The 106,765-nt window shown below is 55.6% G+C and overlaps 5 protein-coding genes across 12 annotated transcripts in view; 4 read left to right on the top strand and 1 right to left on the bottom strand.

Moving 5' to 3' along the window:
- Positions 1–21,487, top strand: part of Eln (elastin) — a 30,481-nt gene extending 8,994 nt beyond the window's left edge. The window contains exons 5-36 of one of the 2 annotated variants that reach the window (XM_042688062.1): positions 725–751; positions 1,424–1,459; positions 1,835–1,930; positions 2,125–2,247; positions 2,329–2,391; positions 3,129–3,176; positions 4,222–4,293; positions 4,492–4,521; positions 5,152–5,223; positions 6,241–6,279; positions 6,490–6,534; positions 6,746–6,790; positions 9,660–9,715; positions 9,746–9,815; positions 10,460–10,513; positions 10,825–10,995; positions 11,377–11,418; positions 11,696–11,809; positions 12,308–12,367; positions 13,038–13,109; positions 13,199–13,258; positions 14,322–14,429; positions 15,180–15,218; positions 16,935–16,988; positions 17,065–17,124; positions 17,267–17,368; positions 17,953–17,991; positions 18,104–18,157; positions 18,635–18,679; positions 18,852–18,881; positions 19,385–19,435; positions 20,453–21,487. In XM_042688062.1, coding sequence (XP_042543996.1) covers positions 725–751; positions 1,424–1,459; positions 1,835–1,930; positions 2,125–2,247; positions 2,329–2,391; positions 3,129–3,176; positions 4,222–4,293; positions 4,492–4,521; positions 5,152–5,223; positions 6,241–6,279; positions 6,490–6,534; positions 6,746–6,790; positions 9,660–9,715; positions 9,746–9,815; positions 10,460–10,513; positions 10,825–10,995; positions 11,377–11,418; positions 11,696–11,809; positions 12,308–12,367; positions 13,038–13,109; positions 13,199–13,258; positions 14,322–14,429; positions 15,180–15,218; positions 16,935–16,988; positions 17,065–17,124; positions 17,267–17,368; positions 17,953–17,991; positions 18,104–18,157; positions 18,635–18,679; positions 18,852–18,881; positions 19,385–19,435; positions 20,453–20,496 — 2,021 coding nt within the window. In that variant the 3' untranslated portion in view covers positions 20,497–21,487. Of the gene's footprint in view, positions 1–724; positions 752–1,423; positions 1,460–1,834; positions 1,931–2,124; positions 2,248–2,328; positions 2,392–3,128; positions 3,177–4,221; positions 4,294–4,491; positions 4,522–5,151; positions 5,224–6,240; positions 6,280–6,489; positions 6,535–6,745; positions 6,791–9,659; positions 9,816–10,459; positions 10,514–10,824; positions 10,996–11,376; positions 11,419–11,695; positions 11,810–12,307; positions 12,368–13,037; positions 13,110–13,198; positions 13,259–14,321; positions 14,430–15,179; positions 15,219–16,934; positions 16,989–17,064; positions 17,125–17,266; positions 17,369–17,952; positions 17,992–18,103; positions 18,158–18,634; positions 18,680–18,851; positions 18,882–19,384; positions 19,436–20,452 lie in introns of both variants that reach the window. The other variant, XM_042688061.1, reaches the window with a different exon arrangement.
- A 4,562-nt stretch (positions 21,488–26,049) lies between these two features.
- Limk1 (LIM domain kinase 1) lies at positions 26,050–48,943 on the top strand. Of its 4 annotated transcripts, none has more exons than XM_042688063.1 (16): positions 26,050–26,225; positions 27,773–27,869; positions 34,589–34,727; positions 35,017–35,126; positions 35,810–36,016; positions 38,583–38,688; positions 38,772–38,938; positions 40,680–40,863; positions 41,270–41,356; positions 41,559–41,690; positions 43,054–43,113; positions 43,325–43,390; positions 44,610–44,766; positions 47,376–47,431; positions 47,566–47,723; positions 47,813–48,943. In XM_042688063.1, exons 1-16 carry the CDS (start codon positions 26,171–26,173, stop codon positions 47,973–47,975), a joined length of 1,944 nt encoding a protein of 647 aa, XP_042543997.1. In that variant the 5' UTR covers positions 26,050–26,170; the 3' UTR covers positions 47,976–48,943. The 4 variants fall into 4 exon arrangements, with proteins under 4 accessions (XP_042543997.1, XP_042543998.1, XP_042544001.1 ...); XM_042688064.1 differs by having other exon boundaries at positions 26,131–26,225; positions 34,595–34,727; XM_042688067.1 differs by lacking the exons at positions 26,050–26,225; positions 27,773–27,869 and adding an exon at positions 31,971–32,083 and having other exon boundaries at positions 34,595–34,727.
- Positions 48,944–56,605: 7,662 nt separating this feature from the next.
- Eif4h (eukaryotic translation initiation factor 4H) lies at positions 56,606–75,810 on the top strand. The gene is made up of 7 exons (XM_042688068.1): positions 56,606–56,712; positions 68,324–68,511; positions 69,550–69,614; positions 69,694–69,790; positions 70,038–70,097; positions 74,021–74,158; positions 74,237–75,810. The coding sequence occupies exons 1-7, from the start codon at positions 56,654–56,656 to the stop codon at positions 74,374–74,376; spliced, it is 747 nt and encodes a 248-aa protein (XP_042544002.1). The 5' UTR covers positions 56,606–56,653; the 3' UTR covers positions 74,377–75,810.
- Positions 75,811–77,995: 2,185 nt separating this feature from the next.
- Positions 77,996–86,182, top strand: Lat2 (linker for activation of T cells family member 2). 4 transcript variants are annotated; one of them, XM_042688052.1, is made up of 12 exons: positions 77,996–78,052; positions 80,152–80,263; positions 80,845–80,884; positions 82,100–82,143; positions 82,310–82,358; positions 82,471–82,531; positions 82,683–82,698; positions 82,809–82,839; positions 83,481–83,536; positions 83,963–84,181; positions 84,376–84,467; positions 86,098–86,182. In XM_042688052.1, exons 1-11 carry the CDS (start codon positions 78,044–78,046, stop codon positions 84,450–84,452), a joined length of 714 nt encoding a protein of 237 aa, XP_042543986.1. In that variant the 5' UTR covers positions 77,996–78,043; the 3' UTR covers positions 84,453–84,467; positions 86,098–86,182. The 4 variants fall into 4 exon arrangements, with proteins under 4 accessions (XP_042543986.1, XP_042543985.1, XP_042543987.1 ...); XM_042688051.1 differs by lacking the exon at positions 86,098–86,182 and adding an exon at positions 84,823–85,262; XM_042688053.1 differs by lacking the exons at positions 82,683–82,698; positions 86,098–86,182 and adding an exon at positions 84,823–85,262 and having other exon boundaries at positions 82,500–82,531.
- Rfc2 (replication factor C subunit 2) lies at positions 86,111–93,343 on the bottom strand. The gene is made up of 11 exons (XM_042688050.1): positions 93,221–93,343; positions 92,679–92,748; positions 91,951–91,992; positions 91,747–91,853; positions 91,016–91,117; positions 89,708–89,808; positions 89,292–89,449; positions 89,106–89,171; positions 88,197–88,277; positions 87,789–87,902; positions 86,111–86,506 (listed from the first exon to the last, which is right to left on the bottom strand). The coding sequence occupies exons 1-11, from the start codon at positions 93,313–93,315 to the stop codon at positions 86,396–86,398; spliced, it is 1,047 nt and encodes a 348-aa protein (XP_042543984.1). The 5' UTR covers positions 93,316–93,343; the 3' UTR covers positions 86,111–86,395.
- Between the last annotated feature and the right edge of the window lie 13,422 nt (positions 93,344–106,765).

Genomic DNA, 106,765 nt, shown 5'->3' with positions numbered 1-106,765 from the left:
CCCTGGGCGTGCTCAGACAAGACACGATGGGGCACCCAGGGAGAGCATGGTGTCACGCTCGGGAACAACTAATCCCTTGGCAGTGGAGAGTGGGTGGCCTGGCAGTGGCTTGTCCACGTGGGCGCCCTCCTTCCTCGGCTCGCAGCAGGGGACCCGGCAGCTTGGAGCTAGCAGGAGGCCAGCCTCCCACCCAAAGGACAGCAAGCCAAAACAGGAAGCGGTCCGGGCACCCCCAGGTCCCTGATGGGCCACACATACTGGGGGCTTTCTGCTCACAAACTCTGACTTTAGGATGGTAGGAAACACACAAGCCACGTGGAGATGGAGAAACTGAGGCACGGGGCAGGGAGGCCATTTGCTGGTACACTCAGACTAAGTAGGTGTTGGATCACTTGAGCCTTGGCCTCAGTCCTTCTTTATGTGTTAGCTATTCGTCAGGTTTTTGTCCAGGGTTGGTCTCAGACTGCAATCCTCCTCTCTGTGACTCCTCCAAGCATACATCACTACAACTGGCTTATTGATTGAAGTGGGGTCTTGCTAACCCTCCACCCCCAGACTGGCCTCAAACTAAAATCTTGCTCTTTCTTGCCTCCTGAGTAGCTAGGATTATAGGCATAAGCCACCACTCCTGGCCTGGGTCTAGGCCTCTTTTAACTTCAAAAGAAATGGAGGTGAACTGGTAGGGCTGCGTGCGGTCAGCTCATCCTGTCTTCTTTCTTTCCAGGTGCTGGAGTTGGGGCATTTGGGGCAGGTAAGCCTAGAGGAAAGTGGGTGTTGGCAAGCCACCCTGGGATCAGGGACACCTGGGGGAAAGATGGAGGCCCCTCCCTCGCCCAGCTACCCCTCCTGGCCTTCCCACTGATCGCATCTTCCCCTTGAAGCTCTGGTGTAGAAGGGAGGGACGAGTGCACTCACTGTCCGAGGCTGACTTTGAGGGCAGCAGCTGACAGAGCCCTGAGGGGTAGGGGGGCCCCTGGGAAGTTCCCCAGCCTCACCCGTCCCTGAGAGATGCAGGCCCCCAGGGGAGACGCGTGGGCAGGAGGTGCACTGGCCCCAGCGGTCAGCAGCCCAGTGCTGAGGGTCCCCGGCCCTGGGACTCTGCACCCCGCAGCCGGAGCTGTCTCCTCCAGAACACAGTCCCCCAGAACTAGAAAACAACCCATCATGTCCGGGACGCCCACTGGCCTGACTCTCCACCAGTGGAATGTCACCTGTGGGGCTGGGGGAGCCAGGGTGCCCGGATGTGGCACCTAGAGAAGCAGCTGGGTCCATTTAGCTTTTCGGTCTCATCTGGACACGAGGCCCAGACAGACATAGGGGGACAGAAGAGGCCCCCTGCAAGGAAGCCAGGGAGACCCTGTGAACCCCTTCCCTGTGTGGGCTTGGGTGGGAGCCCCCTACCCATCCTTACCTCTTCCCACAGGTCCTGGAGGGCTTGCTGGCGGAGGCCCTGGGGCAGGTGAGTGAAGGCCCCCGACAGGATGCCCACCCCCAGCCCAGTGCCGGCGCCTGGCATCAAGGGCAGTCAGGACAGAGCATGCCCAGCCTGGGCACCCGGTGGCTTGGTAGCACCTGTCTAAGTAGCTCCCAAGGGGTCCCCTGAGGGCTTTGGGCATGGTGAAGACCTGCAGATGAGGGCTAAGTAGAAGGTCCCAGCCAGTGGCATACAGAGGCATCTTGGCGGGGGGCGCTGGGTCAGGCTCCACACAGCTGCCCAGCATCTGGCTCCAAGACAGAACCGGGTCGTGGGAGTTTCCCCTGTGCTTCCTGGGTGGGGGTGGGATGCAGCAGACAGGGCAGTATGTGACCCCACCCCCTCCCCCCCTCTCCCCAGGCCTGGGGGCTTTTCCTGGAGGTGCCTACCCTGGGGCGCTGGTGCCCGGTGGGGCAGCCGGAGCTGCAGCAGCTTATAAAGCGGCTGCCAAGGCGGGTGAGTGGCATGGCCTGGGCCTCATCCTTCTCCAGGTCTGGGAAGGGGTGGACAGGTCTGCATTTCCAGCCCAGCAGGGCTGAAGGAGGCAGCTACTGTGCCTGGCTCCAAATGGACTGGTGGCAGGGTGGTGGTGGGGGCCCCCAGGGCAGTGTAGGCCCCCAAATGTCACCTCTGGCTCTTGGGCCCTGCAGGTGCCGGGCTTGGAGGTGTTGGTGGAGTTGGTGGCCTTGGTGGCGTCGGCGGCATCGGTGGTGTTGGCGGTGTTGGTGGCATTGGTGGCCTTGGTGGAGTCGGTGGCTTAGGGGTGTCTACAGGTAAGATGGCTAGAGCAGGGTTCCTTTGGTGAAGCCCCCAGGACACCCCCAACCAAGTCTAATGCACCCCTTTCCACACAGGTGTGGCGGTGCCACAGGCTGGAGTGGGAGTCGGAGCTGGAGGAAAGCCGGGGAAAGTACCGGGTCAGTGCGGATACTTGGGGGGCTGGAGGGCAGAGGTCAAGGAGGACCAGAGCATCTCCTCCATGGCCAGGGGAGGAAGGGCAGGACCTGACTGTCTCAGAGGGGTGGGGCATGGCCTCTTGGGGGTGGGGCCTGATCACATGGGGCATGGCCTGACTGCCATAGGGCAGGTCTGACCATCAGGGGAGGGGCCTGGCTGTTGTGGGCAGGGCCTGGCTGTCATAAGGCAGGGCCTGACATGGGGCAGGGCTGACTATCTCCAGTATGAGGATGAGGCTGCCTGCCTTCCAGGCCCTAAGATCAGAGACCTCAGAGACCAGCTTTATGGCATGGTGACTCAGCATGAAGAGAGTAAGAGCCTGAGGGCTGAGGAGTTGGTCCTGGCAGAGCTGGGGTGAGCCTGACACCCCATCTGGAGCTCATTGAGCTGCTCCGGCTCTGTAGGAAGTGACTTCAGGTTAGACAAAGGCTGCCTGAGTCCACAGCAGGGGAAAACATCTGGAAGCTGTTAGCCAGGGAGAGGTGGGCTGGCCGGGAAATAGGCTCCAGGAGACGAGATAAACCAGCACGGAAAACAGTTGGCAGATGACTTCCTCATGGGAGCAGGGCCAAGGCCACCCCGGTCTATGTGTCCCCTGCAGCCCCGTGGGCATGCTGGCCCCTGAGGCCAGGTGGATGGAGGGGCTAGGTGGACTGGGGGCGGGGCTGAGCTCACGCCCCTCCTCCTTTTGTTACAGGTGTGGGCCTCCCAGGTGTGTACCCAGGTGGAGTGCTGCCAGGCACAGGTGAGGACCAGAAGGGAAAGGGAGGGGGGACTTGTAGGAAGAAGGCCAGCCTCCCAGCCTCCCTGGCTTCCTCCTCAGCCCCATGCAAGAGCCACCAGAGACCGTGGTCCTGGCCCACAGCCATTCTGAGCTCTAACTAATGACTCTCGGTCCCTGTCAGTGGAGGGAGGCTCCCCAGCCCCACCCAAATCCTGACCCCAGGCCTGCGCCCTCCCCTCATCATGGCCTAAATCAGGCCTCCCCCTCCCCCAACACACAAGCCCAGTCCCCCAGAGTGGGCAGCTGTTTCCCAAAGCCATGAGTCACCAGGGGCCCCACCCAGCCAGCCTGCCCCACAGGGGACCCTAACAGCTCTCTACTCCCTTCCCTGCCAGGGTCTGCCACCCCACCCAACCTGAAATCCCCCAGACTTGGGCCTCTCTGTGAGATTTGCTGGCAGAGTGGCCGCCTCTCCTTCTCCCTGTTCTGAGGCCCACTGCACCTCGCCATACTGGCTATAGGTGGACTTACCATCAACCCCAGTTTAGGAATGAGGGCTACTGAGGATGAGCTCACCCACAGGCAAATAAAATTAAAATGTGGAATCTGGAAAGCCAGTTGCCTGTGGCTCACATCTGTAATCTTAGCTACTCAGGAGGCTGAGATCTGAGGATCAAGGTTCAAAGCCAGCCTGGGCCAGCAAAGTTCTTGAGACTCTTATCTCCAATGAACCACCAGAAAGCCAGAAGGGGTGCTGTGGCTCACTGGTGTAAGAGAGCGCCAGCCTTGAGCTTAAGGCTCTGAGTTCAAGTCCCAGTACTGGCAAAAATAAGCAGAACTTGGGCTAAGGACAGCACAGTGGCAAAGCCTCTGCACTATGTGCTTATAGCCCTTATTCCATCCATAGCATAATTAAAACAGAAACTAGGATTTTCCTGATTTGGGGTCACAAATCCTTTCTCTCCCCGCCCCCGGGCCGCACTGGGGCTGATGGGCATGAGTGAGGGGACCTGAGACAGGTACCAAGGATCATTGCCAAGCAGACAGGTATCCCTTTGTCCCTCAGGAACTCGGTTCCCTGGTGTGGGGGTGCTCCCTGGGGTTCCCACCGGTACAGGAGTCAAGGCCAAGACCCCAGGTAAGCATGCAACTGGGGAGTGGGGGGGAGGTGGACCGTCCTCAGGGCTGTGCTGAGGGTAGCGTACGTGGATGCCCAGCTTGTGAAGAGCCCTCTGGTGGGCCCTTCTCATGCCCGGGCCCAGGGAATACAAGGGGACATGGGCTGCCTGTCCATGCACCCTGCCACAGAGGCAGTGACTACTCTTTGTCATTGCAGGTGGAGGTGGCGCTTTTGCTGGAATCCCAGGTGAGGCAAGGCTGGTTCTCCTCTTGTGGGCTGGAGAGGGCATGCCCATGTCCAAGTCAAAGGTCAACCCTGAGAGGGGGTCAGGCACCCGAAATCCCACCCAGGCCTGGCCTTTTCACAAAGTGACATTGGCCCAACCCCTATTCATACAGAGTGTAAAGGAGCCCAAAAGTCCAGCAGTTGTGTGAAGGGTTCTGGGGACTGACTGCAAGCTGAGCAGTTAGCTGGAGGAAGGGGCCCTGGGAGATGTGCTGTTGACCCAGGACAGAGAGGCAGGGGGCACCTTTAGGATGGTTCCAGGAAACAAAAGGGAGCTGTTACATCTGCTCACAAGTGGCGCATCAGAGATCCAGAGAGCAGAGTGACACACGCTGCAATCCCAGCTAGTCAGAGGGCAGAGACAGAAAGAGTGTGGTGAGAGGCCAGCTCAGGCCAGGTTAACTTAAAACCCTATCTGAAAAAGAAACAAAGCATGGAGGCATGGCTTAAGTAGTAGAATGTTTGTCTGACAAGCATGAGGCCCCAAGTTCAAACCCCAGTGCCACAAGGAACTTCAGGTCAAGGGTTTGGAGGGAGGGGATTACTGGCTCAAGTCAGGGGCTTGACTTTTTGCTCTTTCTGTTCCCATAGGAGTTGGACCTTTTGGGGGCCAGCAGCCTGGTGTCCCACTGGGGTACCCCATCAAAGCACCCAAGCTCCCAGGTGAGTCAGAGGGAGGCTTTAGGAGCCTTGGCTTAGCCTGCTTGCCTGGCCCAGAGGGTCTGTCTGTGGTGTGGGGGAGGGGACCCTGGGTCCAGATGCCACCTGGTCCCCAAAGCCTGAGGAGGACACAGGCCTGCACACATCTGTGCATACACACACACACACACACACACACACACACACTCACTCACGTACACAGAGGCCCGCAGCCCTGAGGGAAAGGCGTGCTCACTGGTGGTTAAGAAACACAATGCCAGCCAGACACCAACAGCTCACGCCTGTCAGCCTAGCCACTCAGGAGGCTGAGATCCAGATAATCACAACTGGAGGCCAGCTCAGGCAGAAACATCTGTGAGACTCCATCTCCAATTAACTGGCAAAAAGCTGGGCTGAGGCCTGGCTTAGGTGGTAGAGTGTCAGCTGAGCAAGCAAGCCCAGTGAGCATGAGACCAAATTCAAGCCCTAGTACTGCCCCTCAAAGAAAGAAAAGGAAGGAAGGAAAGGAAGGAAGGTACTGGTGGCTCACACCTGTAATCCTACTACTCAGGAGGCTGAGATCTGAGGATTGCAGTTCAAAGCCAGCCTGGGCAGGAAAATTATGAGACTCTTACCTCCAATGAACCACCAGAAAACTGGAAGTGGTGCTGTGGATCAAAGTGGTAGAGCACTAGCTTTGAGTGAAAAAGCTCACCAACAGCACCCAGGCCCTGAGTCCAAGCCCCACAACTGACAAAAGAAAAGAAAAGGGAGGAAACAGAATGGACCATGCTTACGAAAGACCCTTCCCAGCTCAACCACCCCCATTTCCACCCCTACCTGAGCAGTCAGCTTCCCTGCAAGGTGACAGACAGTATCAGAGCCTAGGCCCAGAGCACAAGCAGGCCTGAATTTGCAGAGGGCCAAATGTCCCATCAGTCCCTGGGGCAGGGCCACCCCCCACCCCCTCCCCAGGGCAGAGTCTCTGCACCTGGCCAGGCTTCGGGGCCTGGGCAGCCCTGAGTCGCCCTCTCTCCTCAGGTGGATATGGACTGCCCTACACAAATGGGAAGCTGTACGGTGAGTGAGAGCCTCCCAGACCTGGGCTCCCAGTTCCTCCCAGCTCCTCCCAGCTCCTCCCAGCTCCAGGGACCTGGAAAGGGAGCCTCAGCCTTGGGCTGCTTTTCCACCCTCCGACCCAGAGGGTCAGGAGCACTCAGGGACCTGTGGGTGGGTTGGGGCAGGGAGGCCCAGTGCCACTGGTGACCCCCAAGCCTCTCCTGTCCACAGGTGCTGGTGGAGCAGGGGGCAAGGCTGGCTACCCAACGGGGACAGGTAAGGAAGGGGTACCCCCGCTTCCAGCCAAACAGGTGCTGGTCACCCCAGAGCTGGGACCTCACCGTCCCACTGTGGAAGCCAGTGCAGGTGGGGCAGCTTTGAGGCCTCTGCCTGCCTAGAAGCCCCCAGCTGTGCCCAGCTGTCAAGGGGTGGGCAGGCCTGGGGCTGGAAACAGGTGGGCTCACCTCCTTCCCCCTTCCCTCCTCAGGGGTTGGTTCCCAGGCAGCTGCCGCAGCTAAAGCAGCCAAGTATGGTGAGTACCTAAGCCTCTGCCAGCCTCCAGCAGCCCCCGCCGCCCCCTCCCGCATCTTGTTGAGGCTGCCTCCCTGCCCAGCTATCATCACCCATCCTTCCCTCAACTCTTCCTTCCCTCCCCATCCCCCCATCCATCCCATCATCCATCCTTCTATCATCCATTCATCATCCTTCCATCATCCATCCATCATCAATCCATCCACCCATCCGCCCATCATCCATCTGTCATCCCATCCATCCATCATTCTTCCTTCCATCCAGCCATCCAGCCAGCCATCATCTTTCCTTCCATCCATCCATCATCCTTCCATCCCTCTGCCATCCTTCCTCCCTCCTCCATTGCTCCCTCTGTCTCTTCCCCATCTGTCCATCCATCCCTCATCCCCCCTTTTCCTCCTCCTCCAATCCCTCCTCTCTCCATCCTTACCTCATCCCTCCCTCCTTTCCTCTGCCCATCCACCTCAAAGACAGGGACAGGTCAGTCAGCTAGACAATAAAAGACAGTATTTCTGCCTGGGGACAATGAAACTCCCAGAGAAATGAACATTGGGTCCAGGCTTTCCAATAGAGCTGAGTGTGTCACATGCTTTAAAAAGGGAAGGAGCAGAGTAGCTGGTGGTGCCAGGTGGTTAAAAGCCGGACCAGTGCTCACACCTGTCATCCTAGCTACGCAGGAGGCTGAGATCTGAGGATCGTGGTTCAGAGCCAGCCCGGGCAGGAAAGTCCATAGACTCTTATCTCCAATAAACCACCAGAAAACTGGAGCTGTCGCTGTGGCTCAAGTGGTAGAGCGCTCGCCTTGAGCTGAAGAGCTTAGTGACAGCGCGCAGGCCCAGAGTTCAAGCCCCACGACTGAAAAAAAAAGGGGGGGATAATTGTAAGTGGCACCTAGACCATTTTTTTTACATATATTCACACATCAATTTACCATACACTATAGAAATGTAACTTGTTCCCCAAGCCCAATGGTGCCCCATATCCTCACCCTATACCCAAGCAGTGGGCAGAGTGGGGGACCTGTGCACCCCCTAGAAAAGCCTATGGACCCCCCAGTCCCTCACCATCCCTCCATGCCCAGCGTCTCTCACGATGGCTGCCATGTGCGAGCTGGAGAGCTGGCAGCCAGGGGTGCCAGAACCTGGAGACCAGACACTTGGATTACAAACTTGGCAAAGTCCTTGGAACATGGGGAAAGGAAACCTGGAACATTCCTTAGGGGCCCCCTGCTGGCCTAGAGAGCAGCCGCAGTACTTTCTCAGTATGTGGCAGTGGAGGGGGTGGGGAGCTGTCTGAGAACACAGCTCCCTTAATGAGCATTTAAAACTTGGGAACCATCAAGGAACTTCAGGGTGGGGGCTACCCAGGCAGACTCAAGTGGACAGGCCAGGGCCTCCTCCCCCCAGGGCTAGCTAAACCACAGCATCTGGGGCACCCCTCTCCCCCCCCACCCCATCCTTCCTCCCTTCTTTCCATCCTTCCTTCCTCTCTGCCTTCCTCACTCTCTTCCTTTTTTCCTTCCTTCCTCCCTCCCTCTCTTCCTTCCTTCCTCACTCCCTGCCTTTTTTCCTTCCATTCTTCCATCCATCCATTCCTCCTTCCTTCCATCCATCCTTCCTTCTTTCCTCCCTCTGTCCCGCCCTTCCTTTCATCCTCCCTCCCATCCATCCATCCTTCGTCCCTCTATCCTTCCCCCTTCTTCTTCCATCCCCCTGCCGGCCTCCAGGGGCCCTGGGAGGAAGCGGGCTCACCCTGTCCGCCCTCTCCCAGCAGGCGCGGGCGGAGCGGGCGCCCTCCCGGGCTTCCCCGGCGTTGGAGCGGGCGGCCTCCCCGGCGGCCTCCCCGGCGGGGCTGGCGCCATCCCCGGGATCGGAGGCCTGGCAGGTAGCGCGGGCGGCAGGTGAGGGCGGAGCGCCGGGGCGGCCGCGGGCGGGGCACGCAGCCCCTCACCCTCAGTGCTCGTCTCTCCAGGGGCGGGGACGCCCGCGGCGGCGGCGGCGGCCAAGGCGGCGGCCAAGGCGGCCAAGTACGGTGAGTGACCCGGGGAGGCCGCGCCCCCAGTACAGACCCTCTCCCCGTCCCCACACCCGCCTCCGTCCACGCCCCCCCCACCACCTCCCACGCCTGGACCCCCGGCCCCGCCCTCCGCGGGCTGGCCACGCCCCTGCGACCTTGCCACGCCCATGCGACCTTGCCACGCCCCCTGCCACTGCGGCCTGGCCACTCCCCCTTCGACCTGGCCCCGCCCCTGTGACCCTGCTCCTGGTCAGCTGCCAGAATTGAGATTTCCTTCAGAAACTGATCACCTACTCAGAAGGCTGAGATGTAAAGATGGGGTTCAAAGCCAGCCCTAGCAGGAAAGTTGAGGAGCCTTTTTTTTCCGTTCGTGGGGCCTGAACTCTGGGCCTGGGCGCTGTCCCTCAGCTCTTCAGCTCAAGGCTAGCACTCTACCACTTGAGCCACAGCACCACTTCCGGCTTTTTCTGCTTATGTGATGCTGAGGAATCAAACCCAGGGCCTCCTGCATGAAAAGCAAGCACTCTACCACTGAGCCACCTTCCCAGCCCTGAAGAGACTTATCTCCAGTGAACCACCAAAAAGCTGCAAGTGTCAAGTGGTGGAGCGCCAGATTTGAGTGAAAAAGTTCAGAGACAGTACTCAGGCCCTAAGGGCGAGCCCCAGGACCAGGACATGTTATCATGTGTACACATGCGTGTGCCACTCAGATGAGCTAGGCTCCTTCAGGAGAGCTGTTAGCCTACCTGCTGTCACCCCAGAACCCCTCCCCCATTACACACACACACACCACCCCCAGAGGCCCCTCAAGGTCCCCACGGCCCAGGACAAGGACAATCCTTTTCCTTCCACAGGAGCTGCTGGAGGCTTGGTGCCTGGCGGACCAGGAGTTAGGGTCCCAGGCGTTGGGATTCCTGGTGTTGGGGTCCCAGGTGTTGGAGTCCCAGGCGTTGGAGTCCCAGGTGTTGGGGTCCCAGGTGTTGGGGTCCCAGGTATTGCAGGTGTACCAGGTAAGCTGGCTCTTCGTGTGTGTGTGTGTTTGTGTGTGTGTGTGTGTGTACCTCCCTCCCTCATGCTACATAAACCTATGTGGTGACCTGCAGAGAGTCTCTAACACCCCCCAGCAATCTTGTCTTTCTCATCTCTGAGCTCCCAACTGAGTATGCGCTCAATCAATGGCGGGTGGAGGCGGGTGGTGGATGGGCAGGTGAGCAGGTGGACATGTGGCGAGCAGGCAAATCGATGCAGGAAGGAGTGAGGACAGGAGGAGGAAATTCAAGATGGCATGGATACAGGGACAGACAGATGGACAGGCAGGTAGAGGCCACACAGTACGGTAGGAGGATGGATGGATGGTGGCTAGATGGGAGATGAGCAGATGGACAGTGAGGGCTGGAGAATGTGAACCGGTGACTGGATTGGTGAATGGATAGATAGGCACACAGGTGCATGAGCTATAGGTGGATGGACAGACTGAGGTCTAAGGACAGACAGACGTGAACAGAGAGATGGGACAATGGATGAATGGATTGAAAAGCTCTATATTGGCTCCGGAGATATAAAGCAGAGGGACCAAGAGGCAGGCGGACAGATGGACATGGGCTGGGCCCCTCCCCTCTGCCTCCTGGCTATGTGTGTCCCCTGGTCTTTCCAGGAGCTGTGTCACCAGCTGCCGCTGCCAAAGCAGCCGCCAAAGCAGCCAAATATGGTGAGTGCTGTCCCCTCTCAGGCCTGGAGTCTGCTTATCCAGGTCTGAGAACATAATCCACTCTCTCAGAGAAGTGGCATGACTTTCCTAGCATCACACAGTAAGGGCCAGGCCCTGGGCCCTGGTGGGACCCCAGGAGTGTTACTTCACGACCCCAGTGTGACCCTTCTGTTGGACCAGAGCCTTCTTTGTGGGGTCCAGGCCCAACTGTGGAGAAGGGTCCCCACAGACTCACCACACAGGGTTCTTCCACTGGTTCAACTGGTTCTCCATTCACTGGTTTTGCCCTCTGGGTTTTGACGCTTCTGTAGGAGCTCGAGCTGGAGTTGGAGTTGGAGGCATTCCTTCTTATGGGCTTGGCACTGGAGGCTTTCCTGGCTATGGTGTTGGACCTGGCATAGGAGGTGTTCCTGGTGTCGGAGGCGTTCCCGGAGTCGGAGGAGTTCCTGGCGTGGGAGGAGTCCCTGGAGCTGGCATTTCTCGTGAGCCTCAATTTGACCTTGGAAACCAGTGGAGGGATAGGAGTTGTACTGGGATTTGAACTCAGGGTCTTGCACTTGCCGGAACAGATGCTCTACTGCTTGAGCCATATTACTCCCAGCCAGTCTGTGCTTCCCTGATTCCCTGGGTTGCCCTCAGGCCAGGATCCTCCTGTCTGTGGCTCCTAAGTGGCTAGAATGACAGGCATAGGCCACAGCCCTCAGCCCTCAGGATGTGAGGAGTACAGACCAGGCTTTAGGGTGCCCAGGGAAGTTGGAGAGAGACCAGGGAAGTGCCTGGGGCTGCTGGGGGTGGGACAGCTGGACTCCCACACCCACTGGGGCCAGGATCCCATAGGCTCTTGCCTTCTTTCTTGCTTGCAGCTGCAGCTCAGGCAGCAGCCGCCGCCAAAGCTGCTAAGTATGGTGAGTACCCACCTTGTGCGTCCCTAGCCCCACGTGCCCCCCCCCCGGCTCCACCCGTCCCAATGCCCTGCCCATCCCCATGCCCTGAGCACCCTCACCAAGTGCCAGGACAATCCGGTCCAGCCCTTTTGTGACCTAAGCCACCTCAACCCTTCTGCTCCTTTCCAGGGCAATTTACCACCCCCAAATAGCAAACTGAAGGTGCCAGCCAGCCCCGCTGTACCTCCCATTATTATACCCCCAAGGGGTGGCCACTCGATGTATGTCTCTCCTCCAGGTCCCGGGGGAGCTGGAGCACTGGGAGGGCTGGTGCCAGGCGCGGTGCCGGGCGCGGTGCCGGGTGCAGTACCAGGCGTGATCCCTGGAGTGCCAGGCGTAGGAGGGGTACCAGGTAAGCAGTGGGGTCCCAGCCAGGAGATAGGACTGGTCTGTCCCCCGACATGGCCCTGGAGACTGACTGCAGTGCTTCACAGATGGGGAAACTGAGTCAAGGGATAAACCAAGGGAGTTCAGTCCCCTCTAGAGCAGTCACCCTGGCCAGCACTGACCCCCAGCCACCCTGTCACCCCTGGGGACCAGCAATTTCTGCCAGCCGCACCCCCACAGCCTTGCACAGTGGTGGCCTGGCCTCCTGGGGCACCTCAGGACCTCACCAGAGGTCAAGGGGTAGAAGTCAGGTGACCATGACATCCAGGGACACCTCTTAGGCCTAAGCCTGAGAGACCATCACCATGTACCTGCCTGTCACCCTCGGGCTCCCAGGGGAGACAAGCAGCAGGAGGGGGGATGGGAAATCAGACCCCCACAGGGCCCAGAGAGGCTGCTTCGCAAAGGATTGTGGGAGGAGTGGGCAAGATGGGGACCCTCGGCCTTCCCCTCCCCCACCTAGGAGTCGGGACCCCAGCTGCTGCCGCTGCTGCCAAAGCTGCTGCCAAAGCTGCCCAGTTCGGTACGTGGCCCCTTCCTCTGAGCTCCCAGCCCATCTGAGACCAGACCATGTTTCTGACTAGAGAAGCAGCTGGAAGGCACTTCAGTCCCGGCCCCCAGCCCCATCCTAAAACCCCTAGGCCCCCAGGCTGGCTTGGGCCCCCCCTTCCTGGTCTTCTTGAGGACTTTCTGCCCACCTTCTCTGTTTGGATCCCCAACAATGCTTCTGTTTCTTGCTCCATGTGAGGGATGCCCCGCAGGCCCAGAGAGACACTTCTTGAGCATGGAACGCCCCAATTTGGAGGCCCGCTGTAGATGGAGGGGTACCTATGAATCTTGGCCTTCTGGTCCCACAGGGAGCAAGATTCTGATCAGAATCTCTAGGACTGATGAAAGCCAGGGAACACCTAACATCAGCTTCCCTGTCCTGGCCAGACATGGTGGCACACACTTGTAATCCCAGCTACTACAGTGGCAGCTCAATCATGGCCGAGCTGAGATTCAAAACCCACATCGGCCCACCTTGCTACCTCCCTCTGTCCCTCTCATGCTCAAGTCTCCGGGGAGGGGGGCCCTCATCCCTCGGGAATTCCTGACTTTACACACCTGGTGCAGGATCGCACCACGGCAGGCCAGGGCTAGGCTGGGAGCCTGGCGCCACACCTAGGGCCCAGTTATTGCTGCTCTTGTAGGTTTGGGACCACGTGTCTCTGTGGATGCTGGGGTTCTTCCTGGTGCTGGTGTGGGCCCTGGGGGTATTGCAGGTGAGCAGTCTGAGAGGGGGGCTCTGGAGGGGTCCCCTAGAGCCTCCATGGGCACCATCCCACTCCTGACCCCCTTTCCCCCCTTCCAGGAGCAGGAGCCTTGGCCGGAGGGAAATCTGCTGCGCAGCTAGCTGCCAAAGCCCAGTACCGTGAGTGCCGAATACATCTCAGTCCTGGCCACCGAACCATGCTGACCTACTGCTGCCCCCAAGCTGGGCCCCCAGAAACACAGGCTCTCAGACCCTTGCCCCCCCAAATCCTCAGGTCCCCCACAGCAACTGGCAGAGGGCTCAGATGCACAGATTCAGTGTGTTCAAGGCTTGGCTCCCAATTGGCCGAGTGATGTCCAGGCCTCCACATAGGACTGTGCCAAGTGCAGCAAGGGCATCACCCGCACCGTGAACAAAGTTGTTGGGAGAATTAACCAGGCTCAGGCGTGGCCAAAGAACAGGAAGTGAGGCAGGAAAGGGAGTGGCCGGCCGCGTAGGCAGCCCCAAGTCCACCTAGAGTGGTCTTGGGGGCCAATCGCAGGTCTGAGGAGAACCATTCTAATGCCGGCTGTGTTGGCACATGCCTATAATCCCTGCTACTCAGAAGGCAGAGGTAGAAAGACCACTCTCCATACCAGCCTGGGCATGAATACAGAACCCTATCTAAAACAATAAGCCAGGCTCTGGTGGCTCACACCTGTAATCCTAGCTACTCAGGAAACTGACATCTGAGCATCTTGTTTTGAAGCCAGTCTGGGCAGGAAAGTCTGTGAGACTCTTATCTCCAGATAAGTGCTGAAAAAGAAGTGGAAGTGTGGCTCAAATGGTAGAACACCAGCCTTGAGCAAAATAGCTTGGACAACACTCAGACCTAAGTTCAAGCCCCAGGACTGGCACAGGAACATTCTTGTGCACGCGTACGCATACACACACACACACACACACACACACACACACACACACACACACATAGAAGTGAAGCTATGGTTCAAGTGTGAAAAAGCTAAAGGATTGCACCCGGGCTCTGAGTTCAAACCCCAGTACCACCAAAACGAAAGATGGTTTTTACACAGCTTGGAGTGTGGGTGCAGGGGCATCTGCGGGGGGGGGGGGGGGGAGGCAAAGCCAGCCCTCTTCTCTGAGGGCCTGGGCCAGCTCACAGGCTAGCCCCTGGGCAGGTGCCCCACCCACCCATGTCACATCCCACTGTCTGCCTCTGTAGGGGCTGCTGCCGCAGGACTTGGCGCTGGGGTACCCGGATTAGGAGCTGGTGCCGGGGTGCCTGGATTGGGAGCTGGCGCTGGTGTTCCTGGGTTTGGGGCAGGAGCAGGTAAGGAAAGTTCTAGGGGCTGGGAAGAAGTCTCCCCCTGCCCAGTTCAGAGGATGGAGAACCCCCTCTTCCCAGTGCCTGCCCCAGGACCCCTCACCACCCACAGATGCGTAGCACATCCCTTGTTGAGTGTCCCCATCTGCAGCAGGCCACACAGCCTGAGGGGGAAGGGCCAGACAAGGCCAGGCTGCCAGATTGCAGAGCAAGGGTGACAAGGCTCCAGACTGGGAAAAGCCTCCCTACCAGCCCACAAACGCGAGTGGCAGTCCCTGGATTTGAGGGGCTTTGATAGGCCAGCCCAGATCTCCTTCAGCATGCTCCATGGCAAAGGGACCCTAGGGACTCATCGGGTTGTCACTGAGCCCTACTCTCCCCAGCTTCAGGCAGGCCATGCTGGGCCCAGAGGGGACAGGATGGATGGGTGGGTGGGTGGGTGGATAGATGGATGGAAGGATGGGAAGAAGAAAGGATGGATAGATGGATGGATGGAAACAAGGAAGAATGGAAGGAAGGATGGAGGGAGGGATGGAGGGATGGATAGATTGATGGATGGATGGATGGATGGATGGATGGGCACACAGTGCAGGCCTCTGGCACCCCCAGAGAAAATTGGTGGTGGTATAGTTAGATACTGGAGCCCTGTTCCATACTGTAAGGCAGCAATGCAGATGGAGAAAGTCAGGGCGGGCTCCCTGGAAAAGGCAGCAGAACCCCAAGCATAGAGCTGACCCCTCCTTCCCTTTTCCCCAGCACCTGGATCTCTGGCAGCAGCTAAAGCAGCCAAATACGGTGAGTGCAACCCTCTGCCACGAGGGTCCTCCACCAACCCTGACCACAGGGAACAGAGGGGCAGAACAGATTAAAAGCCATACCCATAAACCCAGCTTCTCAGATGGTAGAGACAGAAAGCTCATGACTTTGATGTCAGTCTAGTGAAAGCAAGATCTCAAAAATCAAATTTCATGCTGGGCGCTGCCAGTGGCTCACGCCTGTCATCCTAACTACTCAGCAGGCTGAGAGCTAAGAACTGTGGCTCAAATCGGGTCTGGGCAGACAAATCTGAGAGATTCTTATCTCCAATGGACCAGCAAAAAGCTGGAAGTAACCCAAGCGCCGGTAGCTCCTGCCTGTAATCCTAGCTACTCAGGAGGCTGAGATCTGAGGATTACGATTCAAAGCCAGCTTGGGCAGGAAAGTCTGTGAGACTCATCTCCAATTAGCCACCAGAAAACCGGAAGTGGCACTATGGCTCAAGTGGTAGAACGCTTGCCTTGAGCTAAAGACTGGAGGGATATTGCCCAGGCCCAGAGTTCACCCCATGACCAACAAAAAAAAAGCTGGAAGTAGAGCTGTGGCTCAACTGGTAGAGCACTACCCTTGAGTTGGAAAAAGCCAAGCAAGAGCACAAGGCCCTGAGTTCAAACCTCAATACTCTCTCTCTCTCTCTCTCTCTCTCTCTCTCTCTCTCTCTCTCACACACACACACACACACACACACACACACACAATTCTAGTGATAATATGGCTCAAGCAATAAGTTCCTGCCTAGCAAATGTGAGAACCTGGTTTCTAACCCTAGTACTGTGTAAGAGAGAGACAGAGGGAGAGACAGACAGACAGACAGCCAGACAGAGGGGAGAAAGGAGAGGGAGAGAGAGAGAGGGAGGGAGGGAGAAACAGCAATTTTTAGGACCTCTTTATGCAGGGTACCTATGCATTAGTCCCCTTTGTGCCTCCCACAGTGGCATTCCCAAGCCCCCAGCCTGGGGCAGTTCCTTGGCCCGTCTGACCAGAGTTTCCACAGGAGCCAAGACTGCCATTGGCTCCAGGCAAATGGAGGCCTCTGCTTCCTCCCAGCCCATTGGCTGAGCTGAGCTGTCAATATTCCTCATCCAAGTCCCCAGTGCCTGCCTCCCCTCCCGTCATTGAGACTGCACGCGTCTGCCACGGGGCAGCTGGAGGACGTGGCAGCCTGGCCTGCTGTGCCACCTGGCGCTATGGCAGCCTCAGCTTGCCAGACCCAGGAGCTCCCCACTCCTGGCTTCCTGGGAGCCAGGCCAGGGGCCTCTGTCAGGGAGGGACCAACTGGCCCCAGTCTGTCCACTCAGGGCCAACTAGCTTCCACCTGGAAGGAGCCCGTCTTCCACAGGGCCCCAGGACCCCAGACCGCCAAGGCTTCCTTGTGGGTTCCTTACTGGCTGCTTGGGCACCTGCAGCCGGCACCAGAGTAACCATGGGGCCCCATAGCTCCTCAGAGCTGACCATTCCCTTCCCAGTGGGCCTCCAGCCTCCAGCCCCGTCCTCAGCCTCCACCTCCACCTCACGGCCCCCATTTTTTTGCAATGCATAGCCATCGGGCTGAAACACGTGGCTCCCTAGAGTTGGAGCCATCCAAAATCCCATCCAAACCCCTGGCGGGCTGGGAAGAGGGTAGGAGGGGAGGGGAAGGGAAAGCAGGGAGGGAAAGGAAGGGGAGGGGAGGGCTGATTCTTGGCCTCTCTACAGGTGCAGCTGGAGCCGGAGGTCTGGCTGGAGCCGGTGTTCCAGGCGGTGTAGTGGGTGAGTTACACCCCGGATGCACTGGGTTGGGGGAACAAGCCCCTGGCAACCCTGCTGAGCCCCTCTGTGTCTCCAGGAGCTGGACCCGCTGCCCAGGCTGCTGCTGCCAAAGCCGCCGCCAAAGCAGCCCAGTATGGTAAGCACAGCTTGGTTTGGGGGAGACTGAGGCCTGATCCCCACCCTGCCTCTCTGTGCTAGGAGCTCAATCCCCACTTAGGGCTCCTGTGACAGCCAGGGGCCCACCCTGTTACCAGACTAACACATGCTTCTCTCTGCAGGCCTGGGAGCCGGGGGGCTCGGAGTCGGGGGTCTGGGAGTCGGGGGCCTTGGAGCTGGGGGCCTTGGGGCTGGAGCCATCCCAGGTGCTGGCGGCCTTGGAGGTGAGAACTGCTGTGCGATCATGAGTCGTGTGTGATAGACAGACAGACAGACAAGTGCAGGTGGAGCTTCTGCCCCACCCCACCCAGCACAGCCAGTGTCTTATGCTTGCATAAGACACATGTGGTCCCTTTAGGGACATTTATCCTTGGAAGTTTGGGCCCCCTGTCCTCAGGCTATCCCTCCTGCCCTGCCCTGCCCAACACAACCCCCCACCCCCGCGCATGTGGCCTCCAGGGTCCTGTGGGCCCTGCGTTCTCCTCTGGGATCCTGCAGCATTTACAGAGACAGGCATGGTGGTGCACACCTGTAATCCCAGCACTCAGGAGAGCAGGAGAAACAGAGCCCAGAGGGTCACAGTCTAAGCTAGCCCTTAGCAAAAACCCAAAAACATCCCAAGACTCTATGTGAAAAATAACCAAAGTACAAGAGACTGCGGCATGGCTCAAGTGGTGGAGAGCCTTGCTTAGCAAGTGTGAGACTCTCAGTTCAAATCCCTAGTTACACAGGATGAGAGAGAGAGAGAGAGAGAGAGAGATCCTCATATTCTCCTCGCCCTCCAACCTCCACTTGTCCTCCTCTCCAGGTGTGTCTCCAGCAGCCGCTGCTAAGGCAGCTAAATACGGTGAGTGCCCCCTGAATCTCTAGGAGGCTGGAAGCTCATCCCTCAATCCCCCACCCACCCACCCCCTCCCAGGACCCCTGTCTCCATCTGACCCTGTCTGTCCTGTTCCCAGGTGCTGCCGGCCTCGGAGCCGGCCTTGGAGCCGGCAGGCCATTCCCAGGCGGAGGTAGGAGCTCCGATGAAGACCCAGCTCTGCCCAGGCGTGGGCGCCTGTCTGGCTATCAGAGGGCTCCTGGACCCTAAGTCCACTTGAGGAGCCAAAGCTGGGGCAGGGGTGGACAGGGCCCTCAGGACAGGACATGTCAGGGTTGGGGACAGTAACTGCTCAGATCATGGCCATGGGCCACCACACCACCCGGACAAATATAGTCAGGAGAGCGTTTGTGGCCCATCCCCTGGTGGCTCACGCTTGTAATACCAACTACTCAAGAGGCTGAAATCTGAGGATCACAGTTCAAAGCCAGCCTGGGCAAGAAAGTCTGTGAGACTTTATTGAGCCAGCAAAAAGCTGGAAGGGGAGCTGTGGATCAGCACCAGCCTTGAGCTGAGGGGGACATGGGAAGCAGGTGGCCCCAGACATAAAGTCCTGGGTGGCAGTGAGGAAAAGGCACTGGCCTGCCACCAACCCAGATCTCTCCTTCAGGAGTGGCAGCGAGACCTGGCTTCGGACTGTCCCCCATCTACCCAGGTAACCTGGGTGCTCTGCTCCCCACTCTGCCCAGGGGGTGAACCCAAGGCCTCAAACCCTGCAACCTGAGGTCACCCCGGGAGTCAAGCCTGGGTTCCACTGGGCTGCGCCTCAGGGGGAACTTGGGGTCCCCAGTTTTGAGGCCACTCACAGCCACATCTGTGTCCTGCAGGTGGTGGTGCTGGGGGAGTCGGATTCGGTGGTAAGTTTCCCCTAAAAGCCTTCCCATCCCAGGGGCCCAGGACCCTGGGATCCTGGGCACCATGTAGCAGTGGCCACAACCTCTAGTACGGGGTGGTGAGGGAGCCCCCAGGGGAGCCGCAGAAGCTGAGCCTTCAGCCCCAGTATGTGGGGACTCAAGTCACAGAACTAGACAGGGACCTGTGCTCAGCCTGGCCCTGGAGTCCGCTAGGACATGGGTCAGGTCCCTGAGACAGGAAGTGCTTTTGTGAGGGGAGGGGAAAGAAAAGGCCCAGAGCCCTCCAAGGGGTCAGGGGCGGCCTGGGAGGAGTGGGGTTGGATCTCCAGGAGAAGGTTGGTTTAGATGGAAGGACTGCGGGGGGGGGGGGACAGAAGGGGGGAAGGAGGGCAAGGATGGGTGGCTGGTGGACAGGGAGGTACAGGAAACCTGCAGAGACAGAGCAGGCCGGGTGCAGGGAGGGGGAGACAAGCTTGCCCACTCCCCACCCCACCCCTGCCTCACAGGAAAACCCCCGAAACCCTACGGAGGAGCCCTTGGAGCCCTGGGCTACCAAGGTGAGCGAGCACTCAGGGCCAGGAAGAAGCAGGGGACAGGGAGGGCCCGAGAGTCAGGGACAAGCCACTCCAGGGTGCACTTGGACAGTCAGGAGGTTTGGAGCCTGGAGACCTCCTTCCTACTCCATCCTCCTATACCCAGAGCTGCCCCAGGCTGGCCCTGGCCCAGGCCTAGACATCCCAGCCCACATCCCTGAGCTGCTGTCCACACTACCAGCAGGGAGGAGCCTGAGCAGATGGATAGATCTCAGAGGGACAGGAAGGGGAATGCACAAGACACGCAGAACCCCAGATCCCAGGAAGACAGAGGCCACACCTGGCTTAAAGATGCAACAACCTAAGCAGGATGCTGTGGCTCACACCTATAATTCCAGCTCCTAGAGAGGCAGAGACCTGAGGATCATGGTTCAAAGCCAGCCCTGGCAGGAAAGTCCGTGAGACTCTATCTCCAATGAACCACCAAAAAGCCAGACGTGGAGTTGTGGCTCAAGTGGTACAGCACCAACCTTGAGTGAAAGAGTTAAGACAGCACCCAGGGCCTGAGTTCAAGCCTCAGGACTGGCGCACATGAAAAAGATGCAACCTAGTGTCTGGGCGGGACGGGGAATAGATGCCGATCACCCCTCTCAAGGTCCTGCCGTACCCTCCAAAGAAGCCGCAGCTCTACCTCCATGGTTCCTGGGGCTGGGAAGCACACACACACACACACACACACACACAGACACACACACACACACACACACACACACACACACACACACACACACACACAAAACCTCTCCAACCCGACTTATCACCTTCTTGCCAGCAGGTGGCAGTAAGGAGCCATGTCTAGCGCAGGCTCTCCTTCCAGGCTGAGCCCCAAAACAAGATTGCTAATCAGACCCGGGTTCCCCTACCCCTAGGCCCAAGCCAGCGCCTCCGATGGCAGTAGACAGAGCCTGGGGGGAGTGGGAGGAGTGGGGGGAGTAACCCAGAGGGGCCAAACTTGACCTTGACCTCGGTTCCCCAATCTAGGTGGGGCCTGCCTGGGGAAATCCTGTGGCCGGAAGAGGAAGTGAGCCCCCAGGACCCCGACTTCTCGACCTCATCAACGTTGGTGCTACTGCTTGGTGGAGAATGTAAACCCTCTGTGACCCCCCCTCACCCCAGCCCCCACCCCGGGAGGGGACGGCAGGAGCCCCCGCGGGCCCGGAGTGCCCCACCCACAGCCTCCATCGGTGCTACCTGCTGGTGCTTCATGGCTGGTGCTTTACCTTCCCGGGGGAGGGAGAAGGGTAGGGACACCCTGGGGTCCCCCCCACCGCCTGGGGTCCCTCTGAAGATGATGGGGCCTGCCCACCAGGTGCTACCCCTGGCTGTGTCCAGTTGGTACCCCAGTTCCAAAACCTCAACGCTGGATTCGGTCACACCATCCCCCTGTGCCTTGGGGTCCACTAGACCCCTCTCTCCTTACCAATACCTGGCTCCCCACCCTCGATCTAGGGGAATCCATCCACCCATCTGTCCGTCCATCCTTTCTTCCCCCCAGTTGACGGACGGCTCAGTGCCGCTGACTGGCCGGGCAGACCTGCCATCCACCTGGCTTCCTGTCAGCGCAGCCTGTGCCCTGCCCCCACCCCACTCCGCACCCCTATGCTGGCCCAGGTCATGGGGGGAGTGCGGACAGGGGGGGTTTCACACACAAGTACTGTATCCCCAATCCTTCTCCAGGCACTGTGCTACAAGGCGTGTCCCCTCCCGGCCCTCCCACTTCCTGGTGTCTCGCTGTGATCAATAAATATTTTATTTTTTGTCCTGGATATTTGGGGATTAATGTTTGATTGTTGATGTGCTCTTGAGGTTTTATTGTTGTGGTTAGTTGAAGAAGAAAAAGTTGTGTTGTTTTGTTTTGTTTTTTTTTCTAATCTGGGGGAGCTGTATCCTCTGTAGAAAAGCTCATTTTAATCACTTTGGTATAACTCTGAATGGAATACACATTTTTTTTTTTAATAAGAAAAGAGAATTAACTGCTTCTGAACAAACTAATAAATGAAAACCTTTCCAAGGAAATGGCCTCAGGTTTCTTTGTGTTCTGGGTTTCTGCATTTATGGAGGAGTCTGCCAAGGCCACGTGCCCGCTGGCTTCCAGGGTACAGTGGAAAGGGGGTCGCCCACCTGGCCACAGTCCTTGGGCCCAGTGAGAGGTGGCAGCTTGGGCTGCAGAGAAATGTATGCCAACAAATCGGGAAGAATCAAGAGAAAATAAATCAATTTCTACCAACATACAATCTACCAATACTGAATCACAGAGTAATAAAGAACGTGAACAGATTGAATCTGTAATAAAAATCCCAACAAAGCAAAGCTCAGGACCAGATGGCTTTGCTAGAGAATTCTGCCAAACACTTCAAAAGAACCAACACCAACCCTTTACCCCAAGGGACTGCTACAGAACGATCACATCTGCTTTTGTGTGAGTGTGCCAGTCCTGGGGCTTGAACTTAGGGTCTTGGTGCTGTCCTTGAGCTTTTTTTTTTTTTTTTTGGCTCAAGGCTGGCACTCTACCATTTGAGTCACAGATCCACTTCCGGTTTCTTGCTGGTTAATTGGAGATAAGAATCTCAAGGACTTTTCTGCTCGCACTGGCTCGGAACTGGGATCCTCAGACCTCAGCCTCCTGAGTAGCTAGGTGTGAGCCACCAGCTGCAACATCAGCTTTGTTTCTGGACTTCCCAGGGAGAAGCAGGTGTGTGGGTCAGGGCTGCAGGCTGTGGCTAGGTGGCTCCTGGTCAGCAGGGAAGGCCTGTCTTTTCTCACCTGTGGTTCTGTCTGTCTGTCTGTCTAAGCTGGCTATGATCCAGGGCTCCCCACAGGGGCTGACAGGTGGCCATGACATGCACCGGCTGTCTACTCGGCCACTATGTGCAAGCCCTTGTCATCCAGCATGTCATTTAGGTAGTGCCAACTGTATGCTGGACTGTTTCAGGTAGAGCCCTTGTGGGTCTTGGGGTTCTGCCCTACTTGGCACCTGGTATGACCACATGTCCAGATGCAACTTGCTGGGTGGGGGCTGTGACATTCCTATTGTCACCTGCATTCTCTGGGGCAGAGAGGTTCTGGCACTGCACTCTTCTCAGTCAGACCAGTAGTTCCCACCATCACCACACAGGGGCGCTGGCCCTAAGGCTGAGGCTGGATGGGGCCGGGTGCAGCCCCGATTGCCTGTAGAGCCAGGGCACCCCGATCATCATTGCCATCCTGTTGGACCTGCTGGCCATCTTCCTCCCTGCCCTCCTCATCCTATCCTTCCACACGTGGTGAGTGGACAGGTCTGGATCCCCCCAGGCTGTCTGGCCTTGTCCCTCCTCACTGCCACCTGTGGGACAGGTCCCTAAAGGACAGGCAGGGTTAACACTCACCCCCTGGTGGCAGTGTCTGGAATTGCAAGTGGGTGAGTGGCAGACTTAAAAGGATAGATAGATGCTGCTTAGCATTGTCTCCAGGTTTCAGACCCAGTCCATGCTGGGCCTGGCAGAAAGCGGCTAGGTACAGAGCTTTGCAGAGCAAAGAGATGCCTGGCTCCTGGCAGGGCTACGATGGCAGCTCCAGGAAGGAGGTTGGGAGGTGGGGGTGCAGAACAGTGGCTGGCAGCCTGGCAAGAACTGGACTGCATGGGCTGGGAAGGTGGCTCAGTGATAGAGTGCTTGCCTTGCATGCATGAGGCCCTGGGTTCGATTCCTCAGCACCACATAAGCAAAAAGAAAAAAGCCAGAAGTGACACTGTGGCTCAAGTGGTAGAGCGCTAGCCTTGAGCTGAAGAGCTGAGGGACAGCGCCCAGGCCCAGAGTTCAGGCCCCACGACTGGACCCCCACCCCCCAAAAAAAAGAACTGGACTGCAGCTTCTGGCCCATAGAGCTTTGATCAGGGGTCTGTGGGCCAGGCATTGGTGTTCCTCAGGGGGAGAACATAGGAGGATAGCAGTTCCAGGTTTGCTGGGTAAAAGTTCAAGAACCTTTCTGAAAGACTAAAGTAAAAAGGACTGGGAATGTGGGTCAAGTGGAAAAGCCAAGGAGGCAGAGATAAAATGAGGCACCACAGACAAACTATTCTGCTTTTAGTTAATTCACTAACCCAGGAAAGGGGTGAGCAACTTCTTTTGGGGGGGGGGGGTCTGGTCGTGGGGCCTGAACTCTGGGCCTGGGCGCTGTCCCTCAGCTCTTCAGCTCAAGACTAATGCCCTACCACTTGAGCCACAGCGCCACTTCTGGCTTTTTTCTGCTCATGTGGGGCTGAGGAATTGAATCAAGGGCCTCACGCATGCGAGGAAAGCGCTCTCTACCCCTGAGCCACCTTCCCAGCCCAGAAGTGAGCAACTTTAAGAAACAGCAGTTTTAAGTTCCTGTTGTGACAGAATCCTGAGCAGAAAGACGATGTTGTGGGGTACACCTGCGGGGTCAGGGGGGGAGGGCTGTTCCCTGCCCAGGTCTGGCATTCTAGAATTGTCCAGCCTTACCCTGGCATGGGCTGCTCACATCTGTGATCCTAGCTACTTAGGAGGCTGGGATCTGAGGGTGGTGGTTCACAGCCGGTGGAGGCAGGAAAGTCCGTGAGACTCTTACTTCCAATTAATCAGCAAAAGGCCAGACGTGGAGCTGTGGCTCACGTGGTAGAGCACCAGCCTTGAGCAAAAAAGCTCAGGGACAGGGCCCAGAACTGGCAAAAAAAAAAAAAAAATGAGCAGAACGTGAGGCCGGGCCGATGGCCGCCTCAGTGACGGCCTGGGTGACCGCCTTGATGACGGCCTTGGTGACGGTCTCGGTGACTGCCTGGGTGACCGCCTGGGTGACGGCCTCGGTGACCGCCTGGGTGACGGCCTCGGTGACCGCCTGGGTGACGGCCTGGGTGACGGCCTCGGTGGCTGCCTGGGTGACCGCCTGGATGACGGCCTGGGTGACCGCCTGGATGACGGCCTGGGTGACCGCCTGGGTGACGGCCTCGGTGACCGCCTGGGTGACCGCCTCGGTGACTGCCTGGGTGATGGCCTGGGTGATGGCCTGGGTGACCGCCTGGGTCACGGCCTCAGTGACAGCCTGGGTGACGGCCTCGGTGACCGCCTGGGTGACCGCCTGGGTGACGGCCTCAGTGACCGCCTGGGTGACCGCCTGGGTGACCGCCTGGGTGACGGTCTGGGTGATGGCCTGGGTGACGGTCTGGGTGATGGCCTGGGTGACCGCCTGGGTGACGGCCTGGGTGACCGCCTGGGTCACGGCCTCAGTGACAGCCTGGGTGACGGCCTCGGTGACTGCCTGGGTGATGGCCTGGGTGACGGCCTGGGTGACTGCCTGGGTCACGGCCTCAGTGACAGCCTGGGTGACGGCCTCGGTGACTGCCTGGGTGACGGCCTGGGTGACGGCCTCGGTGACGGCCTGGGTGACGGCCTCGGTGACCGCCTGGGTGACCGCCTGGGTGACCGCCTGGGTGACCGCCTGGGTGACGGCCTCGGTGACAGCCTGGGTGACGGCCTGGGTGACCGCCTGGGTCACGGCCTCAGTGACGGCCTGGGTGACGGCCTGGGTGACGGCCTCGGTGATGGCCTGGGTGACTGCCTGGGTGACGGCCTGGGTGACAGCCTCGGTGACGGCCTGGATGACGGCCTGGGTGACCGCCTGGGTGACGGCCTGGGTGACAGCCTCGGTGACGGCCTGGGTGACGGCCTCGGTGACGGCCTCGGTGATGGCCTGGGTGACCGCCTGGGTGACTGCCTGGGTGACGGCCTGGGTGACGGCCTGGGTGACCGCCTGGGTGACGGCCTCGGTGATGGCCTGGGTGACCGCCTGGGTGACCGCCTGGGTGACCGCCTGGATGACGGCCTGGGTGACCGCCTGGGTGACCGCCTGGGTGACGGCCTCGGTGACCGCCTGGGTGACGGCCTCGGTGACGCCTTTCTGGGCCTCGTGACCCCGCCACAGCCCCTCGGCCAGGCCCCCGTCCCGGAGCTTGCTCGCGTTGGGCAGCGCGGGCTCCAGGTGTCCAGGACGGGACACGGACCTCGCGGACAGCCTCCCCCGCCCGGCCCCGCGTCCCCACGCCCCGCCGGGATGGCGCCGGCTCTGCGGTGGGTTCTGGGGGTCAGAGGGAACGGAAGGCCCCGTCGGGCGTCCGCGCCCGGCGGGCCGCGCGGGCCAAGCGCCCCACCCAAGCCCGGCCGCGCCTGACGGGGAGTCGCCGCGGAGGATGAATGAAAAAAGGAAAGGGCGGGGCGGGGACGGGGGGGCGGAGCCACTCAGACACGCCGCTCAGAGGTGTGGCCCCGCCGCCAGGGGCCGAGGCTGGAGGGTCGAGGGCGTGGCCTGCCCGTCGTGGAGGCGGGGTCTCGAGCTTAGAGGCGGGGCGAGTCGAGTACGCAGGCGCCGGCTGCCAGGCCGGCCCGCAGAGGGCGGGGCGGCGGTCGAGGGGCGGGAGGCGGAGCCGCGCAAGGCCGTTCCCGCCGCCGGACCGCGCTCGCCCCGCCCCTGCCGCAGCTTGCAGGCCCCGCCCCGCCCCGCCCCTCCGCGCGCTCCCCGGGCCGCCGCGGCGCGGAGCCGGTACCCCAGCCGGTGTCCCGGAGAAGGCGGCGGTGGCCGCGGCCTCGCCGAGAGCCCCGAGCGCCCGGGCGGCGCGCCGCGCCCCGCCTCCCGCGGCCGGCGGCGGACGAGCTCGCGGCCCGGCCGCCCCCAGCCCCGGCCCCGCCGGCCCCGCCTCCCGCCGAGTGCATGAGGTTGACGCTACTTTGTTGCACCTGGAGGGAAGAACGTATGGGAGAGGAAGGTGCGCGGGCCGGACGCGGGGCGCGGGCCGGGCGCGGGCGGGGCGCCGGGCGCGGGCCGGGGGCGAGGCCTCGCGGCGGCGAGCCTTGGGCGAGGGGAAGCTGCCGGCCGGGCCTCCGCGCGGGCCGCGCCCCTGCCTCCCGGGGCTGCCCCGCCCGCTCCCCTCCCTCCGCCGCCCCCTCCTCACCCGGGGGTGCGCTCCCGCGGGCAGGGCCCTCCTTCTCCTTGGCACCCCGGGTTTGCTTCATCCCTCTGGCTGCCCGTGGTCCCAGAGGAGCCCAGGCACTGTCCGCCCAGCGCCGGCCTCCATCCGCTGCTCCATCCTCCGTCTGCCGGGCCTCGCCTCTGGAGCCGCCCCTGACCCAAGTGTGGAACCCTGCCTGGGGAGAAAGGGGGTCCGCAGAAGCCGCATTCCCTGGGTTTGAGTCACTGCCCCGCACCTGCAGGGCTCTGTGACCTTGAGCCAGGCATTAACCCTCTGAGCCTCAGTTTCCCCATCTGTACAGTTGGCGATCGTGGAGTTGGCCCCTGGCGCTAGTGGTTGGTTGGTGGCTGGACAGACAGAGTGCGGCGGCGGTGCATCCGGGGAATCCGTGACAGTTCACTGCGGGGACCCCGCCCCTCCTCCTCTCCCGCACCAGACCCCAAGCCCTGCCTGCCAGCAGGCTGGCCTTCCTGCCCTACCCAGGCAGGGCTGCCCCCACCCCCGTTAGGGTTCAGACCTCCCCTCCCACAATCCCCCAGTCCGCCTGGGACTATCTGGGGTCTCCTTTACAGAAGCACAAGCATTTCTGGTATCAAGACACCTCTTGATGAGGCAGGTTGCAGGCGAGAGAAGGGGTGCCAGTTCCTACCTCACCCTCCCCCAAGCCCAAGAACAACTTCTGGGTGCCGCCTCTGCCTTGGGACCTTCCCAGGATCTGACTGTGTGACACAGCAAGAGGCCCTTCTGTGGGGGCTCAGCGTCCCTGTCTTCACAACAGGGAGGGTCAGGCTGGGGGCATCTTGCAGGCCCCACCACCTGCAGGGGTGCTAGGCCACAGGGATGACTAAGCATGCTTCGTGGTTGGCATCAAGAGGTGTCTGACTGGTGGCTCGCCACCCCAGCCCCTCATGAAGCCAAGGCACTGCCAAGTTCAGCTAGTGCAGCCCCATGGGCCCAGGACACCCCAGCCCTGGCCAGGCCCTGCCCTTTGAAGGAGCCTTTACCCTTTCTTCCTGGGTGTACTAGAGGGGAAAGGACAAGATTCCCCATCCCCCCTCTTGGCTTTCTTTGTCCCCGTGTTACCTTACCAGCCCCTGAGTTGAAGAACGCCATGCAGGAGGGTGGACATATGATCTTTGTCCTCAGGTTACCAGTGGGGACACTGAGGCAGGCCCAGAGCAGCTCAGTAACTCAGCCAGTCTCTGAGCAAGACATTGGTCCTTTCTCTTCTAGCTCAACACAGAGACCACTTGGCCTGGGGACTGCGTTTGTGTCTACTGGGTCCACAAGGGGTCTATGCCAGAATACCCCCAAAAAGTGACTCATGACTCTGCTCCCCACAGGAAGTGAGCTGCCCGTCTGTGCAAGCTGCGGCCAGAGGATTTATGACGGCCAGTACCTCCAAGCCTTGAACTCCGACTGGCACTCAGACTGCTTCAGGTAGGCTGGGCTACCTGGACAGAGGCCCAGGGACCTGGGTTCCCCACCTGGCGCTGTCCCTGCTTCTTTATCCCTAGAGAGTCCCTAATGTCCAGCTCCCTGCTAGTGAAAGGTGCTCTGACCAATGGGTCCAGCGAGGACTTCCTGTTTGGTTATTTGGACCTCTAGGGGGCTGGGAAGGTGGCTCAGTAGTAAAGCGCTTGCCTTGCATGCATGAGGCCCTGGGTTCGATTCCTCAGCACCACATAAGCAAAAAAGAAAAAAGCTGGAAGTGGCGCTATGGCTCAAGTGGTAGAGCGCTAGCCTTGAGCTGAAGAGCTGAGGGACAGCGCCCAGGCCCAGAGTTCAGGCCCCATGACCCAACCCCAAAAAAAATATTTGGACCTCTAGGGAGGGGATGGGAGAGACTTGCCAGCCAGCACAGTTGTCCTCCAGGACACACCTCCAGATACAAATCCTTCTAGAGTTGCCTGCTGGTGGCTCACACCTGACACCTTAGCTACTCAGAGGGCTGAGATCTGAGGATCATGGTTCAAATGCAGCCCAGCCAAGGAAAGTCCCTGAGACTTTTATCTCCAGTTAACTAGCAAAAAGCCAGAAGTAAGGCTGTGGCTTAAGTGGTAGAGTGCTAGCCTTTAGTGAAAAAGCTAAGGGGTAGTACCAAGGCCCTGAGTTCAAGCCTTAGAACTGGCATTTTTTTAAAGCCCTTTTTTATAAAATGACAGTATGTTTGTATTTAATCTATGTGAGCTTCTAGTACATGACATGGTAGGCAGGGGTTGTCTGTGTGCCTAAAGCTAGCCTTGAACTGCTGGGGCCTCCTGAGTAGCTGGGGCTATACACCATACCACCATGTCCCACCTTCCCCAGATACTTTCTAGGTTATTTCTAATACCTACTACGATGTAAAGACCCTGTGCTAGTTGTTATACAGAATTGTTAGGGACTACAGCAAGAAAAGAATCTGTGCATGTTCAGTTTGTTTTTCGTGAATCGTTTTGATCCGGGGCTGATGCACACCCATGGATGGGGTGAGCTGGGGTGATAGGAGTCCTCCTGGCAGCTAGGCAGGGGAGGGCTTTTCTGAGTGGCCGATGAAGGGGAGAGAAAGACAAAGCAGGCCTGGGAAGGAGATGAGCCATAGCCCCTGGGCCCCAGCTGGCTTTCCAGAATGATCAGCCCTGCCCTTCACCCCAAGGTGAACATGGCAGGGGTAATGCTGAGACCCATACTAGAGTACCATACATGGAGACCTGTGTGGGCATCCTGAGAAGCCTGGTACAGGGTCGGGGGGAGCAGCTATGGGACCAGAGCCCCCCTCCCTGTGCACACAGGCACGCACACACATGCACGCTCCCCGGCACAGTGGGAAGGGACCCCAGGCAGAGCTGCTGGCATCCGGTGAGTGTTGGGAACACACAGTACCCACCTTGGCTGTGAGGCTGGGAGAGAGGTAGGCCCCTTGTCCTGGAGTAAACTCAGGGACTCTGAAGGCCTTCAGGGAACACGGGGCACCCTTGACCGGGACACAGGCAGTGCAGACCCTGGGGAGAACAGGCAGGGCATTCTGGGTGGCAGCAGAATGAAAGAAGGTTGCAGTGCAGTGGCAGAGCTGAGACAGGCTTGGGAAGGTAAGCAGACAGTGGAGGACATGCCACCGACCAGTGCCACTCCAGAGGGCCAAGGGACCCCTTGGCAACAAAGGGACTGATTGTCATTGAGGGGCTGCGCTCCTGGGCCTGGCATTCAGAGGGTCACTTGAGGTGGAGAAAGTGATCTAGAGAGAATGGCCTTTGGCAAGTGCAAGCTGAGCATCCCTAATCCAGAATGTCCCCCAGCCCAATATTATGCCACACATACAGCGGCCCATGCTCGAGCACTTTTGACAGACCACAGGCAGAACAGTCAGACCCTAAATGCTTTGCACACAACTTCTTCCAGGAAGACAGGCACAGACACCCAATGCCTGTCTGTAATCCCAGCTACTCAGGAGGCTAAGATCTGGAGGACTGAGATTCAAGCCAGCCTGGACACCAAAGATCCCCTCCCATCTCCAAAATAACCAGCAAAGAGCTGAACTGGAAGTGTGGCTCACATGGTAGAGGACCAACTGAGCCAGTGCTGGGCCCTGTGTTGAAAACAAACAACAAAAAACAACAATAAAAAAAAAAAGCCTTCAGGCTATGTATGTTGTAAGGTGTATACAAAACATGAATTTCATATTTAAACATTGGCTTCTTTCCCAAGTGGTCTCATGAGTGTGCAAATATAATAATCCTGGGATATTTGGGATCCAAAACAACTGTGGTCCCAACCATTTCAGACTAGGGATTCTCACCCAGTTTTGTTTTTTTTTTTTGGGTCTGGTCATGGGGCCTGAACTCTGGACCTGGGCGCTGTCCCTCAGCTCTTCAGCTCAAGGCTAGCGTTCTACCACTTGAGCCACAGCGCCACTTCCAGCTTTTTTTTTTTTGCTTATGTGGTGCTGAGGAATCGAACTCAGGGCCTCTGGCATGCAAGGCAAGTGCTCTACCACTGAGCCACCTTCCCAGCCCGCAGTTTTTGCCATATCAGATGGCATTTATTACCATCTTTTAATGTATTCATCCAGTTCACATGAGCGAAATGAGGGCTTGGCCTAAGCAAGTGCGTTGCTGAGGTGGTAACAGCTTGGGCTGGGGTTGAACTTATCTCTTGCTGTTTCTGCACACTGCAGCTTTGAAGGGGCGGGGCTGGGAATGGTGCTGGTGACAGGTCTGGGGCCTGCGGGCTCTGGAGGGCTCTGGCCAGATGTCTGAGGCTCCGTTTCCCTCTGAAAGCATTTAGTGGCAGGAGCCATTGGTGGCACTGAGTCCTTTGTCCCCCTCAAGCTGCTATGGCAGGTGGTAGAGGCAGTCCCTCTGCACACCCTTCCAGGTGGAACCTCCCCTCCTGGGTCCCAGAGAACCAATGCCCAGATAGGCCAGCGGGTGCCTGGAGTCCCCCCATGCAGCCTGCTGCAAAGCCTGAACTCTACCACAGCTCCGCCTGCCCCTGACAGAAACTGTAGCCCACCTTCTAATGGGTGAGCCAAGGAAGAGACCAGGGCAGTGTGGGGCTGTGGAGACAGCGCTCTGGGGCCTGGTGAGCCTGCTAGTGGGGTCACCCCAGCTGCATGGATGTTTTCGGGGGAGCCTGTAGAAGGTGACCTGGCTGTGCATCTTTGGATGCAGGATCTGAGCCTTTGGGTGCCGCTTCATTGTCAGGCGCCTGCCCTCAAGGAAGCCCCAGGCTAGGGGGACAGGCAGCCTTATGGTTGGAGGGAGACTTAGTCAGGAGGGCGGCTGGAGGGCTGCTCCAGGCCCAGCATGCCCCTGGCATTAGCATAGGGTTTAATCACCACCCTGGGGCCTTTCTCTAGGTCTGACCAACCCCGTAGGCCCCCACCCAAAGCCTGGCCAGCTTGAGCATTCTAGGCTTCCCTTTCCCAGTGCGGCCTGTGAGGTCCCCTCCAAGAACCCTCCAGAGCCTCAGCCAAGGCATCCCCTGAGGCTGGGAGCACTGCCAGGGTGAAGAAGGCCTTGTGCCGCTGGCTGATCATGGTCTGGGTCTGGTCCAACCTCCCCTTCTTCCAGTTCCAGAGTTCTTGCATGCGAAGATGAGCTGTCCGTGGAAGGCGACCTCTGTCCCTGGGGGAAGCACCGGAAGAGGCAGCTGCTTAGGAGCCTGTCCTTGTCCCCAGAGAGGCCTAACTGCTCAGTGCTTTTGTCCAGGCAGATGCTGAGGAGCACAAATGGTAGCACTCTCCAGCGGTTCAGGAGGAAAGACAGAGTGGAATAGTCAGAGCCCAAATTGCTCCCTCCCACACACACCTCCCTTCCTGGGGTCAGATCCTAGACCCCTCCCCCCCTGCTTCCCTGCCTAGAGTCAGAGCCTAGATCCCTTACCATACCTCCCTGCCTAGAGTCAGAACCTAGATCCCTTCCTCTGCACCACAGCATTGGAGCCGCTTCCTGCTTCAGGCTCACACCAAGCCCCTTGGCCTGGACCCTCCCCTGTGGCGTGGCCACACTGGCTCCACCCCATGTGCTCTCCAATCCTGGCCCCTGAAATAGGATGGGGAAGCTCTGAGTCTGCCACTCAGGCTCTCTACAGGCCTCCAGTCCCTTGCCCTAGCTGCTCAGGATGCTGCTGGCCCCGGCCCCAAGAAAAAACCGCTTCTTCCGAGGGGCTAGGTATGTGGAGTCCCCTCCTGCCTGACCCCAGCCCTGAGGGCCGGCTGGCAGAGGAGACAGGGGCAGACCACCTGGGACTTTCCAGGGCAGAACTGAAACTCATGGTCAGGTTGGCAGCTGTGGGGGCACAGGCCAGTACCGAAACTTCTAGGCCTTGAGTGTGGCCTTCCCTTGAAGCAGATTTTCCCAGCTCTTTCTCCTCCCCTTGGGCTGGGGCCTAGGGGAGGGCTCCAGGAAGAAAGGACCTCACACCTGTCATTGGGTGCCTGCAGAGGGGCAGGTCCACAAGAGGGTCCTTCAGAGTCCGCCTCTGGATGGTTGAGGCTGGAGGGTGGGGTCTCCTTCCTGTGTGCCCTCTTCCAGCAAAGGTGTGTGAGGCCCTGCCAGGCCTGAAGCAGGACTCAGCCCACCTCGAGTGGAGACAGGTTATTCAGGCAGGCAGCCGAGGGTGCCGTGCAAACCACCAATGTTCTCTGGGGCCAGGCAGGCGCATGGCATAGGGGTCCTGAGAAAAGGTTGGGGGGCAAGGAAGGGCTGCAGGGGGGAGGGAGGACTGAGGGCACTCCAGATCCTGCTGGTCCTGCAGGAGTGAGCAGCAATGCTAGTGTGTGCAGCATGCGAAACAGAGCGTCCACCACAGCTAAGGGTGCTCTCATGACCCAAGTGTGTGGTTGGTGGACAGGCAGGAAGTCACTGAGGGAGCAGCTGGGGGCGGGGGCTCCCCAACCTCACTGTCTTGTGAGGTCCTTTTTCTATACCTTCCCCTAAGGCCTGCTCTGTTACCCTGCCACCGCCACCCCTGCCGCCTCTACCCCCCTGCCCTGCCCCAGGGAGAACTCATCAGTGCTTGGTACAGTGCTTGGTATATCAGAGCTCCTGTTGCTTGGTACTCCCATCTCCACATCCTGGGTGCTTGGTATTCCCACCTCTGCTTCCTGAGTGCTTAGTACTCCCACTTCTTCTTGGGTGCTTGGTACTCCCACCTCTGCTTCCTGGGTGCCTAGTACTCCCACCTTTGTTCCCTTGAACCTTGAGGGCTTGTGTTCCTCTGCCCCAGCAGACTCCCCAACAATGGGGAACCAGCTGGATTGCTTTAAAGAAACAGAGTCCTGAGCTGCCTTGCTGCCCTCCTCCCCCCAAGTTCTTTTGAGCCAATTAAGTATGCCCAGCCTGCAGCAGTGCAGTGGCTGTGTGGGGGTGGCCCAGAGCTTGTCCTCCAGAGCCTGGATCTTCCTTTCCTGGTGACCCAGTGGTCCTGGCCCTGCAGCTCACATTTATGCTCCGGTCCAGGCCTACCATGTACATGAAGACCTGGGGCACCCCAGAAGCCAGTCCCCCACTTGCCTGGAGCGCTGGCTACAGTCCTCCCGGCACCTGGCCTGTGTGGGAAGAGGCCAGGCAGGTAGCTGTAGGTCCTAGCGGCTGGGGCTGTGTTTCTCCCAAGCATCCCTGGAGGCCCTGGGGACTCTGGCCCTGGCACCCTGCACACCAGCTGCTTTCCTGTGGGAAGGGAAAAAGGGAGACAAGCTGGCAGACCACGCGGGTGCTGAGCATCCAGGAAGCAGCACACCCTGTGTGCTGGCTGTCTGCATCCTGGCTTCCCATCCATCCTGGTTAATACTGAGCCTCGTTCCTACTTTGCATCTTAGTGAAAAAAGGCAGGTTTTCACAGCTTATGGCCATACATGGGGGGCCCAGGACTGGGAAGCCATGTGGCTCATCCACCCTAGCGGCCCCCAGTGAACCTCAGGTGGCCTGGAGTTTCAGCAGGAGTGAAGAGGTGGTAGTAGGCACTGCATCTCCTAGTGCTGCCTGAACTGCTGGGGTGGGGGGGCACAGACCCTAAGATGGGGCCTCTAGTTTCTCCCATTCTCCTGCCTGGGGACCCAGCACAAGTCCTCACCCTATCCTCCTGGCCTGTGTGACCAGGGACAGGGGTCTCTGAGGCTGGTAGGTGGGCAGCTCCTTATTGTAGAACTGCTCTATGTGGTGTCCACTGTATATAGGGTATTGCTGAGAAGCTAAATGGGTTTGGATCCATCTAAATGGGGTTCAGATCCTTCCCTGCCCGCTGCCAGGCCTTGTGCCCCAGGGAGGAGGTGAGAGGGGGGAAGATAGGGAGGGCCAGGCCCGGTGTATATGTGGGGAGAAGAGGGGGCAGGCCCAGTGGTGGGGGAGATGGGGGCAGGCTCAGTGTATATGAAGAGATGGGGATGGGGTAGGGGGAGGCCCAATGTGGGGAGGGGCGTATGCCCATATGTGTGGGGAGATGAGGGGACAGCCCCAGTGTGTGTGTGTAGGGGGGGTGATGAGGGGCAGACCCGGTGTGTATGTGGGGAGATGGGGGAGGCCTGGTGTAGGGGGGGGTGGAGGGAATGGGGCACGCCCAGTGTTGGGGGGAGATGGGGGAGGGGTGGTGTGGGGGGGTGGGGGCAGGCCCAGTGGGGGGGAGGCAGAGCTGGAGCAGTGGCGCCATCTCAGCCATCTCGCTGCTCTCTCCACCAGGTGCAGCGAGTGTGGCGCTGCGCTATCACACCAGTACTACGAAAAGGATGGGCGGCTCTTCTGCAAGAAGGACTACTGGGCCCGCTATGGCGAGTCGTGCCACGGCTGCTCAGAGCACATCACCAAGGGGCTGGTCATGGTGAGCCGCCCCTTCCACCGGCATGGGGGTGCGCATGTGCACCCACGGCGTCCAGCCCAGGGGGTCCCTTCCCACTGCCATGGGGATGTGCATGCCCACCCGTGGTGTCCAGTGTCCAGCTCTGGGTGTCCTCATCCTCTCCCTTCTACCTTCGCCTCTTCTCTGCTTGCACACTATGTCCTCGTATTCACGTCCCTCTGTCCCCTGTCCATGCACCTGGCTCTGTACCATGTGCCAGGCAGCCACGGGAGAGACCCTGCAGGCTGAGGACATCACTGTCCCCTACCAGGTGGCCGGGGAGCTCAAGTACCACCCTGAGTGCTTCATCTGCCTCGCCTGCGGGGCTTTCATCGGGGATGGGGACACTTACACGCTGGTGGAACACTCCAAGCTGTACTGGTGAGCACCCCACCCTGCCTCTCCCAGCCCTCCTGCCTGGCACAGGGGTGCTGGGGTGCTGGCCCCCACACCCAGCCTTGCATGCAGTGAAAGACAAATGTTGGATAGGACAGAGATGAGGCCCGGCAGACATGCCAGCTCCCTTCCTGCAGTGCCACCAGCACTGGCACAAACCCCACAAGCTAGGATGCCATCCCTAGCCAGACAGCCATGCCTCAGACCTCAGATCCCCATTTGGGCCCCAGGCCACTCACTTGCTCCTCTGGCCAGGCACAGGGACCCCACAACTCCATCTGCTGTGATAATTTGCGACTACGAACACAGCTGGAGCTGCATGTGAAACCCCAGTTTATTATAAAGGACCCATGTTCACCAACCAGAGCGCCTCACTGCACATGGGAGTTGTACATGTCATGGGGATGTCCAGCCTCTCCTTCCTGCCCTGCCCGCCCTCCCCTGCCTTCCCCTGCCATTGCAGCCCCAGGGCTCATAAATAACTCATGCCCAGGACTTGATCTCCCTAGGGCCTAGGAACAGAGACAGCCTGTCCACAGCAGGGGTGAAAAGTGGCCTAGCAGCAGAGCCTGTCCTGGAGAGTCCACCTGGAGGGCTCCTCATCCTGAAGGGAGTGCTGGGGAAGGGGCTGCTGGGAGGTGGGGCTGAGCCTGTCCTCTCTCCCCCAGTGGACACTGCTACTATCAGACCGTGGTGACCCCTGTCATCGAGCACATCCTGCCCGACTCCCCCGGCTCCCACCTGCCCCACACGGTCACTCTGGTATCCATCCCCGCCTCTGCCCATGGCAAACGAGGCCTGTCCGTCTCCATCGACCCCCCTCATGGACCTCCAGGCTGCAGCTCAGAGCATTCCCGCACTGTTCGTGTGCAGGGGTGAGTGACGGCTGGCCAAGGCAGCGGGGGGGGGGGGGGGAAGGAGGGGGAGGCAGGGAGGGTATAGTAAGTGGCCATGGCCACAGTTGCAGGTGTGTGGCAGGTCAGGATTGGGGACCTGAGGATGGGTGAAGCATGGCTTCAGAGGGACCCAGCGGTGACATGTTGGGTTTCTGAGATATAACACTTGACGTGAACAGCTTAGGCAGGGAGAGAACTGGTTTTAGGTCACAGCTTCATGGGGTCAGGGTCTACGGTAAGTGGACCAGCAGTGGGGTGTGGGAGAGCCACTACTCATCTCATAGCGGGTGGCAAGAGACACCCAGTGCCCAGCCCACCCAGCTTTCTTGCTCACAGCTGGTGCTCTACCATGGGTGCCTGGCAAAAATACAGATTATTTAGACTACAATCTTACAAAACAGCTTCTTGATTACAAAGGGCAAAAATCCTTTATGGCAGAGAACATGAATCAGTCAGTCAGCGCCCTACATGAAGGATGTGCTGACTTCAGGCATCAACCTGTGCATTCACTGGCCGGCTTCCTGCCACTCCCAGCAGTGAAGGGTAGGAGCAGCTAAGTGCACTTGCTCATGTGCATGAACCCTTGTGGGTGCTACTATCCCCACAGGAAGGAAAGGATAAGGCATATTGGTCCACGCCTGTAATCGCAGTGCTAAGGAGGCTGAGGCAGGAGGATCCAGTTTGAGGCTATTCTGAGCTACATATCAAGACCCTGCTTCCAAAAAGGAAAATTTCTGTAAATCATTGTTTTTTTGTTTTATTGTCGTTTTGTTGGTCACGGGACTTGAACTCAGGGCTTGGGTGCTGTCCCTGAGCTTTATTGCTCAACGTTACCACTCTAGCACTTTGAGCCACAGCACTACTTCCTGTTTTCTGGTGGGTCATTAGAGAGAAGAGTCATATATGCCGTGTGCTGGTGGCTCATGCATGTAATCCTAGCTACTCAGGAGACTAAGATCTGAGGATTGCTGTTCAAAGCCAGCCCAGGCAGAAAAGTCATGAGACTCATATCTCCAATAAGCTCCAGAAAAAAGAAAGTGGCACTGTGGCTCAAAGTGTATACCAGCTTTGAGTATAAAGAGTTCAGGAACAGTGCCCAGGCCCCAAATGACAAAAAGAAAGAAAAAGAGTCTTACAGACTTTCCTGCCCTGGGCTGGCTTCAAACCACGATCCTCAATCTCAGCCTCCTGAGTAGTAGGATGACAGGCATGAAACACTGGCACTGGGCTCATTTTTTTTTCTTGAACTCTGTCTCCTCAGTGCCTTACTTCCAATCTGTTTCCCCTATCTCAAAGAACTAGGAGAAGAAAATTCCTTTAAAAGCCTTTAAAAGCTCAGTAGCTCACAACTGTAATCTCAGCTTCTCAGGAGACTGAGATTTGAGAAATGCAGTTTGAAGCTAGCCCAGATGAGAGATTCTTACTTCCAGTTAGCCATCACAAGGGCAGAAGTGGAAGTGTAGCTCAAGAGGTAGAGTGCCAGCGTTGAGCAAGGGAAATTAAAAATACTAAGGGAGAGCATGGTGCCCTAAGTTCAAACCCCAGTATCACATTCACACACACACACACACACACACACACACACACACACTCACTCATGTACACAGCCTGGTTTTTTTGTTTGCTTTTTTTTTTTTTTTTTGCCAGACCTGGGGCTTGAACTCAGGGCCTGGGCACTGTTCCCAAGCTTCTTTTGCTCAAGGCTAGCATCTACCATGTGAGACATAGCACCACTTCTGGCTTTTTCTGTTGATGTGGTACTGAGGAATTGAACCCAGGGCTTCATGCATGCTAGACAAGCACTCTACTACTAAGCCACATTCTCAGTCCCTGGTTATGAATTTTGGTCTTCCTATCTCTGCTTGCTAAATAGCTGGGGTTATAGCTATGCACAGCATTTATGAGAGCCTGGTGTGATCATGCATGCCTGTAATCCGAGCATTCAAGAGACAGGCAAAAGGATCACAAGTTGAGTACTATAGAGAGGCCTTGTCTCACAAAACAAAAACAAAAAACACAACCTACCTATGAGAATAAATGGAAACCAGAAACCAACTAACACCAAGCACCAAGCAGTTAAAAGAAGCACAAGAAGGGAATTTGGTACATCGGCTGTTCTGAGTTCGCTTATGACTTCCCAATCATGCCTATCCCCGGCCTGCCCCATGGCACAGAGCGGGCTGCTGGCTGCTGCTGCTGGGTGAGTTGGGGTTGGGTGGGAAGCTGGTGGATCTGTACCCAGTTAAGATCCATCTTGTATTTGTCTGATCCCAGCATGGCAGACTGTGAAGGACAGCTTGGCGCTACACAGTGGGAGTAACAGTCTATTAACTGGAGCCCCTGAACATCTCCATTATGTTTGCCTGCCCATGTCAGGCACCAATAATCAATTACAGAAATCATTAACCTCATAAGAGCTCAGCATTCTGAAGAATACTGAACCATACAAGATAGAATCATTTACTCCCTCATCCCTGCAGCCTCCCCCACCCCCCACCCCGTTTTGAGTTGCGAGAGGACCATCTGACCACTCCTCTGCCCACAGCGTGGACCCAGGCTGCATGAGCCCAGACGTGAAGAATTCCATCCATGTGGGAGACAGGATCCTGGAAATCAACGGCACACCCATAAGGAACGTGCCACTGGATGAGGTCGGCCAGAGTGGGTGGAGGCAGAGCCTAGGCCCTCCCCCATGGCCACCACTGGCTCACCTGTCCATACACCTGTCCCCTAGATTGACCTGCTGATCCAGGAAACCAGCCGCCTGCTCCAGCTGACTCTGGAACACGACCCTCATGATACACTGGGCCATGGGCCAGGGTCTGAGCCCAGCCCCCTGGGCTCCCCATTGTACACCCCCAACCAGGAAGCTGGAGGTTCTGCCCGGCAGAAACCTGTGCTGTAAGTCCCCCTGTACCCTACTGTCCTTGTCCCTAGGCCTCAGATCTCAGGGACTTGCACCCCACTGTCCCTTGTCCCTGGGCCTCAGAGGCCCAGGACCTGGCCTCCAGTCCGCCACCTCCCTAGCTAGTAAGGGCAGAAGCCCCCATGAAAGGGGTATTGCCACAGAATAGTGTGTTTTGTGAAGACTCTGTGGACCAGATGGCACATACCTGTAATTAATTGCAGCTACATGGGATGGGGGGGGATGAATAGGAGGATTGTGGTCCCAGGCCAGCCCCAGGCAAAAGCACAAGACTCTGGGGAGCAAACTAAAGTAAAATAGGCTGAGCCAGGTACTGCTGGCTCATACTTGTAATCCTAGCTACTCAGGAGTCTGAATGCTGAGGATTGTAGTTCAAAGCCAGCCTAGGCAGGAAAGTCTGAGACTCATACCTCCAATAAACTACCTAGAAAAAGCCAGAAGTGGCTCTGTGGCTCAAGTGGTAGAGCTCTAACCTTGAACACAAAGAGGCTCAGGGATAATGCCCAGGCTCTTGGGTTCAAGCCTCACAACATTTTAAAAAAGTGGGCTAGGAAGGTGGCTCAGTGGTAGAGTGCTTGCCTTGCATGCCTGAGGCCCTGGGCTCGATTCCTCTGCACCACGTAAGCAAAAAGAAAAAAGCCAGAAGTGACACTGTGGCTCAAGTGGTAGAGCGCTAACCTTGAGCTGAAGAGCTGAGGGACAGCACCCAGGCCCAGAGTTCAGGCCCCATGACAGGACCCCAAAAAAAAAATAAGTAAACGTGTGACAGGTGGTGAAGTGCTTGTGTGGAAAGGGTGAGGCCCTGAGTTCAATCCCTGTTACTGACCCCGAAAAAACATTATTATGAAGCCAGGATCTGAGGATCATGGTTTGAATCAACCCAGGCAGGAAAGCCCTTGAGACTCTTATCTCCAATTAACTAGCAAAAAGCTAGAGTTGGAGTTGTGGCTCAAATGATAGTGTGCTGTCCTTCGGCAAAAAAGCCCAGAGACAGCACCCAAGACTTAGGTTTAAGTCCTGTGTGTGTGTGTGTGTGTGTGTGTGTGTGTGTGTGTGTGTGTGTGTGTGTGTGTGTGTGTGTGTGTGTGTGTGTGTGTGTGTGAATTCTGCTCTCCTTCATAAGACAGAAAAAGCCCAGAGACAGCACCCAAGACTTAGGTTTAAGTCCCAGGTGTGTGTGTGTGTGTGTGTGTGTGTGTGTGTGTGTGTGTGTGTGTGTGTGTGTGTGTGTGTGTGTGTGTGTGTGTGTGTGTGTGTGTGTGTGTGTGTGTGTGTGTGTGTGTGTGTGTGTGTGTGTGTGTGTGTGTGTGTGTGTGTGTGTGAATTCTGCTCTCCTTCATAAGACAGAATACCAGAGCCAGTGAGTCGGCTTCTGGGGTCCAGGTCCCATATCTTTGAACAGAGATGGGATTGGGGGCTAGAGGAAAAAGCCCAGAGCCACTGGGCATCTTAACAAGTCTCTGTCCCTGTCCCCCAGAATCTGGAAGAGAGGTCCTCCAGCCTTGGGTGGGGGACAGGGAAGTCAGAGGCTACATTCCCCACACTGGCATACTAATAGCCCAGTCAGGACAGCAGAAGTGAAGGGAGCTGGATGCTGGCTCCAGAATGCAAATGGGGCCAGGGTCTAGGGCATCCTTGAATTGGGATGGCATAGAAGGGTGCAGAAGAGGGACCAGGTGTCATGTCCCCATGGCACTGGGCACCCATGCCTTCCAGGAGAAGCTGCAGCATCGACACATCCCCCGGTGCGGGCTCTCTGGCTTCGCCGGCCTCCCAGCGCAAGGACCTGGGTCGCTCAGAGTCCCTCCGTGTGGTCTGCCGGCCGCACCGCATCTTCCGGCCCTCTGACCTCATCCATGGTGAGGTGCTGGGCAAGGGCTGCTTCGGCCAGGCCATCAAGGTATGTTGTAAGGATGGGCTGGCTGCGAAGACCTCTTCCTCTCCCTACCCAGCCTGGCATCCAGGCTCCTCTTCTCTGGGTTAGGGGTCTGGCCCTGATCCTAGTGTCCCTGGCTGTGACCAGGCTGCGAGGGTCAGGATTATACAAAAGGTGCTTCAGAGATGCTGGGGACTGGGTGAGGAGCCCATGGGCCCATGAGCCGCCATTCATTCTCCAGGAGAGCCAGGAGCTGACCCGGCCCGGCCAGGCCGGTCCCAAACCTCTGGCCAGCCAGGAAACTGCAGGGCCTTGGTTTCTTCCCCTGTAAAGGGAGGGTGCTCCCTACCCCCAGTATCCCATTGTCCCTGGGACATCTGTAGGCTCCTGGATGTCCCTGCATTGTACCTCGGTTCCGCTGTGCACACAGGTGACTCACCGGGAGACAGGGGAGGTGATGGTGATGAAGGAGCTGATCCGCTTTGATGAGGAGACGCAGAGGACGTTCCTCAAGGAGGTGGGTGAGGTCGGCCTTCCTGGGGACCTTGCCCACTGAGGGGGCGCAGGGCTCTGGGGTGCAGTGACACTCCTGGCATTGACAGGCCTCTGGAAGCGAGAGGGTGATGGAGGGACTGGGGCTTGCAGCCCTGCTCCTTAAGACTGGCTGGCTCTGGCTAGAGGAGAAGGGGAGTGAGCCTAGACTGTGTGTACCCCACCAGGTGAAGGTCATGCGGTGCCTAGAGCACCCCAACGTTCTCAAGTTCATTGGGGTGCTGTACAAGGACAAGAGGCTGAACTTCATCACCGAGTACATCAAAGGGGGCACCCTGCGGAGCATCATCAAGAGCATGGTGAGCGCTGGCCCCGCCCACTGCCATGGCCCTGCCCACAATCGTGGCTCCACCCTCAGGACCGGCCTGCCCACAACTGTGGCACCACCCTTGGCTTTTTTTTTTTTTTTTTGTCGGTTGTGGGGCTTGAACTCTAGGCCTGGGCGCTGTCCCTCAGCTCTTCAGCTCAAGGCGAGCGCTCTACCACTTGAGCTACAGCGCCACTTCCGGTTTTCTGGTGGTTTATTGGAGATAGGAGTCTCACGATCTTTCTTGCCCGGGCTGGCTTTGAACCGCGATCCTCAGATCTCAGCCTCCTGAGTAGCTAGGATTACAGGCGTGAGCCACCAGCGCCCGGCCCTTGGCTTTTTTTTAAAGTGAGCTTAGGCCTGGGATGTAACTCAGTGGTAGAGTACTTTCCTTAGCATATACAAGGCCCTGGGGAGTTCCAGTCCAGCACCACCAAAAAAAAATTTTTTTTGTAAGTTTACACAAACAACTTGTAAGATTTCAAAGTTGTCCGCAGGCTAGGTGTAGTAGAGCACACTAGTAATCTCAACACTCCAGAGGCTGTGGTGGATGGAAGAATTGAGGCCCCAAGCTGAGGGGACCTGTGGGTAAGGCAGGAGCTAGTTCTGGAGTTTGAACTTAGAACCTTAAGCTTGCTTTACATACCTGCTCACACTTGAACCACACCTCCAGTGTGGTATTTTGCTAGCTAATTGGAGATTGAGTGTTGTGGACTTTTTTGCCTGGGCTGGCTTTGAACTATGATTCCCTAGATCTCAGCCTCCTGAATAGCTAGGATCCCAGACCTGAGCCATAAACACCAAGCTCATTTTGTTTTCTTTTCTTCGATAAAACAGAACATGCTGACATTTCAATATGTAAATATAATTCCTATACAGCCACAGTAAAACACACATAACCTTGCCAGGCACCAGTGGCTCACGCCTGTAATCCTAGCTATTCAGGAGGCTGAGATCTGAGGCTCACAGTTCAAAGCCAACCTGAGCAGGAAATCCATGAAACTCTATCTCCAATTATCCAGCAAAAAGCCAGAAGTAGAGTTGTGCCCCAGCTGGTAGAGTGCTACCCTTGAGCAACAAAGTTCAGCAACAGCACCCAGGCCCTGAGTTCAAGCCCCAGGACTGGCCAAAAAAAAAAACAGCCGAGACAAAAAAGTCCATGAGTCTCTAATCTCCATTTTACCAACAAAATGCCAAAAAAGATATTTGATCGGTCTACACACCTTAAAAGGTGTATACAAGAGGGAGCCGGCTAACTTCTGCCCCTCTCAAACACTGGGATCCTGTGACTGTCACCTCTGTGTCCCCACCTTGGCTCTGCTGGCTCCATCCTAGCCATTGTCCTTCATCCCCAGGACAGCCAGTATCCGTGGAGCCAGAGGGTGAGCTTTGCCAAGGACATCGCTGCAGGAATGGTGAGTGGCAGGTAGCCTGCTGCCCCTGTGAAGATAGCCCCGCCTCTCGCTGCAGGGAAGATGCTTCAGCAGGGAATGAGGCTGGGGGTAGGGCACTGCAGGGAGGATGCTTCAGCAGGGAATGAGGCTGGGGGGTGGGGGTGGGAGACAGGAAGAGGCGGGAGAAGAGGAGCCAGCAGCTGCCTCCTGAGCCCCCTCCTCATACCGCCAGGCCTACCTCCACTCCATGAACATTATCCACCGGGACCTCAACTCGCACAACTGCCTCGTTCGAGAGGTAAGCAGGGGCCCTGCACTGGGGGCACAGAATCCACCATGCTCCCAGCCTGCCTTCATGGAGGCCCCCTGGCTGCCTCCCTAGCTCATCACATTGCAGACAGCTTGAGTACCTTTGCCAGAGTGGCTTCCCTGGGAGGGCGGGAGGGGGGTGGTGCTGCTGCTCAGGAAGGCCCTTGCTGTGAAGGGAGGGAAGCCCTCACCTTCAGAAGTCCCCAAGCTGAGGGGAGCCGTGAATAAGGCAGAAGCTCAGCAAGCCTTTCAGGAGTCTGCTCAGCCTCCATACTACAGCCTCGATGACCCCAAGATCAGAGCCACAAACCCTCCTGTCCTCCAGTGTGTCTGGACTGAGTTGTGTTTTTGTTTTTGTTTTGTTTTGTTGTTGTTGTTTGTCGATTTGGGGGCTTGAACTTTGGGCCTGGGCACTGTCCCTGAGCTTTTTAGCTCAAGACTAGTGCTCTACCACTTGAGCCACAGCACCACTTCCAGTTTTCTGGTGGTTAATTCTAGATGAGTCTCACGGACTTCCTGCCAGGGCTGGCACGGAACTGCGATCCTTAGATCTTAGTCTCCTGAGTAGCTAGGATTACAGGTGTGAGCCACAGGCACCCAGCCTGAACTATGCTTTTGCTCCAGAATGCATGTTTACAATATACAAGGTCCTGGGGTCCAACCCCAGCACCTTTTGTCCTCACTGTGGAGGCTCTGAGAACCCCACTGCATCCCTCACTGTCAGGGGCTTCAGACCCATGTATCACAACAGAAGAGACTCTTTACAGTACAGATCCTCAAGTCCAGGTCAAGCCCTCTGAGGGACAGGACAGGAGCCAGCCCCCGACCTGTCCTGGTGGCATAGGCCATTAACAACCATTGCCCAGTGGGGATGTGGTCTGAGGACCCTGTGTCAAGGCTTCCTGGCTTGGAACCAAGTACACTGGCACACTTCTGTAATTCTAGCTAGTGGGGAGTTGGAGATAGGAGAATGGTTGTTTGAGGCCGGCCTGGGACATGGGTGTGGGGTCACACTGGCAGCCAGTTCAGGAGCTTCAAACAGCTTGTTTGCAGAAAGCAGGGGAGTAGGGGTGGGTGCAATCCACTACCCTTCAGAGGTCACTGGATGTCAGAGGTGTATTGGGGTGCGGGGGTTGGAGGGGGGTGCCAGTGAGGAGCAGGCTAAGCAGGACCTGCCCCAGCAGAACCCTGTACCCTTAATTTCGCAGAACAAGAACGTGGTGGTGGCCGACTTCGGGCTGGCTCGCCTCATGGTTGATGAGAAACCACAGCCTGAAGACCTGCGCAGCCTCAAGAAGCCAGACCGCAAAAAGCGCTACACGGTGGTGGGCAACCCATACTGGATGGCACCAGAGATGATCAATGGTAAGCTGGCCCTACCCCCTCCAGGCCCCGCCTATGCCAGAGACCCCACCCACGAAGGCACCTTGCCCCACCATGGCTCTTCCTGGCCCCGCCTCCACCAGCTCTCCACCCCTCCGCTCAGATCCACCCCACTCCCCAGCCCTTGCCATTCCACTTGGGTCCTGTATTTGTTATGCTGCAGCTATAAGACATTTCCACATACTTGGAGGCGTCCATAACAAACTATTGTGCGGTCCTGAAGGTCTGAAGTCCAGCCTCAGGCTGGGAAGGTAGCTCTGTGGTAGAGCATTTGCCTAGCATGCCTGAAGCCCTGGGTTCTATTCCTCATCACCACATACACAGAAAAGGCCAGAAGTGGCACTGTGGCTCAAGTGGTAGAGCGTTAGCCTTGAGCAAAAGAAGCTCAAGGACAGCACCCAGACCCTGAGTTCAAGTCCTAGGACTGGCACAACAACAACAACAACAAATCCTAGCTACTCAGGAGGCTGAGATCTGAGGATCACGGTTCAAAGCCAGCGGGGGCAGGAAAGTCCGTGAGACTCTTATCTTCAATTAACCACCAGAAAACTGGAAGTAGCTCTGTGGCTCAAGTCATAGAATGCTCACCTTTAACTGAAGAACTCAGGGACAGCACCCATGCCTAGAGTTCAAGCCCCACAACCAACAACAACAACAACAAAAATAGTCCAACCCCAGTCTCCCCAGGCTGAAATCACAGGTCAGCCGCCTAGTCCTGCAGGCTCTTAGGTCCAGGCAAATCTTCCCAGTTTTTTTCTGGCTTCCATACAGCTTCTCATTCCTTGGCTCTCAGACCCTGTTTCCATCCTTTTTATTTTTGAGATAGGGTCTTAACTACATAGCCAAAACTGGCCTCCAGCTTGCTGTCCTGCCTCAGCTGCCCAGTGCTGGGATTACCAGTGTACACCCCCACACCTCCATACACACCCCATTTCCTTGCCTGAGTAGCTAGAATTACAGGCATACACCGCCTTCCCCCAGTGACCCTGAGCCCTGTGGATAATCCAGGATGACCTCCCCCAGTTCTCCTGGTCCTTTGTAGGCTCCTTGACAAGCAGGTGACACACAAAACACCAGTTCAGAGCAGGCAGCTGGGTCGGCCAGCACAGTGCTGGGAATAGAGTTTGTGTGGACCCTAGCTAGCCTGCCCTATGCAGTGTTGACAGCCCTGTTCTGGGGGCCCTAAAATCCTGGCCTACTGGTTGCTATTCTGCTCACCACCATGGCAGTCCTCCTTGGTTTTATTGTGGTTTTGGGAGATGCATTAGTTGTACAAGGGGGAGTCTCCTTGTGACATTCCACAGGGCATACAATGTACCCCCTTACCTCACCTCTCCATCCCTTTCCCTCACTCCACTCCTCCTTACAGTTGTAATAGGCTTCATTGCTCTACTTTTTTTTTTTTTTTTTTCTTTTTTGGCCAGTCCTAGGACTTGAACTCAGGGCCTACGCCCTGTCCCTGAGCTTCTTTTGCTTAAGGCTAGTACTCTACCACTTGAGCCACAGTGCCATTTCTGGCTTTTTCTGTTTATGTGGTACTGAGGAATAGAACCCAGGGCTTCATACATGCTAGGCAAGCACTCTACCACTAAGCCACATTCCCAGCCCATGCTCTACTTTCATATATGTATACAAAGTAAGAGTCTAACGGACTTTCCTGCCCAGGCTGGCTTTGAACCGTGGTCCTCAGATTTTGGCCTCCTGAGTAGCTAGAATTACAGCTCCGAACTTTTTTCACTTATTTATTTATTTATATTATTTATTCATTTTTTGCAATGCTGGAGATCAAATTGCATAAGCTTAGCTTGTGCCTCTCCCTGAGCGTCACCCCACTCTAAAACTCCCCCAATGGAATCATTCCAAGTTTTGACCTGATTGTTTTTGGACAGACAAAGTCCATGATTTACCCGGAAGTACTGGGTTTTGAACCCACAACTGAGTCCTTGCTAAGCAGGGACTCTACTCCTTGTGCCACACCTCCACCTCTTTTTGCTTCTGCTGTTTTTCAGATTGGGCTTCACACTTTTGCCTGGGGTTAGCATGGGACCTCATCCCTCCTACCTACACAATTTGAGTAATTGGGATCACAAGCACAAACCACCACACTGGTCTTACGTTTTGTTTTTGTTTTTTGTTTTTGTTTTTGTTTTTTTTTTGGGGGGGGTCCAGTCTTGGGGCCTGAACTCTGGGCCTGGGCGCTGTCCCTCAGCTCTTCAGCTCAAGGCTAGCGCTCTACCACTTGAGCCACACTTGTCACTTCCGGCTTTTTTCTTCTTGCTTATGTGGTGCTGAGGAATCGAACCCAGGGCCTCAGGCATGCAAGGAGGCAAGCACTCTACCACTGAGCCACCTTCCCAGCCCCTGGTCTTACGTTTTGAAATGAGGTCTCATGAACTTTTTTGCCTAGGCTGGCCTCCCTACTTCCCAAGTGCTAGAATTTTGGCACAGGCCACCGTAGCCAACATGCCTGGACCTTCTAGTCCTCAGGGTTCCTAGGACCTGGCAAGGTTGGGGGTCATGTCTAGCAGTTCCCCCTTCCCACCTGGCTTTTGCCAACTTTGTCCTCACTGACCCCAGGTCTCTCTGTGCAGGCCGCAGCTATGATGAGAAGGTGGACGTGTTTTCCTTTGGAATTGTCCTGTGTGAGGTAGGAGTGAAGGTTGGCGGCACGGGCCTGGGCAACATCTATACTCCCCAGCCCCAGCCTGCGTGACCTGCCCTTGAGCCCCCAGACTCCCAGTCAGAGGGCCCCAGGTTAACTCGTGGCCTCATGCGGAACAGATCATCGGGCGGGTGAACGCAGACCCTGACTACCTGCCACGCACCATGGACTTTGGCCTCAACGTGCGGGGCTTTCTGGACCGTTACTGCCCCCCCAGCTGCCCCCCCAGCTTCTTCCCCATCGCTGTGCACTGCTGCGACCTGGATCCTGAGAAGAGGTGAGTGGGGGACTGTGAGTGGGTGGGCCACTCCCCAGCAGAGCCAGCCAGCCCACGCCCCCCCATCCCCTGGTGTCTCCCATCCCCAGGCCCTCCTTCATGAAGCTGCAGCAGTGGCTGGAGTCGCTCCGCATGCACGTGGCCGGCCACCTGCCACTGGGCCCACAGCTGGAGCAGCTGGAGAGGGGCTTCTGGGAGACGTACCGGCGAGGCGAGAGCGGCCTGCCTGCCCACCCCGAGGTCCCCGACTGAGCCCAGCCAGACGCCGCCCCAACCCCACCCCAGCACCCACCCACACCAGACTCCCACTCCGTCACCAGGCACAGGGCAGCAGCACTCAACCTGTCTCCAGAGCCAAGCCTGGCACAGCAGCGCCCCCTGCAGACCGTGCCCCTGCCCTCTCTGCCCAGGCCCCAGGGCTGTGCACACCCCACCTTGCCCTACCTTACCTCTGCCTCGGTGGGGCCACCCCTCACCTCTCCTTGCATGAGCTGGGGCCCAGGGAGTTTTGCTCTTGACGCCCACCTGCCACCCACACACATCTGCCCGCGGTGCCTCTGAGCCCGGCTGGGCTGAGAGGGGCCAGACAGTGTGCCCAGCACCACAGGGGCCGTCCCAGGACCTGATGCTCCCCCCCCCCACCCCTGGGGTGTCAGTGTAGAAGCAGATCATGATAAAACGCAAATCTCAGAGAGAGAGAGAAAGGCCCTGGTGCAGGCCTGGCTGCGGCCCCTCCCCCTGCTTTGGGCCTTTTTTTTTTTTTTTCTTTAAATCAAAGCCACTTTAGTAAGAAGGTACCAGGCCTCAGGGTGAAGAGGGTCCCTGAGGAGGAGGGAAGCCAGGGGGGCCATGGCTGAGGTTCCTCTCCCATCCCATCCTGTTCCCCAAAGCTGCAGCCGCCCCGCCCCTCCCCTGGCATCCCCCGTCCTCTGGGTTCTTTCTGTGTAATCTATTTTTTAAGGAGAGTTTGTATTATTTTTTCATAAGGCTGGAGCAGCAGCTGCTGGGGGCTTGGGGTTTTCTTTCCTTGGCGGGTGGGGGTGGGAGGGCCATTTTGTCACCTTGCCTCAGTTCAGATCGGGGACATTAAAACTGTGAAGCTCTCTCAGTGCACTTTGAACTTGGAAAAGAATCTGAGCAGGCTAAGAGGGGCGGGACATGCTCCCCCTGCCCAGAAACCATGCAGGCACTCGGAACAATAAAGTCTGTGCCCCCCAGGCCTTCCTTGTGTGTGTCTGGGGAGAAGTTCATAAGCAGGGTGGGGTCATCTGACAAAGCCTAGTCAGATGGGGCAGAAGTGGGGGCCCAGACAGGACACAAGAAGATATCAGAAGCTGAAATGGACTGAGCATGATGTCACACACCCGTAATCCCAGCACTGAAGAGGCTGAAGCTAGAGAAGCTCAAGTTTGAGGTCTCCTGGGATACATTAACCAGACCCTGTCTCTTTTTTTTTTTTTAAGCAGTCATGGAGCTTGAACTCTGGGCCTGTTGCTGACCCTGAGTTCTTCAGCTCAAGGCAAGTGCTTTACCACTTGAGCCACAGCGCCACTTCAGTTTTCTGGTGATTAATTGGAGATAAGAGTCTCATGGACTTTCCTGCCTGGGCTGGCTTTGAACCTCGATCCTCAGATCTCAGCCTTCTGAATAGCTAGGATTACAGACATCCAACCCTGTAATCCCAGCACTAAAGAGGCTGAAGCAAGAGAAGCTCAAGTTTGAGGTCTCCTGGGATACATTAACCAGACCCTGTTTCTCTCTTTTGTTTGGGGGGGGCTCCAATTGTGGGGCCTGAACTCTGGGCCTGGGTGCTGTCTCTCAGCTCTTCAGCTCAAGGCTAGCGCTCTACCACTTGAGCCACAGCACCACTTCTGGCTTTTTTTTCTGCTTATGTGGTGCTGAGGAATCAAACCCAGGGCCTCAGGCATGCAAGGCAAGCGCTCTACCACTGAGCCACCTTCCCAGCCCCTGTCTCCTTTTTTAAAGGAAGCCAAAACTGGGTAGAATGGAGGGTTTACTTAGGAATGTATTTGTGTGTGTGTGTATATGTGTGGGCATGTGCACATATACCAATACTAGGACTTGAATTTAGGACCCTTGGATTAGCACTTAGGACCCTTAGGCTAGTGCTCCACCACTTGAGACTTCTGGCTTTTTGGAGATAGGGGTTTCATGGATTTTTTTTTCCTGCCTAGGCTGGCTTTGAACTATGATCTTCAGCTCTCAGCTTCCAGAGCAGCTAAGTATGAGCCACTGGTGAGGTGCCGGCTTGGCTGGAAGCTGGGATTACAGGCATGAGACACTGGCCTGGCTGGGGGCTGAGGAGGCAGAGGCACTCAGCCTCCTGAGCTGACACCTGCTGCTTGCGGCCCACAGGGCAGGGAAGACAGTCTGTTCCCCTTTCTCCAGTGCTTCTTACACTTGTGAGCAAATGTGCACTTATCAGGGTGCTATAGAGCACTGGGGCATTCTTTCCAGCCATCCAGCAACCCTACTGGGCCTGCACCTTGGGCTTCAGCCCTGCCCCCCCATGTGCCCCCTCAGCTACCCTCAGCCTCCCCCTGCAGGGCTCACAGCCTCACAAAGCACAGGTGTCCTCTTCTAGGAGGGCCCCAGCGGGAAGCAGTAGTACACCCTTATCCCCACATTTGGCAGTCTGTAGCAGAAGGGCCCTGGCTAGGGTCAGTCTGGGTACCTGGTAAGACCTAGCCACCCTCCATGAAGCTTGAATTCAGGGCCTGACCACCTTTCCTGAGCTTTTTTTGCTCAAGGCTAGCATTCTATCGCTGAGCCACACCACCACTTCTGGTTCACTTCTGGTTTTCTAGTGGTTCATTAGAGATAAGCGTCTAAAGGAGGCTGGATGCTGGTGGCTCACGCCTATAATCCTAGGTACTCAGGAGGCTGAGATCTGAAGATCATCAGGCTTCAAAGTCAGCCCAGGCAGGAGAGTCTGTGAGACTTTTTTTTATTTTTTTATTTTTTTGTCAGTTGTGGGGCCTGGGAACTCTGGGCCTGGGGCGCTGTCCCTCAGCTCTTCAGCCCAAGGCTAGCACACTACCACTTGAGCCACAGTGCCACTTCCAGCTTTTTCTGCTTATGTGGTGCTGAGGAATCGAACCCAGGGCCTCATGCATGCAAGGCAAGCACTCTACCACTGAGCTACCTTCCCACCCCCTGTTAGACTCTTATCTCCAGTTAACCACCAGAAAAGGGGAAGTGACACTGGCTCAAGTGGTAGAGCACTAGCCTTGAGCTGAAGAGCTCCAGGATGGCTCCCAGGCCCAGAGTTCAAGCCCCATGACCAACAACAACAAAAAAAAATCTCATGTATTTTCCTGCTCAGGCTGGCTTTGAACTATGATCCTCAGATCTCAGCCCCCTGAGTAGCTGGGATTACAGGTGTGAGCCTCTGGCATAGCTATGTATGCAGTTTTGTTGTGTAGGATGGGATGAGGCCTTGCATGCACTCAGCAGGTGCTCTGCCCCAGAGCTCCTACCTCAGCTCTTTCCCTTTGGTTTTGGTTTTTGAGCCAGGATCTCAGTCTGTAGTCGAGGCTGGGCTGGAACTTCAGATCTTCCTTCCCTCCCCCCCATCCCCCAACCCAGGCTAGCACTGTTGTCAGTTAAGCCATAGTTAAGCCACAATCCCCAAGCTCCACCACGCTAAAGTGGGAAACACCAGAGTGAAGGCTGAATCCTCTAGAGGGGACTGCCCCTCCCTCAGTTGATGGCAGAGTTGGCAAACGTCCTCATTCTGGGAGGACAGCAAGCTAAGCAGTCTGTCACCTCCAACTAAATGCCTCACAACAGGACTGGGAGCTGAGCTCCTTCTGCTTGCCCTGCCCATCCTGTGTTCCATTTCTTGTTTCCTACACCAAGGTTGTTACTCTTAAGTTGACAGGCACCAGACTATCCCTGCCCTTAGGTATACCATAGCTGTGACAGATCAGAAATAAATCTAGACCAGGGGAGGTGATATATATACCTAATCCCTGCCCCGTAGAGGCTAAGGCCTGAGGAACCTATCAGACTACAAAGGGAGACCCTGCCACCACTACCACCACCAAAAAGAATCTGGGCCTTGCAGGGGTTCCAGGTTGCCTTGGGAGCCTTATGGCTTCAAGAGGTACAGTGCCAGCAGTGAGCCAGAAAGCCAGACCTTGAAGACCAGAATTCAAACCTCAGTACTGGGGAGAAAAAATGTGCCTTCTGGGCGCACCAGTTGCTCATGTCTTTAATACTAGTGACTCAGGAGGCTGAGATCTGAGGACCATGGTTCAAAGCCAGCCTGGACATGGACGTTCATGAGACTTATCTCCAATTCACCAGCCAAAAAGCCAGAAGTGTAGCTGTAGCTCAAGTGGTAGACACCCGCCTTGAGTGAAAACATCAGAGACAACACCCAGGTCCTGAGTTCAAGCCCCAAGACCAGCGGGCGCCCACGTGTACACACACACACACACACACACACACACACACACACACACACACACACACACACACACACACACACACACGAGTGAGCAAAAGCCAAGGATGTGGGTAGCACAGGAGAGGCTTGGTTCAGGAGAAAGTCTCTGGTTGGAGCACAAGAATTTAGATGGAGACTCCTGAGAAGGCTCACAAGGCTGTGAATTGAGGTACACTGGGAGTTGGGGTCCCTGGGTGGGAAGTTTGCAGGTAACGGAAATGCTTAGGACAGAAGGGTAGGGAGAGAAGAAAGCCAAAAAAGGTCAACATGGTTACTAATTGTGGCAGTGGGCCCCGAGGTCCAAGCAAGGGAGGCTGAGGTGAGAACATCACAAGTTGGAGGCCAGCCTGGGCTACATATTCAGTTCTTGTCTGGGAAAACAAAACTCACCAAGCACAGAAAAAGAAAACCATCTGGAGTCTGCCACTGGGTCAGGAGCAGCTGACAGGTAGGGAGAGCACAGAGGCCTGAGTGCGCCCCAGGCTGGTAAGTCCTGGCTGGCTGATCCATCCACTCCTTAGGAATCTAGCCCAGCTCCAAATCTTCCACCCTGACCTCCAGCAAGGACCTAATTCAGTTTCTGCGAGGCAGGCTGGGAATGTAGACTGTCCCACCCTGGGTGGGACTTCAGGTCTGCCACTGGAGCCTGGCAGCCCTCGGGGTAGGGTGAGTTCCTTCCTAGGGTGCCACAGAAGCCACTAGCCACACATGGCCACAGACATTCAGGTCAACATTACTTCCAGCAAATAAAATGCAGCCAGGCATCAGTCACTCACACCTGTCATCCTAGCTACTTGGGAGGCCAAGAATGGATGATTGTAGTTTGAGGCCAGCCCAGACATGAAAGTTGTTTTTGTTTTCTTTTGTTTTTGTCGGCCATGGGGCTTGAACTCTGGGCTTGGGCGCTGTTCCTGCACTCTTCAGCTCAAGGCAAGCGCTCTACCACTTGAGCCACAGCACCACTTCGGTTTGTTGTTGGTTTACTGGAGTTAAGAGTCTCATGGACTTTCCTGCCCAGGCTGGCTTTGAGCCGAGATCCTCAGATCTCAGCCTCCTGAGTAGCTAGGATTACAGGTGTGAGCCACTGGTGCCTGGCATAAAAGTTGTTTTGTTATTGTTGTTTGTGCCTGCCTGTCCTAGGGCTTAAACTTAGGGTTTGGGTGCTGTCCCTGAGCTTTTTCTCAAATCATGCTGTGGCTTAAGTGGTAGAGCTCCAGCCTTGAGCCAAAAGGCCAAGCAAGCCGGGTACCAGTGGCTCACATTCATAATCCTAGGTACTCAGGAGGCTGAGATCTGAGAATCATGGTTCAAAGCCAGCCCAGACAGGAAAATCTATGAGACTCTTATCTCCAATAAACCACCAGAAAACCAGAAGTGGTGCTGTGCTCAAGTGGTAGAGCACTCACCCTGAGCTGAAGAGCTGAGGAACTGCACCCAGGGCCAGAGTTCAAACTCCATGACCAACCAAAAAAAAAAAAGCAAGGGCTGGGAAGTTGGCTCAGTGGTAGAGTGCTTGCCTTGCATGCATGAGGCCCTGGGTTCGATTCCTCAGCACCACATAAGCAAAAAGAAAAAAGCCGGAAGTGGAACTGTGGCTCAAGTGGTAGAGCACCAGCTCATAGATAGTGCCCATGATCTGAGTTCAAGCCCAGGCTCTGTTACAAAGAAAAAGGGGCTGGGAAGGTGGCTCAGTGGTAGAGTGCTTGCTTGCCTTGCATGCATGAGGCCCTGGGTTTGATTCCTCAGCACCACATTGTTAGATATATTAACTAGGTAGGTTTCATTAGGTAGCTGATGAAGAGAACACCACCCGCTATTCAGGCAGGAAAAAAAGTTTATTAACGGAACTGCTGCCCCCTGCACTATGCATAGTAAAGAAGCATGGCTGAAAAGGAAAGGGGAAAGGGGGCCACCCCTGGGCCAGGACTTATCTAGGCCAGGGAAAGGAAGAGGTGTGGCCAGGTGAGGAAAGGTGTGGCCACACTGGATCTGGATGTGACCTCAGGGTCTGGGACCTTCCTAAGGTCAGATGGGAGGCTTGTGACCAGAGGTGGCCAAGGATGTGACCTAGAAGGAGGGGAAGTTGACTGCTTCCAGGTCTGCCAATTACCTAGGTAACAGATACTGGGTAGAAACTTAGCCAAGAGGGAGGGAGGTGTCCCTGTTCAGACCTTACACACATAAGCAGAAAAAAACAGAAGTGGCGCTGTGGCTCAAGTGGTAGAGCTAGCCTTGAGCTGAACTGCTCAGGGAGAGTGCCTAGGCCCAGAGTTCAGGCCCCACTACCAGCAAGAATAAAAAAGAAAAGAAAAAAGACTATTGTTCCTGTTTAACAAAGAATTGAGGGATTGAGCAACTGCTTTAGGTCATCCAGGGAGTACAGGTTTGGCTGCTAAGTGATGATAATACACTCAGAAACACATCACGAGTTAACACTGTCATCATATTTAAACAGACAGATGCAGGCCAACATTTGACCCTGGTCCCTTCATCCAGGGACCAGGTAAACACAGGATGTTCCAAGTAGTGTGTTTTACAGGGAACTTTTTTTTTTTTTTTAACTACTGGAAAATTGAACCTAGGATCTCAAGATCAGTAAGAAGCACAATTATCTCTTTAGCAGTGCTTCCAGTTCTTTCCATTTCTTTGATTTTTGTTTTTAAGTGGCGATCTATATAATTTTGCTCCAGGACTCACAACCTGGCTCCTTACTGCCTCCCAGGTAGCTCAGATTATAAACTGGTACTACCACATCTGATTTAAAACATTTTTTTTTATTTTATAAGCTGAAGTACTTTGTAAGAGGAAAAGTATATGGGAATAACTAAATGAGTAACAGGTGTTTATTATCACTTGTAAGTTATTTTGTGGTGTACATAACTGTGTGCACTGCATTTTTATAACCGTTAGTATAAAAACATTAGTATAAAAATCATCTTCCTGCCAGGCACCCATGGCTCACGCCTGTAATCCTATTCAGGAGGCTGAGATCTGAGGTTCACGGTTTAAAGCCAGCCCAGGCAGTAAAGTCCGAGAGACTCTTATCTCCAATAAACCACTCAGAAAACCAGAAATGGTGCTGTGGTTCAAGAGGTAGAGCGCTCTCTTTGAGCTGAAGAGCTGAGGGACAGTGCCCAGGCCCAGAGTTCAAGCCCCAAAACTGACCAAAAAAAAAAAAATTCAGCTTCCATTACACCAGCAGCCCCAGGCCCTATCCATGAGGGATGAGTTTTACTGCAAAAGTCAAAAGTCACAGCAAGTGAGATGAATTTTTCAGCTCTACCTTTTTATTTTTAAAATTATTTTTAAATAAGTTTTTTATTGTCAAATTACTGTACAGAGGGGTTACAGTTACAGGAGCAAGGTAATAGTACATTTCTTATCAAGCATTGTTGCCGCCTGTTTTTCCCCTACCATCCCTTCCCTCCCATCTCCACAACTACACTCCACGCTCCCCTCCCCCTTTAAATTATTCTTGCTGGTCCTGGGCGTGGAACTCAGGCCTTAGGTGCTGTCTCTGAGCTCATTTTGCTCAAGGCTGGCGCTCTACCACATGAGCCACGGCTCCACTTCTGGCTTTTGGATGGCGAATTGGAGATAAGAGTCTGCAAGAGGGCTGGGAAGGTAGCTCAGTGGTAGAGCGCTTGCCTTGCATGCATGAGGCCCTGGGTTCGATTCCTCAGCACCACATAAGCAAAAGAAAAAAGCCGGAAGTGGCGCTGTGGCTCAAGTGGTAGAGCGCTAGCCTTGAGCTGAAGAGCTGAGGGACAGCGCCCAGGCCCAGAGTTCAGGCCCCACGACCGGACCCCCAAAAAAAGAGAGTCTACAAGATTTTGAACCGCGATCCTCAAGGGTTTACAGGCGTGGCCGCCGCACTCGGCGCCCAGGCTCTTGGGGACTCTGCGTTAGGGTCTGTCACACTTGCGGAGGGTGGAAGGCGGATCCGAGCTCGGCTCGCGGGCGCGGTGCCACGCACGGCCCGGTCCCGGGGTCGCCCGGCCGGAGGCTCCTCCGCCACGCACCCCGTCTCCGTCTCGCCGGGCCCAGAGCACTCACGTCCGGGGGGATCCCTGGGTCGGGTGGGACCAAGCTGCGGGAGCGAGGCGAAGCAGGGCGGGGTTGGGCGGGGCGGACGGGAGGGGCGGGGCCTCCCCGGGCCGCGCGTTCCCGCCGCCTCCCCTCCCCTTCCCGGCCAGCACACAATGGGCTGCGACCACAGGCCGGGCGCGCGACCCCGCCGCCGCACCACGTGGGCCGCAGAGCGCGCCGGGCCAACAGCGGCCCCGTCGGCCCAGGGCCGGGCGCGGCGCGGGCGTACGTGCGCGCGCACGCGCGTGCGTGCGTGCGATTTGCGATCAGGCAGCGCAGCGGACAGCCCCAGCGGTGGGGCGGGGGGGAGTTATATTGCGGGGTCCTTCCTCGCTCACCCTGGTTCCTCTCGGAGCGGACACGGCAAATGGCGGACTTCGATACCTACGACGATCGGGCCTACAGCAGCTTCGGCGGCGGCAGAGGGTGAGGCGGGCGGTGGGTGCGCGGGCCCCGGCTCGGCCGGGTCTCGGGGGCCCCGAGGCGGCGGCGGCCCTGCCGTGCTTGCCCGGGGCGGCGGGAGGGAAGCCGCGGCCTGGCGGGGCCCGCGGCGGCCTGCGAGGCGCCGTGCGGGCCGAGGCCTGGAAATGGCGCGCTCCGGGGCGGGCGGCGGCGGTTAACCGGGGCGGCTCCGGGCCAGGCGTCCGGTCGGCGTCCCGCGGGCTGCAGCGCGCCCCCGGTCCTGCCTCGCCACCGGGCCGGGTCGGGGCCGCGGCGGTAACCGGGGCCCATCCCCCTCCGGCGAGGTTGGGGGTGCCGCCCGCCGCCGCCCGCCTCCCCGCACCGCAGGTCCCCCCAGGCCCCCTGGTCGGAGGCAGGTCGCTCCGGGCGCGGTCGGAGGCCGCGAGAGGGGCTACTGCTGGCTGCTTTCCCCTCCCAGCTCGAACCCGGGAAAGGGCGGGTTTGGGGCCGGCGGTGGGGAGACGGAGCCTCCGGTTCTCGCACGCTGCTGACACGTCGCGGCTGCTCTGGGCGCGTCGGTCTGTTGGGGGCAAGTGCTCGGAGCCCGCGGGTGGAAGTCTGCCTTCCTCCTCGCTTCCCCGGACCCCGGGGAGGAATCCCGTGTGATGACCGTGGTCGGATGCCCAGAAGAAGTCAAAGCGGCCGAGTCTGCTTTGAAAATGTTAGTGGCTGCATAGGCGGTTTCTGATGTTGAATTCCAGAAACCTGCACCGGATTTGTTTTGTTTTGTTATGCCTGGATGCTGCCTCTCCCAGAGAGGTTTGGGCCGTGAACGTCTTGCTGTTTGTCAAGGACACATTTGGCCTTTGTGTGGCTGTAACAAGATTTCCTCTGTGGGGATAACACCACAGTTGGGCTCACCTTCCGAGGTGTACCGTCTCCGACCCCGCGGTCCAAAAAAGTACCTTTGTTTGGTTGAGAATGATGACTTTTTTCCTATCTTGGTATGGGAAGGTTGGAACAAAGGCTTGCTTGGTGCCGGAGTGTACCCAGGGTGGTGAGAAACACTAGTAGGAGCTTGGGGTAGGTGGAGCCACCTAGATTTCAAAGAATATTTTATTTGCTAATAAAAAGGAAATAGATGTTAGGTGACATTTAAAAGTAGAGCCTTCGGGGTAGGTTTCTAGGCCTCTGTTGAACTCCAGTGTTTTTATTTATTTATTATTGGGTGTCAGTCCTGGATCTTGAGCTCAGGGGCTGGGTGCTGTCCCTGAGCTTTTGTGCTCAAGGCTAGCATAGCACTCTAGCTTTGAGCCACAGCTCCACTTTTGGCATTTTTGGTATCTCATTAGTGATAAGAGCCCCATGGACTTTCCTGCCCCAGCTGTCTTCAAACAGTGATCCTCAGATCTCAGCCTTCTGAGTAGCTAAGACTGCAGGTGTGAGCCACTGGTTCCCAGCACTCTAGTCTTCTTGAAATTGAATCAATAGGGGCTTTTTTTTTAATCAATGTTTTTGTTTTGTCCGTCGTGGGGCTTGAACTCTGGGCCTGAACGCTGTCCTTCAGCTCTTCAGCTCAAGGCTAGCACTCTACCACTTGAGCTATAGCGCCACTTCCTGTTTTCTGGTGGTTTATTGGAGATAAGAGTTTACGCACTTTCTTGCCCAGACTGGCTTTGAACCACGATTCTCAGATCTCAGCCTCCTGAGTAGCTAGAATTATAGGCGTGAGCCTCCAGTGCCCGGCTTTTTTTTTTTTTTTTAACGTTTACAAGTTCCCTGGGAATAGCCTTCCTAAATAGACCAATTCAGTCTGATAGTTTATTCACCTTGGGACTTCTGAGTCTGGGGCTATTTGTGTGTGTGTGTTTGTACATGCATGCATGATAATACTGGGCTTGAATTCAGGGCTTTGGGCTCTCAGCCTTTTTTGCTCTACTACTTGAGCCACACGTCTACTTCTGACTTTTTGCTAGTTAATTGGAGATTCATGGACTTTCCTGCCCAGGCTGGCTTTGAGCCTTTGTACTCAGATCTCAGCCTCCTGAGAAGCTAGGATTCTAGGTGTTAAGCCACCAGTGTACAGCTGGTGTCTTTATTTTAAAGTGCTATCATTAGCAATGGTTTATGGTGCATGCCTGTAATTCCAGCACTTGGGAGGCCAACTTGGGCTACATCAGATCATCTCTCAGACTACCTGGTGAGTCATTTGCTGCATAGCATCTCCAGCATCTGACCTTGAAATTTTCCAGTGGCTCTATATCCTTGGACAGTGTGTCTTCATTTCCTGTTAAGTTTTGGTGGGTCTGTGTGCTTATTTGTACATGGGGGGCTTTGCCTGGAGCCAAGTGAGGAGTCTTTGGCATCCCTGAAACTTAGAGAACAGCAATCTTCCAATGGTGGCAGTGAGCTGAGCTGTGTTCACAGCCTTAGATGTGACTGTGCATGCACATGTGGCCTTGGCATGATGGGAGCTGTGAGGAAGCTAGCCCTGCGCTGCACTTGGGTGCCAGGTGCCATTTCTTCCCCTGGTCTAAAGCACGCCTAGGACCCTGGTCACAGTCACAGCCTAAATCTGCTCTAGCAGATAGCAACAGAACTCAGGCATCAGTCTCACCATCCACCTCCATGTCACAGGTTTGCCATAGTGCAGGGCCGTTAGCTTTTGTAGATGGATACAACCTTCCTAAAACTAGACCTTTTGCTTCAGAGTTGGAATGATCAGTCAATCAGCAGACTTACTGTCCTGCAAGCAGCTGCGCTTCGCCCTCAGGATGTTGAAGGTGCTCCCGGATAGCGCATCCTGTTCTTTCCACCACCAGCAACAGCTGCATTGTTGAACAAGCACACCAAGAACAATTCCAGATCGTCAGAAGTTGATCGCATGGATGGCTTTGTGCCTCGCTAGATTGTCTTTCTGAGGTTTCCCTTTTTCCTTGGTGAGAAGGTTCTGGATGATAATTGGTCAGACCCACTGAGCACATGCCTGAGAACCCTCAGCCCTGTGTTAGTAGTGCTGGAGCTACAGTAGATGGACGTGTCCTCCAAGCCTGATGTGGTGGCACATACCTACAGTCCCAGCTACTGGATGTCTGCGGAGACCAGCCTGGCCAACAAAGCTATGCAGACAGGGCTGATGGTGCACACCTGAAATCTGGCGGGCACTGGGAAGCTGAGGCAGGAGGAGAGTGAGTTGCAGACCAGCCTGGGCCACGTGGTGAGGCCATTTCACAGACAAAACAGAATTCTGTGTCAGGTTCCAGTGAGGGAGGAAGCTTATTTTCTAACCTAAATGAATTTGTTAGACTGAAACACATCTGAGTTACCATTTCAACCATGTCAGACATGCAGCTGAATATGCTAATGTATACTACATGCCCTCCTTCCTAACTCCATTAGGTAAAATTAGAACTCTGTACCCAGGAAACAAGGACTTCCAGTATTTCTCCCATGAATCCTGGCAGTTACTAGTTTACTTTGTTTCCTTGTATAGTTTCACTTATTTCAGAGCTGGGTATGTTAGCTCCTGCCTGTAATTCTAGCTACTCAGGAAGCTGAGCTCTGGAGAATGTGGTTCAAAGCCAGCCATCTACAAAAGAAAAGCAAAAGCTTCTTTATTTGAGGGAGAACAGCTGTTGCATGGACAGACACTAGTGGCTTCCAGGTTTCTGGTTAGTTGCTGTGTCTTTGTGTGTGTGTGCACACGCGCGTGCGCACACACACGTACGTGCATGTGCACACATTGCTCCTAGGGGCTTGAACTCCAGGCCTGGCACTGTCCCTGACCTGTTTTGCTCAAGGGTGGCGCTCTGCCACTTGAACCATAGCTCCACTTGTAGCTTTTGTTTTTTTTTTTGTTTGTTTGTTTGTAGTTTATTGGAAATAAATATCTCATAGACTTAACTTGCCTGGGCTGGCTTTGACCCACAAATCCTCAGATCTCAGCATCTGAGCAGCTAGGATTACAGGCATAAGCTACTAATGCCTGGCTTTTGGTTGCTTTTTGATGGCATTGGTGACTGGACCCAGGGTGTTTTTGGTGCCAGTACTGGCACCTGAATTCTAGGCCTGGCTGCTGCTCCTGAGCTCTTTTGCTTAAGGCTAGCACACTAGGGTTTGAGCCACAGTTCCATTTTTTGGCTGCTTTGGGGGATTAATCAGTGATAAGAATCTCTTGGAGCCAAGTGCTGGTGGCTCACACCTATAATCATAGCTACCCAAGAAGGCTAAGGATCTAGTTCAGTACCAGCAGAGGCACCAGAGGAGGAAACTCTCCAATTAACCACCAAAAAGCCAGAAATGTAGCTGTGGCTCAAAGTGACAGAGCTCTAGCCTGGAGCCAAACAGCTCAGGAACAGCATCCAGTTCCTGAGTTCATTCCCCATGACTGACAAAAAAAAGTCTCTTGGACTTTTCCTGCCTAGGCTGCCTTTGAACCATGGTTATTGATCTCAGCCTCTTGAGTAGCTAGGATTATAGGCATGAGCCACCGACTCCCAAGCTGTCTTTGTGTTTTTTAAATAATGTTCATTTGTTGTTTGGATCACTGGGCACACATTCCTCCTATAAGTATGAAGGGTGTGTTGAATGAATCAGTGGTTAACACTTGTTTTATTTATTAGTTTGTTAGTCTGTAATCCATCCTAGTCTTCAGGAGGCTAGGATTTCGGTTGAAAACCAGCCCCAGCACTGTACAGAGAGGTTACAATTACATGGGCAAGATAGTACATTCCTATCAAGCATTGTTGCCTCCTCCCCTGTTTCTCCTTCCCATCTCTCCCCCACCCTCCCCTGTTTGTTTTTGTAGTGTGTGTGTGTGTGTGTGTGTGTGTGTGTGTGTGTGTATCTGTGTCTGTTTGTCTGTCTGTCTGTCTCTCTCTGTCTCTCTCTGTCTCTGTCTCTCTCTCTCTCTCTGTCGGTCGTGGGGCCTGATCTCTGGGCCCGGGCGCTGTCCCTCAGTTCTTCAGCTCAAGGCTAGTGCTCTACCACTTGAGCCACAGTGCCACTTCCTGTAAGACTCTTATTTCCATTTAACCACCAAAAAGTTGGAAGCAGAGCTGTGGCTCAAGTGGTAGAATGCCAGCCTTAAGCACAAAGGCTCGGGCAGTGTGCAGGCCCTGAGTTCAAGCACCGAGACCAGTGCACACAGAAGAACACGGATGATATCCTGCTTGTATCAGGGACATGGCTCAGTGGTAGAGGCTTTGCCAACCCCTGTGAAGCCCTAAGTCCCCACTAAGAACCACAAAGGAAAACAGCAAGTTTCTAGAAGTCTTAAAGCACTTAGAATAAATATTCCAAGCATATATCCTATAATAAATAACTTACAAGTGGTATCTGTTTCGTTCCTGACACTCCTCTATTCCTGAGACGGCAATTTAGGTTTGTAACTGTGCTGCCGCGGCTTTTCCTGGCTTGCCAGTGGCCCTCAGCATGTTCTCTACCTAGTACTACTCCAGTGAGACTGTCACTGCAGCTCGGTTCCAGGGTGCACCCCTATTCTTCCTGCAGATATGCCCACAGTCCTCACCGCATGCTGGGGAAAAGCAATGGTGCTGGCAGCTCAAACATGCTCCCGCTGTTCCTGCTGGGCTTCTGCTGGCCTGATGTAGACACTGATGAGGTTGGGTGGGGTAGGAAGCCTGGTGCTCTTTCATCTTTCCTTCTGGGTCTGGGCTCCTTTACTTCCCCTTCAGACAGACACTTTATCTTCTAGGCTTTCCTGCTCCCTCTGGTCACTGCTTTGGGCAAGGCTCAGGGCTAATGTTCTTTTCTTTCTGTGCCAGTCCTGGTGCATGAACTCAGCCAGAGTGCTGTCCCTGAGCTTTTTTTCACTCAAGGCTGGTGCTCTACCACTTGAGCCACAGCGATTAGAGTCTGACTTTTCTGCCCAGGCTGGCTTCAAGTCTTGATCTTCAGATCTCAGCTTGCTCAGTAGCTAGGAGATTCTAGGCATGAGCCACTGATGCCAGCTGTGGAATTTTTTGTCTTCGTGTCCCCACCCCGACACACCATTTTTCTAGACTGGCTTTGAACTTTTCAATCCTCATGGCTCAGCTTCCATAGTAGTGTTGGGATTACAGGTGTGTGCTGCCATGAATGCCTGGTTGGGAAACAGGAGTTGGTGCTGCCGCCTTGGTGTATGGGAAGGCCATTGGCAGGATCCTTGATGGATGTTGCTCATAGACCTTGGGATGCTGATCACTTTTGGGAAGCATTCCTAGAGGCTTGTAGGCTGAGGTCAGCAAGGCTCTGCAAGGAAAGGCTGAGCCACCTCGGGAACAGCACATTTTGGTCTTTGTTGCCACTGGGTCTGATCAGCCTCGTGGTTGCTAGGTAGGTGCTCTACCACTTGAACCACCCCTTTTTGACAAGGCGTTTCTCTATATAGGCCAGGTTGGCTTTGAACTCATGATCCTCCTCCCTCAGCCTTCCAAATACTGGGATCAGTGTGCACCATTGCATTCAGCCCTGCAAACTGTAGCTGCTTTCACAGTCAGTGTCAGAGCTCATTCTGTGTGAGATCTGAGTGGCTCTGGGATCAGACTAGGAACCAAGGGTTTACATCCCAGTGCTTGCTTGGAGACTGAAGTGGAAAGGATTGCTAGTTGGAGCTGGAAGTGTGGCTCTGTGGCAGAAAGTGTGCTTAGCCTTTGCAGGGCCTGGGTCCAACCCCCAGTGCCATAAGAAGACCATTTGAGCTGCTTGCAGGTGGCTCACCAGCATTTAGTAATCTTAACTACTGACTGACCTGTAAAGATTAAGGTTTGAAGCTACTCTGGACCGGAAAGTGTGAGATTCTTACCTCTGGTTAAGCCAGCAAGAAGCTTAAAAGAGAGTTGTGGCTGAAGATACACCTGCGCCCACTTATGCCAGTGGGGGAGCCGTAGCCTAGGTTCAGTCTAGGCAATGCTCGTTTCCTTGTAGAGATGCACCTTGCATTCTGTCACTGTTGACTGTCCCGAGTCTCAGCCTGCAGATCAGTGGGTGGGTTCTGACCCATGTGGTTTGGTTTAAACGAGGTAGGTTAGAATAGTATTTAGGATACACTGAATTAGGACTCACATTACTTCTTCCTTTGTGTGAACATGAAGTTGTAAATAAAATGTGGTCAGTGCCAGATTTGGTTAGTTTGAACTCAGAACCTAAACTGCTTGGCTTGAGAAACATTTTAAGTACCTACTTGAGGCTGTCATTTGGTTGCAAGCAACCCTCCTCTGCGAGACCAGCCCTATAGTGACAGTAATTTCCAATCCTCAATGGCTTTTAGGCCTACCTGGTTCTGTTCTTTCTCCCCTGAAACTGGCATTGTCTGCCAAGACCGCAGACAGGCCTGCCTGATTGTGTCTGGGGTGTGACCTCCACCGAGGTCAGCAGACGGGGCTGGGACCAGTGCCCCAAAAGCTGCAGTGATGATTGCCAGATAAGCATCTGTTCTGGGGAGCCTTCGTCTGTGGAAAATAGCATTTAACCCAGTTTAGGTGTGTGTATGGCCATGCTGGGATCAGACCCAGGCCTAGTACAGGGTCAGCAAGTGTTCTGCTGCATCCCTAGTTGGGCCGAAGCGTTTAATAAATGCATGTGCCCCCAGGAGGACACAGCGGGATGTGGCTGCTAGTCAGTTGCGTGTTCTCTGTGTGCCTTCGAGCCAAGGAGGTTATCTGGCTCATGTGGCCGCCACTGGAGTAAGGGCTTTTCCCAGGAGTCCACCTTTGCTTGAGACAGGGTCCCCCTCCCTGGCGCTCACCTTACTGGATGGGTTCTGCTCTGAAAGCTTAGGTTATGTGGTTTACACAGCTTCCAGTGGGTGCCACAAGCCGGGCAGATCGTGCCACTAAATGGAGATGGGGGGCAGGTATTGGAGGCCATGGAGTGTGGTAAACACTGCCTTCCAGATCCATTTCCAGCCTGATACGTGTGGTTCATTTGCTTGGGCTTCCAGGGTACAGCACATTGCTTAGACGCAGTGCTTCCAGTTAGTCTACAAAACCATTTCCTGGAAATACACTGAGTGCTTTGATTTCTGGCTCCATTCACATGGCCCCACTAGACTAGCCAAGCTCTAAGCCAGCAGAGTGGCCTTGCTGCTCTAGTGGACACTTCCAGCTGCTGTTGTCCCCTGGTCTTTGTGTCCTGGGTGTGGTATAGTGTAGTCTCCTTTGGGGAGGGCATTGAGCAGCAACCTTGAGCTCTCTCTCCAAAGACCATGGTTGAGAAGGGTTGAGTACAGAGAAGGAGTCGAACTGGAGCTGGAAGTCAGATTTCCTGGATTAGGGTGTCATGAATCGCTTGCAGATGGGAAACTGAAGATGCTGCCTGTCCCTCCAGGGCATTTGGAAGCAGCAATGCGGGGTGGGGCTGAGAGCTGTGGGCACAACCTTGTCTGGGTATCAGATCCTCAGGGACATTGCTTTGTGCCTGCTTCCTATTTTCCAAACACTGCCAGCTCCTGTCCGCTGCCCAGACAGGGCTTCAGCTGTGTTCAGTGTAACCACCAGTGGAGAACAGAGTCATCAGACTGTATGGAGCCCTGTATTTCTGAAGTTTTATGGTCAATTAAATTCTATTAAAAGATACTTTTAAAATAACAGGCAAGGGCTGGGAAGGTGGCTCAGGGGTAGAGCACTTGCCTTGCATGCATGAGGCCCTGGGTTCGATTCCTCAGCACCACATAAGCAGAAAAAAAATAGCCAGAAGTGGTGCTATGGCTCAAGTGGCAGAACACTAGCCTTGAGCTGAAGAGCTGAGGGACAGTGCCCAGGCCCAGAGTTCAGGCCCCATGACCGGACCTCCCAAAAATAGAAAAAGGAAATAACAGGCAAGAAACCTAAGACCAGAGCCACGTTCAGTGGCACACACCTGTAACCCAGTTTTCTCAGGTGCAGACTTACGACCAGCAAATCCGCTCTTGCTTCATGTACTGTACTAACCTGTTAAAGGAAGTGTAGAAGGGGTTCTCACTGCATAGTCCCAGCTGGCCTTGACCTCCATCCTCCTGGCTCTATCTCCAAGTGTTGGGTTACAGCTGTGCACCTCTATGCCCAAAGAGAGAGAAGACCTTATATTAACAAAACAAACTCAAGCTAGGTGCTGGTGGCTTTAATCCTAGCTACTCTGGAGGCTGAGATCTGAGGATGTCAGTTCAAAGCCAGCATGGGCAGGGGAGTAAAGTTATCTCAGGATTTTTTGTTTTGTTTTGTTTTTGTTTTTGAGACAGGTTTTCTGTGTACCCCAGCTGGCTTCAAACTGGTGATCCTTCAGGGTACATGAGCACCATGCCCTGCTGTCTTGAGTGTTTTAGGTTGCAGTTCTCTGGCATATGATTTTATGAATGGGGGAGTTGTTACCAGTCATCTCTCCCTGCCCCCAGTACTGGGTTTTGCAACTCTTAGCTTTGTGGTACTCAACCACTTGTGTCAAGTCCCCCCCCCCCCTTTTTTTTTCAGTCCTAGGGCTTGAACTCAGGGCCTGGGCACTGTCCCTGAACTTCATTCGCTCAGGGCTAGCATTATACTTAAGCCACTTCCAGCCTTTTCTGTTTATGTGGTACTGAGGCTTCTGCATGCTAGGCAAACACTCTACCACTAGGCCACATTTTCAGCCCCTGTGTCAAGCCGTTTTGCTTTACTTTTTCAAATAGGATCTTGAATTTTTACACAGGGCCAGCCTGGACTCTGATCCTCCTGCCTATACTGTACACCTAGCTGGGATCACAAGTGTGCACCACCATGCCCTGTTTATGATTGGAATGGGGTCCTACACTTTTTGCTTGGGCTGCCCTTGAACTATTCCTGCTCCTGTGTCTCTAGTAGTTGGGATTACAGGAGTGAGTTTTCATTCCTGGCCATAGTTGTGTCATCTTATATGCATGTGCATAGCAGGGTTTATCTCTTGCTCTGTCTCAAGTTGCTGGCACCAGGAGGCACCTCATGTTATCTGGTAAATTAGGTGTGTGATGCTTTAATCTGCTCTCTTCCTGTTGCTTCTGATGCTGGCTTTCCCCAAACCCTGGCAGCATGTCAGTACACTCCTCAGCCCTGCCACCCTCCACACCCAGCATTTTACTGGTTGAAATGCTATCTTTCTGCCCTTGGCAGGCCTTTTGAACCATGATCTTCCTGATACCCACCTCTCCAGAACTGGAATTCTGGGCGTAAACCACTGGGCCTACCCTTACTTTAACTTTTGTGCGCGTGCGTGCGTGCACGCACATGTATGAATGCTAGTACAGTTACCACTTGAACCACTCCTCCAGCTGCAGCTTTTTGCTAGATAATTGGAGATAAGAGTTTTAAATTTGCACAGGCACTGGTGGCTCAAGCCTATAATCCTAACTACTCAGGAGTTGAAATCTGAGGATCACAATTCAGAGCCAGCCCAAGCAGGAAAGTCCATGACACTTACTCCAATTAACTACCAGAAAACCGGAAGTGATACTTGGGTTCAAAGTGATAGAGCACCAGCAAAAGTTTTGAGGGGCTGGGAAGGTGGCTCAGTGGTAGAGCGCTTGCCTTGCATGCCTGAGGCCCTGGGTTCGATTCCCCAGCACCACATAAGCAAAAAGAAAAAAGCCGGAAGTGGCGCTGTGGCTCAAGTGGTAGAACACTAGCCTTGAGCTAAAGAGCTGAGGGACAGCACCCAGGCCCAGAGTTCAGGCCCCACGACTGCCCCCCCTCCCCCCAAAAAAAAAAAAAAAGTTTTGAATGTGTCTGCCCAGGTTGGCTGTGAACCCAATTCTCAGATGTGAGACACAGCACTCGGCTTGTGATTTCCTAGTAGTGTGATTTCCTGTTCATCTATTACCTGGTGGTCTTCTATGTGTTTCTGTAGACTTTACTTTTGAGCAGTTGGGGTTCACAGTGGACAAGCAGGGCCCAAGGCTGCCCTAGAGGCCCAGCCTCAGCATCCTCTTCTGTCACCACCCCATGCCAGTACTGCAGCTGCTGCCAGGCTCATGCCATTGGTTGTGGTCCCCACTACACGCGTGTACTTTTTCCCCCCAAAGATTTCTTTATTGAGACTAAGTAAACTACATAAATTTCATAGTACTATGGCATAGTCATACTTAGCTAAAGTCACAAACACATTTTCACCTTCACAATGATAATCATTCTAATCTACAAATATTAACAATAAAACTTTTTTTTTTCCGGACCAGTAATATGTAGTACATTTCTTTCTTTTTGCTTTGTATCGACTGTTTCCTATTTCTCTTTCCCTCCCCCCATCACTGCCCTTGAGTTGCGTAGCTCACTTTCATTAATGTCCAATGCAGCTGATGGGCCACTCTGCTGTATTTCTTCACTTGCTTTCCACTGATTCTGTGTCCTCCTCCCAGCTTCCTTCAGATGTCACACATGTACTTTTTCTCCTTGTTTGAGGCAGGATCTCACTGTGTAATCAAGGCTGGCCAGCCTGAGTGCAAGGCTTGCAGGCATGCTCCCCATGGCTTCCGGCAGTGGAGAGGCCATGGTGGATTTATGTCTGCCCCAGCAAGCCCCTCCTGCCTGGGTTGTGTGGAACACGTGGTTGGCCTCTGAAGGGCAGAAGGGGTATGCAGCCAGACTCCAGGTGGTAGGAATCAGGTGGCCCATGGGGCTCTGTAGTCCATCACATGCTGTGTTGGCTCCTCCAGGTCCCGTGGCAGTGCTGGTGGCCATGGCTCCCGCAGCCAGAAGGAGCTGCCTACAGAGCCCCCCTACACAGCCTACGTAGGAAATCTACCTTTTAACACGGTTCAGGGCGACATAGACGCCATCTTTAAGGACCTCAGCATAAGGAGTGTGCGGTTAGTCAGAGACAAAGACACAGACAAATTTAAAGGTGAGTTGGCACTTGTTCCTGTGGGGTCTGGGGGGGAACAGGGGGGAAGCTCTGGTGAGGCACGGCCTCAGTGCCATGGGTACTGGCACCTGCCACAGGTCAGCCTCAACAGCGAGCCGCTTGAGCACAAGATGAGCCCGGGGTCAGCACCATTATCCAGGTGCTAAAATCCAGATGATTGTTACAGCTATCCCTGGGAGATGGAGATTGGTGGGGTTGGGGTACTTGGGCAGGGAGCAGGTTACCTGCTGCAGATTTCTAGAGGGAGGCTGTGCAGCAGGCAGCCCCAGCTCTGTGCTCTTCCTGCCGATAGCCCTGCAGCCTGCTGCCAGAGAGCAGTGCAATCCAGACTGCCCATGTGCATGTGTACACTCTGAGCCCGGCCTGTGCGGTGTAAGGGTGGGTATGTGGCCCCCACACTCCAGGTGTTCTCCATACTGGGTCCACCTAGCACAGGCAGCCATCTGTGAGCCCCCAGTACAGTGGAGTATTCTGGAAAGACAAGCATGGAGAGCCAGTGTGCTGCAACTCCAGACAGGGACAGCCAAGCACAAGGAAATGGCAGTGTTGGGTCACCAGACATAGCCTCGTGCCTTCAGAAGATATCACAAGTGCTGGGTCCATGAGTTATTGTGGATTTTTTCTGTCTGTTGGTCATTCTCAAGGTGACCCCAGGACCTTGTTCTGGGCAGGCACTCTACTGGAGTGCCCACTCCAGCCCCAATCCTCAGAACATTTTGAGCATTAATCTGGAACTGTGAGGTCTAGCCCGTGCTTTGATTTTATTCATCAAAGCCACCAAAGCTCACACTACTCCACAGTGACCAGTGGGATTTTCCTACTGCAGTTATGACATGGGCCTGAGGTGCTGCTCAATGCCCAGTGTGCCTGAGGCTAGGGTCCATCCCAGCACAGACAGGGAAGTCCAGTAGCCTCGGCTCTTCCTCTCCATCATAGGCCACAGAGCCAGGTGGCCCTAGGCAGGGAGGAGTAAGCTGGCCCCTGCCTCCTTAGTCCACAACTGCCTCTGTCTTCCAGGATTCTGCTATGTAGAATTCGACGAGGTGGATTCGCTGAAGGAAGCCCTGACATACGACGGTGCGGTGAGTCCCTGGCAGGGCCTGGCCTCATCCATGGTTGGTGTGGGCTTGTCCATACTCACCCCTCTCCCCTTGTCACTAGCTGTTGGGCGATCGGTCACTGCGTGTGGACATTGCAGAAGGCAGAAAGCAAGACAAAGGTGGCTTCGGATTCAGGAAAGGCGGCCCTGATGACAGAGGTGATTGCTTCTCTTATGAAGTCCGCTGGCTGTGTCTGCTGCCCGGACACTACGTGGTCCTTGTGGGGGCAATGCTTCCCCTTGTGGGGGAAGCATTGATAGTCTTAGGGAGAATGCTGGAGGTTCTGGAGGCAACAGAACCTCCTAGAAGGGTTTCATTGACCTCCCATCCATCACGTGACTTGTCCATGTTTCTGCAGCCAGGTAATGACCGCGCCTGAACTTTGTCTCTTTTGTGTGTCCTCAGGAATGGGTGGCTCTCGAGAATCTAGAGGTGGCTGGGATCCCCGGGATGACTTCAATTCGGGTACCAGTATTTACACTTCCCCACTTTACCCCCCACCGCCAGCCTGGCCAACTCCCCTGGAACGCGAGCCTCATGCAGGGCTTTCATGGGGGCAGGTCAGACCCTTACCTGGGCCATGCCCACCTGGGTCCTGCTCCTCTGCGTGGGCAGCATGGGGCCGTGACCTCGCTTTATCAGCATCTTTCTGAGACAAGAAACCAGGAACAGAGAAGCGCCACTGCTTTCCAAAATAATGTTGTGCCGTTCTAGAAGCTTACAGAAATGTGGATGCTGGTGGCTCCTTCTTAGATGGTGAAATTTTGTTCTGGAGGCCTGTGTTTTTCTGGAAGGACATGGAACTCTAGTCCCTTCACAATGAACACAAGCCACTTTCGTGTTCCCTTTCTGTGCCAACACAGGCAGGTTCCCATGATGCCAAGCAGCTCCACGCTGTTTGTTTGTAGTCAGAGGAACCAAAGTAGAAGAGCAGCCATCTTCCTGCCCAGTAGTATAAGGCCCTTTCTGGCCCAGGAGTCTTGGCCCTACCACAGCCTCCTCTATAGCCATAGGCCCATGCCAGTGCTGAGTGAGAGGGGCCAGGGCTGGCCATGGTCAGGAGGCTGGCATGTGTGGACTTACTTCTAGCCCCTCTTGAGTTGAGCAGACAGCTGTGGGGCAGTTCAGTCCTGAGAGTCCTGTAGTCATCAGCCCCATGGTGCTTTGTCCACAGGTCTCTGATCAAGGGAGCCGGACAGTTCATCCCAGGAGGGCTACCCTCTAGTGCCAGCATAAAGTACATAGTGAGGTGACATCTAGAAGCTGACATGCTCACTCCAGGGGGTAATGGCCCAGTGCCTTTCCCAGGGCTTGGAGAAGTAGATTTTTCTTTTTTTGGGGAGGGGGAGGTCCAGTCGTGGGGTCTGAACTCTGGGCCTGGGCACTGTCCCTCAGCTCTTCAGCTCAAGGCTAGCGCTCTACCACTTGAGCCACAGCGCCACTTCCGGCTTTTTTTCTTTTTGCTTATGTGGTGCTGGGGAATCGAACCCAGGGCCTCAGACATACAAAGCAAGCGCTCTAACACTGAGCTTCCCAGCCCCGAGAAGTAGATTTTTCTGCTGGGGGCGTGGCTATGGCAGAGCCCTTGCTTAGTAGCCAGCGAGTGGCCCTGACTTCCAGCCATAGTACCACAAGAACATTCCTTCTAAGAGATAATGTGCACAGTGCAGTTGTTGTTATTTGTGCTAGTTCTGAGGTTTGAACCCAGAGCCTGGGCACTATACTTGAGCTTTTTTTTTTTTTTGCCGGTCATGAGGCCTGAACTCTGGGTCTGGGCGCTGTCCCTCAGCTCTTCAGCTCAAGGCTAGCACTCTACCACTGAAGCCACAGCGCCACTTCTGGCTTTTTCTATTTATGTGGTGCTGAGGAATCGAACCCAGGGCCTCATGCTTGCAAGGCATGCACTCTACCGCTGAGCTACCTTCCCAGCCCCTATACTTGAACTTCTTTTGCTCAAGGCTACCACACTACCTCTTGAGCTACAGCTCCACTTCTGCCTTTTTTTGTTTTTGTAGTTTATTAGAGACATGAGTCTTACAAACTTGCTTGGACTGGCTTCAAATTGGGTTCATCAGATCTCAGACTCCTGAGTAGCTAGGATTACAGACATGAGCCACCCGTACCTAGTTGCTTTTTGTTGTTGTTGTTGTTGGTCATGGAACTTGAACTCCAGGCCTGGGCACGGTTCCTAAGTTTCTTTGGCTCAAGGCTAGCATTCTACACTTTTTTTTTTTTCATCAGTTGTGGGGCTTGAACTCTGGGCCTGGCACTGTCCCTCAGCTCTTCAGCTCAAGGGCCTACCACTTGAACCACAGTGTCTCTTCCGGTTCTCTGATAGTTTATTAGAGATAAGAGTCTCACGGACTTTTCTGCTGGGGCTGGCTTTGAACTGCGACCCTCAGATCTCAGCCTTGAGTAGCTAGGATTACAGGTGTGAGCCACCAGCACCAGGTACACTCTACAACTTTGAGTCAAGCTCCACTTCCAGTTTTCTGGTGCTTAATTGGAGATAAATCTCACAGACTTTCCTACCTGGACTGGCTTCAAACCATTATCCTCAGATCTCAACCTCCTGAGTAACAAGGATTACAAACATGAGCCACCAGAGCCTGGCTCCCAGCTGCTATTTTTTGAAACCACAAAATGAAGTTTGGGGGTATGATTCAGGTGGTAGAGCTCTGGCCAGTGGGCAGAAATATCAAATAGATACTGAGTTCAGGTCCCAGTCTCACAAAATATAAACAATGATAAAGAGAATTATGAAGAAGAAAGCAAGTAGAAACAGCCCATCTGGCTGGGGGTTTAGTGGGGCTGGTAGAGCTCGTGCTGGGCCCTGGGGTTCGCTCCCAGCTGGCTGAGGAAGGGCATAAGTGTGTTCTGTGTGTCTCAGCGCAGACACCTGGCTATCCTGCCAGACCTTGTTCCTCCTGGGCCAGGTGGGTTTTTTTGTTTTTGTCCATCCCATTGGGGGGCTTGAACTCTGGGCCTGGGTGCTGTCCATGAGCTCTTTTGCTCAAGGCTAGCATTCTACCACTTGAGCCACAGAACCACTTCCAGTTTTCTGGTGGTTAATTGGACATGAGTTTCACAGACTTCCCTTGTCTGGACTGGCTTTGAACCACAATCCTCAGGTGTCAGCCTTCTGAGTAGCTAGGATTACAGGCATGAGCCACCAGGGCCCAGCTCCTACATGGTTTTTGAAAGGAGCCTTTGAGGTTGGTGTTGGTGGGTTTTTTTTTTTTTTTGTCCGGTCATGGGGCCTGAACTCTGGGCCTGGGCGCTGTCCCTCAGCTCTTCAGCTCAAGGCTAGCGCTCTACCACTTGAGCCACAGCGCCACTTCCCGCTTTTTTCTTTTTGCTTATGTGGTGCTGAGGAATTGAACCCAGGGCCTCTGGCATGCAAGGCAAGCGCTCTACCACTGAGCCACCTTCCCAGCCCCTGTTGGTGGGTTTTTGAAATGGTATCTCACTGTGTGATCAGGCTGGCCTGTCTCAGCCTCCAGAACCCTGAGATGTCCCTCACCTGGCTTTGAAGGCTGGACCCTTGTGTTTGCCTAGGGAAGGGCAGCTTCACTGTGGGGGTAGTTGGGGGGAGATAACAGGTTAAATGTTGTGAGTGTTACGTAGCATGCCTAAACTGTAATCTAAAGGGCTGGGTGTGGTGGAGTATGCCTGAAATATCCAGCTGTGTTTCTCCAGACAAAAGCACAGAGCCTGGGGTTGGAGGTGAGGCTCAGGTGGTAGAGCGCCAGCCAATGAGCCAAGTGTCACCTACTGAGTTTGAGTCCCAGTCTTGGGTGGGGGGTGCAAGGCCCTCTCCAAGAGGGCAGCATGCCTGCCTAGTAAAGCTCCAGGCCTGGGTTCAGTCCCAGGGCTGCCCCGCCTCCCAAGAAACAGGACTTTGTGAGGAAGTATTTTCCCCAGCGGCTGTCACGTTAGTCTTAAGTGTGTTTGGAGCCGCCTTCAGTTGTGTTAAGTTGATGTTCAACTCCTGGCTGCCTGTCAGCTGCTGTTGAGAGTGGCTGCCTTCCTCTAGGCGCAGAGGCCCGATGTGTGACCCCAGCACGGAGGGGGCTGGGGCGGTGCTTGCGGCGCCTGCCTCCCCTTCCCCAGGGCACAGCGCCCCCTAGGGGCCAACGCAATCCAGTGACTTCGCCATGGGCAGAACCCGGAGCAGCCACCCTAATGCCCACGTCAGTGCCCACTGCTCTGCCTGCCAGCCCCTTCCCCACACCACAGCATCATGAGCTGTGCTGTGTGCACAGGAACTACTGACAGACCGCTCGTCTTTCAGCACATTCCATCACGTGGTCCAGGAGACTTGGATACTGACCTAGCTGGCTGGACCGTGAAATGCGGGCGGCCGCTGACGCCCCTTTCTCCTCCAGGCTTCCGGGATGATTTCCTCGGAGGACGGGGTGGCAGCCGCCCCGGGGACCGGAGGGCGGGCCCTCCCATGGGGAGTCGCTTCCGGGACGGCCCTCCCCTGCGTGGATCCAACATGGACTTCAGAGAGCCCACGGAAGGTATGGTGCACCCCTCGGGCATGGGTGGGCCCCAGTCCAGTGCAGCCACGTGCCTGAACTGCCTTGTTCTCTCCCCAGAGGAAAGAGCACAGAGGCCTCGGCTCCAGCTTAAACCCCGGACAGTGGCGACGCCCCTCAACCAAGTAGCCAACCCCAACTCTGCCATCTTCGGGGGGGCCCGGCCCAGAGAGGAAGTCGTCCAGAAGGGGCAGGAATGAGCTCGCAGTTGGGAGGGAAGGGGGTGTGGGGAGTTAGAGCAGACCTCAGCCTGGGGGGCCTGGCTGCCCTCAGCCACCATTCCTGAGCCTGACACCGCCCTCCTCCCTCGCGCACAGGAACAGCTCGAGCTGCACCAGCTGTTAACAAGTGGTTTTTAGTAGCTCGCCTCGCCCTGCCTCTGCCCTGCCTCGCCCCGCCGTGCCCACCCTGCTAGCTAGCGCCCTGCTTAATTCTTCCCTTCCTTCCTCTCTGCCTCTCCGTACATCTTCCTCATCTCCATCTCTGTCTCCCTTCTCCTTGCGGCTCTCTCTGGCTCACTCTCCCGTGCTTACGTGCTGCGGGGAGGACGGCAGGGGTGAGCAGTGGGGCCACTGTGGGGCCTTCCTTGTTCTGGGTGCTTCTCCAACCGCATGCTGAGTTCTGTGTGCCCGCAGCCTCCAGCATAGCGGAGGCCCTGCTAGGTTCCCCTGCCCCTTTCCTGCCCCGGCTGTCACCCCCAGTCTCAGCCAGAGTCCCGGGGCTGCCTAAGCAAAGCTGCCCTCGCCCCGCAGTAAGACCTCGGGGGTGCAGAGTGTGGATGCCACCCAGCACGGGGGCTTGGTCCCTTCCCCTCTGCTCCCCCACGGGGTCCAAAGCAGGGCCCCCGGCATGGAGGCCCTCCCCTCCCTCAGCAGCAGTGCCCCATCTCCTGTGTTCATTACTCCTACCCTGAACCCACCGCCACCCTGGGCCTGGGATCTGGCACTCACCTGTCAACTCGGTGAGCTGAAGGTGCTGGGCACAGTCCTCTACCATGGTACTGGCCTGTACTACCAGGAGGAAGCTTGAACACCTGTGTGAGAACAAATGGAAAGTTCTGTAGTGCCTGAGTCCTGGGCTGTGCCAGTGGGAACAGGTGGAGTTCGCCCTGGCCCTAGAGTCTTAGGGGAAGAGGCCTGGTGCAGCTGGAGGCTGTGGGCACCAGGGGCAGTGTGCTTCCGTGGTAGCTGCCATTGCCAGGCTTGGCTCTTGTTTGTCTGTTGCAAGGTCTCAGCAATTTCCAGAACTCTCTTCCTCCTCCCCCTGCCTCTTCCCTCCTTCCTTCTTTCCCTCCCTTCCTCCCTCCCCTTCCCTCTTTCCTTCCTTCCTTTTGCTTGCCATCTTTTCTGCTTCTGAGATAAGAACCATTTGTGTAACACCAATAATTAACTTAAGGAAGACCTGCATTATGTGGTTGCAATCAAACCTGATGCTTTCAGATGCCCTACTTACATCTCCAGTGTGGGAAAGATAAGAACAAATCCACCCAAACTTCCGGCCTTCCAGAAGGCCTTTAAATGAGAATGGAATTCCAAACACTTAACACATTCAGTGCTCTGACAGAACGTAGATCTATGGATATGGTATTTTGTGAATGATCTTTTAAATAAAAGAGAACCTTACGTAATGTTTAATGCTGTTCCTCATTGTGGAGTTTTCTGGCTGCTGGTGGTGACATTGAGTGCTGTGGTCATTGTCAGGACCAGTGTCCTCACTGTTCATGGAGGTGCTCTTACTGGCTGTGCATCTTGTGGCACCCTGGCCTGCAGCCTCTAGGGGGCGCTGTGGGTGAATGTCACGGTGTAATGTATCCAGGGGGCACTGTGGATGGCCATCACCATGTCCTGTGGCATGAAGGTTGCCCCTGACCACCATCCCTGAGCCCTCAAGTCATTTATTACTCAGTATCTGACGGGTATGTAAGTAAACATGGAAACTACTCCCCAGAGAAGTCCACATGGCAGTACCTCGCAGATGTTGGCCCCTGGGGTCTTGCTTCAGGCCAGGGAGTGCTGGGGATGGCACCTGCTCCTCAGTGGCTTCCTTGTAGCTCAGAATGCCTTGCCTCTATGTGTGTGCCAGTCATGAGGCTTGGGCTTGGGTCTGGGGGGCTGCCCCCACTCAAAGCTGGCACTTTACCACTTGAGCTTCAGCACCACACTTCTGGCTTTTGTGTAGTTGGAGATAAGGGAATCTCTACCTCCTGAGTAGCTGGGGTTACAGATGTGAGTGCCCAGCTGTTTTTGTTATTTTCTAGTATACCAGAATTTGAACCCAGTGCTTGTTGCTAGGCAAGTATTCGACCACCAGAGCCAGCCTCCAGCCAACCAAGCTTTTTTCAAATGTTTTTTAATTCACAACCATAGAGATGAGACCTGATCAAATAAGAAGAGCAAAATCCGGGTTGTAGAGAAATAGAAACTGCCCAGATAGAGGTCAGTGCCGCCTGGATATAGCGGGGGGGTGCAGAAGTCAGGAGCCTGTCCTGGCGTGTCTGCCTGGTGGGAAGCCAGGCAAATGGTCCCAGCCATGAGCACTGGCCTTCGTGGACCCCTTGACTCATCCCGTCATTACGGATGGCAGTAAGGGGCTCAGTCTTCCTTGCCCTCCAGGTAGCAAGGGGCTAGACCAAGTCCAGGTCCCATCCCTGTGGGATCCAAATCTTCTCTGTCTCCATGGGGTTGGCAGCAGCAGGCCCTGGCAGCCATCCTGGGCAAGGGCTGGAGAAATATTGTTGCATGGGGTCCCCATGCTGGGACCTGGGCTCTCCACCCCTCCACCCCCCCTCCTCAATTGTGGGGCTTGAACTCTGGGCCTGGGTGCTGTCCTTCAGCTCTTCAGCTCAAGGCAAGCACTCTACCGCTTGAGCCACAGCGCCACTTCCAGTTTTCTAGTGGTTTATTGGCGATAAGAGCCTCATGGACTTTCCTGCCTGGGCTGGCTTTGAACCATGATCTCAGATCACCGTGGTCTCAGATCACCGTCTCCTTAGTAGCTAGGATTACAGGCGTGAGCCACCAGTGCCCACTCAGGACCTGGGTTCTTTTTTATTTATTTTTGGGTCTGGTTGTGGGGCCTGAACTCTGGGCCTGGGTGCTGTCCCTCAGCTCTTCTGCTCAAGGCTAGGGCTCTACCACTTGAGCCACAGCGCCACTTCCGGCTTCTTTCTTTTTGCTTATGTGGTGCTGAGGAATCGAACCCAGGGCCTCAGGCATGCAAGGCAAGCTCTCTACCACTGATCCACCTTCCCAGCCCCATGGACCTGGGTTCTTAAACAATGACTTAAAGCAAGTAGAGGAATGCTGGTGAGCCTGGTGCCTGGAGGGCTGGCTCCGGTGGGTGAATACCCTTGGCAGTGGTCTGGACAGGTGCTAGCACTGCACTCAGCTGTGTGATACTGAGCTGTCCCACTCACACAGACTGCAGCCGGCCCTCCTCCACGTCTCCTGCCCTGTGACTGGCTGTCCTCCGCTCCAGCCTTGGTTGGTCATTTGTTGCATCCTGGTGATGTGCATGTGCTGGGTGTCCCTGTGTGTCACCAGCTGAGGCCCGCTCCCAGGGTCCTCCTCTCTTCCAGCTGTCACCGCGTCTGCCCGGCTGTGCTGTGCGCTGGTGGCCCCCTCGTTCTCCTTCCTCCCAGGATTTTTGTGGCCCTCCCCTGTCCTCTGCTTTCTCCCCAGGGAACTCCCCTGTTCTTCGCCCCGTCTCCCTTTGCCCCTCCCCTCCTCCATCACTGGCTGGCCTGTCCGGTGAGCAGGCGGATGTGGGTTGATACAAGAGCCACCAAAAGCCACCACCTCGCCTGCTTCCGCCCCAGCCTGTGGCATTGGCCTCAGCAGGCAGGTATGCAGGCGTGAGGAAGCCCCCATGTCTCAGGTAAGCCTTTCCTAGGGGTGTCGGGAGTCTGGGTGAGGCTGAGGTTCCAAGGGGTCCCCTTCACCCCAGGAGCCTTGGTGGCTGAGGTGCCTGTGCCTGTGTCTGGGCACTCTTGACCCTATCACGTGCAGGGGCGCCTGCCTGGGGTTCAGGACACTTCTGCCCTCAGCGTCCCAGCCCCATCTGAGCAGCAATCCTGGGAAGCCTGGGTCCCCCTTGGCAGCATTTTTTTTTTGGGGGGGGGGGGGAGTCCAGTCATGGGGCCTAGGCGCTGTCCCTCAGCTCTTCAAGGCTAGCACTCTACCACTTGAGCCACAGCGCCACTTCTGGCTTTTTTCTTTTTGCTTATGTGGTGCTGAGGAATCGAACCCAGGGCCTCAGGCATGCAAGGCAAGCGCTCTACCACTGAATCACCTTCCCAGCCCCCCCCCCCCTTGGCGGCTTTATTGCACTGGCTCTTGCCTAGGGCAGCTGTGCCAGGCCCTACCTGGCCCATGCCTGTAACTCTGATAGGGTCTGAGCAGGTGGCAGCCACAGGCCCAGGGGCGCCCGGTGCTGTGGAGGAGCAGCCTGGCTCTGGCTACCCCAGCCTCGCCATCACCACCATTGGCTTGAGACAAGGATTGTCAGGTCCCTGCCCAAGCCTTGTCTCTCTGGCCATCTGGCTACCATGGGAGTTACCTGGACAAAATTGCAGGTTCCAGGATTGATGGTCCCCCAGCCTCTGTGAGAGATTGGGCCCCAGTTTCCCCATCTGCGCTGTGGAGTACAGCGCAGTGTTACAGGTGGTCTCTGAGGACCCTCCAGCCACAGGCTCTGCTGCTGGGCCTGGCTGGGCGCCTGCACCGGGTCAACCTTGCTCATAAGAAAACTGCACACTTCCCCCCAAGCTATTTTGGCCACAGAACCGCAGGACTGTGGCAGCCGTTCCCCTTCCTCTGCCAGCCCCTTGAGGCCTTGCTGGGGCCCCTAAGCCCCAAACTCTACTCCCTCAGCCCCTTTCAATCCAGAGAGAGGAGAAAGGACAGGGATGAAGGTGATTTATCCAAGTGTTTTTGTGTGTCGGTCGTGGGGCCTGAGCTCTGGGCCTTGGTGCTGTCCCTCAGCTCTTCAGCTCAAGGCTACCGCTCTACTGCTTGAGCCACAGCGCCACTTCGGCTTTTCTGAGTGGCTTATTGAAGATAGTCTCACAGTCTTTCCTGGGGGGGGAGGGGGAGAGTGGTTTTGAACCGTGATCCTCAGATATCATCTTCCTGAGTAGCTAGGATTACAGGCGTGAGCCACCAGCGCCCCGGCTATTCAGTTTTATGTTGAATTATTTGAAGTTTGAAAGGAAAGAAGTGTGTCATTTGCCCTCAGCCTGTCCTGTGCAACATATATGCATGTGTGTGCACAGGTGCACACACACAAGTGGGCATACCACTTACGGGCTTGAACTCGGGGCCTTGAACTCTTCCTTAGCTTAATAGCTTTTTTTTGTTGTTGTTGTTCAAGACTGGTACTCTACCTTTGAGCCCAGCACCACTTACAGTTTTTTTGCTGTTTAGTTGGAGATCAGAGTCTCATGGACATTTCTGCTGGGCTGGCTTCAAACCATGATCCTCAGGTCTCAGCCTCCTGAGAAGCTGGGATTATAGGCATGAGCCTCAGTGCCCAACCTGTCTATCCTGGGTTTCAATCCTAGCACTGTATGAACTTGAAACACCTCTCTCAGCCCAGAGTCCCACCAGGTCTGGCCACCATTCTCATCCCCAGGTGACAGTGCAGGGCAGTGTCACTGTTTCCCCTGACAGACAGTGTGGGTCATCTACTTTGCTTGTGTTTTTATGCTGGTCCGAGGGCTTAAACTCAGCCTCAGAGCCTTGTGCTTTCCATCAGCTGGTGTACTATCGTTTGAGCCACGCCTCCACCCTGACTTTTGGCTGACTTTTCTGCCACCATTTGGTTGGCAGACAGTGGCAGGAAGATGTGTGGGCAAAACCAGGGTTGGGGGTGAGCAGCTGTGGAAGAGCTCATTGGGCCCAAACCTTCCAGCAGGTGCAAAGCATAATAGGGGCCGGGCTGGCTGGCTGCGCCTAGATTACCGTGTGACATTGCAGGTGGGACCCCAAGTCAACATGAGCGGGGACACAGAGCTACTGTGGCTGGCGGCAGTGCTGCTGCTGCTTCTGGGGGCCACCACTGGGCTGTGTGCACGCTGCTTCCACCCAGGTAGGGGCCACGGGGCCGGGGGGGGGGGAGGGCACAGAAAGCAGGGTGGCTCTGTGCTACCCCAGGGAACAGAGGTCTGCTTCCCTGGGGACCGCAGTTCTGCTGGGTCACGGGGTCTCTGGGGTCAGAAAGTTGCTCTGGGCAAGGAGGGGATTCTGCTGCCCATGACACCACCTTTTCCAAGCTGAATTCTCCCTTTTTGTCCTCCCTTTCCCTAGCCTCCTCTCTTCTGTTTTTTACTTTTATTTTTTGTCGGTCATGGGGCTTGAACTCCAGGCTTGGGCACTATCCCTGTGCTCTTCAGCTCAAGGCGAGCACTCTACCACTTGAGATGAGGGTCTCACAGACTTTCCTGCCTGGGCTGGCTTTGAACTTCGATCCTCAGATCTCAGCCTCCTGAGTAGCTAGGATTACAGGCATGAGACACTGGCACCCAACTTGGTTGTTTTTTGTCTTTGACTTTTGACATGGAGTCTCACTATGTGGCCTGGGCTAATGTCAAGCTCTCAATCCTCATGCTGTGCCCCAGCCTCAGTTTCCCCAGGTCAGGGACACTTGCTAGTCTGGACTTGTTTCTGCAGGGGTGAAGAGGGCAGAGAAAATCTACCAGCAGAGAAACGTGTGAGTGGACTTCTGTCCCCAGTCCCGTGTACTTTTGTGCCTGGGGAGCATTGCCCCAGGGACCCCCCCCCCTCCTCACCCCCCAATAACACCCACTCCATGGCAGCCGGGCTGAGGAGAAGGGGTGGGAGGCCAGGTCCTGATGCCCTTGGTGTCCCTCTGACTGCAGCTGGGGCTCTTCTGTATGTGGGGACAGGAGAGGTACACAAGGCAGGATGTGAGCAGTAGAACTGCTAAAGGGGCTGGGGGCGGGGCTGTCCCTAGGGAGGACCCTGCCCCCACAAAGCACCAAATGCCCACTCAGAACACTGACTAAAATGACCCAGGTGTCCACACAGCATGGTGCGATCTACTACACACCTGGTGGGCACACGCACCTGGGGCACACTGTCACTCTCACCCCCTTGCTCATTTCCTTTTTCAACTGAAAGGTCATGATGAAAATGGAACTTCCCCACCCCTGCCCACCCAGGGCTGGCTGGAGCTTTATGGCATTTCTTTTAACCACTGCCTCTGTCCTGTCTCTGGTCCCCTGTCCCCTGGGCCCCTCTTGTCTTTCCCTCCCACCCAGTGATGGGTCCTAGATAAACCCCAGCACGTGTGCAGGATAGAGGAGCTGCCCTCTGTCCCCTCCCCAGGCCTTTCCTGTCCCCATCTCTCAACTGACACCAGGGTCGCCATCTTGCATGGAGCCACTCTACTGCCTCAGACACCAAGCCCAGGATGCCATGGGTTCAGTGATCCCCAGCTCCTGGCAGGCTGGGCCAGGCACCCATTCTGGTCCAGGGGAGGGAGGGGCTGGAACCCTGCTCTAGTAAATAGTCAACTGGCAAGGTAGCTTCCATTCTCAAGGGCAGAATTCCATGCAGTAGAAAGACAGGACATAAGTGGGTCCTACCCCTGTGAACAGATTCCTTAAAATCTGACCACTGGTATCACATGGTGACACCTAGGTACAAGGCATGCTGGGAAATGTCTTTTAATGGGGTACTGGGCTACGTGGATAAAACTCCATTCCATGCTGGAGATGGGTGTGGCTGGCAGCTGGGGTCCAGCCCAAGGCCTTGTCTTTAGAGTGGACATCTGGGTGGAGGGGCCCAGGACACAGAAGCAGGGACCAGGGACCCCAGGTCTAAACCGCCTCCTCCCCTCCAGTCCCTTTGCTCCCTTACCCTGGCTCAGCACAGTGCCCCCCTCCCCACTTCGTGTTTCTAGACAGGAACATGGTGAAAGCTTCGAGGTGGCCCAGACCTTTACCTGTGAGTCCCCCTCTCCCCGCTCCCAACGGCCCAGGGCAGGGGTGGGGTTGGGTCCCTCATGTTCCCTTGCTCTGAGGCCATGGGCCAGGCCTGATAAGGTGAAGTGACAGGTGAGGGCCAGGCAGGCCTGGGGGGCCCAGCCAACAGTTGCCCCTCATCTTTGCAGTGGTGAAGCAGGTGTGTCCAGGGCCCCTGAAAGAAGTGGCAGTCCCCAGGTAGGCGTGGTCTCCATCTTGGTTCATAGGGGTCAGCCCACAGGAAATGAGGGGGGGATCTGGGCCCTGCAGGCGGCTGTGGGCTTGGAGGCCCCTCACTGTGTCCCCTCAGCTCCAACCCACACCCCACACACTCCACAGGAAGAATGAGCTGCAGCTCTCCTGCTATGAGGGTGAGTAACACCTGTTGGGGCGGGGGGGGGTGGCCCATGCACACACATGCACACGCACACGTGCACGCACAGCAAGGCCTTGCATGGGCTGTGGCCACAACCAGGTGGCAGTGGCAGGGCAGGTGGTGGACAACTTGAGTCTGTCTTCTAGATCCCAGCTCCCTCAGGTACCAGAACTTCAGCAAGGGTGTGTGGTGGGGATGTCCTCTCCCAACCCCCCACCCCCACCCATGCAGCCCGGGAGCCGGGAGCTGACTTCTGCCACCCCATCCTCCAGGAAGTCAACGGGAGCCTGATGCCACCTACATGTGAGTGGCTTCCCTGCCTTGCCCCTCCTGCCCACCCACCACCACCCTAGCTCCTGGAACTCACAGGAACCCCACCCTGGCCTCATGGGGACTGGGATGGGACCCTGCTCAGGAGAGGGGGGCCCTTTGGGAAAAAAAAAACTCATCCCACATCATCCAGAGTCAAGTTACAAGCACGGCATGGTGCTTGATGCCTGTGGTCTCAGCGTCCGGGGGCTGAGATAGTATGATCTCTAGTTAAAGGTTCTAGGCTTTTTTTCTTTCTGTCAACAATGATGATAGCCTGGTGCCAGTGGCTCTCATCTTTAATTCTAGAGGATCATGGGCAGAAAACTGAAGAGACTCCATTTCCAAAATAACTAGTAACAACTTGGCTAACATGGAGGCACTAGCCAAGCAAAGTGCCAGATCCTGAGTCTAAAGCTTGGTACTAGGGTTGGGGTTAGCTCAGCAGAAGAGCAAGGCTCTGAGTTTGGTCATCCCCTCCAAAAGGGGGGGAAAAAAAAAAGCCAAGCAACAAAAATGTTATGGGGTGCCCAGCTTGGAGTGTCTCTTCATTTTACAAGTTGACCAACTGGCTGTCACCCCTCCCACACCCACACTGGCTTGCCCAGTGACCCATGCCGTGCTTTCTTGCCCAGAGAATTCATGGCGGCGGATGATTACAACTGGGGGCGCTTGCAGAAGTCCTGCGGAGGTGAGGCGGACAGCATGGCTGGACATGCTGAGGGGGATTGGGCCCAGGCCCAGGGGTCATCAGGTGTATGGGTGGGCAGGGCAGGGGGCATTGCCAGCGTGGAGGCAAGATGTTGATGGAGGACAGGAGCAGAGGGGGATGGGACACCTTGCACCCCAAGGCTGGCAGCTCCCTGGGGGCGCATATGGTACAGGTTGTTTGGGCACCAGGCCCATGACACCTGTGCTTTACAGAAAGGGAAACCGAGGCAGTGTTTTTCCATACAGTAGCTGTGGCTTGGATCTGCCTTTGGGGAGCCATAGCCCCAGTACCTGTGCACATGACCTTGGGGTTCAGGGATGGGGACCACCAGGCCTTCACTGGGGCTGGGGGAGTGCTGGGACTGACAGGGCCCTGTGGGATCTGTGCTGCCCTCTTCCCTGACAGTTGGCAGCAGCGATGGCAACTCCTCTGATGGCAACTCCTATGAGAACGTGCTCATCTTCCAGCCCAGAACCCCTGACCCAGGAGAGCTCTCCATAGGAACACAGGCTGGGGAGGGACCAGGTGGCCGTCCATCCCCACTGTGTCCCACAGATGGTGAGGAGAGTGACTACCAGAATTCCACATCCATCTACCAGTGGCATGAGTCAGCAAGGACCTTGGGTAGGTGGGCACAAGGCTGGCCTTCGTAGGCTTCTCCTGCCAGCCCAGCTGATGCCATGTGAGGCCTGGTACCCCAGGGGTCCCCTGAGATGCTTGGCCTCTCAGCCCAATCCTCCAGGCTTGGCCTCCACAAATCCCAGACACAGATGACCTGAGCTCTGTGCTACGTATGTGACAGCCCCCTCTCCTTGCAGGGCAAGTGTGGGGTGCTGTGTGCAGGATCCCAGCAGGAAGCCCGGACAACGATGAGCCAGATTATGTGAATGCCTAGAGGAATGAAGAGAAGGTAGGGCCAAGGGGGAGCACACAGGACCCCACTCAGGAAGAAGGAGTCCACCGGCTCCCAGCTCCAAGCCCCTGAGGGGGACTTGCTGTGGGGCACACAATGTGCAAAGCACTCACATGTATGTACACGCATGCGTGCAGCACTAGGGCTTAAACTCAGGGCCTGGACACTGTCCCTCAACTTTTGCGCTCAAGGCTAGTGCTCTACCACTTGTGCCACCTCTTTAATCATTACCTGGAGATAAGTCTCATGGACTTTCCTGCCTGGGCTAGCTTCAGACTGTGATGCTCAGATCTCAGCCTCCTGAGTAGCTGGGACTACAGGCATGATTGTAACTGGGTCTTCTCGGTTGAAGGAGCTGGAGGATCCAGGAACTCCAGGGCCTCCAGGCCCTGCCAGACTCCTCTGGACGGGCACCAGCATACCTGAGCTCACCTCGCACAGGGAGACAAACAGCCCGACGCCGCCACCTCCTGCTGCTGCCCTGGGCCCCTGGGACTGGAGCCTGCTGGCTCATGGCTCTCCCTGTGGTGGACACCTAGGTCAGGCTGCATTCCACTCCCCAGGTCTAAAACATTGACAGTGTTGGCACTTGTCTGATCTAGGAACATGATTCTCCCATCTGTCTCCCAGTAGCTGGAATTACAGGGATACACCACCACAGCCACCCACCCTGTCTGCTTTTGTGCTTTGAATCTCAAATTGTTTCACTGATGTTGGCCTCTGGAAACCAGCTTGTACAGCTAACTTGTATGGTTGGATCGTTATTTAAATGTCAACTTAGGGGAATCTCAAGCACATCTCTCCTGCTCCTTAACAAGCGTTATCTGAGCTTAGTGGGCTGGTCAGGGAGCTTGAGTGCTCCTGAGCTCTTCAGGTTTTATTGTTAGGTGGTGCTGGGGACTGAACTGGGCCTCTCATTAGGAAGAAAGTGTCAGGGCCCCAGGCCTGGGCTGAGCACAGGCATGGAGGGAAGGAGGTCACTCCACCGACCTCTACAATAAACTGCTGCTTGCAGAGTGCTGCTCTGCTCCTGTCTAATTCCAAACTGCTTGGGGAACAGGAGGGGCCCAGGCCCCCCAGTCCAGCTCTCTTCCTGGGACACCCCAATTCTTTCCAAGAAGAAAAGAGTGAAGTAGGAAATGTGAAGTCCTGCCCTGGAGCTGGGCCCCGCACAGGTCCCAGATGCATCTCCCCTCTCCCCATGCTGGAGAGTGTCCAAGCAGAGGCCAGCCTTGGGGCTGTCTCTATTTGAAAGATGGGGTGACATTCTTCCACCTTCCAGAAATGAACACTGAGGTAGGTGTCCCAGTGTCAGAAAAATGATATCCTCGGGTCTTTGGCCTAGAACTTACTCAACTCCAACCTCACCCTCCTGACAGCTAAGATTAGATGTGTGCTACTACATCTACTGTGAAGTAGATGATGTGTGTGTGTGCGCCTCAGTCCTGGGGTTTGAACTCAAGGCCTGGGTGCCGTCTCTGACCTCTTTCAAGACTAGTGCTCTATCACTTGAGCCACAGCTCTACTTCCAGCTTTTCGGCGGTTCATTGGAGGTAAGAATCTCAGACTTTCCTGCTTGGACTGGTTTCAAACCTTGCCCCCCTCTTTCCCCCATGTGCATGTGCAGAGCAGCAGTCATGTGGCATGGGGCAAATGGCTTTATTAGGTAAAAGGCTGGGGAGATGCCACTGACTGACGTTCAGCCACTCGGCAGCCACCACCGGAGGCCCTCCGTGCCAAAGGACTGTGGGACTCCAGCACCTCAGGACAAGGACTTTGTTTGGAGACAGGGTCTTGTGATGTAGCCCAGGCAGACTCGGCACTCCTGATTCTCCTTCCTGCACCACTCAAGTGCTAGGATTACAGGCATGTGCCATGTAATGGCTGGAGGAGGATGCTTCTCATTGACCTGTGACTTTGCCATCCTAACTCGCCACTGGAGCCATCGTCTTCTGACACAGCCTTGCCAGGAGCCCAGCCATCTGCAGGAGGGAGTTCACACCTTCTGCCACTTTCATGTGTGTGTACCCGATTTCCTGAGAAGCAGACCGCAGCAAAAGGCATCAGTAAACCAGCCTGGCATAATCTGAGCGAAGGCTGTACTTCACAGAAGTACAACCAAGCTCCCTCCCAGCTGGAAAATGAGAGCAAAGTAGAATCCTGGAAGGATAATGGTATTTTTTTAAAAGTATTAAAAAAAAAAAAAAAAAGCTAAGCAATGGTGGCTCACACCTATAATCCTAGCTACTAATAAGGCTGAGATCTGAGGCTCATGGTTCAAAGCCAGCCCGAGCAGGAAAGTGTGTGAGACACTCTATCTCCAATAAACTACCAGAAAACCAGAACTGGCACGCTGTGGTTCAAGTGGTAGAGCACTAGCCTTGAGCTGAAGAGCTTGAGGGATAGCGCCCAGGCCCAGAGTTCAAGCCCCACAAAAAGCCTAGGTTAGAATATCTACAAAATATATACCGGAGCCAGGTATGGTACCACACAGCTGAAATCCCAGCTACTGAGCAGAGACTGGATGGATCATGGTTTGAGGCCAGTTTGAGCAAATGACCCCAATCTCTTTTTTAAAAAATGGTTGAGGGGCAGGGAAGGTGGTTCAGTGGTAGAGTGCTTGCCTTGCATGCATGAGGCCCTGGGTTCCATTCCTCAGCACCATATAAGCAGAAAAAGCCAGAAGTGGCACTAGCTCAAGTGGTAGAGCGCTAGCCTTGAGCTGAAGAACTGAGGGACAGCGCCCAGGCCCAGAGTTCAGGCCCCATGACCAGCAAAAAAAATGAAAAAAGGTTGAACTGGGTGCTGTTGGCTCATGCCTGTAATCCTAGCTACTCAGAAGGCTGAAGATCTGAGGATTGTAGTTCAAAACCAGCCTAGGAGATTCTTATCTCCATGTAACCACCAGACTGGAAGTAGAGCTGTGACTCAAAGTGATAGAGCGCTAGCCTTGAGCAAAAGAGCTCAGGGACAACACCCAGGCCCTGAGTTCAAGTCCCATGACTGAGAAAAAGAAAAAAAAGTTGACAATACTGAACTAGATGCTGGGCAGGCAGGTAGCTTACCACTGAGCCACACTTCCAGCGAGACCTACATTTCTACCAGAGTCTGGGGCATGGTAGTACACCCTGTACAGAATCCCAGCCACAGGCATAGGTAGGACAGTCCTTGTCTGGGCCTGAACCCAAGAAAAGCAAAAAGCAGTGGGGTGGCTTGTGTAGGAGAGCGCTGGGCTAGTAAACCCCATTCACCATGTGTGAATGTCTGCAGAGAGGCAGCGAGGCTGGGGACAAGCATGGTGGGCGTGCTCAGACCAACCTTGATGAACTCCAACTTCAGGTACTCGGCCATGGGGAAAGTTTTACACACTCGGAAGATGTTGCCGATGATGTCCTCAGGGGAGTAGCCCAGGTGCCACAGGTGAGCCAGGATCTGGGCAGGAGGGCATGGAGAGATCACGGCACCAGTGCCAGCTCTGCCAGCCCCTGGCTTCCCCCTGACGGAGGCCTGGTGAGCTCCCTTGGTGAGGGACAGCACCTTCGCCGCTGCGTGCAGTGCCTTGTCCCCATCCTCAGGAAGGAGGGCGAGTGATGATTACAGACGCCTGCTTCCGGCCCAGGCCCACATCTAAAGCAACCGTGGGCAAGGAATGCGGAGTCCCTGACCTCGGGCAGTGCCTACCGCACAAGCCTGGCACACGGGGAAGGGCCGGGTGCTGGCACTGACCTTGTACGCCTCATCAATGTTGGCATCCACGCAGTGCTGGATCATCTCCTTCACCAGCAGCGGGTGGGGCTCATCACAGACCTGAGGGGCCCAGGGGGCGTCAGGGATCCACTGCTGGCCCCCCGACCCCTCCCCTCCCAAAGCAGCTTCACCCTAAAAAGCTGACAGCAGGCTCAGCACTAGCGTCAGCCATCACAGATGGCCTGGGCCATGTGCAAACAGCCTGGAGGAGCCGGGCTGCTCTGTGCGCCTGGTGGTGGTGCAGGTACCCGCTCTCCCTGAGACCCCAAAGTGGCCCTCAGTTCTAACTAAGAACCCTCACTCTCCAACCTCTGCCCACGGTGCCACACACCCACCCTGGCTGGCGCCATGGTACCTGGCTCAGTGGCTGCTGAGGTAAAAAAATGGCCAGAACCCATTGCAGCGGTTGCTAGGCAACCTTCTGGCAACAGGATTATACCAACGTGGTGACTTTTTTGGTAGGTTGTGGGGTTTGAACTCTGGGCCTGGGCACTGTCCCTTAGCTCTTCAGCTTATGGCTAGTGCTTTACCACTTGAGCCACAGCGCCACTTCCATTTTTCTGGTGGCTAATTAGAGATAAGAGGCTTGCAGACATTCCTGTCCCAGCTGACTTTGAACCATGATCCTCAGCTCTCAGCCTCCTGAGGAGCTAGGATTACAGGCGTGAGCCACGGGCACCCGGCTTAAAGTTATAGACCACTCTTGGGGTTTTTTTGGCTGATCATGGGACTTGAACTCTGAGTGACTTTTTTTTTGAGACAGAGTCTCACTACACACCGCAGGTGACTCGCCAAGCTCCTGCTCAACCTCCTGCATGCAGGAATTACAGGAGCCCCCCATCATGCCCGGCCTCTGAAGTCCACAGAGCCCCCAGCCCGGCTCTGCACCTTGAATACATTCTCGCTGTTGATAAAGCCAAACCCGGAGAAGGTGGACTGCAAGTTGTTCAGCGCCTGGGGAGAAGGGGAAGCGGTGTGAGCCCCACCCACTGCCCCGTCCACGTTCCCGCTGCCCAGCCCAGTGCAGTGCCCCGTCCACATCCTTGCCGCCCCCAGCATGGCGCCTGTCTGCACCTGCCGCATGTCCCCTTGGGCCGTGAAGATGATGGCCTCCAGGCCGTCGTCGGTGTGCGGCACCCCTTCCTTCTCCAGGACGCTCAGGAGCCGCGCCAGCACCTGGGCGTCAGTGAGCTTAGTGTAGCGCAGCACCGCACACCGGGACTGGATGGGCTCTGCGAGGAGAGGCAGGAGTGAAGGGAATAGGGGAGACACGGAAGTGAGACACCATGTGTCCCCAACTGCACAGCCTCCCAGGCCTGGGGACCCCAGCCCAGTTCTTTGTGTGCTGTGCAACTCCAGACAAACCAGCAACCTCTCGGAGCTTCCCCATCTCCCAGTGCTCCAGGTATATTCAGCAGAGGAGCCTCGCCTGACACACACACACACGGCCCAGGGGAGCCCAAATCCCAGGGCAGCCCACGCCCACTCACCGATGATTTTGTCGGAGGCGTTGCAGGCCAGGGCGAAGCGGGTGGTCTTGGAGTAGATCTCCATGGTCCTGCGCAAAGCCTGCTGGGCCCCGTCTGTCATGCTGGGACAAACACACGCCACCATTGTCACCTGCAGCCGGAACCTTGGACAAACCTTCCCCCTCCCAGCATGACCCAGGGCCCCCTGACACATCCACAGCCCTGGACAGCACCACAGCTACAAAGAAGGTCACAATGACCTGGGCAAAAGACTGGGAAGTTGGCTCAGTGGTAGAGCGCTTGCCTCGCATGCATGAGGCCCTGGGTTCAATTCCTCAGCACCACATACACAGAAAAAGCTGGAAGTGGCACTGTGGCTCAAGCGGTAGAGCACTAGCCTTGAGCTGAAGAGCTGAGGGACAGCGCCCAGGCCCAGAGTTCAAGCCCCATGACCGACAAAAACAAACAAACAAAAAAATGACCTGGGCAAGGTGCGTACAGACCATGGATATGGCAGAACAACCTTCACAAACAAACCAAAATCAGTCTGCTGCCAGGCATGACAGTGTACACGTATAGTCCCTGCCAGGAGACTGAGAGGACTGCTTAAACTGAGGAGTTCTAAGGTCAGCCTGGACCACTTAGGGAGATCCTTATCTCAAAACATGAATAAAAACTATATCCAAATAAGAATATACTAATGTAGCTCAAAACATTAAAGAAAAACCAGGCCAGGGGCCCACGCCTGTAATCCTAGCTACTCAGGAAGCTGAGATCTGAGGATCATGGTTCAAAGCCAACCCGGGCAGGAAAGTCTATGAAACTCTTACCTCCAATAAACCACCAGAAAACCAGAAGTAGCGCTGTGACTCAAGCAGTAGAGTGCTCACCTTGAGCAGAAAAGCACCAGGACAACACCCAGACCCAGAGTTCAAGTCCCTCACGACTGACCAAAAAAAAAAAAAAAAAAAAAGCCCAGGCCCCAGGGCCCCCCCCCCAAAAAAAAAAAAAAAAAACACCAAAAAACAGTGAGGGCTGGGAAGATGGCTCAGTGGCAGAGCACTTGCCTTGCATGCATGAGGCCCTGGTTCCATTCCTCAGCACCACATAAGCAGGAAAAGCAAGAAGTGGCGCTGTGGCTCAAGTGGTAGAGCGCTAGCCTTGAGCTGAAGAGCTGAGGGACAGCGTCCAGGCCCAGAGTTCAAGCCCCACAACCGGGGGTAGGAGGGTGGAAGGGTTGGGGGGGGACACTCAGGAAAGAAAGGGAGAGGAGGAGGGGGATGGGGAAAGGGGGGGAAGGAGGAGGGAGGGAGGCAGGTGTGTGCATACCTGTCAGCCTCATCCAGGATGATGATCTTGTGGCGACCCTTGGGGAGGGTGACCTTCTGCTGGGCGAACATTTTAATTTTATTCCTCACCACATCGATGCCCCTGGAATAACAAATTACCTTTCTTCAGCTTCTCTCCTACTGGATCCACACCTCAGCCATCCTTGCTTTCCTGGTCATTCCAATAGTCTCACTTTTTTTCCCAGGCAGGCTAGGACTTTGATCCTCCTATTCACACTTCCTGTGGAGCTGGGACTACAGGCCCTCACCACCATGCCCAGTCCTGTCCTTCATCGTTTATTCTGTAGGCATGGCTGAGGGTGTGTAGGACATTTGATTTCTCCTGTGCTGTGGGGCTCCCTCTCACACTGGGGTCCCTCGGGCCCTGCGCATTACTGTAAGATGTGTGAGACAATGTTAAACTCCACCTCTTTCTGGCCTTTTGTCTTCAGCTCTCCTTGACCACAGCTGAGAATCAAAAGCTCTCATTTCACGAGGCTGGAGGCAGAGGTCAGGGACAGGGCACCTGCCTAACACATACAAGCCCTAATAATCCACAACCCCACAGCAGCCTAAAACATAGTTTTAGGTTATATATATTTTACAGTGCCCTTTTCCTTTGTTTTTTTTTTTAGGTCTGAGACTTGAACTGTACCTGACACTTTCACTCACTGGCCAGCACTTCATCGTGAGCCACACCACCAACCTGTGTTTCCATTTCCACATGCTCACCGGTCGTTGGAAGCATTGAGCTCCAGCACGGCGTCCTTCAGGGCTGGGCCCAGCAGCGCTCGCGCCAGGCACAGGATGCTGGTGGTCTTGCCAGTCCCGGGGGGGCCCTGGGAACAGGGGTGCTGAGCATTGGCCCCCCCAGGACTCCCCCACCCCAACCCCAATCTAGCAATGGCCCAGGGTGCAGCAGGAGGGGGGACTCACGGCGATGATGATATTGGGCACATTCCCCTCGCGTGCGAAGACCTGAGGGCAGACCCCCATTAGAACAGTTAGTTCACCAGGCAGATGGCCTGAGTCATGCTGCACTCACGGGAGCCCGGCCACACTCCCTAGGGGCAGCTTTGGATGTCACCTCCATGTGTTCAACACAGAACCTGAACCCACTCCACCTACACCAGCTCCACCACGCCTCCCTCAGATTGCATGTGCCAGGATCCTGGGGCCATCCTCTCTGGCAGCCCTCCCCATCTCAACAGGTATGCTAGGTGCAGTGGCACACTCCTCTAATCCCAGCTGTGGAAGAGGCAGAGCTAAGAACACTGCAGTCCAGGTTGGCCTGGGAAAAAGAGGGCGACTCTACCTAAAAAAACTAAAGCAAAAAAAGGGCTGGGAGGGTAGACTGAAGTGGCAGAGTACCTAGCTGGCAAGCACAAGGTCCTGAGTTCAATTCCATGTACTACCTGCCTTGATTGCCCACCTGGCCTTTACAAAAAAACTTCCAGCTCTAAGGGAGCAAGACCCAGCCTGAACTTTGTGTCTTTAGTAAGCTTAAGCCAGTTCTCCAAGCAACTCCAGTTACACACATTGGCTTCCAGTCTCCCTCAGCCCTCTGGACTTCTAGTTCACCTGCCTCTCACCAGCTGGCTGTGTCCCTTCCAATGTGTCACAGCCAAATAACGACCTGAGACAGCTGTGGGAGCCGCCCTCACCTCCAGCCTGCTGACCGTGTCCTCATTCCCCACGATCTCGCTCAACTTCACTGGCCGGTATTTTTCAACCCTGTGTGGCGGAAAAGGCATAAAAATGTCGGCGTTCTCCAGCTACCCCCAAGAAAGTACTAAGGGGCGATCTGAACCGTCATAGGATACATTCCAGCCGGGCATGGTGGGGCACGCCTGTGGCTCCAGCACTCTGGACGCTGAGGCCGGAAGATCGGCGATCGAGACCGGCTAGGGGAACAAGTTCGAGACCAGCCTGAGATAGTCGGCTAGACCTTGTGTCTCCCAACAATAGCAACAAAAACTGATAGGCAAGAACCCAATAAAACATGCGCCAAATGGATGCGAGTCTGCCCCTCCGAGGCCGCACACCGCCCGGCGCGGGGAGCAAGGGGAGCTGCAGCCGGGCTTACAGGCGGGAGCCGTGGGACCCGGCGCGGAGCTGGGTTCTAACAAGGCGGGCGACCACCCGCCCGGGGCCCCGATGCCAACCCTCCCGTCCGGGGCGCCCGCGGCGGCGGCCCGGCCCTCACCACGGCAGCTCGTAGTGGCCGGCGCTGCCCGCGGCCCTGCTGGGTCCAGGCGCGGGCTCACCGCGCTCCCCCGCGCCGCCGCTCGGAACCTCCATTCCCGCGCCTCCTCTTCCCGCCGGCAGAAGCCCCGCCCCATGACATCATCGCGCCAGCCCCGCCCCGAGGTCCGCCGGGAGCAATCGGAAGCCGCGCGTCGGTGTCTCCGTGCGCACGCGCGGGGGCCGCCGGGGGCGTGGCGGGAGCGGTGCGTCTCCTCTCCCGGAAGCCGGTGGCTCTGGAACGGCTGTGCGCCTGCTGTGCGGTGTCCTTCAAGGTGTGCGCGGTGGAGCAGGATTCGAACTCCGCCTCGTATAACGTTCCGTCCGGCCGCCGACCGCCCCGGCGCCCAGCGATGTAATTTTGGGGGTGTGTGGGTGACCCGGGGCGGGCGGCGGAGGCCCTGGCGCGCTGCCCCGCTCTCCGCAGGCCTGCACCGACGTCAGGCGGCCGGCCCGCCCGAGCTCGGAGGCCTCGGGGCTTTGGAGCTGTTTCCCAGTGATAAGATTGATGATGATGATGATGATGATGATGATGATGATGATGATGATGATGATGACGGCTGTGGGTCTTGAACCTAGGGCTTGGGCGCTGCCCTGAGAGTCTTATGGACTTTCCTGCCCGGGCTGGCTTTGGACCCTGATCCTCAGATCTTAACCTCCTGGGTAGCTGGGATTACAGCCCTGAGACCCCAAAGCCCCAGCGAGAAGAATTTTTTCATTATTGGTGATGTGGTGTATGTGTGTGGGGGGGGGGGTGGGGGGGGGGTCAGTACCAGGGTTTGAACTTGGGGCCTCACACTCGTCCCATTTTCCTGCTCACCAGCCTATGTGCTCTACTACTTGACCTCAAGCTGGCATTTGAGGACTCATTGGAAATGGACTCACCCGAACTTTTCTGCCCAGCTGGCTTTGAACCTCGATTCTCAGGTCTCAGCCTCCTAAGTAGCCAGGATGACAGGCGTGACCACTGGTGTCCCACTGACTTCAACTTCCTGAAGTGACTCTTTTGTGGCATTTCCTGAGGATTTTTTTTTTTTCACGTGTGGAAACTTGTTCAAACATCCCCTTCCCACCACATCACAGCCCAGGCAGAGAGCAGAGGAGAGTGATCTGTCTCTCACACCCCCAGGGGACAGGAGGCCTCTGGCTTAGTTTCTCCCTGGCTGCTGAGAGAGGAGGTGACCTTTGGAGCGGAACTGTGCTGTCAGGACATTTTTCTCCTCTCTATGCTGAGCTTTCTGTGACTGGTTGGACTGGAGCCCAGAAAGAGCTCAGAGCTTCAAAACTCCCAACATTCCCTGAGAGCCACACAGCGGCAATGTTGGGGGGCCAGGGAGTTGGGGGGGCAGAGGTACCACGGGGCGGAAGTCCCTGGAATTCACCCCCAGGCTCAGCTCCCAGCTCTCTTTCCCTAGAGAGAAAGGAGGAAGTGGGTGTTGCTAGACACCAACCAGCAGCTCACCCCTGTAATCCCCTCCCCACCCCTTCTCTGGAAACCGAATCTGAGGACTGACCTTCAAAGCCAGCCCTGGCAGAAGAAAGCTTGAGACTTATCTCCAGCCAGTGGGAAAAAAAAAAAGTTGTTGTGGAAACATGGCTCCTACGGTAGGGCACCAACCTTAAGTGAAGAAAACAAAAACAAGTAAGCTGGGCACTGGTACCTCACGCCTTAATCCTAGCTACTCTGGAGGTTGAGATCCAAGAATCTCTGTTCAAAGCCAACCCTGGGCAGGAAAGTCCTTGAGACTCTTAGCTCCAATTAACCACCAGAAAACCAGAGGTGGCGGTATGGCTCAAGTGGTAGAGCACTCACCTTGAGCTGAAGCATTCAGGGACAGCACCGAGACCCAGAGTTCAAGCCCCCAGAGTTCAAAAAAACCAAGAGTTTAAGGTCTGCAGGGCACCAGTGGCTCATGCCTTTAATCTCATCTACTCAGGAGGCTGAGATCTGAGGATCAATGTTCAAAGCTAGCCTGGGCAAGAATGAAACTCTTACCTCCAGTTAACCACTAAAAAGCCAGAAGTAGAGCTGTGGCCCAAGTGGTAGAGCACTAGCCTTAGGAGGAAAAGCTCAGGGACAGTGCCCAGGCCCTGAGCTCTAGCCCCAGGACTGGCATTAATTTTTTTTTTTTTTTGGTCCGGTCGTGGGGCCTGAACTCTGGGCCTGGGCGCTGTCCCTCAGCTCTTCAGCTCAAGGCTAGTACCCTACCACTTGAGCCACGGCGCCACTTCCGGCTTTTTTCTTTTTGCTTATGTGGTGCTGAGGAATCGAACCCAGGGCCTCAGGCATGCAAGGCAAGTGCTCTACCACTGAGCCAACTTCCCAGCCCCTAATTTTTTTTTTTTATAAGGTCAAGTTTAAATTCTGAGTGAAAAAAAAGTTGTGCCTGAAAAAAGAAAATAATAAATAAATAAATTCTGAGTGAAGGGTGGATGAATCTCTTACTTTTCCACTGGTGCCCTCAGCACCTCCTCCTGAGACCTCTGCCTCTCAGGCAGGAGACAAAGTCCACAGCGCCTCCAGAAGTGATTTGGAAAGACATTTTCCTCCAAAGATGGCTTTTTTGGGGTGGGGGGGCTGTTGTGGGGGTTGAACTCAGGGTTTGGGCAGTGCCCCTGAGCTCTTTTGCCCAAGGCTGGTGCTCTACCATTTGAGCCACAGTGGCACTTCCAGTTTTCTGGTGGTTCATTGGAGGTAGGGTCTCACAGACTTTCCTGCCTGCCCTGGCTTCTAACCAAGATCCTCAGATCCTTACTTTTTTGTTTGTTTGTTTGTTTGTTGGGAGGGGGTCCGGTTGTGGGGCCTGAACTCTGGGCCTGGGCCTGGGCCTGGGCGCTGTCCCTCAGCTCTTCAGCTCAAGGCTAGTGCTCTACCACTTGAGCCACAGTGTCACTTCTGGCTTTTTTCTTTTTGCTTATGTGGTGCTGAGGAATTGAACCCAGGGCCTCATGCAAGCAAGGCAAGCGCTCTACCACTGAGCCACCTTCCCAGCCCCCCTCAGATCCTCACTTTTTTGTTTGTTGGTTTTGGTACTGGAGATGGAGCCCGGGAAGCCTTGCCAGTTTCCTTTGCTTTTTGAGATAAGGTTTGGATACCACCTGTGCTGAGCTGGGACCCACCACCCTCCAAAAGCTGAGATTACAGCCAGGCGCTGCCACACCCAGACCCAGGTGGATCTTTTCAAGCCTCAGGCTAGTGATTTCAAAGAGCCTCTGCCTGCCCTACCATTAGAAAATCCTGGAGGGCACTACTTTACCCACCAGCCTGGGACGGAGCTCTGCACAAACACGGGGCGCAGGTGCCAGGCAAAAGTGAAGCTTTAACACTTCCATAACTTTGAGAACTCTTTTTTCCTCCTCCTCCCTCTCCCCCTCCCCCTCCTCCTCTAACATGGGTCTTGAACTCTGGGCCTGGGCGCTGTCCCTCAGCCCTTCAACTCAAGGCTACCACTCTACCACTTGAGGCACAAGAGCCTTGAGCTAAAGAGCACAAGGACATGGTGGGGGGGGGGGGAGTGGAGGGGTAGGGATGGGTAGGGGAAACAAAGGAGGAGGCTACAATGCTTGATAAGAAATGTAGTCATGGGGCTGGGAAGGTGGCTCAGTGGTAGAGCGCTTGCCTTGCATGCCTGAGGCCCTGGGTTCAATTCCTCAGCACCACATAAGCAAAAAGAAAAAAGCTGGAAGTGGCGCTGTGGCTCAAGTGGTAGAGCGCTAGCCTTGAGCTGAAGAGCGGAGGGACAGTGCCCAGGCCCAGAGTTCAGGCCCCACGACCGGACCCCCAAAAAAAAAGAATAAATAAAAATAAATTTTAAAAGGAAGAATTTTCCCCCTAAGCTGTAACGTAGGGGTTTTGTGCAGCATGAGGCGCTGTGGGTGGGTGGCTGGCTGCCCCCGCATGACACAGCCCCTCAGGAAGGTGTTGGGCGCTTGACTTCCGTTCTTGGTCAGCACCCTTCCTCCTGTCCTAGCTGGGACACGCGTAGGTGGGGACAGGGCACCGGCTCCCACTGGTGGGGTCTGGCATGCATTTCTGTTCTCAGCCTGGTGGTATGCAATGTATGCTCAGTAACTGTTTACTGTCTGTGGTCTAATGTAATAATGTAATTACTAAACATTACACACAATATACATATATGAGTGCTGGGGTTTCTTTGTTGTTTTGTTTTGTTTTTTGCACTAGCCCTGGAGCTTTAACTGAGGGCCTGGGTGCTGTCCTTGAGCTTCATTTGCTTAAAGTTAGCACTCTACCACTTGAGCCACAGCTCTACTTCCAGCTTTTGGGGAGTAGATTAGTGGAGATAAGAGTCTCACAGACTTTTTCTGCCCAGGCTGGCTTCAAACCGTGATCCTCAGATCTCAGCCTCCTCAGTAGCTCGGATTACAGGCATGAGCCACCATCACCTGGCTGGAGACCAATTTAGAAGTATATGTTCTGGGGCTGGGAAGATGGCTCAGTGGTAGAGCGCTTGCCTTGCATGCATGAGGCCCTGGGTTCGATTCCTCAGCACCACATAAGAAAAAAGCCAGAAGTGGCGCTGTGGCTCAAGTGGTAGAGTGCTAGCCTTGAGCTGAAGAGCTGAGGGACAGCGCCCAGGCCTAGAGTTCAAGCCCCACAAACAGAACAACAACAACAAAAAAAGTATATGTTCTGGGGCTGTGAGGGTGGCTCAGTGGTAGAGCGCTTGCCTTGCATGCCTGAGGCCCTGGGTTCGGTTCCTCAGCACCACATAAGCAAAAAGAAAAAAGCCAGAAGTGGTGCTGTGGCTCAAGTGGTAGAGCGCTAGCCTTGAGCTGAAATTCTCAGGGATAGCACCCAAGCCCGGAGTTCAGGCCTCACGACCGGACACCCCCCCCCCCAAAAAAAAAAAAGAGAGAAGTATATGTTCTTTGGCTGGAGCTCTAATTCTCAAATCTTGCCTGGCAATGCTTACCTGGTTCACCAGGTATGGTGGTACACACCTGTAATCCCAGCTCCTAGGAAGCAGAAGATTTGCAAATTAAGAGGGACAGTCTGGGTTACACATCAAGACCCTGGCTCAGAAAACAAAGGAAAGCTGGGCACCATTGGCTCACACCTGTAATCCTAGCTACTCAGGAGGCTGACATCTGAGGATCACCGTTCAAAGCCAGCCTGGGCAAGAAAGTCCATGAGACTCTTATCTCCAAGAAACCACTAGAAAACTGGAAGTGGCGCTGTAGCTCAAGTGGTAGAATGCTTGCCTTGAACTGAAGAGCTGAGGGACAGTGCTCAACCCCAGAATTCAAGCCCCATGACTGACCAAAAAAAAAAAAAAAAAAAGAAGGGAAGGAAGAAAAGAAGGAGGGAAGAAGGATGAAGGTCTCAGAGGTGGAGTGTTCCTATGTTGCCCTTGGACCTTACATTTTTTGGCTTAAGCAGTCCTCCTATATCAGCCTCCTAAGGAACTGGGACTACAGGTACCACCTTGCCTGCTAAAGCTCTGAGTTAATAGGATGGTGGATGGGGCCTGCCCCCCCCCCCCAGGACCCAGGAGAGCAGAGCAGGAGGGGGCAGGGGCCTCTCTGTCTCTAGATTGGATCCTCCACTGCCAGATCAGCTCAACTTGAAGCCACCAGTGCCCAGCACTGGGCAGGCTGAGACAGGAAGATCATGAGTTCCAGGCCTGCCCGGGCTATACAGCAAAACCCAGGATCCAAATCCAAAGACCCAAAGAAAGGTGCCAGCCCACATGACCTGTGCACAGTCTCCGGACATCTCACGGCCATGCATTGTCCATGGCAGCACCTGGTCCAATCCCAGCCCCCAATCCAATGGGCGGGCTCCCCAACCTCCTCCACCCCAGAACCCACCCCTCTTTTGTGTGTGTGTGTGTGTTGGTCGTGGGCCTGAACTCTGGGCCTGGGCGCTGTCCCTCAGCTCTTCAGCTCAAGGCTAGCACTCTACCACTTGAACCACAGCGCCACTTCCGGCTTTTTTTTCTGCGTATGTGGTGCTGAGGAATCGAACCCAGGGCCTCATGCATGCAAGGCAAGCGCTCTTCCACTGAGCCACCTTCCCAGCCCGAACCCACCCCTCTTATGGTCTGCAAAGGACCTTTCTAGAAGGATTCACTGTAGAAGCTCTGCCTGGCCTGGCCCATCCACTGACTACATTCATGGGGTGACCTGCGGGGTCCCAGCCAGTCTTCCAGGTCCCAAGGGGGCTCCAGTGAGTCTGGGAAGCAGGGAGCCAGACCAAGCACAGGAGTGGGCAGGAGAGGGGGAGAAGGGGGTGGGTGGGAGGGGGGGCCCTTGTGCACAGCCCAGCATGGGCATAGACGGTCACACCTGTCATCCAGGAGTCTGAGATTTAAGGATGGAGGATTGAAGCCTACCACCGAGGCAGAAAAGTCTGTGAGACTCTTATCTCTACTTAACCATAAAATGTCAGATGTGGAGCTGAGGCTCAGGGGTTAGAGCACCCGGCAGGCTGAGTGAAAAAGCCAAGGGACAGCGCCCAGGCCCAGAGTCCAGTCCTCAAGATCTGCCAAAAAATAAAGGCACATGAGGTGTGGCAGATTTTAGGGGACAATGGAACTGCAGCTCCATCCATCTGGCCATCCGTCCAGCCAGTATTCAGTGACCACTACAGAACCATCCAGACCTCATCAGTGTGACCAGGAATCCGGGGCAGGGGGCGGGGTGGGGGGGCTGTGAGCCCAGCCTGGGGGGGTCTGTGAGCCCAGCCTGGGGGGGGGGGACTGTGAGCCCAGCCTGGGGGGGGTGGGGGGGCTGTGAGCCCAGCCTGGGGGGGTGGGGGGGCTGTGAGCCCAGCCTGGGGGGCTGGGGGGGCTGTGAGCCCAGCCTGGGGGGGCTGTGAGCCCAGCCTGGGGGGGGGGGGGCTGTGGGCCCAGCCTGGGGGGGTGGGGGGGCTGTGAGCCCAGCCTGGGGGGGTGGGGGGGCTGTGAGCCCAGCCTGGGGGGGGTCTGTGAGCCCAGCCTGGGGGGGGACTGTGAGCCCAGCCTGGGGGGGTGGGGGGGCTGTGAGCCCAGCCTGGGGGGCCTCTGGCTGGTGCAGCCTCGGGGTGCACGCAGCAGGGAAGCTGGGGATGAGGGCGGACGCGAGGGACCCCCAAGGGGAGCCCCTGCAGCTGGGGAGGAGCTGGGGGCGCAGGGGAGCCAAAGGTTAGAGCCACCCCATCTCCAATCGGGTGCAGCCTATAGCAGACGAGGGGCGGGTCCCGGGAAAGCATTGTCCCACAGCCCGCTCCCCCCACGCTGGACGGCCTCCCCCCCCCATATCACCCCCTCACAGCCCGCAAATATTTACATCCTGTTTATGCCTGGCTGCCATGAATAAAATATGAGTTTCTAGGCTGCCTGGAAGGAAAGGGACCCCCCATGGCAGGGACCAGAGACAGTTTAATCTTTTGGTTGCCGTTGCCTACCGCGCGGGATTTAGAGGAAATTTTTAATTGGCCCAGCGTGACCGGACGGAGATTTTTTTGTATTTTTCTGGATATTATTGGGGCTTCCAGAGACATAGCAAGGCTTGCTTCCCTTTAACTTAAGAGCAAGTTCCAGTATTTCAGTCAGAAGGGTGGTCACACCTGACTCTCCACCACATTCCTTTAAAGATGAGCATAGCAAACCCACATTGGCTCATGCCTCTAATCCTAGTAACCCGGGGAGCTGAGATCTAAGAATCATGGTCAAAGCCAGCCCAAGCAAGAAAGTCCATGACATTCATTAGCCATCAAAAAAAACAGGTGCTGGACTTGAAGAAAAAAAAAACTCAGAGACAGAGCCGAGGCCCTGAGTTCAGCTCTCTAGCCGACAATAGACAAAGGAAGGTGCAAACCCAAGTTCAGAGGGGAAGAGCTTGTCCTGGCCACCCAGACAGCTGGTGACAATGGATCAGAATTAGCATTCCTGTGTGTACACATGGGCACATGCATGTGGGAAGAGGGGTCTTGAATTCAGGGACCTGGGTGCTGTCCTTGAGTTTTTTCACTCAAGGTTGGTATTCTACCACTTGAGCCACAACTCCATTTCCAGCTTTTTGTTGTTGGTGGTGGTTAACTGGAGATAAGAGTATCCCAGATTTTACAGCCTGGGCCGGCTTTGCCGTGCAATCCTTAGAGCTCAGCCTCCTGAATAGCTAGGATTACAGGTGTGAGCCACCAGCGCCTGGTTTCCAAGGTTTCCAAGTGCATCATCACAGGTAGCCTGAAGACCTCAAGTTCTTCCTTCCTTCCTTCCTTCCTTCCTTCCTTCCTTCCTTCCTTCCTTCCTTCCTTCCTTCCTTCCTTCCTTCCTTCCCTCCTTCCTTCCTTTTCTCTCTCTATGTTCTGGATTAGAGTGGATAAAACAGGAAGTCTGGTTTTCCCAAAGTAAAGGACCATCTGGGAGTGAGTCAGGCCGTGGAGGGAGGGGAAAGGCAAGGACCCTCCTCCATCCCACCGGGATCTGCGCGTCTAGCAGTGAGCAGCTGTGGACCACATCTGGGCTGAAGCCTGAGGCACTGGACAGAACCCAAAAAGCCCAGAGACAGAGGCTGCTGTGCTTTTGGGGTGGCCTAGAGGCCACGGCGGGTATGGATGTGGCCACGGGGCCTGAATCACCCCTTGGCAGCCCTGGAAGGAAGGACTTTGCCCAGCTCTCGGAACTGACTCAGTCTCTCCCCACCCTCTACCCCCGCCTCCTGGCCCCAGTTCCAACTTGTGGTACAGCGAGGTCTCCAGCGTCCCCTCATCTGTGGGTTCAGCAGAGGGGCACCCCACACTACAGGAAACTGTAGCTCAGTATCTAACAAATGAGCAGCACATGGCACCCCCACCCATGAATGAAGATGGCAGAGGGCACAGTGCCAGGGTCATCATGCCGTCAACCGTGGTACAAGCTTTACAACTCATGCATTGTTTGTTCCTAAGATTGTCCATTTAGTCTTTGTGGATTGCAGGTGACTGAAATTCCAGAATGTGAAGGGCAGATAAGGGGAAGACCAGGTTGTCTCCCTTGGATTTGTCTTGTCTGAGGTGCCTTCTCATTGCAATCCTTAGATCTTAGCCTCCTGACATTACAGATGTGAACTCCAGTACCTGGCTGAAAGCTTCTCCCTTGTCAGTTCCTGCCCTTCTGTCCCCAGCTGCAGATCATGCCACCTGACTTTAGTTCCACCTCCTGTGGGCCTTTTGCACATCCATAGGTGATCTACAACTTGAGCCACACCGCCAGGCCCTTTGCTTTTTTGTTGCTTTTGCTTTTTCAGACTAAGGCAGGATGGTGAGCTTAGGACAGCCTGAGCTACCCAGCAGATCCTTTCTTTACTGGTTTTTTTTTTTTTGGGGGTCTGGTCGTGGGGCCTGAACTCTGGGCCTGGGCGCTGTCCCTCAGCTCTTCAGCTCAAGGCTAGTGCTCTACCACTTGAGCCACAGCACCACTTCTGGCTTTTTTCTTTTTGCTTATGTGGTGCTGAGGAATCGAACCCAGGGCCTCAGGCATGCAAGGCAAGCGCTCTACCACTGAGCCACCTTCCCAGCCCTGTTGTTGTTGTTTTTAATTGTTGTTGGCTGAGGTGTTTGAACTCCAGCTTGGGCACTGTCCCTGAGCTCTTTAGTTGCTTTTGCTCAAGGTTACTGCTCTACCACTTTGAGCCACAGCTCCACTCTGGTTTTCTAGTGGTAAATTGGGTATAAGAGTTTTGCAAAGGGCTGGGAAGGTGGCTCAGTGGTAGAGTGCTTGCCTTGCATACATGAAGCCCTGGTTCGATTCCTCAGCACCACATAAGCAGAAAAAGCCGGAAGTGGCGCTGTCCTTGAGCTGAAGAGCTGAGGGACAGCACTCAGGCCCAGAGTTTAAGCCCCAAGACTGGAAGAAAACCAAAAAAAAAAAAGAAGGAAGGAAGGAAGGAAGACTAGTAGTAGTTCTGGTCACTTAGGGAGGCCTGGGTTTATCACTATTTCCACCACCTCTGAGAAATAAGGGGTCCCCATGGGAAATGAGGGACCCCAAGGTATTTTCTATTGGCCTAGCGGCAGAGCCCGGCCTTCTTGTGCAGTGGCGTCCAGCCCCAGGTGGTGCCCCCCAAGTCTCCCTGCCCGCGATGGTGTCCCCCAGGCCCTGTGTCCCCCGCCCCCGGCGGTATCCTCCTGTGTCCCCCACCCCCGGTGTCCCTCTGTGTCCCCCCATCACCCCCCTGTGCCCTCTGTCCCCGCGGCTCCCGCCACACCCCCGCCGCCGAACCCCGCCTTTCCTCCACCCCGCCCCGGGGGCGGCGCCGCGCGACCCGCCCAGGCCCCGCCCACGGGCGGCGGAGGGCGTGGCCCGCGCGTAGCCGTCTCCATGGCGACGCCCCGCCCACCCGAGGCGGGCGGCGCGGCCCCCAGGCGGCCGCCGGGTCCTCGCCGCCGCTGGCCGCGCCGGGAGTGGGTTCAGGTGTTTTGCCAGCGACCTACGAGTGGCGCAGGGACATCCGAGGCAGAGGGACAGAAACGTCCCACGGCGGCCTCCGCGCCGTGCCGGCGGCTTCCCGGCCGGGGTCCTCGGTTGCCTGCATGGCTTCGCCCCGGGCGATCGCAGCGCGGTTTTGCAGCAAACACCCGGGAGCCGCGAGGCCCAGGCCGCGGAGCCCCACCCAGAACTGGCGCCGCGCTCACGCCGTCGTCCCGGCTGCGCGCGAGGCTGAGATCCGAGGACTGAGCGTCACACCAGCGGGGCTGGCTCACCAGCAAAAATCCGGAAGCGGCGCTGTGGCTCAAGTGGTGCAGCGCCAACCTGAGCAAAAATGCTCAAGGATGGCGCGCAGGCCCCGAGTTCAAGCCCCCGCCCCAGCACACACAGCACCAAAACACTGCCCGGTGAAGCTGGGGTGTTGTTCAGCGGTAACGCCTCCCTAGCAGGGCGAGAGCCTCAGCGTCGAAACAGGAAACGCAAATTAACCTAACGTAAATCAAAATTACGGGTGTGGCGGGCGTGCAGCTCGGTGGGAGAGCCCTTGGCTAGTGTGTGCAGGGCCTGAGGTCATTCCCAGCACCAGAGAATGGAAAACCATGATAACACAAGCATGTTGGAGCCAGCCAGATGTGGTGGTGCCTGCGTGCCTGTCATCCCCGGCACTGGGGAAGATTTAGGTCAGAGGTTGCCTGCGCAAAAGCCCGAGACGCTATCTGAAAAGCAAAGTGAAATGGAAAGGATCGGGGCGTGGCTCCAACTGCCAGAGCAGCCCAGGCTCTCTCCCCGCAGCTGCCCCCACCGCACCCCCACTACTGCCTTGGCCAGCCATTATCCTCTTTAGCAAGAGAAGGACCAAGCTGGCACTTCAGGTGGAGACAAAGGGCCGGGTGTGAGATCAACTGGGGTCCCCTCCCCACTCCAGGGCCGGGCCCAACACCTGCTCCACTGGCCACGGGCTGCAGGACAGTGGATCCAAACTCCACCAGGCCTTCTCTCAGACCAGCCCTCCTCCGGCAGCCAGGCCAAAGGAATCTTCAGGCCAGGCTCACACATCGGTGGTCAGGTGGGAATAGGAGGGAGTTTGGGTCTCATTAGCCTCTGAGGCACACTGGAGCTGTTGATAATGGAGGGCTGCCTCCCAGGACTCAGGTAAGCCCAGCAGATCACAGCAGAGTTTGCAAGCTTTCTTTGTGTGTGTAGCTAGGATTGCAGGCATGATTTGACACACCACTTCAACTATCTTTTCTTTTTTGTTGGGCCTAGGGCTTGAACTCAGGGTCTAGGCACTGTCCCTGAGCTCATTTGCTCAAGGCTAATGCTCTATCACTTTGAACCACAGCACCACTTCAGGTTTTGGGGTGGTTAATTGGAGATAAATGTCTCACAAACTTTCCAGCCCAAGCAGGCTTCAATCTGAAATCCTCAGCTCTCAGCCTTCTTAGTACCTAGAATTACAAGCATGAGTCACCAGCGCCTGGCTAACATCTTTTATTTTTACTTATTTTTTTGTCAGTGATGTCTGAACTGTGGGCCTGCGCACTATCCCTCAGCTATTCAGCTCAAGGCTAGCACTCTACCACTTGAGTCACAGTGCTATTTCTGGCTTTTTCTGCTTATGTGGTGCTGAAGAATTGAACCCAGGGCCTCATGCATGCAGGGGGAAGCACTCTACCATTGAGCCACCTTCCCAGCCCACTCTTTTATTTATTTTGTTTTTGTTTTTTGGGTCCGGTCGTGGGGCCTGAACTCTGGGTCTGGGCACTGTCCCTCAGCTCTTCAGCTCAAGGCTAGCGCTCTACCACTTGAGCCACAGCGCCACTTCCGGCTTTTTGCTTATATGGTGCTGAGGAATCGAACCCAGGGCCTCTTGCATGCAAGGCAAGCGCTCTACCACTAAGCCACTTTCCCAGCCCCCCACTCTTTTATTTTTGATGTTACCAGGGTTTAAACTCAGGATCTGGAACCTACAGGTGCTCTACCACTTGAGCTACACCTCCAGCCCGATTTCAACCACCATCTTTAGTCTTTGACTTTACTTTGCCTCACTTTACTGGAACTATTTTATAAACCCATTGTTCTGCCTATAAACTTGTTAGCATAACAATCATGTAAAAGGGATGTGATTATGCTATTAAATTATGCATCTTGACTCATTAAAATCTGCTGTAAATATTTTCATTACTTCCAGAGGGATAACGAAGAACCTGTGTATTTCTGTGTGTGTGTGTGTGTGTGTGTGTGTGTGTGTGTGTGTGTGCGCGCGCGCTACCACTGAGGTTTCAACTTAAGCCTCGTGCTGTTGCTTGGTTTTTTCATTCAAAGTTAGCCCTCTGCCACTTGAGCCACACCTCCACTTCAGATTTTGCTGGTTAATTGGAAATAAGAGTCTGTCAGGTTTGTCTGTGGGAGCTAGCTTCAAAACCATGATCCTCAGATCTTAGCCTCCTGAGTAGAAGTTAGTATTACAGGTGTGAGCCACAGCATCCTTTCCCTTCCTTCTTACAAGGTTGGACTTGCCTTCCTTGGGTGGCTCACTCTGCACCCTCCCAGGCCTGGCTTTGCCCTCCCACATTATGTGGGACCTCTAGGGCTGGCCCAGTACCCACTTACTGTCCTTACACCACCAGTGTTTGTAGAACTGAATGGAGAATACACTGAAGTTTGCAGATGAGGAAATTGAGGTAAGAGCTTAGCTCATTTCTCAGAGACTCTGGATGCCAGGGCGGGGAAGGGGCAGTAGTAGCAAATTCATTCAACAAATACTCCTCTCTGTCTGTCCCCTACTAGGTGTTGTGCGGGGCGCTGGCTCATAAAATAGGAGGCATAAGCAGTCCCTGTTCCTGGCCCTCCCAAGAGGGAGCTGGGGTCTCCCAGCAGGCTCTGCCGGCCACCAAAGGACACCTACTTCACCCGAAGCCACGCCCACTACCACCCAGCGCCCAAGGCCACGCCTCCTCAGCATGCCTAAACTGGGGGTGGGCGAAGCTGGCTTTGAGCTGCAAGAGTTAGCTGGCCAACACAGGAGGGAGAAGGAGTGCAGTGGGTACAGCCAGTTCGGAGGGGACAGGAAAGGAGCCCCAGACGCCCTCAGA

This window comes from Dipodomys spectabilis, unplaced genomic scaffold (genome assembly GCF_019054845.1).
Source record: "Dipodomys spectabilis isolate Male_0828 unplaced genomic scaffold, ASM1905484v1 ptg000112l, whole genome shotgun sequence".
NCBI lineage: Eukaryota > Metazoa > Chordata > Mammalia > Rodentia > Heteromyidae > Dipodomys > Dipodomys spectabilis.
The sequence above is the reverse complement of the archived record's forward strand: the minus strand, read 5'-3'. Positions and strand labels throughout refer to the sequence as shown.

Coding starts and splice junctions, on each gene's coding strand:
- Eif4h (XM_042688068.1), top strand. CDS start 56,654: ATGGCGGACTTCGATACCTACGACGATCGGGCCTACAGCAGCTTCGGC. Junction 56,713..68,323: donor AGCTTCGGCGGCGGCAGAGG/GTGAGGCGGGCG, acceptor TGGCTCCTCCAG/GTCCCGTGGCAGTGCTGGTG. Junction 69,615..69,693: donor CCCTGACATACGACGGTGCG/GTGAGTCCCTGG, acceptor CCTTGTCACTAG/CTGTTGGGCGATCGGTCACT.
- Lat2 (XM_042688052.1), top strand. Junction 80,264..80,844: donor TGCACGCTGCTTCCACCCAG/GTAGGGGCCACG, acceptor TTGTTTCTGCAG/GGGTGAAGAGGGCAGAGAAA. Junction 80,885..82,099: donor ATCTACCAGCAGAGAAACGT/GTGAGTGGACTT, acceptor TCGTGTTTCTAG/ACAGGAACATGGTGAAAGCT.
- Limk1 (XM_042688063.1), top strand. CDS start 26,171: ATGAGGTTGACGCTACTTTGTTGCACCTGGAGGGAAGAACGTATGGGA. Junction 41,357..41,558: donor AGAGGACGTTCCTCAAGGAG/GTGGGTGAGGTC, acceptor GTACCCCACCAG/GTGAAGGTCATGCGGTGCCT. Junction 47,432..47,565: donor TTGGAATTGTCCTGTGTGAG/GTAGGAGTGAAG, acceptor CATGCGGAACAG/ATCATCGGGCGGGTGAACGC.
- Rfc2 (XM_042688050.1), bottom strand. CDS start 93,315: ATGGAGGTTCCGAGCGGCGGCGCGGGGGAGCGCGGTGAGCCCGCGCCT. Junction 89,172..89,291: donor CCCAAGGGGACATGCGGCAG/GTGCAGACAGGC, acceptor CCTTCTCCCCAG/GCGCTGAACAACTTGCAGTC. Junction 87,903..88,196: donor ACATTGATGAGGCGTACAAG/GTCAGTGCCAGC, acceptor CCTCCTGCCCAG/ATCCTGGCTCACCTGTGGCA.